Below are 112252 nucleotides of genomic sequence, written 5' to 3' on the forward strand. Positions count from 1 at the left end.
AATAGTTCCGCAACTTCACATTTGAGTTCTTTCAGAACTCTTGGGTGAATGCCATCTGGTCCCGGTGACTTGTTAATGTTGAGTTTATCAATTAATTCCAAAACCTCCTCTAGTGACACTTCAATCTGTGACAGTTCCTCAGATTTGTCACCTACAAAAGCCAGCTCAGGTTTGGGAATCTCCCTAACATCCTCAGCCATGAAGACTGAAGCAAAGAATCCATTTAGTTTCTCCGCAATGACTATCATCTTTAAGCGCTCCTTTTGTATTTTGATCATCAAGGGGCCCCACTGGTTGTTTAGCAGGCTTCCTGCTTCTGATGTACTTAAAAAACATTTTGTTATTACCTTTGGAGTTTTTGGCTAGCCGTTCTTCAAACTCCTCTTTGGCTTTTCTTATTACACTCTTCCACTTAAGTTGGCAGTGTTTGTGCTCCTTTCTATTTGCCTCACTAGGATTTGACTTCCACTTTTTAAAGGAAGTCTTTTTATCTCTCACTGCTTCTTTTACATGGTTGTTAAGCCACGGTGGCTCTTTTTTAGTTCTTTTACTGTGTTTCTTAATTTGGGGTATACATTGAAGTTGGGCCTCTATTATGGTGTCTTTAAAAAGGGCCCACTCAACTTGCAGGGATTTCACTTTAGTCACTGTACCTTTTAACTTTTGTCTAACTAACCCCCTCATTTTTGTATAGTTCCCCCTTTTGAAATTAAATGCCACAGTGTTGGGCTGTTGAGGTGTTCTTCCCACCACAGGGATGTTGAATGCTATTGTATTATGGTCACTATTTCCAAGCGGTCCTGCTATAGTTACCTCTTGGACCAGCTCCTGCGCTCCACTCAGGATTAAATCTAGAGTTGCCTCTCCCCTTGTGGGTTCCCGTACCAGCTGCTCCATGAAGCAGTCATTTAAAGTATCGAGAAATTTTATCTCTGCATGTAATCCTGAAGTGAAATGTTCCCAGTCAATATGGGGATAATTGAAATCCCCCACTATTATTGGGTCCTTAAATTTTGATAGCCTCTCTAATTTCCCTTAGCATTTCATCATCACTATTACTGTCCTGGTCAGGTGGTCGATAATAGATCCCTAATGTTATATTTTTATTAGAGCATGGAATTTCTATCCATAGAGATTCTGTGGAACATGTGAGTAGTATAAGGCCCCAACCATCAATTAAACCCTAACCCCGCCCCTAACCCCGCCCCTTGACCCCTGTAGTCCCTCCCACCTGTCACCGGAAGTCCCGCCCTATGGGGGTATTACTTCCGGGGTCAAGATGGCCGCATGACCGGAAGTGAGGTGGGTCATGTGACCCCTCTAAGAACTCCTCCCACCCCCCTCTACCAATCAGGAGGGGTTCGTCCCGGAAGGACCACCCCCAAGAAGAGATTTGCCCAATCAGGGTGACTTCTGGGGCGGGTGACCGGAAGCGAAGTGGGTCATGTGACCCCTCTAAGAACTCCTCCCACCCCCCTCTACCAATCAGGAGGGGTTTCGTCCCGGAAGGACCACCCCGAGAAGAGATTTGCCCAATCAGGGTGTGACGGTGCTGCCCGTGGGAGCCAGCTGAGGTCACTCAATCAGGGTGAACTGCAAACCAAACGGGGCAGACAAACCCCAAACGCTGGTGGTTATTCCAATACTTAGATTTACCAACCAGCACAAAACAGCTTCTACAGTACCTTACTGGTCACTTAGAAGTCCAAACCACGCAGTTCCCTTAAAGTGCCCAGCCTCAGGCCTCCATCCAGACACACCTGTCAGATATGATGATGATTCCTGAGAATCTTACTTCATCATATAAAAGAAAAGGTTCTTCCAATCCCAAAGGATCAGCCACATACCCAGGTCCAATTATAACTTAGATCTTACCCAAAATGCACGCTATAGCCAATTCTTATTAACTAAGCTAAAATTTATTAAAAAAGAAAAGATAGAGAGTGTTGGTTAAAAGATTAATCTACAGACAGACTTGAATTCAATTCTTGAGGTTCAGATACACAGCAGAGATGAGCTTGTAGTTGCCAAAAGTCTCTTTAGAAATAGTCCATAGGTTATAGTCCAATGTCCATATTCAGGGTGGCTCCAGTCAATGACTGGGGATCTCAATCCTTATGGCTTAAGGTTTCCCCCTCTTGAAACCCAAAGCAGATCTGAGATGAAGCAGGATCCTGTCCCAGGCTTCTTATACATTTCCAGCAGCCTTTCAGCCTGAGAAAACAATAGGCTTAACTCCTTCTCCCAAACATCCTGGCAATTAGCACAGAGTAATTTATCCATTAAACAGTTCAGATACAGGTTAGCACAACCTTCAAAGAGACACATAGACAATAATACTATTTCACTCAAGTATCATCATAAATGTTAATATTCCTCTTTTGATCTTTGAATTAAAACTATAGCAATAGACAAGACTTGTTTGCTTGCATCACAAGACCTGAGCAAACATTTCCCCTTCTACCTCTAACAATGCAGACTTGCATTTCAAAGCTCTAGTCATTTACATATCTTCCTAACCAGTCCTCAAGGTTCACCCATGGGTCAGGTCAGTCTATGAGTTAATTAACTCTTTCTGGCCCTTTCCCTTTTCAATGAGATATTATATCACAGTTACACGTTTTGCCTACACCCAGATGTCCTGCAAAAGGACCATCATGAGCCAACTTCAACAAATCATTGCGGTAACTCTCAGGTACCACAAGCTGCTTGCGAATTGCCGCTTGGGAATTCTTCCTTCCCCTAGGCGGTTCCCTATACAACAGACCATCCTGCATAAAAAACCTGCCTCTCTCTTTACTAACTGGGATCTGACTCTGAGCTTCATTCCTGGCTTTCTCTAAGGACCCATCACTCTGCTGAGCCACAATGAATTTACTCTGGGTTTCGTTTAAATTCAGAACCATCTCTGATATTTCAGACAAACCCTCGCCTGATCCATCTTGAGAGACACTCTCTGTCTGTTTGCCATCCCCCTCACTGCAGTCAGTCAGGGTATCTGCCACTGACCCACAGTTTTTCTGTGATCTGGTCACCACATTAACTTGGCCAGGCACCCCCAGTATGTTATTTCCTACCAAAACATCAGCCGGAATCAAATCCCGGACAGCAGCCTTCACATCCCCTTTAAAGCCATCCCACTCAAGGTGGATTCTAGCCATTGGCAGGTCCACGGAGTACTCAGATAGGGCCACTATCGTCACATACTCCCCTGGCAACATGTCCTCTGGCTTCACCAGATGTCCCTTGACTATAGTCACATCCGAGCCAGTGTCTCGCCACCCCATGCATTCAACACCATTGACCTTTGCCTCCTTAATAAACCTCTCACTTCCTTGCCAAGCCTCAGTCCTGACATAACTGGTGAGCTCATCACCTCCTCCCAGACCACTGGAGAAGATGGGGTTGGCATTAGCCAGTGCTCTGCTTGCACCTGGACTTAAGGTGGAGCTGTTGGGACTTGGTTCAGCCTGGGAGCTCAGGGTAATGGAGTTGGCATTTACTGTGGCTTTTGGGGTTGCTGTCTTTGGGCTGCTCTTTAGGGTCGGGCAATCTGGTCTTATGTGGCCAAGCATACCACAATGATAGCATTTAACCGGTTTATTCTTGGGGTGAGAGTTCCCACCCTCTGGGCCCCTGTGAGCAACCTTATAAGAGTCAGGGCCCGGTTTACCTTTAAATCCTTCCCTCCTCTTGAACTGGGGAGAATGGTGATTAGTTTTCCCCGGGGGTTTAAACCCTTCTTGAGCCCTGTTTTGGGTATGGGCATCCGCAATCTCTGCCGCCCGTAGGACTGACTCAGGGTCCCTATCACACACAGCTGCTCTCACATGGTCAGGCACAATGTCTAAGAACTGTTCCAAAGTTATTAAATCCAGCAGCTTTTCAAAACTCCCATGTGCCTTTGCTCCCATAACCCATTTTTTAACAAAACCCATCAGTTTATGAGCACATTCCACAAAAGTACAATCATTAGACATCTTAAACTTTCTAAACTTAACTCTGTAAGAATCAGGAGTAACCTTGAACCGCCTTAACACAGAATCTTTAAACCGCCCATAATCCAAGGCTTCTTGTTCCCCCAATTCATTAAATACCTCCCTGGCTTTTCCAGTAAGTCTGGTCAGCAGGACAGGCATTCGCTGATCATCGGGGATCCGGTACAGATTGCAGAGGCGTTCAAAAGTAGACAAAAACTCCTCTATATCCTCAGTATCGTTGTAGATGGGACATATCCTTTCCCAGCTTTTCTCCCGGTGGTGGGTAAGTGGAGTACCAGGGGGTGATGACTTTTTCTGCTCTTCCATTACTTGGAGCCGGAGTTTAACTGTCTCCTGTTCCATTTTGTGCATCTCCTGTTGCCTCTGTCGAGCTTTCTCCTCAGCAGCCAGTAGCTCCAGACGCCCCTTACGAGCTCTTTCTTCTCTTCTTTCTTCTCTCTCAGCAGCCTCTCTTTCTAATTCAGCTATTTTTTGCCTTTCCAGCAATCGAAGATCGGCTAGTTTCTGTTCATGCTCCAGTTGCAGTTTATTTGCTGCCTTATTCATTCTAATTGTTTCTGCATTTTCTGTAGCATCAGGTAAGGGCTGTGCTCCTGCCTCCTGATCACTGGCCGTTAACAGATCTCTCATTACTTGATTTGTAGCTTTCTTTCTAAAGCTTATCCCCTTTTCTGAACACAAATCTTCCAGGGCTTTTTTGTCAAGACCCTCATATGCTCTTTGCTCATCCATTGCAACTGCTCTTTAACCAACCAAACTCTCAATACCAAAATTCCAATTTGGATAGCGTGGGGTTCTGACCCAAAGTTTAATTGACCTGGTTCTGTGGATCCTTGCACGACTACGCCACTGTGACGGTGCTGCCCGTGGGAGCCAGCTGAGGTCACTCAATCAGGGTGAACTGCAAACCAAACGGGGCAGACAAACCCCAAACGCTGGTGGTTATTCCAATACTTAGATTTACCAACCAGCACAAAACAGCTTCTACAGTACCTCACTGGTCACTTAGAAGTCCAAACCACGCAGTTCCCTTAAAGTGCCCAGCCTCAGGCCTCCGTCCAGACACACCTGTCAGATATGATGATGATTCCTGAGAATCTTACTTCATCATATAAAAGAAAAGGTTCTTCCAATCCCAAAGGATCAGCCACATACCCAGGTCCAATTATAACTTAGATCTTACCCAAAATGCACGCTATAGCCAATTCTTATTAACTAAGCTAAAATTTATTAAAAAAGAAAAGATAGAGAGTGTTGGTTAAAAGATTAATCTACAGACAGACTTGAATTCAATTCTTGAGGTTCAGATACACAGCAAAGATGAGCTTGTAGTTGCCAAAAGTCCCTTTAGAAATAGTCCATAGGTTATAGTCCAATGTCCATATTCAGGGTGGCTCCAGTCAATGACTGGGGATCTCAATCCTTATGGCTTAAGGTTTCCCCCTCTTGAAACCCAAAGCAGATCTGAGATGAAGCAGGATCCTGTCCCAGGCTTCTTATACATTTCCAGCAGCCTTTCAGCCTGAGAAAACAATAGGCTTAACTCCTTCTCCCAAACATCCTGGCAATTAGCACAGAGTAATTTATCCATTAAACAGTTCAGATACAGGTTAGCACAACCTTCAAAGAGACACATAGACAATAATACTATTTCACTCAAGTATCATCATAAATGTTAATATTCCTCTTTTGATCTTTGAATTAAAACTATAGCAATAGACAAGACTTGTTTGCTTGCATCACAAGACCTGAGCAAACATTTCCCCTTCTACCTCTAACAATGCAGACTTGCATTTCAAAGCTCTAGTCATTTACATATCTTCCTAACCAGTCCTCAAGGTTCACCCATGGGTCAGGTCAGTCTATGAGTTAATTAACTCTTTCTGGCCCTTTCCCTTTTCAATGAGATATTATATCACAGTGATAACGTCACACAGGGTGACTTCCGGGGGTGGCCACATGACCGGAAGCGAGGTGTGTCATGTGACCCCTCTAAGAACTCCTCCCACCCCCCTCTACCAATCAGGAGGGGTTTCGTCCCGGAAGGACCACCCCGAGAGGAAATTTTGCCCAATGAGGGTGACTTCTGGGTTGGGGTGAGCGGTCCGGAAGTGGGTCGTGTGACCCCTCTAAGAACTCCTCCCACCACCCTCTACCAATCAGGAGGCGTTTTGTCCCGACAGGACCACCCCGAGAGGAGATTTTGACCAATCGGGGTGACCCCTCTAAGAGCTCCTCCCAAGGCCCTCCGCCAATCCGAGTGCAGCACCATTACCCCATAAGTCCCAGCGCCGGACAGAGGAGGCCATTTCTTACCAAGCACACGTGTTTTAGAAAAGCGTGGAAAGGCTGCCGAGAGGAAACATGGACTCCTTCACCACCCCCGTCAGAACTTCGGACTTTGTTTTAGACCCAAGCACCATACTTATGTGGCGCAGGCGCTACGTCAGCGACAGTTCTGAGGAGGAGGAGGGAGTGACCGAGGGGAGCCCTTTGGCCCAGCCGTTGATGGATACGTCGGAACCCAAACCCGACACCCTCGTGAGGCACCCCGAGGAGCCTGATGGCCTCTCTTTGTCCACCCCCTCAGAGCCTGATCGCCGCTCGGAGGAGTCACCGGTGGACAAGGCAAACGGAAAAGACAGCGCTCAGGTAAATGAATGATTAAGAAACGACAGTAGAAGAGGGGGTAATGAGGCTAGGAATGGGGTTTGTGTAAAAAATTAAAGAAAACCAACCAAGCAGTTGGTGTACTTATACTGTTTCTTTTTCTGAAAATCTCTCAACAGCTCGACGATGCCTTTCTAGACGCCTTAAAGAACTTGCGTATCAGTAACCCGGTGGGAGTAAATAGATCGAACATCAGCTGTTTTTGCTCATGTCCTTTTCACAGATTTTAAGCCCCAAAAAAAGGACAAAATGGAAGAATGAACCAGCTCAGACTTACCAGGGGGTGATGGCGTCCATTTTACAGCCGTCTGTAAAAACAAAACAAAACAAAAAGATTATGTTAAACCAGGCAATTAATAAAATTTTTATTTAAATGTGTCAATATGAGCATGCGTGTCCATTTTTCATACTTGTGGTAGTAAAAGAATGAACCAGCTCAGACTTACCAGGGGGGTGATGGTGGCCATTTTACAGGCGTCTGTAAAAACAAAAAGGAAGAATCAATCAGCTCAGACTTACCAGGGGTGATGGCGTCCATTTTACAGCCGTCTGTAAAAACAAAATGGAAGAATGAACCAGCTCAGACTTACCAGGGGTGATGGCGTCCATTTTACAGCCGTCTGTAAAAACAAAATGGAAGAATCAACTAGCTCAGACTTACCAGGGGGTGATGGCGTCCATGTTACAGCCGTCTGTAAAAACAAAATGGAAGAATGAACCAGCTCAGACTTACCGTGGGGGTTATGGCGTCCATTTTACAGCTGTCTGTAAAAACAAAACAAACAAAAAAAAAGATTATGTTAAACCAGGCAATTAATAAAATTTATTTAAATGTGTCAATATGAGCGTGTCCATTTCCATACGTGTGGTAGTAAAAGACGGTACCAGTAGCAGTCATGTCTACGCCGACGGCTCTTTTAAAGAAAATATATTACAATCCCAGGGAAGTTGGGAGCTTTGGCGGAGTGAACCCTCTTTTTCGAGAGGCTAGAAAGCATAGTAAAACTTTAAATAGAAGACAAGTAACAGCTTGGCTTTCAGACCAGGATGCTTACACTTTACACAAACCAGCTCGAATAAGCTCCGGGCCCTGTGTGCTGAGCTGTGTTTGGAAAGCTTATTAAACATTGTTATTGCCATAGGTTATGCTATGCAATGTCTGTACCTAACCCAAGAACATTTAGCACAAGGGGTGACTTTGATAAATGCTGTGCAATTCAGTGAAGACCCTGACCGTGTTTTAAAGAAAATGACCAAGCCGGAAGATGCCTGCTTACAACGTTATATTGATCGTCTAGTTCGCACAAAAAGTTACAGAACCCTGCTTAAGAAAAAGACTATTTGTAAGAAATCTAAAAGGCTTAAGTTAGAGAATGGTGAGGAGGCAAACATGCGATATAAAACTTGGTAGCTGTAAATTTAAAAAAAAAAGGGGGTTGTGATTATTGTGTTTTGTTAGAAGGCCTTTTGCCCTTAAGTTTTAATGAAGCATCTTGGTTTGTTTTGAAGGAGTTGTATGTCTTTTTAAAATAAAATAGTTTGTGAGAATTAGCTTTTGTGTTTTTGTGCTTGTGTGTGAAATGTATGTTGTGGGAGGGGGGGAAATATCCTTAAAAAAAATGTGCTTACAATAAAAAAAAAATAGAGCCAGGACTAGTTCAGACATGTTTGAGTATAATACAGTTAATATGGAGATATACTTATCTCATAAGACCTGCCTTTTTACTAGCAGGACCAAATATTCATTTTTACCCCAGATCAAGGATTGAACTTACAACCCTGGGTTTACCAAACCATTACTCAAACCACTGAGCTATCCAGGCTCTGTTGAAATGAATGGATTTAAGCATACACAACCCTCACCCCCACAACCCAGCTCACAAAAGGGTGTGTTGCAGTTTACCTGTGGTGATTAAATTAACCTTTTAGCAACTATTTGAAAAACAATGGGCATGAGAGGCTATAAAAATCTTAGGTGTGCTGGAGTTTGTCCTTTTTAACAGAAAACCTTCTTGGAGAGCTGCTGGACTCAAAAAAAGAGGTAAGACCTTGTGCCTTTAACTCTGAAACTATAAAGCCACTTTTTGCCCAGGCTGTCTTAGTAAATAACGGTGCCTGTATGTATTTCAGGGGTGGATCTGTTTAGCATGGAACCAGGCCACGGTAAAAACCATTTTAACTATAGTTGTGCTTAATACTGTTAAAAAAAAAAGAAAAGTATTACCCAGGTTGTATAGGGTGGTAATACTAACATGTTTCTGCTTGCTCTATAACCTGAAGGCCCAAGCACACATGGGGGGGGAACAGAACAACCATGTCCCTGCAACACTTTATCCCATAGTAAAAGGTAACTTTTTTTTTTTTGCAACTGCCTTTTAAATGCATGGTTTGGGGCTTTTTTTTGTTTGTTTGAAAAGTAACATGTGGCTTTTTGAAAAAAGTGTGTGTGGCTGCAAGCATGATTTGGTGTGTGTGAGTGTGTGTGTTATAAAGCTGGGGCATAGGTTTTTTAAAAGTATTTGGTTTTTTACTGTACATAATGTGGGGGTTTATGGGGAAGGCCCAAACACACATGGGTTTTTAAATGCATGGTTTGGGGCTTCTTTTTTTCTTGTTTGTTTGAAAAGTAACATGTGGCTGCAAGCATGATTTGGTGTGTCTGTGTGTGTGTGTGTGTTATAAAGCTGGGGCATAGGTTTTTTTTAAAAGTATTTGGTTTTTTACTGTACATAATGTGGGGGTTTATGGGGAAGGCCCAAACACACATGTGTTTTTAAATGCACGGTTTGGGGCTTTTTTTTTTTCTTGTTTGTTTGAAAAGTAACATGTGGTTTTTTGAAAAAAGTGTGTGTGGCTGCAAGCATGATTTGGTGTGTGTGTGTGTGTGTGTTATAAAGCTGGGGCATAGGTTTTTAAAAAAGTATTTGGTTTTTACTGTACATAATGTGGGGGTTTATGGGGAAGGCCCAAACACACATGGGTTTTTAAATGCACTGTTTGGGGCTTTTTTTTTTTCTTGTTTGTTTGAAAAGTAACATGTGGCTTTTTGAAAAAGTGTGTGTGGCTGCAAGCATGATTTGGTGTGTTATAAAGCTGGGGCATAGGTTTTTTAAAAAGTATTTGGTTTTTTACTGTACATAATGTGGGGGTTTATGGGGAAGGCCCAAACACACATGGGTTTTTAAATGCACTGTTTGGGGCTTTTTTTTTTTCTTGTTTGTTTGAAAAGTAACATGTGGCTTTTTGAAAAAGTGTGTGTGGCTGCAAGCATGATTTGGTGTGTTATAAAGCTGGGGCATAGGTTTTTTAAAAAGTATTTGGTTTTTTACTGTACATAATGTGGGGGTTTATGGGGAAGGCCCAAACACACATGGGTTTTTAAATGCATGGTTTGGGGCTTCTTTTTGTTTGTTTGTTTGTTTGAAAAGTAACATGTGGCTTTTTGAAAAAAGTGTGTGTGGCTGCAAACATGATTTGGTGTGTTATAAAGCTGGGGCATAGGTTTTTTAAAAAGTATTTGGTTTTTTACTGTACATAATGTGGGGGGTTTATGGGGAAGGCCCAAACACACATGGGTTTTTAAATGCACGGTTTGGGGCTTTTTTGTTTGTTTGTTTGTTTGAAAAGTAACATGTGGCTTTTTGAAAAAAGTGTGTGTGGCTGCAAGCATGATTTGGTGTGTGTGTGTGTGTGTGTGTGTGTGTGTGTTATAAAGCTGGGGCATAGGTTTTTTTTAAAGTATTTGGTTTTTTACTGTGCATAATGGATTTTTTTAAAAAGCAGTTTTGGTTTTTATTTTGCAAAATAAGATGTTTTTAAAAAATTGTTTGTTGTAGGGCCAAAAATGGATTATTTTGTGGTAAAGCTATGATTTTTTTAAAATAGAAAAACACCCTACTGAATGAAATATATAATTTTTAAGTTTTACAAGATGGTTTTATGTGTTTGCTCCACAGTACAGTCAAAACATGAGAAATCCTTAGACCAGAGGGAAAACAAACTCAAAAGAAAAAGGAAGGAGACGGCTGAAAAGGAAAATTCACCAGCATCAGTGACTGAAGGATGCATGAAGCCCTGTAAATATACTTTGCTTATTGGTTTAGTTGTTCTATGAGCTTTTGTATTTTAAGTAAATACATAGGTATGGGTGAGAGAGTAGATGGTAAAGTTCAGTTTTTGTAAAATGTTATGGTTTTTTCTCCCTCATAGGCAGGGGCAACCTTTCTGAAAATGCTGTTGTCAATGCTACAAGGACAAGGACACCTCCTCCAGAACCACTAAAGAACCAGGAATCTGCTTTGAGACCTTTAACAACGCAAAACAGCCCAGACCTCATATACGTGAAACCCAAGGACAAAACAAAAGACTCTGGTAAAAAACCACCACACAAACACAACTCCAGTTCCTCAGCGGTCACCGCCACACCAAGCCCTGAGGAAACTGTGAGCAAAAATGCCCACGTTCACAACCCCAGAGCACGCACTCTAGGGGTTCTGAAGGTGCGCAGACCTGGAGCATGTAGTGTATGGGCTCCATATAAAAAACCATGGACTAGAAGCTTCTGCAATGCCAAGGTGTTGCAACCACACAAACACGATTCCAGTTCCTCAGCGGCCACCGCCACACCAAGCCCTGAGAAAACTGTGAGTGAAAATGCCCACGTTCACAAACCCGGAGCATGCGCTCTAGGGGTTGTGAATAAAACACCGAGCACTGACAAAACATTCTCCCAAAACCATAAGCTCGCCACAGCTCCCCCGAGTTCTAGTGTTTGGGAAGAGTTTGATGCTTCCATCAGAAAAGTGATGGATGCTGTATCCTTGGGGAGTCTAAAAGAACGGCCTTCTAGAAAGACTTGGGAAAAATATGATTCTTTGTTCAGAGCAATGCTGAAAGACAGGAGGGTTGGAAAGGGTGTCTCTAAGCAGGCATGACTAGTCGTGGAAAGGGGCCTGGGTAAAAGGGGCACCCTCCAGGGTTCACACCAGCTCATGTGTAAACAAAAGGGGGGACAGCGCTTGGGGGATAAACAGATGGCTGCCAAAAAGTTCCAGGCCAGGGTGGTTGTAAAACTTTTTAAAAGGGCTAAAGAGTTCATGAGGAAAAAAAAACAAAAAGAGATGCCTCCTACTGGAGGCTCTCAGACTGGCTTCTCTGAAAATGGGGAGATGGAATCAGACTCTGGTTTAGTAAATTCCCCAGAGGGCTCTCTAGATGGGCCCCGTTCCTCTCCCAATGACCCTCAAATAGCATCTGATGTAGAAGATGTCGCTAACGATCCTGTAGAGGAACCCCCAAGTAACCCCGAAAATGCAGAGGTGTATATGGAAAGAGTGAGAAGTTGGCAACGTGAATTACTTAGATTCGGGGGGTCGGTATATTGTGAGGAATTTCGTTTTGTCAACCATGAGCAAATAAATTCAGCTCAGCAGGTTGTTGAAGCCATACACTGGGGAATACAGTTGGTCCTCGATGACATTAATGGTAGGGTAGGCCCTGATGATTACGTTCAGTTACGTTTAGAGAGTCGTAATTTAGCTAACGCTTTGTTTTCAGTCAGAAGAACTAGGGATGAGCTATCTGCTGAGGATTTCTTAAATCACACCTCAAAGCTGCTACAGAGCAATAGAGAGTTGCATCTCGATGGGACATTGCGCCTTGTTGTGACAGTTGTAAAAAACAGGGGTGGGGTGCTCGTAGAGTTTTAAATTCTATTCTGAGTAGTCAAATTATTCATAAAAAAAGACAGTGTTTGGTAGACCTGACTTACGCCGGTACCAATCTGTGTTTTGCGGGTGGCCTTTTGGCCGTCATGTCCGATCGTAAACCTACGGACGCGAAATTGTTAGCGGAGGCGAGAAAGTTGCATGAGCAACTGGGGTGGTCAGATCAAAAAAAGGTTCTGTTGAGTGACGTAGCAAAGTTTGAACAGCATTTAGGAGTGAACATACAGGTGGTGCTGTATACGGAAAAAGGTGGCTGGGGCTTTTTCAAAACAGGAGGCCTAGCGTACCCCAAGACTTATTTCATCCTGTTGCACGATGAGCATTACTATGGAGTTCTGGATGTGAAAAAGTTGTTCGGAGCGAAAAATTATTGTGAGTTTTGCCATACGGTGTACAGTCACGACCACTCTTGCAGGTATCGTTGCCGCCTCTGCTTGAGTGTAACGTGCTCAGACAGCGTGGGCGTGCAGCTGCGGTGTCCTAGCTGTAGACTGTATTGTCGATCCAAAGAGTGTTTAGACAGACATGTCGACTGTGCGTCAAAAAACCAAGTTGAATGCCTGTCTAAAACTTTATGTGATAAGTGTCAGTCTTACGTGAACAAGCGGCATAAGTGTAAAGGGAGACGATGTAAGCAGTGTCAGGGTTCGATCGTTGGTGATGTAGACAGTCACTTTTGCTTTATGGATAGCCTTAGAAAGCCTGAATCCTCAGAAAAGTATATCTTTTATGATTTCGAATGCATGCAGGAGACTGGGGTGCACACTCCCAATTACATTTTTGCTACGTCCTTAAAGCCCGAAAAATCCTGGGAATTTAAGGGCGATGAGTGTCTGTCTGTCTTTGTTAAGACCTTTATCGGCAAAGAGTTTCGGGACTACACGTTCCTAGCGCACAATTCCAAAGGTTATGATGCGTATTTCATCGTTAGGCAGTTACTGAAGGAAAAGATGTGCATAGAACTGATTACTCAGGGTAGTAAACTAATGTGCGTGGAAGTGAAGGCCCTGGGGATTCGTTTTATAGACTCTTTAAACTTCTTGCCCATGAAGCTTAGCAAGCTACCGCAGGCAATGGGGTTTGAAGGGTGCAAAGGGTATTTTCCCCATTTTTTTAACACTTTAGAAAATCAAAATTATGTGGGGCCTATGCCCGGTGTGGCACACTATGGTGTAGAAAGCATGATGCCCGGAGAAAAAGCAGAGTTTCTCGACTGGTATCAGGACCACAGTTCTGAGGTGTTTGACTTGCAGAAAGAGCTCGCGTATTACTGTCAGCAGGATGTCAAAATTTTGAGACAGGCTTGTATCCTATACAGAGGAGAGATTATGAAAATGACGGAGAAGGGAAATGTAGTAGAGAGAGAACCTGGTAAAGTCACCGAGATAAAACTGTGCATAGATCCATTCCAGTACATAACACTGGCATCCGTTTGCATGGCTATGTACAGGTTTATGTTTTTGGAGCCTAACACGGTAGCTCTTCTCCCTCCAGACAACTATCACAGGCAGAAAAAGAGATATTCGACCCCATCTATTCAGTGGCTGTTGTATACCTCTCACAAAGAAAATATACAGATACGGCATGCTTTACAGGGTGGGGAACTACAGGTAGGCCCCTACTTTTTAGACGGTTATGCCGATGTTGATGGGGTACGCACAGCCTTTGAGTTTAATGGATGTTTTTTCCACGGCTGTGTCACCTGTTATTGTGAAAAAGCACAAAATCCTATGACGGGGACATCTTTTGGGTTTCTTTATTACAAGACGCAGCTCAAGGCTGACTATCTGAAACGATTTGGTTTTGTAGTGAGGACTCTTTGGGAGCACGAGTGGGAGGTAATGAAAGAAACAGACAGGGAGTTGGCAGACTTTTTAAACCGAGCCCAGTTACCCCCAACCTCTTGTGCCTAGGGATGCTCTTTTTGGGGGGAGGACAAACGCTATCCGTCTGTATTACAAGCCTAACCCCGGGGAAGAAATCCACTATTATGACTTTACCAGCCTGTACCCTTTTGTAAACAAAACCAAAGAATACCCTATCGGACACCCCGATATAGTTTATGACAAATTTGGACCCCTGGCAAATTATTTTGGAATCGCAAAAGTTAAAGTGTACCCCCCACGAGGCCTCTTTTTCCCATTGTTACCTGTCAGAGTGGGTGGCAAGCTTATGTTCCCGCTATGCCAAACCTGTGCTGAAACCGAGCAGCGGGAGACATGCGCCCATACTGACGAGGAGCGGGCCATCCTGGGGACTTGGTGCACGGTGGAATTGAACGCGGCCATAGCGAAGGGGTACGTGGTGGCTAAAATCTATGAAATCTGGCATTTTAATGAAAAATCTGATAAACTCTTTTCAGAGTACATAAAATTACACCTCCGCCAGAAACAAGAGGCTTCGGGGTATCCCAGCTGGTGCACAAACGAGGAAAAACAAAATAAGTACGTCAGCGATTTCTACCAGAAAGAAGGCGTGCATTTACGCCAACAGGAAATCAGATCAAACCCTGCTAAACGCCAAATCGCTAAACTGTTTTTAAATTCTCTGTGGGGTAAATTCGGCCAAAGAACCAACCTACCCAACACCAGCATCGTGAGAGACCCTGATGAACTCTTGCAGTACCTATTTTCCCCCAATTACAAGGTTTCATCCTGCGAGTTTATCGATGATGAAACAGCGTGCGTGTCTTGGAAGCATGCAAAAGAACGGTACACGGTCTCTGGCAATACCAATGTTTTCATAGCCTGTTTCACCACCGCTTATGCCCGCTTAGAATTATACAGCCTCCTAGACGGTTTGCAAGAGCGGTGCCTGTACCACGACACTGACTCGGTGATATTTGTGAAAAGGGAGGGTGTCTGGAATCCCCCTCTGGGGGATTATTTAGGGGACCTCACAAGCGAGATTCCACCAGATCAACACATCACCGAGTTTGTGTCGGCAGGTCCAAAAACATACGGGTATAAGCTGTCTGGAGGAAAGGCTTGTATGAAAGTCAAAGGTATTACCCTAAACGTAGCAAACTGTGAAAAGGTCAACTTTGACAGTTTGAAAGACCTAGTCCTGGACTACTGCCCGGGTCTGCGAGAAAACACCTCGAAAAAGATAGAGGTGCAGCAGCCCTCTATTGTAAGAAACAAAAACCAGTGGCAAATAGAGACAAAAACCCTTAAAAAAACACAAAAAGTGGTTTATAACAAGAGGGTCCTAGGAAAAGGTTTTACAACCCTGCCCTACGGCTTTTGAAAAAAAAAATGGATATGAGGTGGAAACACCCCTTTTCTGCAATTCTAGCGGAGCCTAGCAACTGCGGAAAAAGTTACTTTATAAAAAACGTGTTGGATAATGCCAAACAAACACTGTCTGTTATGCCTGAGAATATCGTGTGGTGTTACAGTTGTTGGCAACCTCTGTATAAAGAACTGCTCTGTAAATATCCCTTTATCAATTTTGTGGAGGGGTTGCCTGATGCTTTGGATGATGACGGTTTGTTTCCTACTAATAAAGTAAATATGATTATCATAGACGATCTGATGAACTCTGCTTGTGAAAGCGATGAAATTGAAAAAGCTTTTACCAAGTACGTGCATCACAGAAACCTGAGCATTATGTATATAGTTCAGAACGTATTTTGTCAGGGAAAAAAGAGTTGCACGATTAACCTAAACACAAAGTACATGGTTCTGTTCAAAAACCCCAGGGACAAATTACAAATCACCACGCTCGCTCGGCAAATGTACCCCGGCAAAGCTCAATTCTTTCTAGAAGCTTTTGAGGATGCTACCAAAAGACCTTATGGCTACCTGGTGGTGGATTTAAATGCTTCCACACCAGAAGCTTATAGACTAAGAACCGGTCTTTTCCTCCAGACTGGCCGGTGGTTTATACTTTAAAAAAACAGCAGCTGGGTATAAAAGAGATGACTTATCGGCAGGCCCCTTTAACAGTTGGGGCTGCTGACTGAAAACATGTCTAGCTGCGTGAAGAGAAACCTGGGCCTTTTAAAATTACTTAGCAAATCGTCCCCGCAGCAAAGGAGGGCTATACTGTGTTCGGCCTCTGACGATCTAGTAGCGGCCATTTCAGAAATAGCGCTCAATACCTTAAAAGGAAACGTACCTTTGACACAGAATCAAGTGCGTGTGTTAAAAAAGAAACGCACGCTTATAAAAACTTTGTGTAATAAGAGCGTTTCGCTTAAAAGAAAAAAGCTTCTGGTAAAGCAGTCTGGGGGGTTTATCGGGCCTCTGTTAAGTTTTGCTATCCCTCTGATAACAGGGCTTTTAACTAATCGATAATGGAGTATGCAGAAAAAATGTACCTGGTGCCCAGCCACCAGTTGGAGCAATTAAGGGCTCCCCCTCCGGCAGAGGAAAATATCAGAACAACAGCGACTCGCTTACTGGACGCTGAAATGAAGTCTGTTCTTCAAAGAACTGACCTGGCCGAATACGAAAAGGCTAAACTTTACAGCGCCGTGCTTCAAAGGTACCTAACGTACGTGAAGCAAAGCGATGCGGATAAAGGGAAAATAAGTCTGTTTCTACCGGAACAGGAACAAAGCGTAACTGCCAAACCCCCAGAAACACCAAAGAACTCAGACTCTGTTGCTCAGGAGGTGCTGGATAACGTGAATAAGCGTTTTAAAAAAAATGCAATAGTATTGCTAAATAAACTGGGCCAGGATAAAAATCTCTCTTCATGGGACGATAAAGGGTCTTTTGTGTACAAAGGCTCTGTGGTTAATGGTTCTAACATGCTTGACTTAGTCAGGGCCGTCACCCAAACGCGCTCTGTACCTAGCAAACGTGTACCTAAAGGATGGGATGTGTTTATGAATGCCATGGCGGAACTGAACGTACCCTCTTCCGTCATGGGCAATGCGGCCAACAGAGACCTTTTGGAACGCCTCAAGGCCTCGACCGCTGACACCGGGGCGGATCAAGAATCCGTGACCCCTTTTTTGCCCTATAAAAAAAAAATTGGCTAAAAGAGCCCAGTGGCTCAGTGTGTAATGTTTTTTTTTTCACATTCTAAAATTTTTAAAACTTGTAATGTTTTGCTTTAAATAAAACATTTCTATACTTTTTAAAAAAAAATCTGTAATTTTTCTCAATTGGTCATTTAAAAAAACAAAAAAAAAAACCCACCAAACATCAATTTCTTTAAACCCCACACTTGGGGTGTTTTATTGGGTAACACGGCTATAAAAATCATTACAAGATACACACGTCTGGGCTTGTTGAAACATGTTTTGAGCAAGGCTAGGCATGCCCAAGAATTTAAATTTACTCTTTACAAAATTCATTACCATCCGGTCATTTTGCACTTAGTCATTAGAATACAATTTTAAAAGCCGTTCAAAAGATAAACCCTTGCTACGATGATGTAAGAAAAACACGCAGTGATAGCCACAGGCGACGGAGCGGGGGTCTTGTAATTGTCTATTGTGAAACACCAGGTCTGTGGCATTTTTGTTTAAAAATTTCATAATGCTTTTAGGAAACAACACGCTGTTCGGGGGTTGCCCATATGAGTCAAAAAACTCTCCACGGTTACGCTCCGCCAGATACAAGGCGAGCCAGTGTTCACCCGGTTGGTTGTGCGGATGCGTGTTCACCACCAAACCTAGGGGTCTCTGAGACAGCTTGCCTCCAGGGAGCCAATCACAAGGGAACACATCTAAGAAATTCTTTTTCGTGTAAGGATCCGTTGATAAGACACGTGAGAGCTGCACGGTGTCCATGTTCACATGTAGTCAAACAGAACGTTTCTTCTCTGATTTATCTCTGACATTGTCAAAAACCCCATACACGATCATATTAACGGTGACTGTCAAAGCCTTTCCAAAACGTATTTCTGCTCTCAGGTTCCCAGTTTTAATTAGGGAATAATGATCTGCACATTCCTGGTCAGGAGACAGGTCAAAGGCAAACAAGGTGTAACCCTGTGCAAACTCCTCCCGGTCAATTAACAAAGAACGATCTTTCATGTGTTTACCAGCTGTCTGTACCAGATTCATGTATTCTCTCACGCAGCGTCCTGCCTCGAAGTCCGGTTGCAGAGGCTTGGTCGGTACCTGTTCACCATCCACATACAAGGCCACAAAATTTATATCGTAATGTTTAAAATGAAAGGGATTTTTAGTGTAACTTCCGCTAAAGGCATCGTTATCCACAAACCCTAGGACGAGCATTTTGGGTAACTGTCCCAAAAACAGGTTCTCCTGGTTACTGACCCTGCTGCCCGCAGGGATGCTAAACACTTTCATTCCCACACGGTCCACGGGGTATTTAGCATTAGAGGCAAGCAGGGCCTCCGCGTGCCCCAGACGGACACCCGGGGCCACCCGTACTTTCTTCACAAAAAGGGACGCTGATACAATGCGCAGTTTAAAGCCTTCAGCCGCGCTGCCCATTAAACAGAAAGCGTCTTTACTGCGCGTCAGTTTAATTTTCACATCCACTCCGTTTAACAAAAGTTTTTCTTGAAAAAACAGGTCACTGTGTAGATGGCCCAGCAGCTCTACCGTTCTGCTTTCGGCCGTCAGCTTTGCACGCCTCACAAACCCTAGATTCCTTCCATCCAACTCTGTTTTTTCATGTTGTCCAGCAGTGTCTTTGTAAAACAGACCGGCAGAAAATTGCGTGGCGAGGGTGTCATCGCTGTAATTGAGCACTGATTCTATAAAGGCCCTGTAAGGATAACAATTGTTGCTTTGGCTTACAAGGCGGTCTCCCAGCGTAACATCCAACTGGCTGAAAATAGAGGCCACAGGGTAATTCACCAGGCCCACTTCGGCGTCCGCGGCAAGTTCGGTTCCGTCTCCTTTTACAATCTTGCAACACAGGTAAAGCAGCGTGTTGTTTAAATCCATATAATCTATGCCATTCCCTGCTATAAAAAAGTCAATGGGGGCAGACTCCGTAACGGCCGATAGAGGTGGCACCTCAATGTAAATGCTTTTTTCGATGCTGGTCTGCGTAGGGGCTATTTGAAACAAGTCTAGTTCGGATTTGGCGCACTCTTCAGACCCGCAGTGAACAAAAGCCATATCGATTAAAATATGTCTCTTTTAGCAGGCAGCGCGCGTCTCCTCTTTTGCCCAGGCTTCCTCTTGGACTTTCGTTTATGGCTGGCCCTGCGTGTCAAAGCCCTTCTTTTAAAGGGTTTCGGGGGACCTGTGCGTCGCGGGTATGACGTATTTCTTTCTCTTCCTCCTTTTAATGTACATCAGCCCCGCTCCTTCCTGTGAAGCTGTATTCCCCACCTTCTCCAGAACAGCCCGGGAGACATGACCTACCACGTCTTTAGCTATGTTTTGAGCGGCAGTTTTTACGTGGGGTTTAATAATCTCTAGCCCTCTCCTCAAAAGCGGTACAGCTTTTCGAAAGAGGCTACGAAATATTCCACCCACACCAGCCCCGTACATCACGGGGGCCCCATGATATCCAGGAAGGGCATATCCAGCCTGGGCTTTGTAATAGTTCCTGTAGATGGTGGGGTCACCATAATTTTTTACGATCGCCATAATAGTGTTTTGCTTTTTTTCTTTTTAGAAACCTCGCTCTCTCCGCGGTCGCAAATGCAGCTTGACGATCACCTTGCCAAAGCGAAATGAAACGCCTCTGTTCTGATCTGTCTTTATTTCAATGGTAATGGTGTCGATGTGGTGTTTACTGACAGGGACGTAATGAGGTTTATCGTAGGTGATGGTAACAAACTCATTGTTCCTTCCTCGGACAGGGACGCAGCGTAACAGGGGAACAGAAAAGTCCCCCGCAAACTGGTACTCTACGATATCCGTGTACAGATACAAGGAGTTAAAACCCCCTGTGATGTCTGCCGAGAAGGAAAATTTTTGGACGTTGCGTTTGGGGCCCAAACCCAGAATGTTAGCTAGCTCTCCGCCAGTAGAAAACCCGTACATAAAATCGGTAGATTTAAGTCTCACTTTTCTGCCCACAGGGTCGTAATTCATGACCACCTCAGGTGGTCCGGGGTGACGAGCCACGGCGCTGTTCATATGCTCCAGTAATTCAGGTATGGTCGAGTAATAACCTCGTCGTAGGATAAAATTCCACGTCGTATCTCCAAAGGTGATTTCAAAAGGGGTGTCTTCATTGATAGTATTCCAGCTGTGCGGGTATTGTATTTCCACTAACCCCACCTCCCAGGCACCAGGGAGATCCAAGGGCTTAATTAGCCGTATTGTAAAGTTCGAGATGGTGTTTTGGGGAAAAACTGCAGAGCTGGCATTGCTGGGCAAAGTGATGTAAAACCCGCCATCGCTCATTATTATTTATTTTTTCTTCTCTCTGTCTTTGCAGGAGGAATTTTTTTTTTCTGGTCCGTGTCTAAATGTCACAGAGCTGAGAAGCTTCCACCCAACTGTTAAACTTATCAGGCCAACCCAACCATTTCACCAGTAGCTGTTTTTTTCTCCCTTTTCCTTTCTCCGCTAGAATTTTTTCAATCCTGTAAATCCTGTCTCGTTTGGGGTTTACTTTTTGTAATTCTTCAGGGTAAAAAGATCCAGTCACTACCTCACCCTCATAATCTTTTAATCGGTAGACAGGTCTTTGGCTCCTGGTTAAGGCTTCATCCACTATGAATATCTCATCGGTAAACATCTGTCCATAACCCTTTTCAAAAGCGCCTTTGGTTTTAGACAGTCTCACGTGGTCGCCTTTTCTAAAAGGGGCAACAACCCGTTTTATTTTAAAACCATCTCCGTAAACCGTTTTCCATACCTTCAGAGAATTTGAAGGGTTAACATCAAGGGGTCTGGTACGTATAGTTCTGTGAAAGCTCTGGTTGTAACTCTTTATAAAGTCAGGTAAGACGTCAATGTAGCGAAAGGTGTTATGGGCTGTAAAATATCTCCACATCCTAGTTTTTAAAGTTCTGTTAAATCGCTCCACAACCCCTGCTTTGACTTCATTATTAGTAACAAAATGGTGAACCCCATGCCGCTTTAACAATCCACTTAAAGGTTTGTTTAAAAATTCTTTCCCCCGATCGGTTTGTAATTTTTGAGGCACGCGACCTTCGCGAACTAGACGATCAATATAACGTTGTAAGCAGGCATCTTCCGGCTTGGTCATTTTCTTTAAAACACGGTCAGGGTCTTCACTGAATTGCACAGCATTTATCAAAGTCACCCCTTGTGCTAAATGTTCTTGGGTTAGGTACAGACATTGCATAGCATAACCTATGGCAATAACAATGTTTAATAAGCTTTCCAAACACAGCTCAGCACACAGGGCCCGGAGCTTATTCGAGCCGGTTTGTGTAAAGTGTAAGCATCCTGGTCTGAAAGCCAAGCTGTTACTTGTCTTCTATTTAAAGTTTTACTATGCTTTCTAGCCTCTCGAAAAAGAGGGTTCACTCCGCCAAAGCTCCCAACTTCCCTGGGATTGTAATATATTTTCTTTAAAAGAGCCGTCGGCGTAGACATGACTGCTACTGGTACCGTCTTTTACTACCACAAGTATGGAAATGGACACGCTCATATTGACACATTTAAATAAATTTTATTAATTGCCTGGTTTAACATAATCTTTTTTTTTGTTTGTTTTGTTTTTACAGACAGCTGTAAAATGGACGCCATAACCCCCACGGTAAGTCTGAGCTGGTTCATTCTTCCATTTTGTTTTTACAGACGGCTGTAACATGGACGCCATCACCCCCTGGTAAGTCTGAGCTAGTTGATTCTTCCATTTTGTTTTTACAGACGGCTGTAACATGGACGCCATCACCCCCTGGTAAGTCTGAGCTGGTTCATTCTTCCATTTTGTTTTTACAGACGCCTGTAAAATGAACGCCATCACCCCCTGGTAAGTCTGAGCTGGTTCATTCTTCCATTTTGTTTTTACAGACGGCTGTAAAATGGACGCCATCACCCCTGGTAAGTCTGAGCTGATTGATTCTTCCTTTTTGTTTTTACAGACGCCTGTAAAATGGCCACCATCACCCCCCTGGTAAGTCTGAGCTGGTTCATTCTTTTACTACCACAAGTATGAAAAATGGATACGCATGCTCATATTGACACATTTAAATAAAAATTTTATTAATTGCCTGGTTTAACATAATCTTTTTGTTTTGTTTTGTTTTTACAGACGGCTGTAAAATGGACGCCATCACCCCCTGGTAAGTCTGAGCTGGTTCATTCTTCCATTTTGTCCTTTTTTTTGGGCTTAAAATCTGTGAAAAGGACATGAGCAAAAACAGCTGATGTTCGATCTATTTACTCCCACCGGGTTACTGATACGCAAGTTCTTTAAGGCGTCTAGAAAGGCATCGTCGAGCTGTTGAGAGATTTTCAGAAAAAGAAACAGTATAAGTACACCAACTGCTTGGTTGGTTTTCTTTAATTTTTACACAAACCCCATTCCTAGCCTCATTACCCCCTCTTCTACTGTCGTTTCTTAATCATTCATTTACCTGAGCGCTGTCTTTTCCGTTTGCCTTGTCCACCGGTGACTCCTCCGAGCGCGATCAGGCTCTGAGGGTGGACAAAGAGAGGCCATCAGGCTCCTCAGGGTGCCTCACGAGGGTGTCGGGTTTGGGTTCCGACGTATCCATCAACGGCTGGGCCAAAGGGCTCCCCTCGGTCACTCCCTCCTCCTCCTCAGAACTGTCGCTGACGTAGCGCCTGCGCCACATAAGTATGGTGCTTGGGTCTAAAACAAAGTCCGAAGTTCTGACGGGGGTGGTGAAGGAGTCCATGTTTCCTCTCGGCAGCCTTTCCACGCTTTTCTAAAACACGTGTGCTTGGTAAGAAATGGCCTCCTCTGTCCGGCGCTGGGACTTATGGGGTAATGGTGCTGCACTCGGATTGGCGGAGGGCCTTGGGAGGAGCTCTTAGAGGGTCACCCGATTGGTCAAAATCTCCTCTCGGGTGGTCCTGTCGGGACAAAACGCCTCCTGATTGGTAGAGGGTGGTGGGAGGAGTTCTTAGAGGGGTCACACGACCCACTTCCGGACCGCTCACCCCAACCCAGAAGTCACCCTCATTGGACAAAATTTCCTTTCGGGGTGGTCCTTCCGGGACGAAACCCCTCCTGATTGGTAGAGGGGGGTGGGAGGAGTTCTTAGAGGGGTCACATGACACACCTCGCTTCCGGTCATGTGGCCACCCCGGAAGTCACCCTGATTGGGCAAATCTCTTCTCGGGGTGGTCCTTCCGGGACGAAACCCCTCCTGATTGGTAGAGGGGGGTGGGAGGAGTTCTTAGAGGGGTCACATGACCCACTTCGCTTCCGGTCACCCGCCCCGGAAGTCACCCTGATTGGGCAAATCTCTTCTTCGGGGTGGTCCTTCCGGGACGAACCCCCTCCTGATTGGTAGAGGGGGGTGGGAGGAGTTCTTAGAGGGGTCACATGACCCACCTCACTTCCGGTCATGCGGCCATCTTGACCCCGGAAGTAATACCCCCATAGGGTGGGACTTCCGGTGACAGGTGGGAGGGACTACAGGGGTCAAGGGGCGGGGTTAGGGTTTGATTGATGGTAGGGCCCTTATACTACTCATGTGGATTCGCTTAAGATTTTTACTTCATTTGAATCTACATTTTCTTTCACATATAGTGCCACTCCTCCCCCCGCACGACCTGTTCTGTCCTTCCGATATATTTTGTACCCCGGAATGATTGTGTCCCATTGATTGCTCTCATTCCACCAGGTTTCTGTGATGCCTATTATATCAATATCCTCCTTCATCACAAGGCACTCTAGTTCACCCATCTTATTATTTAGACTTCTAGCATTTGTGTACAAGCACTTTAAAAACCTGCCCCTGTTTAGTTGTCTGCCCTTTTCTGATGTGCCAGATTCTTTTTTATGTGACTGTTTATCATCTGACCCAGCCCTTACATTATACTCTTCCGTCCTCTGCTCCTGACTATAACCTGGAGATTCTCTATCATCAGACTCTCATAAGAACATAAGAACATAAGAACATAAGAAAGGCCGTACCGGGTCAGACCAAAGGTCCATCTAGCCCAGTATCTGTCTACCGACAGTGGCCAATGCCAGGTGCCCCTGAGGGAGTGAACCTAACAGGCAATGATCAAATGATCTCTCTCCTGCCATCCATCTCCATCCTCTGATGAACAGAGGCTAGGGACACCATTCTTACCCATCCTGGCTAATAGCCATTTATGGACTTAGCCACCATGAATTTATCCAGTCCCCTTTTAAACATTGTTATAGTCCTAGCCTTCTCCCCTAAGAGAAGTCTGTGTCCGATCCACATGCTCCTCTGCAGCAGTCAGCTTTCTCCCATCTCCTAGTTTAAAAACTGCTCTACAACCTTTTTAATGTTTAGTGCCAGCAGTGTGGTTCCACTTTGGTTTAGGTGGAGCCCATTTCTCCTGTATAGGCTCCTCCCATCCCAGATCTCTCCTCTGGGGCTCAGACCTTCCCACTAGCTGCTGTCTCGTGTTCCCTGTGGTCCACTCACTGGCCTGCAGGCTCCCTTCTGGTCTCTTGCATCCCACAGTGCAAGAACTGTCTTCACTTCTGCTTCCTTCACTCTCCCCAGGAGGTCAAAGCCTCCTCCTCCTGTCCCTACGGCATCCACTATCACAAGGGCTGCCAGTAGCACCTGGGCCCTGCGCACTCACGACTGCACCTGGGGATCATTTTAGCGCCCATCGACCATGGCCAGCTTGTCCTCTGAGCCTGCATTCTGGGGAGGGGACAAACTGGTAACTGTTAGCCCCCTGACTCATGTGGCCTTACACCCCCACTGCCATTCAGCCCCTGACTCAGCACTGTCACCCCACTAATTCCTGAACCTGTGTCCCAGTCGGTGCGCCCCACTTGCCATTCTGAACCCCAGTCTGTGACCCACCCAGCAGCCCCATGTGCCCCGCTCTGTCTGTCTTAATCTGGCTCTGAGGGCAGGGTGCTGTGATGAACTTCTACTCCTGGGGGGATTCTGTGACACTGCGCATGCCCCCAATTTTTTTCCTGCAGAAAATACATTCTGCCCAAGAATCATAGAATATCAGGGTTGGAAGACACCTCAGGAGGTCATCTAGTCCAACCCCCTGCTCAAAGCAGGACCAATTCCCAACTAAATCATCCCAGCCAGGGCTTTGTCAAGCCTGACCTTAAAAACCTCTAAGGAAGGAGATTCCACTAGCTCCCTAGGTAACCCATTCCAGTGCTTTACCACCCTCCTAGTGAAAAAGTTGTTCTTAATATCCAGCCTAAACCTCCCCCACTGCAATTTGAGAAGTTCTGCATTTCCACCTTTTGCCCACCAGAAGACACTGTGGTCCTAGAAAGCTGGCTATTATAGCCATGCTGCTGGACCATGATGGCCTCTGGTGAGCAAAAGGTGAACTGCAGCACTTCTCAGACAGAATATATTTTCTCTGGGGAAAAGAAATCTACACCAGACATGAATTCTGCACATGGGCAGTGGCACAGAATTCCTCCAAGAGTAGGAATTGGTAGTCTGCATTCTTAGCTCCCTTTTAAACTCCACCCTTGAGTTATCTGGCTGCTGTGAGCATTTCAGACCTGCTTACTATTGTGTAGAGAGCAAAAGACACAACATTTCCCTTCCCTTCCAGGAAATTCCTTGAGCTGGGGATGCTGTAACTTGACTTGCCAAGCAGATCTCCATGAAGGAAAATGGCTACCTTGATCCATCGGAGAAGAGGATTATAAGATTTGTCTAAGAACTTCCAGAATTGCAGGTGGAAGAGGCAGGGCTTCATGAAAATCATCCAGGATGCTGTGCATTCAAATGGGATTCACTTTCTTTCTCTCCTTAGGAATACACTACCTCTCTTTACCATAAGACAGTTACACACACACTTAATAATTTCAAATGCCTTTTTTATGAATAACACTCCAAAAATAATCTGTTATATCGCTGCAGTTACAATGCACCCTAACTAGACCAACATCCCTAGCTAGATATTTGTTATTTCTCTTTAAAAGAAAGACTATAACACAGGGCCTAGACCCAAAAATATATATAATAGCTTACAAAATAGGTACAAGGATTGGGACTTTCGACTATCAGAGATCTTCCATTTTCACATAGGCTCAACATGGATATTATATTGACAATTGCATAAAACATTTAGATATATAGTACAACCACGTGTTTCAGCACCCATACTACTGAGCACAAGCACAGCTTCAGATAAATCAGATTTGACAATTGCAGTAGCTGTTAGGCTCGTACACTGTGTTGGGTTCAGTGATGTGTAGGCAGGTCTGAATGAGCCCCCCCCCCCTGCCCCCCCCGACATTTAGTGCTGAGCTGGGTGGGAAGACTTCAGGAACAGGCTGCATTTGTATAAACACACCTACTCTGCGTAGGTGCGCACCAGCGGGAACTGCTTCAACAAAGTGATCTATTTTGGCTGGTTTTGGATTCCAAATCACTTTATTACTGAATACAGGGTAGTGAAACGTTGTTATCCTTATTGTATGAGTAATGGGCAGTGGAATTGTGCTTAGCCTGCCTGAATGAGGGGGTCACCCTCAGCTACCTCACTTGCTAAGCAGGGGTAGGGAGGCCAACTGCTAGTGTAACAGAAAAAAATGGGTGTAGGTAGGGTCTGTCTGAAGAATTGTTCTAGACATTCTTTAACTGTTCTGTTTAAAGACAAAGCTGATTGGACTCAGTTAGGAATCTTTGTTGTGTGAAGTGATCACTAGAATTAAAATGACTAATAACTGGCAGCCAATAGTGTGATCACACAGCAGTGATTCCCTGCAGTGCTCTCTGAGGAGTGCTGTAACTCCTGGTGTTGCAGGAGTTTATACAGGACATAGTGCAAAGCAAATGTCCTTCTTTACAATTTGGACTTCACTTTACAAGCACTGCAATGAAGTGGACCTGAGCGGATGGCTCCCCGTTAAATCAAACACTTTGCATCTTTCCCCATGTTAAATACATCTGAAGTGTTTTTAAACATTAGCCAAGCGAATTGTTTATCATTCTCTGTATTTATTATTGCTGCACTATAAAGCCTCTGATCAACTATAACAAGTGCACATGTGTCTAATGGATGACATGGGGCAGCAAATACTTCTATTGCCCATTGTGTTGGAACACTGTATTTATGCAAGTTTTCAGTTGCAGAAGTTTGGCCTGTATTTATTTACTTGTGAAAAACACCAAAAGTTAGATTCTGACTGTGTGGAGACATCAATTACTACAGAAACCACATTATAATGTTTACTTTGCTTACTATATATGGGATTATAATAAAAACGTCATAAGAAAGATCCAAATGATAATCCTAGCCTGCGTTCTTGCACATAAATTGTTAAACCCTGGGAAGTGCTGGGAGAAGATTTAATCAGGCTATATCCAGTCCCACAGATGGGATACCAGTATGTACTGACAGCTACAGATGATTTTTCAAAATAGTGAGAAGAATTTCCACTTAGTAGTTTGGGTTTAGAAGGTATGACGTTATCTAAATGAACTATGACTATATACATCATCATTGCAACCACTGTCATATAGTTGCAACAAATCTTGTACAAAGATGGTCAAGTAAGATATCTATGAAAAGGTTGTAGTTTGCTGATTGTGATTAAACTACTTGTATGTGTGTAGCATTTATGTATTTGAAGTTATGAGTATTGGCTTTGTATTTCAATGTGTTTGATTCTAAGTAGCACCAGTGAAACATTTGGCCAGCTCATAGAGAAGGGACTATTCAGATTAAGTGCCCCATCAAGAAACACTTAACTGACAATGGACCCTGTGAGACTCCAATCCACATCTGAGGAGCCTTCCTGGAATGTTCAAAGTAGCATGTGAGCAATGGCTGCTACCTGCAAAGAACTGAATCATGCATAGATATGTGACTTGCCCATGTGACTTCAAACTCCATCTTCTGCTGTGATTTTCCATAGGAAGAACAGTGGGGATTTTCCACATGGTAGAGGATATAAAAAGGCCCTGGAAGTCCGCCCATGTTGTCTTCAAACCTGCTTCTGATCTCTGGAGGAACTTTGCTACAAACTGAAGCTCTAAACAAAGGATGAAGGACCCATCCAAATCTGCGGGTGTACTCCAGAGACTTGATTTGAGGCAGCAGTTTATTCCATCACTGCTATAAGCCTGAACCAAGAACTTCTCAATTGTTGTATGTATTTGATTCCTTTAACTGATTTTAACTCTCATCTATATTTCTTTCTTTTTGTGAATAAACTGTTAGATTTTACATCCTAAAAGACTGGTGAAATCATGATTTTGGGATAAGATTTGATTTTTATATTGACCTGGGTTTTGTGGCTGGTCCTTTAGGATCAGGAGAACCTTTAATTGGGGACACTGGTTTTCATAATCAAACATCCTTATAAGGAGTGCTGCTGGTGGTGGTACAAGGGAACTGGGGTACCTGAGGGAATTGCTTGTATGACTTCTGGTTAGCCAGTGGCGTGAAACCAAAGTGCTCTCTGTTTGGCTGGTTTGGTGTGCCTTAGAGGTGGAGAACCACCCGCCTGAGGTGGGGGCCCTGGGAGCTGTAGTTCCTTGGTTAGCTCCCTGCCTATAGAACCAGCCCTGGAGCAGGGAAAGAACTACATTTCCCAGCATTCTCTTGGCCACTGCCAACAGGAAATGGGGGGAGGGAGTATGGTAGCTGAAACCTCATGCTGCAGCTTGAGCTCACTGCTAGAGCCGGGTGGCACTGTGAATGGGGAACAAGTGTGCCCAAGGAGTAGAAGGCTTTGGATCAGATATCCCCTTCAGAAGACATCCCCAGACTGGCTTAGGGATACTGGTGTGACCTCTCCTTGCAGCCACCAAAGAAGGAATTGGGTAGACTAAATGGACAGTGCCCCTCTCTATCTGAAGCCTAGCAAGGGAGGTACCTGGATCCCACTAGAATTTAAAATGAAAAGTAAGGGAGGGGAGGCTGGACCTGGGCAACTTTAGCTACAGTACCAGGCACTTAGGAGGCTTTCCACTTCTGAGCCATGGAAGCAGAAATTGACTTTTCCTTTCCGGATTTAGCTAATATTCAGAAAGGGAAGCTAGCACCTGCCTTCCAGATTTGAACACCTCAAAATTCAGGAAAGCTCAAGCTCAATTTGGGCAGCTGTTACTTCATTTCTCCCAAATCAAATATACTGATCCATTGTAATTTGCTGTAGAAAAAGTAGATATAATTGAGCAAGAAATGCTTCCCAGTGGTTTTTAGGACTGGATTTGCTATTTTCAACAGCCATTGCTTTTTTTTTGTTGTTTGTTTGTTTAAAAGGAAGACAGTGATATTGCATTGGCAAATTCCCCATAGAAATAAAGAGTGGAACAAAAGAATAATAAAGGCACCTCAACTTTTCCTCATTTATGGAGGACGGTCTTATAATGCATCTAGATATCCTCCAATCACACAAGCTGAAAATTGAGGCACTTTACTGCAGTTCTGTAACCATACGGGAACCAATCCTGTCTGTGTTTTGTGCACATCCAAAATTCCTGCTGAATGACCTGCCCTGGGAGCAAGTCACCAGTGACCCAGGGCTGGGGCAGAAGGAGGGTGCAGATGGGGGAGGGGGGGAAGAGCCCAGGGCTGGGGCAGCAGGGGTACAGGTGCGGGGGGGGAGCCCAGGGCTGGGGTGGGGGCAGCCAAATTTTATTTTGCTTGGGGCGGCAAAAAACCTAGAGCCAGCCCTGGTCCCACGAGAGCACCCCTTGTTACAGAAGGGGAGAGGGGATCACTTGCACCTATAGAGAGCCTGGTGAGGTCACTAGCTCAGTGCTGAGAAAAAAAGCAGCAGTACAGAAGGCTGAACCAGGGAGCTGGAAGAGGGCGCCTCATAAATGCTGCTATTCTGTGAGGCACCATAAATGGTAATAAAGACACTTGGTGGAGGTTCCCTGGCAGACTGGAGGCTGATTAATTCACAGAGGTCTGCCAGCCAGGGGTTGCAGGAACTGATGGGGGAGCCCATGCAGAGTTAGAAATTTTAAAATGAACATTGCCTGCAATCTCTTCATGACATTTCATGCTGTAAATTGTTAGTGACAACACATTTGTATGTCTTGTCAGATAGTAAAAACCATGTTGTATATTAACCTATTTGCCAACATATTTTCCCATGTAACAACACAATAAGATTGGATAAGAAACCACAGTAATTACACATAATTCAGTGAGAAACAGGAAAAGGAATGCAGATATTTCTGAAGGAAATTTTAGGGAAAAATTATCTATTTTTAGATTAACATTTCCCTGTGTTAAAACTAGGAAAAAACACATAGCTTCAGCAGCCCATTCCACGTAGACACCAGCAGACTGGATAAAAACACAAATGAATCCATCAAAACATAACTTTAGGGTATTTATTTTAAAATAATCAAAGTAAGTTTAGGGCACTCTGACATGAATGGCATATTGTGAATAAATTTTGAAAACTGAATTATTACATTGAAAATGTTCATAAGACATCACGTTTAAAAAAAAAAGTAGTCCTAGCAATGCCATGTAATGTGCCTCCCCTCATACTCTGCTGAGATAGCTCTTGAAGAAATTAGTTCAATGTCTAATTTGAAGGAATTAGATCAATGTCACTATTTTTACAAGTATTCCTGAAGATGGTGGACAGAACTGAGAGGAACTGAGATGAATTTCCTGCAGCAACTTTATTTTCTTTGTACTCTAAACCTCACAGGACAACAAAATATCGCCCTTTCAACTGATTTATGGCCAAGAAGAAAGGTTTCCTAATAAAGCATCACCAAATTTCATGTTATGTGTCATCAAGTGCCAGTGTCTTTAATACAATTAACTTAATTTATGATGATTCAGTAAAGGAATACAACAACCCTGTCTCTGTTTCTTTACCAAAATACATTTGTTTCATCATTAGAACCAAGAACATAAAGAGCCCAGCAGTATATTGAAATCAACAGTGGACACTGACAGTACATTGCCTGCAAATCATATTTCTAAAGAAAAATAAAGTAAGAAAAGGATATTGTAGAAGAGATTTCTATCTATAGGAAGAGAGCATTTGAGGTTCGGGACCCTGTTTAGTTAATTGATGTGAGAGCAAGAAAGGAAGCGTCATATCTTGATTACCGATTATATGCAGTTAGACAGTTAAAAATCACATGAATTAACAGAAGTTCAAAGATTATTTTATAATCTTGTGTGAGTTAACTTAAATATATTGTTTAATTAATTCTATCATTTTTTCAATTAATTGTCAAAGGTGTGGTGGAGGAGGTGGGTGTATGTGCCCTGCCTGCCAGAGAGAACCAGTCAAGACAATAAATAGAGACAAAGAGAGTGAGAGCAGCTGCATATGTGTGTAGTTGTGATGTTTATGACACGTGTACACATTGTAACTGAGCAACCCAGTCTGACAATTAAATAATTTTTTTTAAGATAAATATTTTGGATTTCTTGAAATTCGACAGCTGAAATACAAATTACACTATTTAGAGAAGTTAAACTTCAATATAGATTTGAGGGAAGAATTAAAAAATGTACATAATTCCATTTCTAAAAATATGTTTAGATGCTTGTTTTTGAAATGCTGTTGAAATGTAAATGAAAATGTTCTTGCATTTACACCTTGTGACAATAATATTTTCTAAATTAGAATAATCTTTTTTCTTTCATATTTTACATTGAGATTTCACAGGAGTAGAATATTCTGACAGGAGTGAATAATCCCTGTCCATCACCATCTGCTATCCCTGGGACAGAGGATGGGGAAAGGTGAGGGCAGCAAAAACCACCAGCTGTCTGGCAGGATTTCTTACCAGCATCACCCTGTGCCAGGGATGGAGCAAACACAAGGGGAGGGGGAAAAGTTGTCTGGCTCCTTCCAGCAAGTGGGACCTATTCATCCAGCCTGGGGTGGAGTTGCGAGGTATCCGGTTCTCGACTGAAACCTCCAGTTGAAAAGGGAAACTGGCAGCATGTGGTCAGCACAAAATGTCCAGTTACCTGTAGTAACTGGCCCCCACCATGGGGGGAGCAGGAAGAGCAGCAGCGCTGGGAGGGGCCAGTCTCTGCCGCGGGGTCACTGTCAGGGACCGAGATTCCCTCCGGCCTGAGCTGGGACCGGGCAGATTATCAGGGGAGCTGCGTTTGTACCCCCAGCACTGTAACTAGGACTGAAATAAGGGCGGAGCGTCCCGGAGAAGGTGTCAGTGAAAGAGAAGAGACGGGACCTGTCAGTCACATTGTAAAATGAGACCTCGCCCGCCTCATAGTCCAGGAAAATCCCCACCCGGCTGGGCCTGATGCTCACGGGGAGGGGGGTCAGGGGAGAGGTGAGGGCCTGATATCCCCCACCCCTCAGCAACATGACCCAGTATCCATGCTCAGGTGACAGTGTGACCTTCCCCTTCCTGCTCACAGTTTCCCTACAAACCCCCAGGTACCAGCCTGTCTTGCCTCCCACCTCCACCTCCCAGTAACGCCTCCCGCCTGTGAACCCCTCAGCGCCCAGGACCCAGATATCATGCTCAAATCCCTCAGACTTGTTGGGCGGATCCCAGTTTCCGTGTCTCACATTTTTCAGATCTGCAGACAGGACGAGGTTGGGATGAGCCGTGTCTGGATCCAGAGTCACATCCACTGCGGAGAGAGTCACAGAGTCAGGGCCAGGGCCAGGGGCAGGGGCTGGTCACTGGGATCAAAGGGAAATTAACCTGCATTCCCGTTACTCCCCATGGTGCTTGCCCCTTCTTCCACACACACACCCGGCACCTTCCTCTTAGTTCTTCCCCCTGCTCCTCCCCTCACCTTCTGCCCCCTGACACCAGCACCCCTCACCCCCCCTCTAGTGCCCTGGTGGCAGCCCCTCCCTTCACTCTTCCTCTGACCCCTGAGGCCCAACTCTCCCATTGCCCCCATCTTCCTCCATGGTGCCAGCCCTTCCCTTCCCACTTTTGGACCCCTGGTGTAAGCCCTTTCCCTTACCCTATCTCTGCCCCACTGGTGCTCACCCCTCCCCTCATCCTCCCTCTGCCCCCCTGGGGCCCACATCCCCACACCCCTCTCTCTTTTTGGTTCAGCCAGGTGGCACTGGGAGGGGGCGGGGGGGCTTGGGCGGCGCAATGCGATGCTCAGGGGGGCGGGAACTTGGGCGGCGCAATGCGATGCTCGGGGGGTGGGGACTTGGGCGGCGTGACGTGGCACTCGGGGGGGTTCGGCAGCACGGCGCTCGCGGGGGGGGGGTGTTACAGCTGGGCGGGGCTCTTTTTTGTTGCTTGGGAAGGCAAAAATGTTAGAGCCGGCCCTGCCTGTGGTTTCATCAGTGCAGCCCCCACTGTGTGCCAGCTCTCAGCCAGCAGGGCCCTGTCCCCTGTCCCGTTTCCGGCCAGCACTGACTGCGCGCTGCGAGCTGCAGTAGCTGGTGAGTGCGGGCAGGCACCAGGTGGCAGCTGGTTACATGTTGCCCCTGCTTCTCCCCACCCCCCGCCCCGGCCCTTTACCTGCTCCTCCTCTCGCTGTCCTCTTCCTGCTTTGCCCCTTCCCACCCCCCAGCCCCACTGCTCCTCCATATCTGCTGTCCACCAGTGGGGCACATCCTGCTCCCAGCACTGTGTGAAGAACCAGCCCCTGATCCAAGTGCTCAGCAGCTCCCCAGCGGCATCGCCAGCAGTCTCTTTCCTTCCCCACTGCCTCTGGCTGTGCCAGCACTCTGGGAAAGCCCAAGATCCTCCAGCCCAGCCAGGGCACTGGCCAAGCAGAGCCAAGCTCTGCATGTGCCAACCTCTCCCCACCCAGAACTGGCACAAGGAAGCCTCTCCTCTCCTCAGCTAAGCTCTGGAGAGAGAGAGAGAGAGAGATTTCCAGCCTGTTCATGCCCCAAACTTGCCCGGGGTAGGGTCCTGCTCTCAGGAGTGCGGAGCTACTCCATCCCCTGGGCACCCTCCCTGGCTCAGTTCCTTGAAGCCCCTGCAATCAGGTTCCTTTAGGGCTTAACCCCTTCCTGCCTGCACTAACGTCAGAGGAGGCTGGCTCGGGTATGTCGGTGGCCATCCCCTGCCATAACCCCTCCCCTCACTGGGGTTATGGATGAACAGAGGCAAGGACCAAGTGGTAATGTGGAGTTGCAGGCACCTGAGAGGCAGAGGCATATGAGGGACGGGGCAGACCCCAGGGAATCTCTGTTGCTTTGGAGGGGGGATTTCCTCACTTCCTGCCCCCTCCATCTGGGAGAAGCTGCATCGGGTGCCAGTCCCAGTCCATACCTGCGCAGCGTGTCTGCACTAGGGGTTTGCACTGGGGCAGCTATATTGGTGCAAGAAAACCCCGGCAGACAGCCTGAGACACCACTGTGCCGTGGCCATAAACTCTCCCCTTACTGGGGTTATGGGTCAGTAATTACAGGGGCACTGGGACAGGGGAGCTGGACTCTGGGCTCCAAGATATGGCCCGACCCACTGGGCTGCAGAGTCATTCTCACTCCCATGCTCTGGCCCAGGCCCATGGCAGTGTTTAGACTCAGGGAGCGTCTTCAGCAGGAGAGATTGAGGGAGCCCCACATCCAACACCCGGAGCCCAGCAGTTCCAGCCCTCACCTGAGGGGGAAGACCCACATTCTAATTCCCACCTCACATCACACAGGGGGCACCTTTTATTGTTCATTGAAACTAGTCAGCAAACTCAACATGGATTCAGGAATAGTTTCAATCAAACCAAAAATACAAACTATTTCTCCAAAACATTTCTCCCTGGCCCTCTTCAAACCTGTCTGAGCAATTTAGGAGTCCAAACTCCAGAAACTTGCAGTGAGTGACTGTCAACATCCCCAGAAACACACAGTTACGGGCAGGCCAGGCTCAGGGCATCAGCTATGAAACACTCCAGAGCTGCTGTTAAATTTGCCCTTGGTAGAAAAATCCCCCTTTCCAGGCCCTGATCTCACCCCCACATCAGGCTTAAAATGGAGACGGCTCCAGTCAGAGCTCTCTGCCCAGAGCCATTTGTCCCATGGACTCTGTGAGTGGCACAGACCCTCTGCAGCTGCACCTGGGCATCTCCCAGAGTAGATAATGGTCACAGAGCCCATCTCAAAGCCCCAGGGGCTCAGGTGTCTCCATCTAACAACTGTGCCAGCCACCCTCCTCGCTCTCATTAACTGGCCCTGGGTCAGACACGCTGGGAACTTTCACACCCAGACTCTGGAGACACTTTGGATTCGTCTACACAGCCCATGGCAGCAAGTCTCAGAGCCGGGAGAACAGACTGAGGTTTGTGGGGCTCTTGCTATGGCGCTAAAAAGAGCCGTGCAGACCTTCTGGCTCAGTCAGAATTTTGGGCTCTTATGCCCAGGGAGCATGGGGGGCTTCAAACCCAGGCTCCAGCCCCAGACACAACATCTACACAGCACAGCACAGACAGTAGCTGTGTTTAATGCTGTAGCACAAACTGCATGAGCCAAAGTCTGTCACCTCGACTCTGAGACTCGCCCAGGAGGGCTGACAGAGCAGCACGACACAGACACCTTCCATGCCAGAGAGACATTCATTCTCCCAAGCTGGTGTCTGGAGGGCCAGCAACAGCCAAGGGTGTTCCAGCTCCCATTGCTGGAAGTGCCCAGGCACCCACAGCGATGCACTGAGGAGGGCCAGTGACTGGAAAGTGTCATCCTGACCCACCGCAGACAGGGCTGATCCAATGCTGTGCACTGACTGTGGGCAGGACGGGCAACTGAGATGGGGCTGCCTCCAGGAGCAAGGATGGGGAGACTGGCCTGGTTTCCCAGAACACTCAGGGAACAGAGGAGTCCCAGGTTACTAAAGACACCCTGCCATGGGGAGGTGAGGCCCAGGACTGTGGGAACCCTATTTTGGCCTGGGAAAAGTGACCCTCCCCCAGGGTTAATTTGTTTTCACTGCAGGGAAAAGGGACACATAAAAAGATGCTGCCCTACAACAACTTTGGATTTTGGGCAGAGGGGATCGGGGATGTCGCTATGGGGCAGTGAGAGTTTCTAGTACTAGTAAAATGGGTTGCTAAGAAAGCAGGCCCTGGGGTATAAGCATCAGAGGGAGAGGCCAGCCGTGGGTTTCAGATGCAGGGGCGGCTCCAGAGCCCAGCACGCCAAGCGCATGCTTGGGGCAGCAAGTTGTGGGGGGCACTCTGCCGGTCACCGCGAGGTGGCAGGCAGGGTGCCTTCTGCGGCTTGCCTGTGGAGGGTCCACTGATCCCGCGGATTCGGACCTCCCACAGGCACACCTGCGGGAGGTCCGCCGAAGCCGCGGGACCAGCGGACCCTCCGCAGGCAAGCTGCCATGAAGGCAGCCTGCCTGCCGTGGTTGGGACGGCAAAATGGCTAGAGCCGCCCCTGTTCAGACGTCCCTCCGCTTACCAGGGATACCTTAGCCTCACTCCCAGATTCAAAGCTTGGGAACTGGGAGCGTTTGAGTAGTTTCCCCCAAGAACCTGAAAGGACTCCCTTGGAAAATGATCCAACCAGCAGCTCTAGTGCACAGCTGGCTCTCTGGGCCAGGGGAGCTGAGACAGAAGCTAAATGTGATTCAGCCTTTCTGGTGGTCCCAAGAGAAGGGTGTGACAAGAGCACTGACAGGACTATTGAACAGCTAGTAGTTTGCAGGCCCAGGTGCAGGTTTTCTTACTGAAACTGGCAAAGCAACAGGAGCGAACCCAGTGACCAGAGGACAGGCAGAAAGAGCTACTCACAGAGCAGGAGAGAAGCCACCAGATTGTGGTTACAGAGGGCAAATGGATCAATGCACTGAAAAAGGAATAGGGCTTTCGGCAGAAGAAATTCTGCTCTAGTTCCCAAGAAGCCGTTGGAGATAAAGCTCCAGCACCCGTATGAGCCACGGACTGGTGAGATTATTCAAATGCAGGAGAAACTCACAGCTGCTGAATGCACCAAGTGCCAGGCACCACCCCATAGGGAGGAAGTGGCAGTTGAAATTGCCAATACCCCAGTCAAGGAGCCCTGTCCCTAGAGGAGAAGCAGCACCTGGGGACCAGAATAGTTCAGCCATTGGAGGTGCAAAGCAACACGGAGCTGGGGAACAACAGTCTCAAGGCAGCCAAGCTGCCGGCAGCCAAGGTAGGAAATGAGCCATGCAAGAGGAAAGTTACCCAGGAGCCAAAACGGGAAGGACTTGAACATGCCCTAGGCCTTGGGAAGGAGGGGCCCCAGAAAGAGCTGCAGGATGTGAGGGGTGTGGCTGGGAAACTAGAGGAGGGTTTGCTTGGACACAGGAGCCTCCCACACGGGTTAGAAGGAAGAAAGTTAGAGAAGATGAAACTGAGGGTGTCTGCAACTGAGCCGGGAGGGGAGATTCCCAGCTCATGTAAACGTACCTGCACTAACTCTGCTCAGGCTAGCACACTGAAGCTCGCATGCTAATAGAAGCAGTGTAGCCCAGCTAGGAAGGGCAGCTCAGGCCAGCTGCCTGAGTACATACCAAGGGGGCTGGGCGGGTTTCTACACAGGCAGTTGCTGAAGCTGCCACCTGTGCTACCCTGGCCACATGGCTATTTTTAGGTGCTAGCTCAGCTATGTTTACTGGAGCTGGGAATCTCACCTCTTAGATCAAATGTAGATGTTTGCTAATAGAGGAAAAGGAACAGCTCCTGGAATAAGTTAAAGAACTAGACAGACAAAAGCTGATGGCTCAGGAGGGGACAGAGGTGCAGGCTGAGGGCTCTGGTGTGTGCGATAAGAGAGAGCCGAGCAATAAATCACCAGGAGGCTGCATTTACACAGGGGAGTGCAGTGATGCCGTGGGTGTCCTTGGAGGTTTTTAGGGGTTTTTAGTTGATCACCCACTGAAGGGCTGGATGTTAACAGGCACAGATATGGAGGTGCTGGCTAAGAGGGAAGCTGTAGTAATTGCCGTGTCCTGTACAAAGACCCAACAAACCCACCCACTAATGAACTGGGAAGAGCTAGAAGAAAAGGTTGCTGCAGCTGAGGGGAGCAGGGCAGAAGGCAGAAGGCACAGCTGAGCACCCTCCAGGCCCAAAGGCTGAGGAGGGGCTAGAGAAGATGCGCTGCCCGAGGGACTGGATCTCAGCCCAAGCCATCTAGCGGGAGCAGGAGCACTGGAAGGAGTTTGTTTCAGCACTGGAAGGTGACCAGGGAACAGCAGTGGTTGTTGCTGCAGCAGGAGCTGACGAAGCTCCAGAATCAGCTTAAGGTCGAGTGTGGAATGAAGCCTGGTTCTGAGATGCATACAAAGCAGGAGACCCCGAGGCCTTGTGGAAAGAGAGAAAATTATGCCAGAGAGAGAAGACAAGTCATCTTCAGAAAACAGAGCAGCTGGGCAGTGAGCTATGCCAGCCAGCTGGAGACAAGGTCAGCGCTGTGATGGGTGCATCGGGTGGAAGATGGGCTGTCTGAGGTGGGGATTCCGGTTGCTAAAGGGAAAAGCAACCATGTTAATAACATAAAAACACACATCCAAGTAGGGTGACCAGATAGCAAATGTAAAAAAGTGGGACAGACGGTGGAGGGCAATAGGCATCTTTATAAGAAAAAGCCCCAAATATTGGTACTGTTCCTAGAAAATTAGGACGTCTGGTCACCCTACATCCAAGAGGAAGCTGAAATAAGAAGGGAAGAGACAAGGGACCTCTCCCCCCCAGAGATCTGGAAGAGCAACACAAAGCATGAACTGGAGCTGGGCTATAAAGAAGTCCATCTGAAAGGAAAAGACGTCCCTCCAGGGGAGGAGCAGGAAGGTGCTTTTCCAGTTGATAACATTACACACAGTCGTGTGGGCGGAGGAGGATCCAAAATGGACTCCCAGAGCTCCTCTGCTGAAGGCTGCAGGAAAAAAGATATGGCAGTGGCAATTAATGATGCAAAGAAGGAAATAGTCTGAATGAAAGAGACCTTGGAAGAGACTCATTGCAGACTTATGTGAATTCAGGGGACATCATTACTTGCTAGTTGTGCATTATTTTTCCAGGCATATAGAAATAGTGTACTTAAAAGATATAACATATCAGAGTGTTATTGAGGAACTGAAGCCCACTTTTGGTCATTTCAGGGTTCCAGAAGAACTTGTGACAGAGCATGGACTACAATTCACTGCAGCAGAATTTAATTTAGCTAAATAAAATATGATCTTCCTCATATTACTAGCAGCCCATATTATTCACAAGTGAATGGAGAAGCTGAAAGAGCTGTACAGACAGCCAAGAATATCCTACAACAGAAAGATCCATTCTTTGTTCTTCTGAGTTACAGATCAACACCAATAGCAGCTCCTGGATACAGTGCAGCACAACTCCTGATGGGAAGACAACTCAGAACTGCCCTCCCAACGTAGGGAGTAGCCAAATCCGATAAAAAGGCAAAAAGAGCTTAGGAACACTTTTACAACAGACATCATTCAGAGACCTACCAGATCTAGAACCTGGTGACGGTGTTTGTGTCAAACTGGATGGAGAAAAAGAATGGAATACTCCAGGTGTCATAAAAAATAAATCAGCGTCTAGGTTGTATGTGGTCGAGACAGACAGAAGAGAGCTCAGCAGAAACTGTCAGTATCTACAGTTTGTTCCTCAGAAAGAACAATTGACAGAGAAAACTCTACAGATGGTGGATGCAGAGCAAGAAGACGACTCAAGGATTCCAGACGGACCACAGTCAGTCATTGCAACTAATGAACACCAGAGAACCAATCTCTTACATATTCGGGTCATGTCATTAGAAAAACAGTGCCATTCAGAGAGACCCAATAGACTGATCCATACTGCACTCCAAATACAGTGTGACAGTGTAAATACTGTAAATGGTAGGAATGTAGGATTTAAAGGGGGAGATGTAATGGAATGCTAAACTGTATTATACTGTTCAGCCAGTAGGTGCTGCTGTGTGCTAAATACCATTTTTAAAACAAACCTCAGTCAGAGCTGGCAGAGCATTAATTGATCTTACACTGAACACAGCTGGTGTGTATCCAGCACGGAGGGAAGCGCTGTGGCCAGTCAATATCTGGCACAGGAGCATGGCACCAGTGGTGAAAGGTCAGTGCTACTGACTACCTCTGTGATGGCCAGAGGGGCTGACTTAGGTTTGGTCTACACCACAGAGTCAGTCTGACGCAAGGCAGCTTATGCTGACCTAATTATGTCAGTGCACACACCACAGCCTTGCTCCCACTTATGTAAGTGCTGCACTACACCGACATAATAACTCCACCTGCACAAGAGGCATAGGACTAATGTCGGTGTAGTTAGGGTGATGCAGTGTTGGTGCAGGCACTGCCTTACTTACCTCAGCTGTTGGCTGTCGTTAATTTCACGGCTCCATGCTGGGCCCTGAAATTATCAAGAAAGCCCTGTCCCATGGTGGGCTTCAGCTGAAGCCCAGCTGCCTCCATCCTAGCTCCCTGCTAAGGGAGGTGAGAAGCTGGGTGGCTGCCCAAGATTCCCGTGGGGCAGCTGGACTCCTGGTGGGGAGCTGGGCACAGCTGAGAAAAGGAGGGCAGTGGGGACAACAGCCACCCCAGTAATTACTGCCGTGGCTGTAAGGTGACCTAACATAGGTTGACTGAAGTTTGCAGTGTACACATGCCCTTACAGGGGACACAAGTTCTGAACTACGCCATGCTGCAGACTATGGGGGATTTTGCCTGTCACATGAGCTACATAGAACATTGGGGACACAACTTCTGGTATCTTTATACTTCAGTGACGAGAATAAAAATATGGCCAAGGACCTTGCAGATTTCCTTGTGGCAGCAGGGCAGGAAGTGCCCCCCTGGGTGCAGACAATAACCAAGTGTGAGCCATGGTCAAGCCTTCCTTTGGATACAGTCTGGCTTTGTGGGGGGAAGGGATGTCATGGGGGGCTGGACCTTTAAGGGGAGTCAGGGACCAGCCTACCTATGACAGGCTCTTGTAAAGGGAGAACCAGCCAACCCAGCCCCACCTGGAAGCAATTAAATCTGTAGATGGCTGGTTGGCAGCCAAACAGCTAATGAGCCCGATAAAGGGTTACCAGGGCTCAGCTGAAGGGTTCTAGAGACAGGAAGCTGCTGAGGAGAAAGGATCCCAGGTGAGTTCACCAGAGTAAGGAGCCAGGAGGGAATGCCCCCAGAGAGAGGGGCTCTCCTGCGGGAGAAGAACCCTCAGAGGTGACAATGACAGCCCACAGCAGCTACAGCAGGACAGAGCCCTAAAGCTGAGAGCTGCAGGGAATAAAGGTGCAGCCTGACCTGAACCCAGCTCTGGGGGATCCTGATTCCACCAGGGAGATTGAACCAAGCTTGGCTCCAGGAAGAAGGGCTGGGGGCTCCTCATTCTATGAGGAAGACAGAACCAAGCCCAGCTCTGGGAATTGGGGGGCTGAAGGACTCCTGACATGAGGAGAGTGAGGAGCTGGAGTGAGAGTCAGGGCTGGAGCAGAGCAAAGGAAAATATTTTATTTGGGGGTTTACATGAACTAAAAACAGACCTCAGCAGGGGACTTTTGTCTCAGACCTTTTGGACTGTGTGGAGTAATGTGGACTGTGAAGAGGGTAAGCTGAGGCGGGGTGTTTGCAGGGCCACCCTGAGCCAGCTGAGGGAGTGTGGAAGGGGGATGTGAGAAGGGGGTGATGATGGGAGGCTCGGGATTCCTACATGCTCAGGGACATGAAATGGCCCAGACCCACCTGTGACCAGGCCCAGTGGACACAGACTGCACTGGGCTGGGGGTAGCGAGGGGGAGGGGAGCAGGGATGAATTGAGCCTGAGCCTAGGTTGGTGCCTGGAAAGAGCATCTGGCCTTCCTGACTCTTGCTTTGACCTGCGATTCTGTTCTGATGGTTGCCACACAATTCGTCCTCCTCACCACCCTGGATGCCTCACACCCACTGCCATCCCCTCAGTGGCTCCACTCCTTCTGCTCCCCTCCCAAGGTCTGCCCTGCTCACCCCTCGCCCACTGCTTCTCCCCCATTACCAGCCCCACTCACCCTCATGCTCACTTTGTTCCCTTCTCCCACCAGCTCCCCCTATACCAGGAACAAACTCCCTCCTGGGTTAAAGTGCTGTTCTAGGAACCAGCAGATCTAGGCCCAGCTTCACCACAGGCTGCCTGTGTCACCTTGGACAAGTCACTGAGTCTCTCTGTGTTTCAGTTCCCCAGCTGTGAAATGGGGATAATCGTCATGGATGGTGGGTAAAATAGGCCAGGCTCTGGCCCCACCCATGTTCTGCACTCTCCCACCTAAGCCATTGGCCAAGCCGGCGGGAGCTCAGCTTTGCCGCTAGCCAGAGGCTAACAACCCGGTGCTGGGGGCAGTGTGGAGGCCAGCCGGTGACCTGGCACTGGGGGCCGTATGGTGCTGGTGCAGGCCAGTGACTCAGGATGGTTTGATCAGGACTCCTCTGGCCGCTTCAAGGAAGGGGGTGGAGGTGCATTCAGGGTACTGGTTCACAGGGGAGAGCTGATATATGGGGTTCCAGCAGATGGGAGTTGGGGGGGATGGGGCCTTGGGCAGAAGGGGCTGGGCCATGTGGCTAGCTTCCCCAAAGGGGGCTCATGTGCCACCCATGATAATCATCCTTCCTTCCCCCTCCCTGTGTCCATCTGGTCTATTCAGACTGGAAGCTCTTTGGGGCAGGGATGGTCTGTTACATGTTTTACAGCTCCCAGCACCAGGGCCCTGACTGTGGCTGGAAACTCCAGGCCATCCTGCACTGTAAATAATATCCGTGAGTTTAGGATGAGATTGTGCCACCCTGACTCACGCTGGGCAGCCCCTCGAGATCCATTGTGCCAGGGTGGCAGAATCCGGCCTTTAACTCAATAAGAAATTCTGTTTGTTTTATGCTGCCCTCAGATTTCCCAGGTGCTGCAGATGTTCCTGTTGAAGCCTGAACCTGGGGTGTGGAGTTTTCATGGGGAACTGGAGTGTGGACAACCAAGCAAGGTACAGTCAGGGCTTGTGGTCCAGGGGAGAGGAGGGGAGGGGACGCTTCTCCTCTTTCCCTTGGAAGTAACTTTAAGGGTTTGTCTACACAGGGAAAAGCCCTGAATAGCTAGTGCAGAACAGCTAGTCAGCACTGACTGCCTGTGCGGACACTCTGATTCCATGCTAAGAGTGCCCGTGTCTGCTTTGGATTAATCCACATTGGAACTGAGTGCCCTCACTCCCTGCTGCAGACTGAGTGCAGAATAATAGTGTCCACACGGGGAGTTAGTGCGGAATAGCTTTAAATTCACACCCTCACTATTATGGTGCAGAACAGCGATTCCACACTAGCCATGCTGGGCTCTTCCCTGTGAATTCCCCACGCCAACAAGCCCTCAGTGTGGGGAGAGGAGGTTTGAATTCCTTGTTCCTTACCCTAGCAACCCTTCTAAAGCCTCCAGCTGCCCCTCTGCCCTCCACCCACTCTCTGCCACTGCATCCAGCAGGGTTGGATAAGCTCATCGGCTGGATGTTTCTGCCAAAAAATGGTGAACAGAGAAACACAGCAATAAAGAACAGTTAAACAATTGCCTGTGGCACCAGCTTCCCCATCACAGCAGATACCATGTGTGTGTGTGTAGCGTGGGTATTCTCTATTTTGCCCCACCCCTTAGTTACTGTGACAGGCTTAAGAGGACTGAGCAGGGACCGAGTATCCCAGAGAAGTGGGTCTGACAGTAACTGCAGCAGTATCAGTGTTAGTTACCTGTGTATCCTCGGGCTCTGGCGAGTCCTGAAATAATCAGACATGAGAATTTACACAAACAAAAATGCCAACTCAGCAAGTCACAGACTCAACAAGTCACACACTGTGAAAAACAAACAACACGGAGCTTACCCAGTTCTGCCAGAGGGTCCATGGGAATGAGAGGGGAGAGAAGGGAAAAAAGAATATAAATGAATCAATAGGAGAGATTCTCAGTAACAAAAGTGCCCAGTTCTAAACCCACATTACTTTGGCTTCAGAGGGAATTTTGCCTGAGTAAGGACAGCAGGATTGGGCTCCTAATCAGTAGTTAGGGCTTCTCCTTTATCACACCTAATCCCACAAAACCTCCCCCAAGAAATCAATGGGGCCGCAACTGTGGGGATCACTCATGTGAGTCAGGGGGGCAGATAAAGGGCCCAGTTCACTCCCTGCTCTGGTCACTGTGTGCTGGGATAGTGCAGACTGGCTGGGACCAGGCCCTGGACATCAGAGAATTCCCCTCGCGTAGGGAGAGCCAGCTGGGGTAAAACAGCGTAACTGGCTCCTGTGCTAATTGCTCCCCTCATCCTGGTGTAGAGGGAGTGTCAGGGCTGGGACTGAGGGGCTGGGGTGTGTGTGTGTGCTGGGGCAGGGCAGGGCACATCACCAATTCTCAGGGACCACAGCCAGCTGGAGTGAATCAGAACAGCCCCTGGGGCACCCTGAGAACCAGGGAGCCAGAACCAGCCCCCGCCCTGCCCCTGCCCCCCACCTCGAGCAAGTCCTGGCCCAGCAGAGAATCTGGGCCTGCAGCTCAGAGAACTCTTCCTTCATAAGTGTCTCCATCATCTGGGTGATGCTGGTGACCCCAAGGGGTGCTGAGCTCCTACAACTCCTGCTGGCTTCAGTGTGATCAGACCCATGTGCCTGATCCTACAGCTGCTGTGTGTGGTGTGTGGAAACCAACAGGGCTCAGAGGGCCCAATCCTGCTGTAAGGAAACCTGTGTGTGCGGGAGAACATCCATGGAGAGTTCTCAGGGTGGGCCCTATTCATGTAAAATAATTATTGTTCTCGTTAATATTAGTGTTGCCAAGTGTCTGGTTTATGACTGGAACACCTGCTCAAAAAGCGATCCTGGCAGCTCCGGTCAGCACTGCTGCCCGGGCCGTTAAAAGTCCAGTCGGCGGTGCAGTGGGGCTAAGGCAGGCTCCCTGCCTGCCCTGGCTCCGTGTGACTCCTGGAAGCAGCCAGCGTGTCCCTGTGGCCCCTAGGCACAGGGGTGATCAGGGAAGCTCTGAGCACTGCCCTTGCTCTGAGTGGTGGCTCCATAGCTCCCATTGGCCGGGAACCAGGGCCAGTTTGAGCTGCGGGGCAGTGCCTGCGAGCACTGAGGCACCTGGACGACCCTGCGCCTAGGAGCCGGACATGCTGGCTGCTTCCAGGAGCTACGCAGAGCCAGGGCAGGCAGGGAGCCTCGCTGACTGGGAGCTGCCTCCGGTAAGCGCCGCCAGGTTGGAGCCCGCACCCCAAACCCTCTCCAGCACCCCAACCCCCGGCCCCAGGTCAGAACCCTCTCCTGCACCCTAACACCCTCCCAGAGCCCACACCCCAAACTGCTGCCCCAGATCTGAGCTCCCACCAGCACCCAAAGTCAATCCTGGAGCCCACACCCTCCCCACACCCCAAACCACTGCTCCAGCCTTGAGCCCGCTTCCACACTTCAAACCCCTCAGCTCCAGCCCAGACCCACTCCTGCACCCCAAACCCCTCATCCCTGGCCCCACCCCAGGGTTCACACTCCCATCTGGAGCCTTCATCCCCTCCTGCACCCCTGCCCCAGCCCAGAACCCCTTCCCATGCTCTGAACCCCTAATTTCTGGTCCAACCCCAAAGCCTGCACCCCCAGCCAGAGCCAAAACCCCCTCCTGCACCCCAAACCCTTGCCTCAGCCCAGTGAAAATGAGTGAGGGTGGGGGAGAACGAGCAATGGAGGGAGGGGAGATGGAGTGAGTGGGGGCGGGGCCTCAGAGAAGGCACAGACCCTAGGGAAAGAGGCGGGGCAGAGGGTGGGGCAAGGGTGCATGGTATTGTGTCATTGGCAACTGTAGTTAATATTCATATTTCAATACCACAAATTTTCCCTTCATTATTTCTGGGTAATATCTTGATTTCCCATTGTCATGTACATTACCTGTAACAGTAACACATTAATTTTTTACACTAACATGTCTCTGCGCACACAACTCTGAGTGTTCCTTTTCCAATTTAAAGCATAATCAAAACTAGTAAAAACACACCTACCTTTCACTGCCTCGTATTCCCCTGGAAAGTAAAATCCGGAGTTAACATTGAGTCTCAAAATTTAATGGGAAATAGTTGAACGAAAAGCAACGCCTCCCTCACTGCTGATACGAATGTTTTGCAAGATTTGTCCATAAGATGCTAAGCAGAGCACAGCACAGGAGCCGGCTTCTTATGGAGGCAGGGACCCAACCTGTCCTGCCCCAGCTGTTACATGTACTATGTTATACACCTCAGACACTGCACAGGTAAACCTGGACCAGAGAGCAGGGCTTCCTGGCTCCACATCACGACTCTCTGTCCCTCCCATATTGATCCCTGAAACTCTCCCCACCCGCTCCTCTTCATCCCATGACCTCTGCACAGACACACACACCTTTAAGTAGGGTTTCCAATTTTGGATGGATGTATTCCTGGAGATGTCATCACATGACATAATCTTTAATTAAGGATTAATCTTTGGAAATCCTGGAGGGTTAGCAACCCTACCTTTAAGCCCCACCCGACATCATACCTGCATATCCCATGGCCAGTCTCCTGCCCCACTCCAAATTGTTATTTGCATTCCAGTTGCATCTACAGGTTACACTCAGCACTGGGCCCCACTGCACTAGGTTCTATATGCACACAGTCCATGCTGGGCCCCATTGCACTAGGTCCTGTACACACACACTCAGGGCTGGAACCCACAGCCAGGGCTGGATTAACTCTCCTGAGGGCCTGGGACTAGTTGATTTTGTGGGGCCCCCTTTTCTCTGGGGTTGGGCCAAAAATGAGGGTTTCCGTGTGTCGGAGGGGGCTGCTGGGGAGCGGGCTGGGGGCAGGGATCTGGGCGGGAGGTAGGGTGCAGGAGAAAGCTGGGGCTGGGGGGTCTGGAAGGGAGGGAGGGTGCAGGAGCAGGGTGGGGGTGCGGGGTCTGGGAGGGAGGGAGGGTGCAGGAACGGGCTGGGGGGGTCTGGGAGGAAGGATGTGGGAGGGGTGGGGGTGGGGGTCTGGGAGGGAGGGTGTGGGAGCAGGCTGGGGGTGGGAATGCGGGGTATGGGAGGGTGTAGGAGCGGGCTGGCATGTGGGGAGCTTACCTGGCGCTCCCGCTTGGTGTCAGGGAGGGACACCTGCAGGCACTGCCCCCCACAGCTCCCATTGGTCCCAATTCCCAGCCTATGGGAGCAGTGGGGGTGGAGTGAGCAAAGCACTGGGACAGAGAGCTTCCCTGCACTAGTGGTGGCGCAGCTCCAGCCCAGGGTGGGTGTGGGAGAAACGGGTCAGCAGTGCACAGAACTGCTCCCCTTTACCCCCCGCCAGACAGAGCCAGCCAAGAATGCAACACAGAGGAGCTGTAGTGGCTGCAGCCCAGCCCCCCACATCCCCACCCCACCCCTCCCGCTTAGCCTGGGGCCCTGCGCTACTACAGCCCCTAAAGTCCCTTTCTTAATCCAGCCCTGCCCACAGCGCTAGGACCTGTTCACACACACTCCAGACTGTAAGAGAGACAATCCCTACTCCAAAGAGTTTACAGTCTGGGGGCCTGACCCTGCAAATATTTATGCCCAGGTCTAACTTTACCCAGAAATCTCCTCCTCTTCCCCACCCACCCCTCTAACTGCTGCCCCATCTCCTTCCTCCCTTTTGTCTCTGAACTCAGTGAACCCAGGCTGCAAACACTGCTTGTGTCTCCAGCTCTCCTAGATCCCTTCCCGTCTGACTTCCTGCTCCACTCAAACCGCTCTCACTGGGGTCCCTAGTGATCACCTTGGCCAAATCTCAGTGCCCACAGCCTTGTGGTTATTTCTGGTTTCTCCCTCTGCACACCCAGGCCACTTCTGCTGCCTCTTGAGCGTTATCTCCAGTATCTGCCCTTTTCTCTCCATCCCTGCAGCACAATCTCTCTCTCAGGCCCTCATTATATCCTGCCACAACTAAAACAACAACCTCTTCTATGGCTCCCATACGCACCCACTGTCCCCTTCTGTCCACAGAAACTGCATCTAACAAAGCGACAGTCCCTGACCCAGGGAGCTCAGCCTCTGCATGGCCAACTGGGTACAACAGGGGGATGAAATAGACAAGTGGGGTGAAGGGGTTGGGAGGGGGAGGTAACGATAAAAACAAACCACAGCCCAGCTCAGCAGGTGCCCAATGCCAGATGAGAGAGATTCCATGGGGTGCAGCACAGCTGGGTTTGGAGGAGGGATTGAAGAGAGAAGGGGGCAGCTTTACTAATATTGAGGGAGTGTTTTTCGGTACATGGAGTGGGAGGGAGAGAAAACACTGAGGTGTTTAAGGGAGAAGCAGACAGGTGGGTGACCCAGGCTGTGGGTGACCAGACACCCCAATATTATCAGGACCATCCCAATATTAGGGGCTTTGTCTTATATATGCAACTATACACCCTACCGCAAAAAAAAAAAAAGCCCAGCAGCAATACGGCTCCCCCTGGAAATGGTGCTGAGGGTGATGGCTCCACGAGCCCACCCCTAGAGCCGGCTCTGCAGGCTGCCATCATTGGCAGAGGGAAGGTGGCACCAATCGCTCAGACAGGGTGAGACTAAATGTTGAGTTGAGGGGCCTAAAGGCAAAGACAAGGAGCTTGTGCTGGAGCGGTGCTGGAGGGGCCTCAGTGGAACTAAGTGGTGGAGGTGGCAGGAGAGACGAGCCTGAGGGCTGAGCCTAGCAGGAGTCATGCTTTGGATGGAGCTGAGGGGACAAAGCGGCTGGCATCGTGGCCGGGCAGGAGGAGATCACAGCAGTGCAGGTGTGAGATGATGGGGGGAACGAGAGCCTGGGCTGTCGGGACAGACACAAGAGGCTGGATCTGTGACGTGTTCTACACGCAGGAGCAGGGAGACTGGGGTGAGGTCAGGATGTGCAGCCCAGTGAGAGGGTGAGTCAGAGACGATGCCCAGATTACTTGCCTGAGTGACTGGGAGGATGGAGGTGTTGTTAGGGTGGCCAACACTGTATTTCAAAAATACAGGATAGTTTTTTCTGCCCACTTGCCCAACTCCCAACCCAGGCCGACATCATGTAACTGTGCTGAGCTACTCTGGGCTCCTTCCAGTCAGCTCAAGCCTCACACCCCACCTCAGGGCTACAGTCTCTGGACCACAGGAGAATCAGAGATCCTGGTACCTAGCTCAGGGCAGACCAGTGTGTGGGATGGGAGGCAGGGAGGGAGGGGGAGCAGCCACGGCTCCCTGCCTCTGGAACAGCTCACACTGTTATCCAAAGAGATGAAGAAACTAGGAAGTGAGGAGGGCTCTGAGGGGTGCAGAAGAGATTAAACACTCAGCGGTTGAACCTAAGTTGCCCTCTGGACATTGATGAGGAGATGTCAGACAGCCAAGTTGTGGGAAGAGTCTTTAGCGGAGAAAGAGTTTGAGAGACATTGGCACAGAGTTGGTATCTGATGCCATGCGTGTAGGTAAGAGCTACTAGAGGCAGGGTGTGGAGAGAGGAGAGCAGGGGGCCAAGCACTGGGCTCTGGGGTGTGTTCTCTGAAAGAGGGAGACAGGAAGAGACTGATCCAACAAAACAGACACAGAAGAAGCAATTAAAAAGGCAGGAAGAGAAGTGGGAGAGGAGGGAGCTGTGAAAGCCAAGGATTTAATGGAGACAGGAGTGGTCAATGGTGTCAGAAGGAGGAGCATGAAGCTAGCACAAGGAGGACGAGGATCACACAGAAGCCATAGGATCAGGACATGAAGGTCATTAGAGACTTTGGCAAGAGCGGTTTCAGGGGAGTGCAGGGGACAGAAGCCGGATTGGAGCGGGTCTAGGATGGAATTGGAGAAGAGGAACTCCAGACAGAGATTGTAGACAGAGCATTCACTGAGCTCAGAAATGGATGGAAGAAGGGGCAATAAGTAGACAGGGAATGGGGGTCGGGGAGGGAAAGTGTTAAGATGGGCAAGATTAAGTGTCACAGGGTGTCTGGTCTTTTAAGGGGAGTTGGACCCAGCCACACCCTGTGACTAATCAGCTGATGTTGAGGCCAGGGATCAGGTGATGGCTTAAAGATCTCCTTGTCCTCATAAAGGCCTGGCCAGCAAGTCCTCCAGCTATGGAGAGCTTCAGGGAGCAGGAAGACACCTGCAGGACACCCTAGGTCAGGGGAAAGGGCCCTGTTCATGTCTTATTGTAACAAAAACATGAAAACAAAATTTTAACAAGGTTTCAAACAGGAATTTGGATGGACATCCAGATCTCTGAGGCAGCTTTGAAAACCTCAGCCTCATTGTGTGAAAGGCTGGAAATTTGTAACTCCCTTCCCTGCACCAGCCTTCTCACAGCACTGTGAGTAGAACTGACCAGTGGGTGAGAAATACCTTGTCAGACAGGATAGTGCCCTGCTAACAAGTGTAAGCAGAGTCAGGATGCACTCTACCCTGACATCTGGTGGTGAATTATGGTGAGCGTGGAAAAGAACTTAGGGGGCTGGTCTTGTTTGCATAGTCACACCCAATCTGCCTAGCATGAGCCCAGGGCAGCCCAAAACAGTCACTTTGACAGCTGTGGGATCCCCCATTTCTCAGTTATTGGGGTAGGAGGAATAAAGTGTTGTTACCCTGATTATGTGAATGAAGGACTATGAGACTGTTTTATGACAGAGGGTCTCACCATCAACTAAGTAGCACTCGCTAGACAAGGGACACAGGTTCCAAAACCCAGTAAATTAAGAGTGGGTGAGGATAGGTGTGTCTGCTGGTCAGTATGGGTCTGGTATGCCAATTGTGGTCTCTCTCTCTGTGCTGCATGCTGCGTTCTCCCCTCCTCTCCCCTCCCCTCTTGAGTAACAGAGCTACTTTTGATTCCATTAGGAATTTAGCTAGAGGCTGCTGAGCCTGGTTTCAGGTTGGCCTAATGGTGCACCAGCACTGGGGCTCCCCTACTACAAGCTGAAACCACTAAAAGAGCTAAACTTAGTGAGCTGAGATCACTGACTGCTGTGTTAATTGGTGGGGGAGCCTAAAGATACATTGCTAAGCACCTGGCAGAGCAGTTTGCAGGATGGTTGGAGCAGTGAGTGCAGCAGAATGGAGCTGAGCAGTCTGTGGGGACAGTGGGAGTGGTTCACGGGACAGCGAGTGGAGAGGAGAAGCTGGTGGAGTGCATGTTGGAGTGGCCCATGGAACAGCAAGTGGAGCAGAGCAGACTGGAGCAGTTTGTGGGGATGGCTGGAGGAGTGGAGCCGTTCGTGGTGAAGGCAGCAGCAGACCTCCACGGAGAGGCGGGGTAGTCGGCCTTGGCCCACATAAGGTGCCCCTTACCACCCTGTGTGCCCCCCTCATTTCCACCCAGGCTGGGGGGGTAAAACTCTGCAGATGAACTTTTGAACTCTGGGGTGGCACTGACCAGGGACAGAGACTTTTGGGTTGTTGGACTTTGGAGTGATTTGGACTTAAGACCCTGAGGGGAAAAGGACATTGCCAAATGTATTTGGAGGTGGGTCTTATGCTCATGGTTTGTGTTATGAATCCTGTTTGTGGTGTTTCCCCAATATAATGCCCCATTGTTTCCCTCCTTTATTAAAAGGATTTTGCTACGCTCAGACTCTGCGCTTGTGAGAGGGGAAGTGTTGCCTCCTAGAGGCGCCCGGGGGGGTGGTATGTAATTGTCCCAGGTAACTGGGTGGGGGCTCGAGCTGGTTTTGCATTATGTTATTGAAATGGAACCCCTCGATACTGGACCTGGCCCTTCTTGCTGCCAACTCAGAGGGGCAGAAGGGTCACACAACTATAGGCTATAGATTGTTTCTTATACCTGTAACTTTGTTTACAAATCTACACTTGCTTTTGAGTCTCTGTCTCAGGTTCTATTAATTAAACTTCAGTTTGGTTTTACTGTAGATGTGTCTAAGTGCCTAGTGCAAAGGAGTGTGTTGAACAAAGGTGAAGCCAGTAAGTGGGGGTGCACTGCTTCCACTGAGGCACCAGATCGGCGTGCATTGCTGGTGTCCAGGAGGAGACAGGGGACTGGGCACAGGAGTGTAACAAAGCTGGGGTGTGAATTGGTAGCCTGCAGAGAGACACAGCTGGGCTCATGAAGCCCAGTGCCTCATGTTGCCTGTAGCCAGTAGCTTTGGGAGAGTTTCCCCTGGTGGGCACAGACAAGGCTCCCACACTGTGAGCAGGTTGCAGCGATTTACCCTGGAGAACTCGTGTAATCCCAAAGGCATCTCAGAGCTCCCGATATAATGAATGGGGAGAAGCAGGCACCTTAGAATGGGATCCACAGAACCCAGTGTGTTAGGAGCCATGTAAGCCAGCCAATGGGAGAGACCGACAAAAGGGGTATGTGCTAAGCCCCGCCCCTCTCCTGACAGTGGTGCCTTTCTCTGCTAGCAATCCACAGCGAGGAGCCCCTCTTCTGGGGGCAGGCAGTGTGTCTGTGAGACAGAGTAAGGCACTGGCCACACGCCATACAAGATGGCCGAAGGGCAGAGGGGTGTTATAGAGTGATTCTGAGTTAATATTTAATTAAAGTGTAACAACTTGAACAAAAGAGACAGAAGGAGCCTCACATCAGAATGTCCCATAGCCCAGTGGTTAGAGCAGAGGCGAGCAAACTACGGATGTGGCCTGGGGGACCCTCCTGCCAGGCCCCTGAGCTCCTGGCCCGGGAAGCGAGCCCCCGCCCCTCCCCCACAGCCTCAGCTCACTGCGCTGCCGGCACAATGCTCTGGGCTGCGGGACTGGGAGCTCCTGGGGCAGCGCAGATGCAGAGCCTTGGCCTGACCCAGTGCTACAAGCAGGGATTAGGGCGGTTGGATAGAGGGCAGGGGAATTCAGGGTGGTGGTCAGGAGGCAGGGGTGTGGATAAGGGGCAGGAAGGTCAGAGGGCGGGGAACGGGGGTTGAACGGGAGCAGGGTCCCAGGGGGGCAGTCAGTAATGAGAGGAGGGGCAATCAGGGGCAGAGGTTCCAGGGGCAGTCAGGGGACAGGGAGGTGGATGGGGAAAAGGGTCCCGGGGAGGCTGTCAGGGAACAGGGGGCTTGGATGAGACAGGAGTCCCGAGGGGGCCGTCAGGGGGCAAGAAGTGGTGAGGGAGGTGGGGGCCAGGCCATACAATTTTAGAAACCTGATGCAGCCCTCAAGCCAAAAAGTTTGCCTGCCCCTGGCTTAGAGCATTCTCCTGAGAGGCAGAAGATCCTTGTTTAAATGCCTTCTCTAGTAGAGATGGGGGACTTGAACCAGAGTCTTCTACATCCCAGCTGGGTACTCTAACCCCTGGGCTAAATGTTACAAGGGAGGCTTACCCTCTTTCCATCTCCCACTTCATTCTGTGTGCTGTTGGGTGACCTCTGAGCACATCTACTGGATCAGGCCCCATGAGTGAGCTAGATGTTCCTCCCCTCAGTTGATGTGTCTCCAGGGTCACAGGTGGGAGATAGGTGCCCAGATGTCTATAGCAAGGCAGCCCTGTATTCCATGTGTCCAGAGGCAGAAACTTAGACACTAAGAGAATGTTTACACCAGGGATTAATGCCCCGAGTGAGTTTAGGTGCCTACAGGGTTGGGTTTCAACCAAGTGGGGTTTTGTGGACTATGGTGCCTAAAACTGGGATTGAGAGGCTTATGTCCGGGGTTTCTTTGTAGGTCCAGGCCATAATGCACAATGCAATTCCCAGATAAGAACTACATTAATGTGGAGTTAAGGCTGAGGGGACATACTTGTAACTGTAACCCTTCTGCCCCTCTGAGTTGGCAGCAACAAGGGCTGGGTTCAGTATCCAGGGGTTCCGTTTCAATAACACAATGCAAAACCGGCTCAAGCCCCCACCCAGTGACCTGGGACAATTACATATCACCCCCCCCCGGGCGCCTCACTTCCCCACTTGCAAGCATGGAGTCTGAGTATAGCAAAATCCTTTTAATAAGGGGGGGAAACAATGCGGCATTACATTGGAGAAACACCACAAACAGGCTTATAACACAAACCATCAGCAAAAAACCCCACCTCTAAGTATGTTTGGCAATGTCCTTTTCCCCCCTCAGGGTCTTAAGTCTAAATCACCCCAGAGTTCAAAAGTTTTAACTCCCCCCCCCCCCCCCGCGCAGCCTGATTGGAAATGGGGGGGGGCAGCACAGGGTATAAAGGGGCACCTTATGTGGGCCGAGGCCAACTGCCCTGCCTCTCCATGGAGATCTGCTGCAGCCTTCACCACGAACAGCTCTGTTCCTCTCACTGTTCTATGGGCTGCTCAAACCCTTCCACACCCTGCTCCGCTCCACCAGCCATCCTATGAACTACTCCAGCTGTTCCCACAAACAGCTCAGCTCCACTAGGCTACTCCAACCATCCTACAAACTGCTCTGCCAGCCACTTAGCAATATATCTTCAAGCTCCCCCACTAGTTAACACAACACTCAGTGATCTCAGCTCTTAGTGATTTCAGCTTGTAGTAGGGGAGCCCCAGTGCTGTTGCACCATTGGTCCAAAGTGAATTCAGCTCAACAACTTCAAGATTCCTAATAGACTCAAAATTAGCTCTGCTATTCAACAGTGGAGAGGGAGAGTGGACAGGGGGAAAGAAGTGCAATTGGTATGCCAGACTCTCAAAAGGGTACCCATACCATCAAATACACATACCCATCCCTAACCTCTCTCAATTCACTAGGTTTTGGCATCCATGTCCCTTGTCTAGCAAGTGCTACTTAAGTGATGGTGAAACTCTGTCATAAAGCAGTTTCATAGTTCCTCATTCACATAATCAGGGTGACAACACTTTACTCCTCCTGCCCCAATAACAAAGAAATTGGGGATCCCACAGCTGTCAAAGTAACCATCCCAGGATGCCGTTGGCTATGCTAGGCAGGGTGGGTGTGCAAATGCAAATACCTGAAATTCTTTTCCACACTCCCCATAATTCTCCATCAGATGTCAGGATACAGTTCATCCTGACTCTGCTTACATAACTTAAGGGTAAAATACATTACAGGAGGAATCTTTTAATTATTCCCAAACCAAGTGTTATACACCCAGGAAATACAAATTATGGTTAAATTATAAAAGAAATCTATGGTCTAGAAATCAGCTAAGGGGGGAGGGATAGCTCAGTGGTTTGAGCATTAGCCTGCTAAACCCAGGATTGTGAGTTTAATCCTTAGGGGGGGCACTTGGGGAACTAAGGTAAAAATCTGGGGATTGGTCCTGCTTTGAGTAGGGGGTTGGACTCAATGGCCTCCTGAGGTCCCTTCCAACCCTAATATTCTATGATTCTAAGGCACCTAAACAACCTTAACTCTGCCCTGTAGTAAGATCATGAGGGGAAAACTGAAAAACATTGTGTGCCTTTAAAAATCAGTTTCATTTAATGTAGAACCACACACACTGCTCTGCACTGATAAGACCTGTATAGTTATTGTATGGAATCACTGCAGGGTGGGGCTGAGGTTGTGGGTGTGCATGGTCACTGAGGGTAAAATCCCTCCCCCCCCCCCACCATATTACATGGGCATGGAAGGGTCAGAACACAGGGGGTTCACAGGTGAGGGATCCTGTCAAACACTGGACAAGTCTCTCTGGGTTCATCTACATTGCAAAAAACCTTGTATCAGTGGGTCTGAGCTTGGGGCAAGTGACTCGGGCTTGCAGCGCTCACACTCCAGGGCTGAAAATAGCAGTGTAGAAGTTACTGCTTGGGCTGTCACCTGTGTTCTGAAACCCAGCGATGGGGGAAAGCGTCTCAGAGCCTGGGCTCCAGCCCGAGTGAGAACGGTTACACTCCCAGATTTAGCCCTTGCAGCACAAGCCCCGGGCAGTTGACCCAGGCAATGAGACTTGCAGCCACAGGTGGGTTTTTGCACTATACACGTACCCACAGTCTCCAGCAATGAGACTGACCGAGCTGGGCTGGTGTATGCAGGGCCCTGGGCTCAAGGTGCCATTTCTGTAATTCCCATGGGGTTTATTAGGACAAATGGGCCATTCACCCTTCAGAGCCTCTTTGTGTCAGCGCAAGCAGCCCTGAGCTCACTGCTTGGGGCTCTGGCGTTGAGATGGAGACATTCCCTGTCTCTCAAACAGGCTCTAATTCCACTTGCTAAAAATTGAGCTAAAGATGTTAAACTGTGACTCCACTGGCAGTAAATGTGGCTTTCAATTGAGTTGAGTTGGCTCAACTAAGCTGACATGACTGACTTCACATGAAATCTTCAACGCATCCCATTGGTCCCAGACACTGACCTTTCTGCCTCTTCATCTCAGATTGCAGAGCCTCTAAAGGGAGAAAAAAGGAAGAGGTGAGATTTCCCCCTGTCGTGTTTATGGGGATAGAGTTAATATTGTAACTTGCCCAGACACTGACCTTTTTCTTGTTCCCGTTCAGACAGCAGGGTCTCTAGAGAGAGAACAGGGTGAGAGGTGATGCATCAATTCATAGATTCCAAGGCCAGGAGGGACCATGTAGACAGGCCGGACTCACCCCTGCAGTGCCTCCTGCTGGTGACTTCCGGGAATTAGCTCTGTTTCCAGCCCAGAGCACCCTCTACACGCCAGTGATCTGCCTTCAAGATGCTGGCCCCCGTGTCCCTCCCAGGACCCCAGTGCCCCTTTAACTGGGTCTACCCCTCCCAGGGGAACCCCCACCTCACTATCCCCACTTTACCTCAGTATTGGCTACTGCCCAGTCTCCATCTAGCCCCCATTCCCTGGGGCAGACTGCAGTATCAGCCGCTCATCATAGGCAAAGGGGTTTGGACCTGCTGCCTTTGTCTACCCCGGGCTGCCCCCTGAAACCCCCAGTACCTCTTGGCCTAATGCTAGGCCACAGCCTGGGGCTTTCCAGGCAGGATCTCCCCAGCTCCTCTGGCTTTCCCCAGCCCTGCTCCACTCTAGTATCTTTACAGGCACCCTGCAGCCAGGCCCTTTTCCCTCTACAGGCAGAGGAAGAATGATGGGTTTCCTGGCTCACTGCCTCTTATAGGGGCCAGCTGGGCCTGATTGGGACCTGGCCACAGCTGGGCCTGCTTTCTCCCAATCAGCCCCAGATACAGCCCTCTCCTGGGCTGTTTTAAGCCCCGAAGGGCAGGAGCAGGGGACCATCCTGCTACAGATCATTATGTTTGACCTCACTCCTGTCCCTGTTCTTTTATTAGTTGTCCCCCGCACTTAGTGGGTTTCCGTGGCCCTGTGGATCCTCCCCTTAGGCTGGGGGGGGGATCCGTTAGCATGGGGCGGGCTTCCGCCCGCCCCCTCTCCCGGATTACCCAATAGTACAGATCATTATGTTTGACCTCACTCCTGTCCCTGTTCTTTTATTAGTTGCCCCCCGCACTTAGTGGGTTTCCGTGGCCCTGTGGATCCGCCCCTTCGGCTGGGGGGGGATCCGTTAGCATGGGGCGGGCTTCTGCCCGCCCCCTCTCCCGGATAACCCAATAGTACAGATCATTATGTTTGACCTCACTCCTGTCCCTGTTCTTTTATTAGTTGTCCCCCGCACTTAGTGGGTTTCCGTGGCCCTGTGGATCCTCCCCTTAGGCTGGGGGGGGATCCGTTAGCATGGGGCGGGCTTCCGCCCGCCCCCTCTCCCGGATAACCCAATAGTACAGATCATTATGTTTGACCTCACTCCTGTCCCTGTTCTTTTATTAGTTGTCCCCCGCACTTAGTGGGTTTCCGTGGCCCTGTGGATCCTCCCCTTAGGCTGGTGGGGGGGATCCGTTAGCATGGGGCGGGCTTCCGCCCGCCCCCTCTCCCGGATAACCCAATAGTACAGATCATTATGTTTGACCACACTCCTGTCCCTGTTCTTTTATTAGTTGTCCCCCGCACTTAGTGGGTTTCCGTGGCCCTGTGGATCCTCCCCTTAGGCTGGGGGGGGATCCGTTTGCATGGGGCGGGCTTCCGCCCGCCCCCTCTCCCGGATAACCCAATAGATACAGATCATTATGTTTGACCACACTCCTGTCCCTGTTCTTTTATTAGTTGTCCCCCAAAATTAGTGGGTTTCTGCGGCCCTGTGGATCCTCCCCTTAGGCTGGGGGGGGGGATCCGTTAGCATGGGGCGGGCTTCCGCCCGCCCCCTCTCCCGGATAACCCAATAGTACAGATCATTATGTTTGACCACACTCCTGTCCCTGTTCTTTTATTAGTTGTCCCCCGCACTTAGTGGGTTTCCGTGGCCCTGTGGATCCTCCCCTTAGGCTGGGGGGGGATCCGTTCGCATGGGGCGGGCTTCCGCCTGCCCCCTCTCCCGGATAACCCAATAGATACAGATCATTATGTTTGACCACACTCCTGTCCCTGTTCTTTTATTAGTTGTCCCCCAAAATTAGTGGGTTTCTGCGGCCCTGTGGTACCTCCCCTTAGGCTGTGGGGGGGGGGGTCCGTTAGCATGGGGCGGGCTTTGCCCGCCCCGTTTTCCCAGAAACCCAATAGATACAGATCATTATGTTTTATTGCACTCCTGTCCCTGTTCTTTTATTAGTTGTCCCCCAAAATTAGTGGGTTTCTGAGGTCCTGTAGATCCTCCCCTTAGGCTGGGGGGGGGGGAATCCTTTAGCATTGGGCGGGCTTCCTCCCGCCCAGTTTCCCAGAAACCCAATAGATACAGATCATTATGATCACCTAGTCTGATCCCTGTATAACACAAACCTGTGGGCTTCCCCACAACAATTCCTACAGAAGATCGTTTTTAGAAAAACATCCATCTTGATTTACAAACTGCTAGTGCTGGAGAATCCACCACAGCCCTTGGGAAATTATTCCAATAGTTAATTAATAATGGTGAGATTTCACCCTATTTTATTTATGGGGATAACTCTACTGCCAGCTAGTGTGATGGGATCCAAACACTGACCTTTCTCACTCTCCATCTCAGATCGCAGAATCTCTAGAGAGAGAAAAGGGCAAGAGGTGAGATTTCACCATCATGTTTAAGGTGCAGTTACTGCTATTAACATAATTGTGCTGTAACTATGGAAGTGAGGCAGACAGACTGACAAACAGGACACACAGACAGATCTGTCTCAACATCCCTGCACTGACCATCCCTCACTTTCCTTCCACACTGACCATCACCTCTAGGAGCTGCTCTAAGTGTCTCCCCCAGGAGCCATCCCTGCTCCCTGGGACCCATCACTCCTGTCTGATCTCGCTGTTGTGGGTAAGAGGAGAGAAGGTCTCTTTTTTTTATCCAGTTCTCTGTCTGCTCCCCTCTGTGCCCATCCCCTGAAAAGCCCCAGCTCTCCCCAGCTCCTGACTGTGGGGATGAAGGAGGGAAGTGAGTGACATTGGCATTGACCTGAGATGGATACGAGACAGGGTCTGATTGGCTCCATCATAGGTCAACTCCTGGCCATGTCTCACTAGGGCCATGCCCATTCCCTGATCCTAGTGATATCTGGGACCAGCTCCTTCTAGGGCCTGGGCAGATGGGGTGCCCCAACTAAGAATGGAGTGGAGGATGGGCTGCATGCTTGGTTCAGCATGAACTATGAAGGGGTGTGTGGATGGGCCCTACAGGCATCGCCTCTAAGATCGGCTCTTTCCTACTTGGAGCTCATCTACTTGGTGCATCAACCCTGGGGTACCAACACTGCAGGAAATGGAGGTAGCATCATGTCTGACAGTCACTGGTGAGCACAGCCTGAGCAAGACCATCTTATGCCCAGTGTGAGCAGCGTCTCAGACCAGCTGTGCAAGTCCTGAGTGTGTTTGTGTTATTAGAGCATCCTAGCCACAGCTCACCAGTGCAACTGGTGTAGAGAATTTTCTGAAAGGCCCCGGGAACATGACAGTGACAGTTAATTTTTCTGATTTTTTTAGTGCTTGGAAATAAATGATAGAATCATAGAATCTCAGGGTTGGAAGGGACCTCAGGAGCTCATCTAGTCCAATCCCCTGCTCAAAGCAGGCCCAATCCCCAATTAAATCATCCAAGCCAGGGCTTTGTCAAGCCTGACCTTAAAAACCTCTAAAGAAGGAGATTCCACCACCTTTGGCTCATTGTTTATGTTTATGAACCCTGTTTGTGGTGTTTTCCCAAATTAATGCCAGATTATTTCCCTCCTTTATTACAAGTTTCTTTCTACACTGAGACTTTGTGCTTGCAAGAGGGAAAGTACTGCCAGAGGGTGGTATATAATTGTCCCAGGTTACTGGGTGGGTGCTCAAGTTGCTTCTGTGTTGCACTGATGTACAGAAACCCCTAGATATTGAACCCGGCCCTTGTTGCTGCCAGTTCCAACAGGCAGAAGGTTTACAGGTGACCGTTCTACAGGTACAACACAGCTCCTCTCTGCTTCTCTGAATTGCCTGCTTCCATCCTCACTGGGAAATCATTGTAACAGACATTTCCCCTTCCCAATTCTTCAGATACTTGTAAATTCCCACACAGCACTTCAGGCGAGAAAACCCTGCCTGGGACTTTCACAGCTGCCTTGGGGTTTGCACACTTGGTGCCCATTAATTTAAACAAAAATTGAGTATTCAGATCCTTAGGCAGCTTTGAAAACCCAACATTGCTAGAAATGGCCAGATCACTGAAGGCCAATTTCTGCCCCTTGTGATCAGAGGAAAACCTACAGCTGAGCACTTGTACTACAATAGAGGGTTTATTGCCCTGTCCCTGTAGCAGGATCTCAGGGCTTGTCTACACCTGCAGCACTGCAGCTGCACCAGTGCAGATGTGCCACTGGAGCGCGTAGTGGCGACGCTACCTATGCCGACAGGAGAGCCTCTCCCATTGGGGTAGGTACTTCACCTCCCTGAGAGCTAGGTTGGGATCACTGAGTTGCTCACGGGCAAGGATTTCCCACACCCCCGAGTGAGGGATGTAGTTCTACTGACAGAAGTGTGCAGTGCAGATCCACCCTCAGGCTGAGTGCAGCAAGTTTCAGCGCAGTAACTTGCCAGTGTAGACAGGCTCCCCACACCGGGAGCTACACCCCTCGTGGAGTGGTTTTCCTAGAGTACAGGGAGAGCTCTCTCTGGGCACTGGCACGTGACCACACTGTAGAGGAGGTAACCTCTCCATTATCACTACTTTCCCATTCACAGCTCCTACTCATCTAGTTGGGGAGGGGAAGGGGCATGCACAGACGGGGGAATGGGGCAGAACTGGAGCCGAAGAAATCCCCTCTCTCTTACTGTCCGTTAGTTTTTTCTTGCCAAGTAACAAATGTCAGTGGTCCAAGCCCAGCTCACTGAGCCCCACACGGGTGTTTCAATGTAAGCAGTGTTGATCCTGTGGAATAGTTCAGAATCCCATTCGATGGGGATCCTTTAGTGAGCATTGAAGGGGTGAAGCCATTTGACCCTTCTCAACTCAAATATAAAGTCATCATTCACCCTCCCCCTGAATCCCATTGCCTGAAACTCTTCTGAACATGGAATCAAAGCTCCTTAATCCCTGTATCTTTACTTTTGTTTTTCATTTTTCTCTTTCACCCCAACTTCAAATCCCCCCCACCACTCGTTACTTCACCTGTTGCTCTGTGTCGCCTCCAGAAGCAGTAAGCGGCCAGGGCCATGAGAACAGCCAGGAGAGACAGGATCACCCAGAGAGCCACTTTCGATTGATTGACCCTGGGGAAAAATGGCTCTGCAAGAGAAAGTGCCATTGACTTGGAAGCAAACACGCGCAGAATGAAGGCAGGACACTGTGACAGTGGTGACACTGTGATTAGTTAAAAGAATCTAACAGGGAAATACACTGTGAGAGGTGATTCCTTTGTGCTTTATTATTAAGTCAATGAAAGTCCAGGCTTCATTCTTCTTACTTATCATGGTAAGGGGGCGTGCTGGAGGTAGGGAGGGGGTAGAGACAGGGTGGAGCACTGCTGTGTTACATCAATCCCCCACTGGCATTAATTCAGGTATTCCCTAGGCTGCTCTAACTGATCCTCAAGCTGCAGCCAGTGCAGACTGGCCCTGAGAATCAGAGAGTTGTGACCAGATTCCTGACACCCCCAGCTCCCCTGTGCTCAGAGGGGCTCGGCCACATGAGAGACTCTGGCCCAAAATATCTTATTGCAGGATTTTAATACAAACAAAACTTGAGCCTGGAAAGTCAGATTAAAAATTCTTCCAGATTCCTCTTCCCTAGGCCCTGGGGCGATGCTGACGACAGGATCCTTGCTATGTGGTTAGTGTGATGTATTAAAAACTGTGTAAAAATCACAAATTGTCCCCCTGAATCCTGAGGGGATTTCTGGTGCTTGCAGACTAGGGGGCTCTGTAAGGAGCATGCAGTGTGGGGCCTCTGCAGTCACTCTGCACAGAGCCAAGTGGGCTGTGTTCTGCCTCCCTGCCTCAGGGAGCAGCCTGCTTTGTCTCTCTCTGCATTTGGCTGTTGTGTGTTAGAGTTCTGGATTCTTGGAAATAAAGCAGTGTTACATTGCACCCTTCCAGGAAGAGTATTTGTTTTGGTTCTCACTCTCTGTGGGTATGCTGGGAACACAACAATCATGTGATACCGGGTATACCATAAGCTTATCAGCAGTGCAGCACTATGAGATCTCAGGTGAATAGTGATTAACATATGCAACATTGTTATTATAGTTATGAACTACTCATTCTGTATTAACAAAGTTATTTAGTAGATAATAACACAGAAAAAATGAACCTTTTTTTTCTAAAAATTAAGATGCTTTTAGCTAAAAGTTTGTTTCTGCATATTTTGGGCCTGATCCTTTAGTGTTAGCACTGCCAAAACTCTCATCAACCTGGTTATGCAAGGAAGATAGGATCTGTCCCACTGTGTGACTGTGAAATAAAAAAACACAATGTACATTCATGGCCGATGCTGGCTGTGGAGCTCTATGATTACTGCCTTCTGTGCAATTAAGCACAAGTTACGACCTGATCCTCAGTTATGACTAGGGCAAAATTCTCATTTAAGATGATTGGAGTTTTGCCAGAGTCTGAACTGAAGTACCGGGCCCAGAGTGGAGCTTTTATACTGATGTGGTATTTTCAGATATAATCTAAGTAGCAATGCTCAGACCATCTCCAGGGCTCTCTTGTGCTAATCAGGAAAAATGACTTAATTGGCTAAATTTTCATAAATACAGAGCACCCAGCAGTTCTCAGTGAGAAGAAAGGAGAGTTCCCTCCCTCTCCACACTGAGAACTGTGATCCTCACAGCACACACAGAGAGGTTAGATACAAACATAAATATTCTGGCTGGAAGGTTGCAGCGTAACTCGACTGTATCCCTTAGAATCCAGAACCTTAACCCACAAGAACCCCACAATGGAGTCCCTAAGGCAGTGGGCACAACTCATCGCATCACGCTTTATGTAACACTGTGACACACTGTGTCCCATATAACACCCTGAACCCCCATGTTCACCACGGTTCTATGGTTATGATATATCTTGTACAAAGTATGCTTTGTGAGGTATATTTTGAAAATTCATAATTCAATGAACATCACTGTTCTGTTCTGTTAAAATTAGTACGTTAACATTGTATGTGGAGCTACGAGATTTTACTATGTTTGTTAGTGAAATATATTGTAATTCTGGGGAATGTCCACAGACTAGCTCCTGTGAAACAACAAAGAACTGATGACAGGTGTTAGAAAGCTATTAACTGCTGAGGCAAACATTTGTCATCGGGGGACTGTAAACAAAGGATTTGCATATCATCCCTTGTGACATCTCGAATATTACATACACGGCTGGTGTGAACAAGAAATTTACAGTTCTCCTGATAGACTCTTCAAGTCTCACATACACGGGACTGTTTTGTCTATACCCCAGTGGGGAGTAATCCTCGAGGAGAGGAGAAGAGTATAAAATAATAGATGGTGATCTTGACATTACATCTCTTCCCCCATGTCTACTCATAGCAATAAGATTGCTTGAAAGTCAATAGGAGCATCACTGAACTGGGGGTGTGGGGGTGCAGGGGAAGAGTTGGTCCTAGCTGGAAGGCTTTCCAGTTAGTATGGGCTTCAGTACGTTTTGGGGCGTGAGAACCCTTTTTGCTTTCAAATCTTACTTAGCTTAGTAAAGTTTAGGAATTAGTTTTTGGTTTTATTTTTTATTTCTTTTGTGACCAATTCTGACCTTTATGCCTTTTCACTTATTATCACTTAAAATCTACCATTCTGTAGTTAATAAACTTATTTTATTTTTTTACCTTTACCAGTGTGTTTTGATTGAAGTGTTTGGGAAATCTGTACTCAGGTTAACAAACACCCCAGCAGAATCATTTCCTTTGATGAAATGACTGACTATTAAAGATTGTTCAGTAATGTGCTGGACACTACAGGATGCACATTTCTGGGTACAAGGCTGGGGAATTTGTGAGTGTTACCCTGTATGTTATGTAGTTCATAAGTGGCTGGGAAAGCATTCATGTAACTTTGCTGGGAGTGACTTTACATGCTAATGGCTGTGTGAACAGAGCCTGGAAAGGCTGCTTTTCACTAGCAAAGCCGTGTAACAGGCATCCTGGGCTGGAGAGTTAGAGGGACACAGCAGTTCAACAGTCCAGACTGTACCCTAGGGCATGTCACAAACAGGACTTTACTTCTTAGAATCCAGAACCATAACACACAAGAACTCAAACCGGAGAGGGGAGGCTGCTCCCTAAGGCAGTGGGCACCTTGCTTTACGTAGGCTTGGCTATAGGAACAGTTAGTGCCCAGCAGGCTGGGGTGTAAATCCACCTTGCACTAGCCTGCTGTGTGCACCCTGCTGCTGTGCGCTGAAAGTTCCCTGGTGTACGTAGATCTGTTCCCATTTTAAAGCAGGGCAGATCAAAGCACACTATGGAATTGTTAGTGCATGTAGCAGGGGCCACACAGACAGTTAGTGTGCACCAGATTTACACCCCAGCTTGCCACAAACTAACTGTTCCTGTAGACAAGCTCGGAATCTGCTTTTTTACAGAGCCCTCTGTTCTGCAAACAGCACCTGGCAAACACCCGTCTCTTAAAGTGACAACTTGCAATTCAAACACAGTCCACACTACACCACAAGAACAAAAGGGAATTCATTCCCCCACCCCTACTGAGAAGAATAATGGTTGCTGGTGTGACATTATGCTCCATATTCTTTATGATAATACGCTTATGATATGAACAGGACATAACTGAGATGTACTTTATGCAAGTAAGGTATCATTTGAAAGGTTGTGATTTAGTGAATGTGATTATCCTATTTGTATCCATGCATCTTTTTTGTATCTGAAGTTAGGAATATTGACTATGTATCTGTATTCCAACTATACTACTTTGGGTGACAGCCACTGTTAACACTTCAGATACAACAATGGAGAAGCCAGACAGGGCCGATGGCCCATCAGTGAGGACAATGGACTGTGAAAAGGCTTGGCCTTCCTGTGGATGCTCCATCGTGCCACTAACTCATGGATGCTGTGATGCTACAGAGTCAGGTGATCTGGTTACCTGATACTAACTTCCATTTTGGATGGCTGAACTTTTCCATTGGGAGTTGGGGGAATCAAACAAAGGTTTCCTGCCTTATCAAAATCCTACATAAGGTGGGGGATGGAAACAATCAAGGTCTTCCGTTCATTTCTCCGCTGCCTCCCCACCCAAAGAGACACTGAAAAACATCCGGAAACAAGAACTGCTTGACCCAGGCTGGAAAGATATTTGGCCTGTGAAGGAATCTACCTAATACTGACCTCTATCGAGAGTGAGGAATTGCTATATGTAACCAATTTCTTTAGTGAATCTAGCTTAGTGTGTGTGCTTTGTTTTATTTTCTTAGTAATCTGCTTTGTTCTGTTTGCTACCTCTTTAACCTCTTAAAATCCATCTTTTGTAGTTAGTAAACATTTCTTGTTTATAATATAATCCAGTTTATATAATTTCTAAGGGGGTCCCACCCATAACAGCTGAGTACTGAGCTATTATGAAAATGTGGCCAATGGTGTCCCAGCCTGCAAGGTGCTAAACACCCTCAGCTCCTACTGGAGTCAAAGTTTATGTCTATATTGCAATTAGACACCCACAGCTGCCCCGTGCCAACTAATTCAGGTGTGCTGGACTCAGGCTAAGGGGCTGTTTAATGGCAGTGTAGATGGGTTTAGGCTGAAGCCCGAGTTCTGGGACCCTCACAGGCTCCTAGAGCCTGGTCTCCAGCCCGAGCCTGAACATCTACACTGTCATTTAACAACCTCTTAGCCTAAGCCAGCTGGCACAGGGCACCAGCAGGTGTCTAACTGCAGTGTAGACATATCCAGAGAGAACCGAGGTTGTTCAGGACTTTCCAAGATGTGCTCAGCACCTTGAAGGTTCAGGCCAATAAATGGGAGACACAATGATAAATACTCTCCGCCCATGTCTGCAGTATCACAATCTATACAGGTGCAGCATGGACGTGCACTGACCTGCTATTGAAATTGCTGACTCTCTCTTCTGGTTGAGTCGGAGATTCCTGACACAGCAGGACACTTTCTGGTTGGACTCTTCTGTTATAACAATGGCAATCTCTGTTTGAAACAGGTCATCAGCCTCTGGGGTTATTGCTTTAGAGGTTGATGGTAAGATCTTCCCCTGGTGATCTCTCCACTGAGCCTCGGGCTCTGGGTACCATCTGGATGATCGACATACCACCCAGATCCCTCCATCCTGATGTCCCTCCACAGAGATGTCAGGATCAGAGCCCAAACCTACAGAAGCAATAAATGAACCTGTGATAATCCTACAGTGCCCAGTAAAAAGCCAAAAGCTTTATTACACTGTTATCAAAAGCAATTTCCTGTTAAACTAATAATCAAATGTGAGTCCGTGATTGTGGCTGGTCAGTTAATCTGGTCAGATTCATATTTGATAGACAGTAAAATTAACATTAATGTCAAGGCCGTTCTATGCACAAATTTGTTCCACTTTAGTTAAACTGGTTTAGTTAATCAAGTGCAGATCGCTGTGTGGACACTCTTAAATCAGGAAGGAATTGACTCAAGGTAAAGCAATATAAGCCATTTCCAAACTCTTTTAGGAGTCTCCATACAGAGCTTTGCACTAGTTCATCAGAACCAGTGCCCATGTATGTGTAGACAAACGTTAAATTAATTCGCAAATAAAAAATCCCCGCTTGGCAGTGCCTTGTAGGCTTACAGAATAAATAAGTGAACAGCAGAAAACTGATACAACTGAAAACCAGGAAATACTCTCAGCAAAACAGAAACACAAACACTCACACTTCTCACACCAGATCACACTTGGGGGGGGGGTTATTATTGATGAGCTAAACTGAAATAAAACTATCTTAATCTGAAACAAGAGTTTTGTACGTTAATCAAAAGTGTGAATTCAAACAGATTTCATTATTGCAGGGTCAGTGTGTGTGCAGAGAGGCCCTTAGGCTGTTTGGAAATTTCACACAGACCATCCTAGAAAGTAAAACGACCTACAAAGAGAGACAAAGAAGCTATGAGTGTCTGGAGCCTTCCCCATCTGGGATTCTTGCACAGGCTGTGGAGTGCTCGCCGAGCAGGGGTGTGACTCACACGGCTTTGGTCTGACAGACTCAGAGGAAATGCTCAAAAGCCACAGACAAGAATTGAAGTTAAAAGGCCTGATGTGAAAATTCTATGTAACCCTTCATGCTTCTGTTTCTGTTCCTTTTAAACATCCCATTGATTCCAGCTAGCTGGGGACTCGCAGGTAAACAAAGGGAAAAGTTCATGAGCCCTTGCAGCAAGCTCAGTAGGGCATCTCCAAGGGTGGGGGCCAATTCCACTCCCAAATACAATAAAAGCTGTTTTATCCAGCATGTTGGGGCAATGGGGGGTACCAGTGACTGAAAAATGCCAGTTAACTAAGGGAGAGAGTTTGGGTGCAGGACAGGGTACGGGGCTGGTGGTTGGAGCGCAGGCTCTGGAAGGGAGTTTGGGGGATGGAGGGGGTTTGGGGCAGGGGTTTGGGGAGCAGAAAAGGGGGCGGGGTGACGGATCCTGGAGCACTTACCTCAGGCAGCTCCCTGCAAGTTGTGACCTGTCCTGGCTGCTCCTAGACGGATGTATGGCAGGTGGCTCTGTGCGCTGCCCCCACCCCTCACTGAGGGAACTGAAGCCAATGGGAGCTGTGAGTGGAGGTAGCATGCAGATCCTCCTGGCCACCCCTCTGCCTAGCAGCAGCTGGGACGGGTCACTGCTTGCAGGGAGCCACCCGAGGGGGAGCCACCAAATCTGGCACCCTGCATCCCCTCCCGTCCCACAATCCCTGCCCTGAGCTCCCTCCCACACCCAAACTCCCTCCCAGAGCCTGTGCCCCAGCCCTGCACCCCAACCCCCAGCCCTGCACCCCTTCCCATACCCAAATTCCGTCCCAGAGCCCACACTCCATAACCCCTCCTGTGCTCCAACCCCCTGCCAGCCCTGCGCCAAGCGGATTATAAACTGGAATTTCAATGATGATCAGAAATGACAGTTTACAGAGCTTTCTGGCTGCTGAAGTGCCAGATAAAACAGCGTTTACTGTATGAAGAAAAAAAGTTGCCAAAATCTTAACTTAGTTTAGCCAGACTCAGGGAGTGTCAGCCATACCAGATCTCCACCCTGAGCACTGATAGTCACAGGCCTGTTTTACTCATTGCAGCAAGAAGATAACCACAATGACAAGGATATCAGCCTACTGGAAGAACTGGGTGCTTGCTGTTTGTTCAGCTCATGGCAGCATGGTGATATTAATGCCATGTCAGTAATGTATGTTTTAAAGGCATAGGATTTGGGGCCTCTGTGTGAACAATTTGGTAGTGAAGAAATCTGTATGTTTGATGCTAATTTCATTGTTGTTGTTTGCAATGCGTTTGGATATAATGATAAGATTGCGTCTAGATTTATGAGGAGTCTCAGTTAACTCTCAGCTTGTCCTCTTATGAACCTAAGGATTGTTTTAGTTTGAGCAGCTTTACTCCATTGTGGTGTCTTGCTCCAGTCTGGAAGAAATTCAGGCTATGAGCATCCATGACTGTCCAAATGTGCATATTTAATCTCATGTGTTATTATGCCCCTCTCTGTTCCTGGAGTAACATGGAATTACAGTGGGTGCTTGTGTAACCAAAGTGTGGTGGGTTACATGTACATTACACAAGGGAATGCCTTGTGGTTATAAAGTAATATCCAGTCATGGCCATGATTGGCAGCTCAGGTTACCCACAGTTAATAGTTATTGTGCTGTGGATGGGAGTGAGTGGCTAGAAGGATTTTAAGTAGAATGTAACATTGTCAGTGCATTAAAATTAAAATGATGAAATACACAAATTACAAGTGTTTTGGAATTATTGGCTATGATTGTCTGTCATACAGCAGCGATTAGACGCCCCAATCTTGGGCATAAGCACCAACTTTTCCTGGCACCGGTGGGTGATCAAGCCCCCTCCCGCCCTTGACCTGCCCTCATTCCAACCCCTTCCCCAAAGTCCCTGCCCCACCTCTGCCCCATCCCTGCCCCTATTGGACCCCTTCCCCAAATCCCGGCTCCGCCTCTTCCCCAAGCGTGCCGCATTCCTCCTCCTCCACCCTCCCTCCCAGCACTTGCTGAGTGAAACAGCTGTTTCACGGCACAAGCGCTCGGAGCTAGGGGGAGAAACGGGACATGGTAGGCTCAGGGGAGGAGGCAGAGGTGGAGAGCAGGTGAGCTGGGGTGGGGGGGCAGGGTGGGGAGCTGCTGGTGTGTGCAGAGCACCCACCAATTTTTTTCCATGTGTGCTCCAGCCCCAGAGCAACCACGGAGTCGGTGCCTATGGTCTGGGGCCCTGGTGTGTTGGGCACTGCACACACATCACAGGAGACAGCCTGTGCCCTGAAGAGTTTACAGTCTAAACAGGCAAGATGGACAAAGGGTGAGAGAGGAAACAGAGGCACAGAGACTTGCTCAAGTTCATGCACAGCTCAGTGGTAAAGGCAGGAATAGAACCCCTGTCCCTTGACTCTCAGTCCACTGCGCTATCCACTGGCTAACGCTGCCTCTCATTTAGTGGTGTTCTAGCTTATGTGCACATGCTTCATATTGCCTACTGTGACAGTGTACCCCGTAAGGCTTAATGGGGGTGCTTATAAATGTATGTATGATATAACTGGAACAGAGTTTTGCTACATATGCCATGTAACATATCTCTGTAAAGGTTATGATCTACTGGTTATGTTCATCCTAGTTGTATGCAGGCAACATTTGTGTGTTCAAAGTTATGAACATCGGCTGCATAATTGCTTGATTTCTAAGTAGCCTTAGTTAGAACATTTGGTCACTCCTTGAGAAAGGAATGTGCTGAATCAGGAAGCATTTAACAGACATAAGAGTTTGGAAGACTCCAATCCACATAAGAAGTCTACCTGAGGACATTCAAGGTAGCATGTGGGTAATGGCTGCCGCCTAAGACCTGAGTCATGCATAGGCAGGTGACTTGTCATGTGATTCCAAATCTCCATTTTGTGACTAGATTCTACACAGGGTAAGGAGGGGTCTCCACCCACAAGAGAGAGTCTATTTAAATGCCTGGGAGACCCCTCCATTTTGTTCTTCAGCTGACTAAAGAAGGGGCCTCTCCACCCCACCGCCCCAGAATACTTAAAGGAAACTGGAACAAAGGACAGTAACTACAGCGGTGTGAGTGATTGCTGGACCCAGGCTAAAAGGAGATCAGCCTGTAAAAGGGAGCATTCTGGAACTGATGAGGAACTTATCTGTATTTAGTTTGATTAAATGTAGATTTGCGCTTTTATTTTTTTTTATTTTGCTTGGTGACTTACTTTGTTCTGTCTGTTCTACTTGGAACCACTTAAATCCTACTTTCTGTATTTAATAAAATCACTTTTTGCTTATTAATTAACTCAGAGTATGTGTTAATACCTGGGGGAGCAAACAGCTGTGCATCTCTCTCTATCAGGGTTATAGAGGGCGAACAATTTATGAGTTTACCCTGCATAAGCTTTATACCGGGTAAAACGGATTCATTTGGGTTTAGACCCCATCGGGAGTTGGGCACCTGGGTGCTAAAGACAAGCACACTTCTGTGAGCTGTTTTCAGGTAAACCTGCAGCTTTGGGACAGGTAATTCAGACTCTGGGTCTTTGTTGAAGTAGATAAGAGTGTCTGGCTCAACAAGACAGGGTGCTGAAGTCCTGAGCTGGCAGGGAAAGCAGGGATAGAAGTAGTCTTGGCACATCGGTACCAATTGTGGGGAGCTGCTACATAATCCTGCAATTTCCTGAGCAGGAACAAGAGACTGGTTCTTCCTCTATTGAACACAAACAACACCTCTCAGCAGGGACAAAGGATTGGATCAGAAGGACCATTGGAAGGAGCTGTGCTCTGCTTAACTGATGGGCAGGGAGGCTAAAGTCTTCCACTACTTCCACTTAGTTACAAAGATAATTTTATAAACATTTGTGACCCCCTTGGGCAGAGGAAGTGTTGGGCGTTCCAAGAGAAGGAGAGTGGAGAAAGGGAAAGCAAGAGGGCGTGTGTGTCTGTACCTCCTGACAAGAGGCCTACAGTGAACGGGCCCTCGCCTGGTGAAGCAGCTGAGAACCTGCTCAAAGCCCAGGATGGACAAAGTGGCTGGCTGTGGACACCTCAGGATGGGAGCCAGGAGGAGCACTGTGCCAGGGAGGAATCATCCGAGAAGGACAAACCAGAGCCAGACCCAGTTTTGCTGTCACTCAGAGCTGTATAGGACTGTGAGTACTGGAGCTTGTGACTTTGCATTGGGATTAAGGTGGGAGGCTGTTAGCTAACTAATTAGGGACGTTGTTGCTCTGTGGGGCTTTGCCAAGAGCAGCAGAAGAGGGCACTTGGAGGGGTTTGCTGTGGAAAATTAATTGGTGTCAAAGACGACCAGGAGCACCCAAGACTCACTGCTGCATGGGAACTCGACCCAGGACTCCTGAACTCAGAGTGTAGACACAGACCTTGGTTTCTGCCTTGTGACACTGTGTTTGGGCCTATGAGTCCTTGGGTTGACTGTAACCTGTTTTACCAGGGCTCCCATATTTTCCCCCTGTTGTTTTTCTACCTTCATTCCTCTGTAAATAAATATTTCCCTTTCCTATGATCTATTCCGGGGTGTGTGCATTTACACAGGGGAGTCAGAACAGGTGTCCATGGGGTGGAAGGGAGTTACCCCACTGTGCTCCAGTGTGTGCCTGTTCTTGACCAGAGCCGCTCTGCAGAGCAGACTCCATCTTGGCCATGAGGGCTCTATAGTTACATATTAATTGCCACAAAGCACTTCCCAGTGCAGAATTACAGTTTTTCAGCAGGGCCTGGTGCCGTTCCAAATGCAGGGAGTAGCTAAACTTACATTCCTAAAACCCAAGAGATACAAAGTAATAGTACACAGCGCCCCAGCCCTGCAACCTGAATTCTGCTTCCTGGGACTGGCAATAGGCACGGGGAGCAGTTCAGTGAGGGTGGTGCCATGATAAACAGGCACGAGGAAGGTGCCATTGCTGGCATTGTGTTTCTCGGATTTGGATGCCAGCATCTATCTGCCACTGCCTTCCCCGTGTTCGGAGTCGCTGTAGTGACTGGGGGAGGGGTTAGTTAGATCAGGCTGGCAAGATTGTCACTCAGGTCACTGTGATATGACGAGAGGGATCACGTATGTGTCTCACTGGACTGCTGAGGTCTGTAGGCTGTGTCAGCAGAAGTGCAGTGACTCTTAACCTTTCAGGAATCTGATTTGTCTTGCGTACCCCAAAGTTTCACCTCCCTTAAAAACTACCTGCTTACAAAATCAGACATAAAAATACAAGTGTCACAGCCACTGTTACTGAAAAATTGCTGACTTCTCATTTTTGCCACATAATTATAAAATAAATCAAGTGGAATATAAAATATTGAACTTACATTTCAGTGTATAGTGTATAGAGCAATATGAGCAAGCCATTGTCTGTATGAAATTTTAGTTCGTACTGACTTTACTGGTGCCTTTTATGTAGCCTGTTGTAAAACTAGGCAAATATCTAGATGAGTTCATGTACCCCCTGGGAGATCTCTGTGTACCCCCAGGGATACATGTAACCCTGGTTGAGAACCACTGCTCTAATGACCTCAAATTTAGGCCACTAACTGTACCCCAGACTCCAATGAGCCACAGAAATGTTCAAGACAATCTGAATATGAGTGTGAATTTTAGAGCCTTAGGAAAAAGCAGCTGTTAAACAGTGAACTAGAACAAACCTTAACCAGAGCAGAGCTACTGACCCACTATAATGAGAAAAGTCATCTGTCATCTCACAATGACCCCTCAGACTCCACTTATTACCCTATTGAAGACGTCAAAGTATCAGAAGAAATTGCTGACCTGCCACCTGCAGTTCCAATAAAGCTTCTTCATAAGAGAGACTGGACTCAAAATAACACGTGTGCCCATTGTCAGAGGGTTGGATATTCCGTATTCTCAGGGAAACTCTCCCATTGGTGATGTCGTCTTTCAAGAGCTCAGTTCTCCCTCCATATTCCGGCATCTGCTCTCCGTACTGATCCCGCCCACCATGGTACAGGTGCACGACTTCAGAGTACTTGGATCGGAACCATCTCACCTCCATGTTCTCAGCGCTCATCCTGGGGGAGAGGTGGCAGGACAGGATGGCCTCACCCCCTAGGGAGGCAGTGACTGGATGGTTAAGTCCAGTCACTGTGAATTGTGCTGTAAAATGTACAAAGGAAAATGGAAATTAAATTGGCAAGTGGCTGGGGGTGGCATTAACTCAGCAGTAAGACTCACAGTAAGAGAGCACCCTGGGTTAGAAGTGAACACCATGTCCCCATGCAGTGCCCTAGACATGTCTGTGAGTTCAGAGAGTCACAGGCTTGGGGTAACTGCACCTCTGACCCCTCTGTGGTCTGCTCAAGGAATGTCTCCTTAGGTCTCAGGCCTCCAGCCATCACCTCTCTCTGAACAGGGACCCACGGCCTTCTCCCTCCACACTAGGGTTTCAGGCCACTCAATTCACTGTGGTTTTCCCAGCAGGCCTGATCAAAGACCAGCATCTGTGCTTTGTTTTCTCTCTCAGGGCTATGAACAGCTTGTGCCAGCGGCTATCAATAACCAAAGAGCTCTTCCAAAGCAGAGAACATATAAGGAGAAAAGCCTGACAGAGAAAAGTTACCATAAACCAATCAAAGGTCTGAACACGCGTTATGCTTGTGCCAAAGGATTCTCATCTGGCACATGGGACTCACTGGTAGATTTCAAAGTCTTTGGTGTCTCCTCCCATCTCTTGGCACCCACAGTCTTCCCACTTCCCCATCACCTCCTTGCCCCACCCAAGTGTTTAATTTATATTGAAAGAGGTGCTAGAGCTCAGCTCCAGCACTGGCTGGGTGTCCTGATAGTGGTGGCTGCCAGCTGGGTGCCCAGCTCTGAAGACAACAGTCCTGCCAGCCGCAGCACAGAAGTAAGGCTGGTGTGATATATGGTACAATGCTACCCTGACTGCTACTATGACTCATGGTGCCTGGCACTCAGCCTGCAGTTCAAGACAGGCTTTACACTACCACACAGGGGCTGCATCTTGCCAGAGCCTGCAGCCCCTTGGGCCACTCCTGGCTCACTGGGTGCCATTTCTGATTTTTGGGAGTGGGGGCAATTTTAACTGTGATTCCAGGGACTACTTAGGTACCTGAAAATGCCAGGCTTTGTTTTTTTTATATATAACTTAGTAATTAGCTGACAGGAGCACTATATCTATTTCCTAGAGGTAAGCAGGGTCTGAATGAACTCTCCCCTGACAGCTGAGAGGGGGAGAGACTTCAGGAGCAAACTGTATTTACATGAACACACCTATGCTGCCTAAATATCTAGCAGACAGGAGCTGTGCAGCTCCAAGTGATCAGCTGTGGCTGGTGTTGGGTTACAGATCACTTTAGTACTGAATGCAGGGGTAGTGAAATGCTGTTATCAGTGTTGTTGTCTTTATTGTCTGAGTAGAAGGGAGCAGAACTGTGCTTAACTTGTCCCAAATGAGAGGTCACCCTGACCTGAAAGGACCTCACTAAGCCAGGGGCTGGAATGCCAGAACTTCCTGGGAAAAAAGCAGTAATGGGGGTAAGTGTTTTAGCTAGAAGATGTGCTGCTTCTTAAGGGTTCCTGGTCTGGTTTAACTTGTTCCTCCCCATGGTTCAAAGATAATACTAAATAGGCTCTGTTAGGAGCCTTTTGTTGTTTAGTGTTTAAAAGAGCTGATAATCACTTCTGGTGTGATAGTGTCTCTGCCCAGCCTCAGAGCTGACAATCACTAAGAGCTGGATAAAACCTTAAGAGACCAACCTGCCCAGGTCACAGCAGACACAGGTGGTAGAAGGTGATTGGCAAGAGGAATGGGGGCTGGTGAGGTAACTAGCCAGAGCAAGTGCTCAGATGGTAGATCAAGCCAGGTGCCTTCTTCCCTGCATGGGAGGTGAACCCACACAGATGCACCTGAAGTACTTGTGGCACCTTAAAGACTAACAAAGGTGTCTTTAAGGTGCCACAAGTACTCCTGTTCTTTGTGGATACAGACTAACACGGCTGCTACTCTGAAACAGATGCACCTCTGACCCTGATTCCTCGCTGACCAAGGACAACCCTAGTGAGTGGTGTGTGGAGAGGGAGCACAGAGGGGTACAGTAAAGAAACTTTTGGTTGTAGAACTCAAGAGAATGAGGCAGAAGACACTGCCCCACATGCTCTGGAGTGGGTGTCCTGTGCACAATTTTATGATTATGAATCCTAATTGTGGCATTTTCCCTAATAAACGTCGGGTGACTTCTCTCCTTTCATCAAAAGTTTCTTTTCTACACTCAGATTCTGTGCTTGTGAGTGGGGAAGTGTTGTCTCTCAGAGGCACCCAGGGTGGTGTGTAATTTGCCCAGGTTACTGAGTGGGGACTGGAACCAGTTCTGGGTTGTTGAAGAGGAACCCATAGATATTGAACCTGGCCCTGGTTGCTGCCAACTCCACCTGGCAGAAAGGTTACATATAAAAGGAAAGAAAAAATATAGACAAACTCCAATTAAAGCCACTTTTAAAATGTATATGTAAATTTAGAACAATCAGGAGATAATAGAGCAAAATATTCCCAATCCCAAGCTTTGAGCTAACAGGTCTGGAGCTTTAACACAGATATAAGAAACACAAGTTTGATACTTTGTACTCTATCTTTAGTAGAGATAAAGAAAAATAAATAAAATCTGCTTACTTTTGCTAACAGACACAATCTCTTTTACTGCCATTATCTACTCTATTCTAGGCAATTGTTCTTCACTCCACTAAAAAAGTATTTACTTAATTTAGAAAAAGTTTTTTTTCTCTTTTATCAGAGGGGTAGCCGTGTTAGTCTGGTTCTGTAGAAGCAGCAAAGAATCCTGTGGCACCTTATAGACTAACAGACGTTTTGTTAACAGCAAAACGTCTGTTAGTCTATAAGGTGCCACAGGATTCTTTGCTGCTTTTTCTCTTTTATTACCAATGGGAATTTAGTTTTCTAATTACTTTTGCATTCATGTTTACCTGTCACAATCATGTACTTGACTCACTAACATTTGACTCCACGGGATGAAAAAGCCAGCAAACATCCTCACTGTGAGATGAGGTCTAGCTCTGAGTCCTAGTCAGATGTGTCTAGTGCAGCACGAATGAGTTGTGTGTAGTTACTTCTAAACTAGGATTCAGGACTCCTTCATGGCTGAAGAGTCTGATTTGTGAGGTATACGGTCTGGCAGTGTAGTGTCTAGCAATTGGAAGTGACTTTTTAAATAGTTTGCGAGCCCTGTAGTGGTGCTCACTGTGTTCTGTTTTTGAAGTTGCCAGAAAGCAGCCAGAACAGTAGGATGGATGTAGCCTCAAGGCCTGACATGATGTTGTATAGATAGTAACCATGGTTACTGAGGACCCAGCTGTGCCCTGTGCTTTCTCCATGGTACTAGTTGTTGACAGGTTGAGCAGATGTGGTTTGTAAGAGATGGCAGCAATGTGAGCTGGCTGCTAAGGGGGAGGGATAGCTTAGTGGTTTGAGCATTGGCCTGCTAAATCCAGGATTGTGAGTTCAATCCTTGAGGGGCTACTTAGAGATCTGGGGCAAAAATCAGTACTTGGTCCTGCTAGTGAAGGGAGGGGGCTGGACTTGATGACCTTTCAAGGTCCCTTCCAGTTCTAGGAGATTGATATATCTACAATTATTATTATTTATTATGTTAATGACCAGCAATACCAACAGCCAGCGAGGCTCCTACCTGACACCAGCCTGTGAACCTGTAGAGTGAGGCAGAGAGCGACATAGCCGGGCAGAGCAGAGCTCACTGTGGAGCCGGGGGAGAACAAGGGAACCTTCCCCATCATCGTAGCTGGGTCTGGGGAACAGGAGAAATAACAAACCAGATGGTGAGTGAGTGGGATGCAGAGACAGCGCCAGGTTGTCTGACTTTCATAGCCGTGGTCCATGGATCAGTTACATTTACATTAGCCCACTTCCCAGTATTCATCGACTAAGGTCAGAGGGGCCATTAGATCATCTACTCTGATCTGTGCCATGGGCCAAACACTCTCACCCATTTACCCCTGTACGCAGCCCAAACTTGTGTTTGAGTAAAGCATCTTCCAGAAAGTCACCAACCCTTGATCTGAAGACAGCAAGAGATGGACAATTCACCACTTTCCTGGGTAGTTTGTTCCAATGATTAATCACCCTCAGTGTTATAATTCTGTGCCTTATTTCTAATTTGCATTTGTCCAGTTTTAACTTCCAGCCATTGGTTCTTGTTATGCCTTTCTACCCTATATTAAAGAGAACCTTAGTACCCTGTATTTTCTCCATGAAGGTATGACAGATGGGGAACTTTACTGAAATATTTTTATGAACTATCAGTAGGACTCTCTATCATTCCCCTTGTCATCACTACTGCTTTGGGGGAAAGAATTGCTTCTCTCACTGGAACTAGGCTGAACAGGCCAGAAATCTGAGATGCAGAGCCACTCAGAGTGTCTGGGCTGGAATCAACACATATCAATGGAAACAATGAGGAGTCCTGTGGCACCTTAAAGACTAACAAATTTATTTGTGCATAAGCTGTTGTGGGCTGGAACACACTTCGTCAGATGCATAAAGTGGAAACTTCAATGAGCAGATATATAAAAACATGCAGAGGTGGGTGTGTTACATAATTATGCGGAGGACCAAGTGCTAATAAGGTCAATTCAATCAGTGCAGATGAGGTCCATTCCCAACAGTTGATGAGAAGGTGAGAACACATTATAATGAAGGAGGCTGACAAAGGAGGTGCTGTAGTCATCATGAAGAGGTCGGATTATGAATGGGAGGCTGCCAGGCAACTCTCCAAACCACATTCTATAGGCCACTATCCTCTGATCCCATTGAAGAGTACCAAAGGAAACTACACCATCTACTCAAGAAACTCCCTGAAGAATCACAGGAACAAATCTACACAGACACACCCTCTATCTGCTTCCCAAGATCCATAAACCTGGGAATCCTGGTCATTCCATCATCTCAGGTATCGGCACTCTTACAGCAGGATTGTCTGGCTATTTGGACTCTCTCCTCAGGTCCTATGCTACCAGCACTCCTAGCTCTCTTCGAGACACCACTGACTTCCTGAGGAAACTACAATCCATTGAAAAAAGAACAGGAGTACTTGTGGCACCTTAGAGATTAACAAATTTATTTCAGCATGAGCTTTCATGAGCTACAGCTCACTTCTTCTGATGCATAGAATGGAGCACACAGACAGGAGATATTTATACATACAGAGAACATGAAAAGGTGGAAGTATGCATACCAACAGGAAGAGTCTAATCAATTGAGATGAGCTATCATGAACAGGAGAAAAAAAACTTGTGAAGTGATAATTAAGATGACCCATAGAAGGTGTGAGGAGAACTTAACATAGGGAAATAGATTCATTTAGTGTAATGACCCAACCATTCCCAGTCTCTGTTTAAGCCTGAGTTAATTGTATCTAATTTGCATACTAATTCGAGTTCAGCAGTCTCTCTTTGGAGTCTGTTTTTGAAGTTTTTTTGTTGCAAAATTGCCACCTTCAAGTCCGTCACTGAGTGGTTAGAGAGGTTGAAGTGTTCTCCCACTGGTTTTTGAATGTTATGATTCCTGATGTCAGATTTGTGTCCATTTATTCTTTTGCATAGAGACTGTCCGGTTTGGCCAATGTACATGGCAGAGGGGCATTGCTGGCACATGATGGCATATATCACATTGGTAGATGTGCAGGTGAATGAGCCCCTGATGGCATGCTTGATGTGATTAGGTCCTATGATGGTGTCACTTGAATAGCTATGTGGACAGAGCTGGCATCGGGCTTTGTTGCAAGGATAGGTTCCTGGGTTAGTGTTTATGTTGTATGGTATGCGGTTGCTGGTGAGTATTTGCTTCAGGTTGGGAGGCTGTCTATAAGTGAGGACTGGCCTGCCTCCCAAGATCTGTGAGAGTGAGGGATCATCTTTAAGGACAGGTTGTAGATCTTTGATGATGCGCTGGAGAGGTTTTAGTTGGGGCTGTAGGTGATGGCTAGTGGCGTTCTGTTATTTTCTTTGTTGGGCCTGTCCTGTAGTAGGTGGCTTCTGGGTACTCTTCTGGCTCTGTCAATCTGTTTTTTCACTTCAGCAGATGGGTATTGTAGTTTTAAGAATGCTTGATAGAGATCTTGTAGGTGTTTATCTCTGTCTGAGGGATTGGAGCAAATACGGTTGTATCTTAGAGCTTGGCTGTAGACAATGGATTGTGTGGTGTGTCCTGGATGGAAGCTGGAGGCATGTAGGTAAGTATAGCAGTCAGTGGGTTTCCGGTATAGGGTGGTGTTTATGTGACCATTGCTTATTAGCACAGTAGTGTCTATGAAATGGACCGCTTGTGTGGATTGGTCTAGGCTGAGGTTGATGGTGGGATGGAAATTGCTAAAATCACGCTGGAATTCCTCGAGGGCTTCTTTTCCATGAGTCCAGATGATGAGATGTCATCACTGTAGCGCAAGTAGAGTGCCACCCCCTCCATTACTTGCTGCAGGCGGACCTCCCTGTACTCCCCCGCCCCAGGTCCCTCCACCTAACTGCCGGCGGCGACCGGTGGGCCGCAGATCCGGCTGCTGCAGTCGCCGCCGAAGAAAATGGCGCCCCCCAAATCCTAGCACCCTAGGTGACTGCCTATGTCGCCTAATAGGTTGCACTGGCTCTGGAAGGTGGCCCTTGAAGAATTCCACCGGGACTTCAACAATTTCCACCCCACCATCAACTTCAGCATGGACCAGTCCACACAAGAGATCCATTTCCTAGATGCTACCGTGCAAATGGTCACATAAACACCACCCTATAGTGGAAACCTACTGATTGCTATACTTACCTAAATGGCTCCAGAACACGTCACACAATCCATTGTCTACAGCCAAGCCCTAAGATACAACCACATTTGCTCAAATCCCTCAGACAGAGACAAACACCTACAGGATCTCTATCAAGCATTCTTACAACTACAATACCCACAAGGGGAAGTGAAGAAACAGATGGACAGAACCAGACGGGTACCCAGAAGTCACCTACTACAGGGCAGGCCCAACAAGGAAAGTAACAGAGCATCACTGGCCATCACCTACAGCCCCCACTAAAGCCTCTCCAGCACATTATCAACAATCTACAACCTATCCTGAAGGATGATCCCTCACTCTCACAGACCTTGGAAGGCAGGACAGTTCTCACTTACAGATGGCCCTGAACCTGAAGCAACTACTCATCAGCAACTACACATCACACAACAAAACACTAACCCAGGAACCAATCCCTGCAACAAACCCCGTTGCCAACTCTGCCCACATATCTATTCAAGTGACACCATCATAGATCCTAACCACATCAGCCACATCATCAAGGGCTTGTTCACCTGCACATCTACTAATGTGATATATGCCATCATGTGCCAGCAATGCCCCTCTGCCATGTACATTAGCCAAACTGGACAGTCTCTATACAAAAAAGTAACTGGACAAAAATCAGACATCAAGAATGGTAACATTCAAAAACCGGTAAGAGAGCACTTCAATCTCCCTGGACACTCAGTAACAGACTTGAAAGTTGCCATACTTCAGTAAAAAAACTTCAGTATGAAACTGCAAAGCTGGAATTCATATGCAAACTTGACACTATCAGACTGGGTATGTATAGAGACTGGGAGTGGCTGGCTCGCTACAAGAAGTCATTTTCCCTCTTTCGGTATTCTCACCTTCTCATCAACTGTTGGGAGTGGACCACATCCACCCTGATCTAATTGACCTTGTTAGCACTGGTCCTCCGCATAGTAATGTGGAATTGTGTGGATCGTGGGATCCACCACAATAGAAGGTCAGTCCCAAGGGACTGGCTGAAGGCCAGAGCATAGATCAGACCTAGTGAATCCATGACAGAAAGTCACCTCTCAATCTTCTCTTTGCTAAAGTGAACAGATTGATCTCCTTCAGTCTCCTACTTTGGGGCATTTGCTCCAGCCCCTAAGTCATTTTTTTGGTGACCTGTTTCTGCAGTGTCTGTGATATTTTGGGTGCAATCCAGAACATTGAGGGGCTGTGTCACCGCCTGCCCTGTCCTCCCAACTGCGGCTGCTCAGAGCCCTGGAAACCTGCCCTGTCAGACGGGAAGCAGTTCAGAGCTGAGCTCTCTTGGAAACATGACCCTAAGTCTCTATGGCCTCCAGTGCCTGCAAGAGGCTGATTTGCTGTGAAGGGCAGTGAGCTTCCACATGGCGCTCACTCCACGTTACACCGATGGAAGCTCTGGCTGGGTCTGGACTGTGATGTGGTGAAGTGGTTGTAACCTGCCTCAGGCCAGGATGGCTGCAGGGGCTGGCATGGCTCAACGATCAACCACACTGGGGAGGAATTAGGTGAGAGCAGGGCTGGTGGGCCACAGTGTGTGTCACTCACTGGGCACCTGCATTCGGTGGCAGCCGCTGATAGAGCACCAGTGAGAAGTAAAACTGCCCCCGCCCTGCCAGAAACCCCCCTAAGGGCAGCAGCAGCCTCACCAGCTCTCCCTTGGGGTGAGAGGCCCCCAGGATGCCAAGGGCCTCGTGGGCACAGACAGGTGCAATTGACTCTCAGAGGGGGAGATTTTTACAAACACAGAGGAGTTAGGGTCAATAGGGAATGGGATTATGCTCCAAAATCCATTAGGAGCTTTAGAAAATTTCTCCCTTGCTGCACCACTTGCACCCAATCCAGCCCCAGGTGTTTCCCTTCCATCTTTCACCCTCTCATTCTGGAGTGTCCCATTAGTGAGCTGAAGATGAAAACACCCGCACACTCCCAACAGCGCCCCACGGGAACATTACACTGGCGATTGGCCTACCCCTGTCAGTAAATAGAGCAGAACAGCAAACAAACACAAATCTGGCAGTGGAGACACTGGGCAGGTCTCTGAATCTGTGTGAGCATTTCTGCAGCCACAGCTGCGAGTCCCATAGGAAAGTGACAGTTTATCCCCCAGATCCCAGGAACGAGGCTCGTTGATAGCAGCAGCTCGTCTGACTAATCAGCCTGGAACTATCCAGGGGAACAGTTCAGCTGGGGTTGCACTGAGTGACCCCCCTACCTGCAGTGTCCTGTGGAGTCGTTTCTGAGCCATTCCAGTCTCTCCAGGGAGCTCCCAGCTTCACTAGCACCCAGAGCCATTTGCTCTAGGCAGAGCTCCTGCTCCCAGGGACTGGTTCCCTTTCCCAGGCTGTGACATCCATCCTGCCGGAGGGGTCAGGGAGCCGCAGGGGTTAACTCCAGCCTGCCCCTGAGCTTCTCAGTCAGGTAACGCAGGTTATATTGAATGGAAGTCCCGTCCTCTCTTGGCCCATCCACCAGCTTCAAAAGTGAAAGAAGGATCGAACATGACTGTGGCTGGATCCGCCTCACAGGACGGTTATGGCACAAAGATCAAATTCCTCTGACACACCCACAGAGCTAGTGAGAGAGCAGCTTCTTCGGTGCCAGGAGCCTCAGCTCTGCAGGTTGCCTGGTGACGGCCAGTTCTGCAGGCTGTTTGTCCCGTTGCTCTACGAATCTCTGTAATCACTTCAGCCCTGTGTCAAGAATGGGACCAAATCCTGCTGCAGCAGCCCCTAGGCTCAGTGACCATGTTAATTCATTCCAGTTCCCTGATGTAAAATTAACCAGTGATTATTCAGGGAACAGGGTTTTGCTCTATGCTCTCCAGTGGGCCAGCCCTACGCCCTGGGCCTCCACTCCTGCGGTGTTATTCAGACAGCCTGGCCCAGATCCTCTTTCCTGGGCCCTGGCTGCTCTGGTCTTCCCCTAGAAACAGGTCCCAGCAGGGCAGGGAGACAAAAAATAAAATGGTGCCTGGCTGAGCGCGACAAACCTCCTGAATTCTGTGGTATCTTGGAAAATGCTGAATTCCCTCACTGTGTAATGTTGTGACAATTGAGCTACTCATCTACCCGAATTGTGAGCCGAGATGTGAGAAGTGAGAGAAAGTTGATAAATTTCAGAGTAGCAGCCGTGTTAGTCTGTATCCGCAAAAAGAGCAGGAGTACTTGTGGCACCTTAGAGACTAACGAAAGCTTATACTCAAATAAATTTGTTAGTCTCTAAGTTGCCAGAAATACTCCTGTTCTTTTTTTTACAGTTGATAAAATATCACAATAGCCAATAGCAATAAATGCTGATAACAAAAGCTGCAAACAGAGCCGGTGCTACCCCATTGGGGTCCCTTATCAGGAACAGTGTGTGTGGGGGGGGGGTGGCCCTTACCCAGCCATGTGAATTCTAACTGTATTTTTTCCACAGATCAGGCCCCTGAGCTGCTCGGGGCCCTAAGCAGCTGTTTAGTCTGCTTATGCCAAGCACCGGCTCCTGGTTTAACTCCAGGACTGTGTTCAGATCGTGCCTGGTAAACATGAGGAGGGTGGGATGGGAAATCAATGGAGCACAATGGGTGTGTCTGAAATTAGGCCTACCTGGTGAACCAAATAATGAGGGGATGGGCTATTCCACCCACCGCTCCCCCTGTGGGAACCTCTAGAAGAGAACCTGGGGGAAAATTAGCAGCCGCTGGCTGACTAGGATCTCGGTGGGCCTGAAAGAGAGAGCTCCACCATCATGGCTACCACCCCCACCATCTCTTGGGACCTCAGAATCCACTATTACACTGTTGGGCCTTCATAGGCCTGATCCAGAGAGATGCGCTGACCAGACCAAGCCAGGGAGGGTCCCAGGTGACATCACCACCTCCACCGACTCTGGATACATCCCTGGGATAAGAGACTTTGTCTCACACACACACACACACACACACACACACACACACACACACACACACACACACACACACACACACACACACACACACACCCCTACCTCTCTGTGTCCTTTTCCTTCCCTGCCTTATTTTTATTCTGTCCAGTCCCTCTCCTTTTGCCTTCTGTATATTTTGCAAAATAGCTGTAAGCCTGTGACCAAAAAGAGGCACTAAAAGCAATGACCTAAACAGCTGGATGCTGGTACAAGTTTGCTCTGTCCTCGCAGTGGCTGATCAGACCATGTGCTGTGATTCTCCAGCAGTGAGGCTGTGAGTCAGAGTCAGACCCACAGACAGAAGCTGCATTTTCTCTCCCTGACGTTCTTTTCTCTCCCCTCCATGGAACCTTAGCTCAGATGTCTGGGGCAGTTCACTCCTCTCAGAGCTACTGTTTCAGTCTGTCCGCAGACTCAGGCAGTCATTGCCTGTTCTCATTTCCAAGGTTATTGCTTAAAAGTCTTTAAATCATGACTTGAAAACTTCAGTAACTCAGGCAGCAGTTATGGGTCTATTACAGGAGTGGGTGGATGAGGTTCTGTAGCCTGTGATGTGCAGAAGCTCAGACTAGATGATCACAATGGTCCCTTCTGCCCTGGAAGTCAATGAGTAAATGAATTGGGTGCCCAATTCTCATTAATTTTAAAAGGGAGCTAGGCCTCCAAATCTTCTGTGGGGCTTTGAAAATCCCACCCATGATTATTGAAGATGCAGATGGAGATTCTGGAGCCCAGTTCTGCAGCAAGAGGTGGATTCTGCAGCCTAAGAATTGAGGGATTCACTGGGCCCAGGTGTAATTAGGAAATAATGTTTATGTAACACCCACCTGTCCAGGCTTCCTGACGCACTAGAGAAAAACGCCGACACAGGTCTGGTTGTGAGGAGTGTAACAAGGACCAGCAGCCTGGCAGGAGCTCAGCAGCCGCCCAAGATAATCAGACAAAACCCCCTCCACAGTGTCAGTTTCATTCATAGATTTCTTGGTGCAATTAAATAAAACAATGTAGCAGAGTCTATGGCCAGGTTCCCTTCATGCAGCTGCACAGGCTGAGATCCCATAGGCAGGGCCCCCTCTAGGGATCTGAGTCAGTCACTCTCCCTGTCCAAAAAAACCAAGGAGTCCTTGTGGCACCTTAGAGATTTAACAAATTTATTTGGGCATAAGCTTTCATGGGTTATGAACCTCTTCATTAGATGCATGGAGTGAAAAGTACAGTGGGCAGGTATAAATATACAGCACATGAAAAGATGGTAGTTGCCTTACCAAGTGGGAGGGTCCTTGCTAATGATACTAATACAGTCCAATCCCTCAGACAGAGACAAACACCTACAGGATCTCTATCAAGCATTCTTAAAACTACAATACCCACCTGAGGAAGTGAAGAAACAGATGGACAGAGCCAGATGGGTACCCAGAAGCAGGGCTGGTGCAACCATTTAGGTGACCTAGGTGGTCGCCTAGGGCGCTGGGATTTGGGGGGCGCCATTTTCTTTGGCAGTGACCACGGCAGCCGGATCTTCGGCTGCTCTGGTCGCCGCTGGCATTTAGACAGAGGAGCTGGGGCAGGGGGCACGGGGAGGGCCGCCTGCAGCAAGTAAGGGGGGAGTGGCATGCAGGGGAACTCCCCGCCCCAGCTCACCCCTGCCCCACCTCCTCCCCGAGCACGCTGTGGCTACTTCACCCCAGCTCCGCGCACGAGCACAAGCACCCCAAGCACGCCGTCGCTACTTCACTTCTCCTGCCTCCCAGGCTTGCGGCACCTAAGCTGATTGGTGCCGCAAGCCTGGGAGGCGGGAGAAGTGAAGCAGCCATGGCATGCTCAGGGAGGAGGCGGGGCAGGGGTGAGCTGCTTCACTTCTGCCTCCCAGGCTTGTGGCGCCAATCAGCTTAGGCGCCACAAGCCTGGGAGGCAGGAGAAGTGAAGTAGCGACGGCGTGCTTGGGGTGCTTGTGCTCGTGCGCGGAGCTGGGGTGAGCTGGGTGGGGGGGTGCCTCAGGCGGAGGGTGGGGTGAGGAGCTGCCGCAGCAGGGGCACCTCAGGGCAGAGGGTGGGGGGTGGGGAGCTGCCGCAAGGGGGGCACCTCAGGGCGGAGGGGGGTAGCTGCCGTGGAGGGCGGGCACCTCAGGGTGGAGGTGTGGGGTGGGGCGCAAGGTGAAAGTTTCGTCTAGGGCGCAAAAGATCCTTGCACCGGCCCTGCCCAGAAGTCACCTGTTACAGGACAGGCCCAACAAAGAAAGTAACAGAATGCCAGTAGCCATCACCTACAGCCCCCAACTAAAACCTCTTCAGCGCATCATCAAGGATCTACAACCTATCCTGGAGGATGATCCCTCACTCTCACAGACCTTGGGAGACAGGACAGTCCTTGCTTACTGACAGCCCCCCCAACCTGAAGCGAATACTCATGATCAACTACACACCACACAACAGAAACACTAAACCAGGAACACATCTCTGCAACAAACCCCATTGCCAACTCTGCCCGCATATGTATTCAAGGGACACCATCATAGGACCTAACCACATCAGCCACACCATCAGGGGCTTGTTCACCTGCACATCTACCAATGTTATATATGCCATCATATGCTAGCAATGCCCCTCTGCCGTGTACATTGACCAAACCGGACAGTCTCTACAAAAAAGAATAAATGGACACAAATCAGACGTCAAAAATTGTAACATTCAAAAACCAGTAGGAGAACATTTCAATCTCCCTGGACACTCACTAATAGACCTAAAAGTCGCCATTCTTCAACAACAACAAAACTTCAAAACCAGACTTCAACGAGAAACTGCAGAGCTGGAATTAATTTGCAAACTTGACACCATCAAATTAGGCCTGAATAAATACTGGGCGTGGCTGGGTCACTACAAACAGTAATTTTCGCCCCCCGCTGATATTCAACTGTTGAGAATGGACCACATCCACCCTGATTGAATTGGCCTTGTTAGCACTACAGTAAGTAATTTTTTTCCTCTGTTGATATTCACACCTTCTTGTAAACTGTTGGGAATGGGCCACATCCACCCTGACTGTATTAGCCTACTTAGCACTGACCCCGCAACTTGGTAAGGCAACTACCATCTTTTCATGTGCTGTATATTTATACATTTATACTGTACTTTTAATTCCATGCATCTGATGAAGTGGGTCATAACACATGAAAGCTTATGCCCAAATAAATTTGTTAGTCTCTAAGGTGCCACAAGGACTCCTCTTTTTTTTTCTGATACAGATTGACACGGCTACCTCTTTGAAACCATTTCCCTGTCCAGTGGATGTTTTGTCTCTGTGCTGAGACTTCAAACAGCATCTGTGTCGGTGCCAGTTGTGAGAGTGGATGAGGCGATGTGGTACCAGTTCCCTATGAAATAGACTAAGACCCAGCAGCTCACTTCACATAGGTCACCAGACGTCCATGTATCATTGTCCTGTGCTATTATTGACTGATTATACCAGTGCCCTAGTGGTGAAAGCCAGGTGTGTGCCAATGCCCAGCCACTTCTCTGTTGCAGAAAGCTTTTTGAAGGATCATTGGATTATATTTGTCCTCCTAGCTGCTTTGATTTCTGGGTTTGATACCTCAATATCTCCCCTGCATTTCCCCAGAATCTTTTGTACAAATTATTGCTGGGAACATTTGTATTCTACTTTTCTATAAGGTTAATTTCTTTTTCTTTTTTAAACACTTCCAAAATTAATGAAAGACTAAATATATAAATTACAAGGTTACAGAGTGCATAGGGATGGGTGCAGTATAAGAACCTGACTAGAGCAGGAGGGATCACACCCCTGCTGTGGTAACACATACTGGAGGGGTTGCAGCTGCAGGATGTCTCCATGGGGCTCCCATACAGGAATACCCTTCAGACAGCTCTGTCAGTGGTGGGGGCTGCTTTCCCACAGACAGAGCCAGAGACTTGCCCCAAAACTGGCTGGTGACAGGACCAGCAGGAAGTCAGGAGGCCCTAAGCCCCAGGCAGTGCCCATGGCCATCCCTGGGCAACACAGCGTGTAGGGAACAGCACTAGCAGGAAGTCCCCTGTGATCACAGCTGCCCCTGGGAAACCCCATAAAGGGGGATCCCCACCATGAATGGGAAGGTGCAGAAAATATCAAACAGCCCCAGGTGATACTGCCTTTTCCAGTGAATCTCCACTAGGCTGAGAGAGGGACAATGGACAACCTCTGGCCCATCCATTCCCCTCACCATCTGCTGTCGGATCCATGGAGCACACTCTGCAGGGGGGTCAGTGCCACAGAAACCTCTGAGCCAATTCACATGGAAGCAGAGGACCCTGGTGCAGAGGTTTCCTGTCAGAGCAGATCTGGGCAGGGGGACACGAATCATCTCAGTATTTGGTAACTTTTCTTCATACCAGTTTGTGTTGAAAGGCTCCTTGTCTCTCCAGGCAGGAATTGTTGTAACCTTCAGACTTTACAGCAATAAATAATACGGGTAGCACCATAAAACGTTCCCTTATCAGGTCAATGGTTGCTTGATGGCCAGTGACAAATTAACTGTCTGGTACTTGGGAAGTTTCATTCTTAAAAAGAGAAGGAAGAGAAGTTAGAAAACTTCATCTAACGTTGAACAATGTAACAATAGCGGCAGATACTGGCTCACACAGGGGACAGGATAAGGGTACAGAACCCCTCATGGGGCAAGCTCTCACCCTGCCCCAATCAACCCATCTCCTGCTGCCACCCACGTGCCCCTTGTGCCCTCTCCCAGTGCCCCACCCTTCTCTTATCTTAGCCTGTTCCCTTCTATCCTTGGCAGATCCAGCCTCAGGATCCCCCCACGTGGTCTGTCTGTTCCTGATGCTGGGAGCGGGAATCAACACTCCTCAGCTCAATGCTTCAAACCTGTGAGCCCCCATCCCGCTCCCACTGGGTGAATGGTTAAAACCCCCACTGACATCAGTGGGGGCTGCAGCCGGGCCCCATGTGGGGACCTCCCATGTGATTGCCAGTGGCTCAGTATCACACATGGCACCAGAGAGATGTCAGGGCAAAAATCCAGTCACCTCAGCCTGTTTGCCCCCAAAATCCAGTCACCTTAGCCTGCTCTCCTCCCTCTACAAGGGCAGAGCCAGGCTTTTAAACCTGGTGATTAAATGGGGATGTCCCCTCCACACCATGTTTACACCATGTCAGCAGCTCAGTGACATGCAGGTTACTCCCCAGGGTGGAAATACCCTGATTGCCAAGCAGGAGGACATGAGACCTTCACTGTCTGCTATTTCTCCCAGCACCTGGTAAATAATTTGCCTGACTGATCTGACCGCACCCAGTCTCCCTGCCCAGTGCAAAGAAACACTCAAACTGAACTTTCCCATCATCCCGTGTCATTTGTGACCCGACTACAATCTGTGATTCTGTTTAACAGCAGGAGACAGGAGCAGGTGGCAAAGGAAGGAGTGCAGACAATGAGCAGAGAGGTGTAAAAGCTGAATATACCCTGTAGCTCAGGATCAGAGGTGGATGCATAGCTCACATTCACCAGTGAGTTAAAAGTGCACTGAGAAGATTTTTCTGCTTCCTCAGGAGAGGCGGGAATATCACAAAGCTTATGTAGGCAGTCAGGGTTATGGAAGTTTTGGAAATTTCTGCCATTGTAAATGCTACAGAACACTAAGGATTCAAAGCCCCTCCCATTTCCAACCTCCCTCTGCTTTCTAGGGCAAGCATTGCCCAAATTCTCCTGGCCCTAGTCCCTGAACTGTCCTTGCATGCAGTGAAGGGACTCTGCAGACCAGCAATACAGACAGACTTGTACAACTGATATTAAATTCCATGTTGGAAATGTCAGGCAGATTTTGCTACCAGTAGCAGTTACTGACTTTCATGGTGCCCTGTCACAATTTGCTACACCTCCCTCCTTTCTAATGGCTCTAAGGATAGTAAATTCTAACAAATGAGGGTACACCTCTCAAAAAATTTTACCATCCCCATCCTCTGGTTCCATGGTAGCAAATTGTGACAGGGCCTCAACCATCTGTCACAATTTGCTCTCTCTCATCTCCAGTATCCTCTGCTCCAGGGGTAGCTAATTGTGATGGATTAGGTCAGGCAGCTCCAGTTCACATGGAGGATGGTCCTCTGGGCTCCTGACTCCTTCATTGGCCTGCCTGCCCTGTCAATCAGGTTGACCTGGAGAACTTGGCCTCTCCCCATTGGCCCTGGGGACTGCCTGTCTTAGGATCTTAATTTCTCTTCAGCCTTTCCCCTTTCTTTCCAGAGAGTGCCAAACCTCCAATAAGTTTCAGTACAGGGCCAACAGCCCCTGTATATTCCCCCATTTCTGCCACATCCAGAATGTCCACATCAGTTCATCCAAGTCCCACATTAACAACATTTACAAGCATTTTATATATATAAACATTTAACATATTTAACATTCTATGTCCACTTCTTTATCTTACACATGATAACATTCACTAATACAATGCACAAAACCAATAACATAATCATCTGCAAATGTAATGGATCGGTCACCTTGCTTAGTTTCCTGGAACCATCTTAACAGTAGTGGTTCATTACCCATATTTTCTATTCCCCGTCCCTGAGTAACACTGGGTCAATTTGAGGGATCTGACCATTTTCATCAGGCTTTGGGTTTGCTCTACTCTGTTCCCCTTGGGACTCAGTTTATGTGACTAGAACCACACTCAGACTGGTTTCAGTCTCCTCGGGGCACACTGATCTGTGCCCCCTGTGGTCCCTAATCAGACTAAGAGTGCAATGTTTTAGCTGGTCCCTAGGCACTACTCTCTCAGGACCTCTTCCTCCAGGCTGGATGGTGTAAACTGGCAGATTGAGGTTGTTGTGAGAAAGTACAATGTGGAGATTTGACTCCTGCTTGTCCTGTATTTTATTACATCCCCAGTGTGTATGGTTACGAATTAGGACAGGGTCAGCAGGTCTGACAAGAACCCCACTGGTCTTGTGATCAGAAGTCCTCTTCCTACTTTGGGCTGTGTCTTCAGTTGTGCTGGGAGCAACTTCACAGGTTGTCTTCAGCCTGTCATGGTGACCTTTGACCCAGTCCTCCGAACTGGTCAGCTCATCCTTAGAAAAGATTGTTGATGCTTCTCTAGCAACATGCTTAAGGGCTAATCTACACTAGAAGCTCTACGTCTAGTAAAGACTCTCTATGGCGATGGGAGAGAGCTCTTGTAGGCATAAAACTCCACCTCTATGAGAGGCTGTAGCTCTGTCAGTGGGAAAAATTCTCCCACCGATATAGTGCTGTCCACACTGGTGCTTAGATCAAAGTAACTACATCAGTCAGGGGGGTGGCTTATTCACACCCCTGAGCAATGTAAATTATACTAAAGTAAGTGATAGTGTAGACAAGCCCTAACTTAACCATCTGTGACAGGAATCAACTCTTGCAGCTCTGCTTGAACTGCAACTGGCAATTTGTTCTTCATTCTCTCTTCTTATCACTCGCAGCTCATCTTTATTCTCTTCAAAGGTCATCTGCACCCGAGGAACCACATCCGGTGTACCTCAGCAACTCTAATTCGAGGATACAGCTCCTCAGCCTTCGCACTTGAGTTTAGAAGACTCACTGGTATTCTTCCTTTCATGGCATTTGTCAGTACATTGGCTGGCCAGAACCCATTAGGTTGGCTTGCCCAAGATGCGAGCTTTACAAGCACTTGATATCCACCAGTATTTCCTGGTACTCAGCAGCATTCACAAAGGATCTTCCCTCTCCAGGGAGGAATAGCCACCTTCCAGAATAGCCACCTTCCGGATGACTGGAAAAAGGCTAATATAGTGCCCATCTTTAAAAAAGGGAAGAAGGAGGATCCGGGGAACTACAGGCCAGTCAGCCAAACCTCAGTCCCTGGAAAAATCATGGAGCAGGTCCTCAAGGAATCAATTCTGAAGCACTTAGAGGAGAGGAAAGTGATCAGGAACAGTCAGCATGGATTCACCAAGGGCAAGTCATGCCTGACTAACATAATTGCCTTCTATGAGGTGATAACTGGGTCTGTGGATGAGGGGAAAGCAGTGGATGTGTTATTCCTTGACATTAGCAAAGCTTTTGATATGGTCTCCCACAGTATTCTTGCCAGTAAATTAAAAACGTATGGGCTGGATGAATGGACTATAAGTTGGATAGAAAGCTGGCTAGATCGTTGAGTTCAACGGGTAGTGATCAATGGCTCCATGTCTAGTTGGCAGCCGATTTCAAGCGGAGTGCCCCAAGGGTCGGTCCTGAGACTGGTTTAGTTCAATATCTTCATTAATGACCTGGAGGATGGCATGGACTTCACTCTCAGCAAGTTTGCAGATGACACTAAACTTGGAGGAGTGGTAGATATGCTGGAGGGTAGGGATACGGTACAGAGGGACCTAGACAAATTAGAGGACTGGACCAAAAGAAACCTGATGAGGTTCAACAAGGACAAATGCAGAGTTCTGCACTTAGGACGGAAGAATCCCATTCACTGTTACAGAGTAGGGACCAAATGGCTAGGCAGCAGTTCTGCAGAAAAGGACCTAGGGGTTACAATGGATGAGAAGCTGGATATGAATCAACAGTGTGCCCTTGTTGCCAAGAAGGCTAATGGCATTTGGGGCTGTATAAGTAGGGGCATTGCCAGCAGATCGAGGGACGTGATCATTCCCCTCTATTCGACATTGGTGAGGCCTCATCTGGAGTACTGTGTCCAGTTTTGGGCCCCACACTACAAGAAGGATGTGAAAAAATTGGAAAGAGTCCAGCGGAGGGCAACAAAAATGATTAGGGGGCTGGAGCACATGACTTATGAGGAGAGGCTGAAGGAACTGGGATCGTTTAATCTGCAGAAGAGAAGACTGAGGTGGGATCTGATAGCTGCCTTCAACTACCTGAAAGGGGGTTCCAAAGAGGATGGATCTAGGCTGTTCTCAGTGGTACCTGATGACAGAATAAGGAGCAATGGTCTCAAGTTGCAGTGGGGGAGGTTTAGGTTGGATATTAGGAAAACCTTTTTCACTAGGAGGGTGGTGAAGCACTGGAATGGGTTATCTAGGGAGGTGGTGGAATCTCCTTCCTTGGAGGTTTTTAAGGTCAGGCTTGACATAGGCCTGGCTGGGATGATTTAGTTGGGAATTGGTCCTGATATTCTATGATTCTATTCTATGATTCTATGATTCTTCTGTCTTCCAGCCACTTTCACATTTCCAGTCTGCCCCAAGGGGCCCAGGGAATGGCTGTCTCTCTGCTCAAGCCAGTACCCTACTCTGCACAGCATTCTCCTTAGAGAGCCTGTGACAGTTAGTCCTCCTGGTTCCTTCTCCTGGCAACAGTAGCTCCTTCAGCTCACTAATGATGTGCATCCCTAGAATCCCTGGGACTCCATCTCCCAGATTACTTCCTTCAGAGACCTTGTGTCATAAACAGATAGTTAAGGGTTAATGTCTCTTTTACCTGTAAAGAGTTAAGAAGCTCAGTAAACCTGGCTGACACCTGACCAGAGGACCAATAAGGGGACAAGATACTTTCAAATCTTGGTGGAGGGAAGTCTTTTGTTTGTGCTCTTTGTTTGGGGGTTGTTCGCTCTTGGGACTAAGAGGGACCAGACATCAATCCAGGCTCTCCAAATCTTTCCGAATCAGTCTCTCATGTTTCAAACTTGTAAGTAATAGCTAAGCAAGTCGTGTTAGTCTTATTTTTGTTTTCTTGTAAATGTTCCTTTTTGCTGAGAGGATTTTACCTCTGTTTGCTGTAACTTTGATCCTAAGGCTAGAGGGGGTTCCTCTGGGCTATATAAATCTGATTACCCTGTAAAGTATTTTCCATCCTGATTTTACAGAGATAATTTTTACCTTTCTTTCTTTAATTAAAATCTTTCTTTTTAAGAACCTGAGTGATTTTTTCCTTGTGTTAAGATCCAAGGGGTTGGGTTGGTGTTCACCAGGAACTTGGTGAAAAAGCCTCTCAAGGCTGCCCAGGAAGGGGAAGGTTTTGAGGGGACAGAAAGTGATCCAGACACTGAAATTTCTGGATGGTGGCAGTGTTACCAGATCTAAGCTAGTAATTAAGCTTAGAAGTGTCCATGCAGGTCCCCACATCTGTACCCTAAAGTTCAGAGTGGGGGAGGAACCTTGCCATCTTGTCTTTCTGGATCAAAATACATTTTCCTGGCAGTGTCTGACCCATGTTCTCTATATCTGTTTCAAGGCACCCTACCACTGGGATTGCCATTCCATTAGCTGCTGTTAGATGTACAAACCATGTACTGTGCGTGGTCAGCTCCTTGTCCTTCAAATATTTCTTAAAATGCGACTCAGTAATGGTGGTGACTTCTGAGACAGCATCTCACAAACATCTGGTCTTCACCTCTGCTATAAGTACTTCATCAGTTAAACAGTCTCCAAATGTTCGCTCACAGAAGTCACTAGATATGCTGGCGCTGTTTATGTTTCTTCCAGCACTGTCTGCTGAGTGATTTTCCACCAAGTACAGGCCTAGGAATCCTTCTGCCACTGCTTGGCCTTCTACTGTAGGTGGGGCACCAGGAATGAGTTTTGGTTTTGAGTGCCTGGCACTCTGGTCTCCTTCTCAGTGGACATTCTTGGCTAGTAGGCCCTGGCCCTTCACAAGCGTAGCAAATGTACCATAAGGCAGCTTATGTTGACCTAACTATGAAGGGCCATATAAAAAGGAGCAGCAGATCAGGGTAGAGGGCTGTTGGGTTGTGTAGCCTGATTTGGAGTGTGTTAGTGGTGTTAATTTAATTTACCCACTTAATTTAATTTTATTTAATTAATTAATTAACAACTAATTGATGATATTAATAATAATTATTGGATATTAATTAGTATGGGTTTGGCTCACTGTAGTGAGGCGGCCTGGCTCCCGGCCGCACCTGAGAGGGAGGAGCTGGAACAGCCGCCCCAGTGGGCGGAGCTACTGCCACCTGTCCCCGCCCCCTGGAAGTCAAGGGGCGGGACAGGAAGTATAAAGGCCCAGCCCCAGCGTTCAGTTGCTGCCTGGTGGCCGGAGAGGACAGACGCTCCTGACCGAGCTCCTGCTGGACCGAGCCTGCCCCGAGCCCGATACCCTGAGGAGGACTGGCCGAGCCTGCCCCGAGCCCGGTACCCTGAGGATGACTGGCCGAGCCTGCCCCGAGCCCGGTACCCTGAGGATGACTGGCCGAGCCTGCCCCGAGCCCAATACCCTGAGGAGGACTGGCCGAGCCTGCCCCGAGCTCAGTACCCCGAGGAGCTGATCGAGCGTCCCCCCCGACCGGAGTCCTGAGGAGCAGCCCGAGCTAACCGGCTCTCAGCACGCCAAGGAGCCCATGGTGTGGGACCCAGCGCTGGACACCAGTACTGAGCAGGTACCCATGGAGGGGGAAATGGAAAGTAGCCCGGGGGTAGCTGACCCCAGTCTGGCTACAGCAGACTTTGAGCCGATGTTGGTGTGTTGCGGTCAGGACCCCACTGACACAGCAGCAGACTGACTGCTGCTGTTAGGGCCCCGGGCTGGGACACAGTGGAGTGGGTGGGCCTGTGTCCCCCCCTGCCACCCCACTCACGGGTGGCAGTTTCCCCCTCACACCAGCGCTCAGACATAGAAGTCTGGACTTACCTGCTGTTTGCTCAGCTCCTGCTTGAGGACCTGAGCCCTTGAGCTACTGCTTGTTGCCCCGCCCTGACCCAGGGCTTGGGCTTTCCTGACTGTTTGTTTTGCTCAGCTCCTGCCTAAGGACCTGAGCCCCTGAACTGTTTGGTTTGCTCAGCTCCTGCTTCAAGGACCTGAGCCCCTGAACTGTTGTACTGTTTACTGCTCAGCCCTGCCACAAAGGGCCTGAGCTCATTGAACTGTGTGTTGCTCAGCCCCTGCTCCAAAGGGCCTGAGCTTAAATTACTGTTTGTGTTGCTCAGCCCCTGCCTGAGGGTCTGAGCCTAGAACTGATGCCCCGCCCTGACTGAGGGCTTGGGCTTAAATTACTGACTGTTTGTTTTTGCTCAGCCCCTGCCTGAGGGTCTGAGCCCTTGGACCTTCGGAGACTGAACTGCTGATTTAGGCCATGTAGTTGTTGGAAAAATCATAGTGCTAATAAAGCCTTTCCGTATTAGGCCTGAGTAAACCAAAGTTATGTTATGCTTGTCCAAACTGTGTTGGAAAGCTTACAGAACTCATTAGACTGAAGGCCGTGTATCTACCTAAGTCAGCTATTTCGCTTATCAGTTTTGTTTGGCTCCCCAAGTATATGTTGGCTCCCCAAGTGTATGCAGCTGCGTTCACATGTATGCATCCAAAGTATCTAGTACAAAGGGTCAACGGATGTATCTTGTGTCCCCTTCAGAATGACAAATGTATCCTCAACAGCTGTATGTCTCTTGTAGCCCCCACAAAATGATATATGTATCCTGCGTACCCAATTATCCACAGGGTTTATAGGTCAACCAAATGACGTAGACAAACGTAGGCTAAGTTGTTTGTTTCGGGGTATAAAGGTAAGCCCATCTGGCCATGTAAGGTGTGTCTCTTTCTCTGGCACTAGCCGAGAGGAACACCCGCTCAGCTGACCGATCAATAAAGGGTGTGGTACTCGTCTTCCTGTCTCCGTGCCTCCTTGGTGTAATTAGGTAAGCTCCAGGGGGAAACGAGCCCTTTTGGCTAACAAATGGCGACTCCGCCGGGACTTCTCTCCCTGTTGGGGGCGCTGACCGGCGGCCGAGGACGGCTCAGGAGAGTGGCCACCTTGAGCTATTGGTTTGCTCGAGCTCCGGGTCGCCGCAATCGGCCGGGACGGCTACGCCCCCTCCATAGAGAACTCCAAACGACACGGAGGCAAGACAGTACCAGAAGAGGGGAGTCCACCTGCCAGACGTGGCCACTCCGGGCGTGGTAAGTGCGTTACCTCCTGGGTTTGAGGATTAACGCCCCCGAAGTGCGGGTTGGGACCTTGGGCCCCTAACGGTAAAGGAACCCACAAATAGGAAGGTGTGTGTGGGTAAAAGCTTTCTGGTTAAGGTACCTAGGTTCAGACACGGCTAATGAATAATTCCATTAACTCCACAAGTCCGTGGGCCGTGCTGAACAATTACTGGGACTTAGAGCAGCCCCAGGGCTGGCTTTTCTTTTGGTAGGGTACTTTTGTTTCTTGTTCTATTGGTATGCTGGAAGCCAAAACTGTAACCGGGTCTAGGAGCGTGTGAACCCATCTTCTCTCCCCCCCCCCTTCTTTTCCGTGTGGGTAAGGGACAGTCTAAACATTCCACCTCACCCCCTAAGGGTACCCCAGCATATTATATGTACGTACATTATGGTTCTAAAACCTGCAGGTATTTAGAAAATTGGAATCTTTATACGCGTGAAGATCCATCTAAACAATGCCCATTAAAAGGTACCTTTAATCTAGATAGGATCATATATCTCAGAGGAGCTTTTAATCACCAAAGAAAAGCCTCTGACACAGTGTGAGCAATTTGTCTAGAAACGGGTTAATTTAAAACTCAGCTTCGCCCAGAGATAAAAAAAAAGAAAGTTGTTTTATGCTCAAGGTCAAGCAAACCAAAGGCAGTACAAGTTACAGAACTGAGATTACATTTGCAAAGCTTAACTGTTTGGTGAGATCCAACAGTCTGACTTTGTGACGGATGCCGGTGTTGGTGTGGCTTGGTGACACTGGAGAAGCCACAGGTAGCTGACCTGGACTAGAATCTCTAAAAGAGACACCGCAGGAGATTCCAGGGTGTAAAAGAACAGCCTTCCCAAGAGCGAAAGCATGTTGGAAATTCTGAACAAGCTGTATACAGGATAATCTCCCGTCCACCTATTCCCCTTTTCTGAATGTTATATACAGACGTGGCCAGTCTGGATATGTGTAAGTATGGGGCATTTATATCTTTCTTGAGTGATGTGGGAGCATTCCCAACACTCTCCATTGTTGTTTTATCATTTTAATGAAGCTTTAAAATTTGGTTATATGGTGTATTTTCTCTATCCTCCTGCAACGTCCTGCAGTGTCAGTTTGATCACCTGACATGAGGCATAAATTGGTAACAGAAATTTGTCACAGTTTGGTGAGCAATAGAGAATGGGGGAACCCTCTAGAATTTACACCATCTATTTGTTTTACCCTTGTTGTTTTATTTGGTTCTGTTGGTGTTATATGTTGAGGATTGCATAATTAAAGATGTGCCCATTCTCAGCTGCAGTAAGTCTGAGAACTGGAGAAGGGTTTAGCATTCCTCTCTCCACCCTGGTTGACCAGGAAGGGTGGCAGGTGAAAGGATCTACCCCCAGTCGTAGCAGGACTGGGCAATAGAGTAGTTGGAGAAAAGGAAGCCCTGGCTAAGCAAGTACCAGTCCTTCAGGGACTTGTTAAAATGTAACCATTCGTGCTCAGCATACGCTGTAACAGCAGTGTGTTTGCTACAAGAGGCAATTAAATAGTTAACGCCAGTGGGCCATGCATTTTGCCCAGGTGGCAAGCCTCACGAGGGAGGACTCGGGTCGTCTTGTGAATAAAATGTTTTAGGAAAAAAAAAAAAACCAGAAAGGTGGGGGCAGAAGCCCATGAAAGAAACGGTTCAGCGCAACAAAAAAAAAAAAAAAAAAAGGATCGGGCCCAGGCGGGCCCCAGCCACAGAGCTTGGAGAACAGGTTGGAAACTTTTGAGGTCTCGTGGAAGGAAGAAGTAAGTGAGTATAAGCATGGGGATTTCAAATACTCAGGAGGATATTTGGAATGGCGATTTGAATTGGTAAGTGGCTGTTGAAAGACAAAGCAAGTGATATAAGGAAAGAGCAAGTGATTTGAAGGAGAGTGAAGAGTTAACTCTGTAGTTGCTGGAGGGAGTAGTAGTTGAACTTTGTAAAAATGCTAAAGAGAAAAGTTCTTGTTTTTTTTTAAATGTTTGTAAATAAATTCAGGCAAAGAAATTATTAGATTGCAATCATTTGGCTATGAACAATTTTGTTGAATTAGCTAAAGAATGTATACAGTGCTGTGTAAATGAAAATTTATTAGGCTCTAAGGCACTATAAGTGGTGATGTTTTCTTTCAGTGTTTAAAAGCAGGAGTTAAAAGTAAAAAGCAAGCCAGAAAGCATCTGTATTAATGCAAATTATCTAACTGATAAGGTAAAAGCCACTGAAACCTGGGCTGCCTATAAAACATATACAAGAAAATATGGGGTAATTCCCCTGTTTTGCCTAAAATCAACAAGGGTATTTGTATATTTTAAGCAATAATTGACTGCCCAAAAGGGGTAGACCTCTGTTTTTGTCTTTCAGATAATCAAAGAAAACTAATGCCAGCTAAACAGCATACAACATACCATGATTTACTGGCAGAGTAAAAATTATGTTTTGTGTTCAATGTTCTGTCTTGTGGTGTCTGTCTCAAGTGGCCAGAATGTGTTTAATATTTTCATGGGATGGTCTGGTTTGAAATAAAGCAGAAGGCTTGAATTGAAATGCAGATATTTGTTTTGTTCAACTTAAAATACAAAGTGTTTGAATACATCAGAAAAATGTAATATACTAAAGTCTTATGTATTTTCTTAAGTAAAAGAAGAAAAAACTGCATTGGCCAAATTGCATACTAACAGTCTTTGGAAGCAAGGACATAAAAAGTTAACCCACTCCCCATATTGTACATGGGATCCTTCTGGCTACCTCAGATTTCTAGCCAGAGGGCTGGGGATGGTGGGAAGCTATTGAACTAGAGCTTGTATTAAATGAACTCATCAAAGTGGGTGTGCTTGTCCTGGCTTGTTGTTCCAAAGCTCTGTAATAAGGTTATTTTAGTAGAAGGATACATGTGGCATACATTAAATAATAAGACTAATGTACTGTATAACAGCAATGTGTATGTGTTCATTGTTAACAAAAGGTGTATAAGTAAAAGTAAAAGTTTCCTTTGTAGGTTAAAAAGGAAGCCAAAAGGGAAAAGGAAAAGAACGAGTTAAATGAGAAAAACTTTAACTAGCAAGCTCAGTCCAAAAAAAAAAATACACTGACTTCGTTCAAGGATACTTGGCTAACAACCAGAAAAGGGGGGCTGTACAATCTGCAAAGACACTAATGCAATGTGTTAGGTTTCCTTTTTACACAGGTAAAGACGCACTACCCGAAGACCCTAGCAGCCCTGCCACTCCATGGAACCTGGAGACCGGATCAATGTACAGGTCCACCAACGAAAGACTGCTTTGGCTCCACGCTGGAAAGGCCCTTATTGAGTCCTGCTGATTACCAACACCGCTGTGAAGTGCCAAAGACTGACTGCTTGGACCCATGATTCTCACTGCAAAAAGACCCGTCCACATAAGGAGAACTCTCCTATATGATTAGCCTATTCCTTCTTCTAGCTCCACTGTGCCTTCTGGACAGCAGGGAAAAAGGACAAGGTGACGTGCTAGCTAACCTCTCCCTTGTCCGCTGACAGACCTACTGTGCCTTTGAACTTTCTAGAAGAATCAAAAACCATTACAGGGTGATGTGCTGATAATCTCTCCTGTAGAATGCTAAACTACAATTGTTTTGGGAAAGGAGAAGGAACTCACTCCACTGACATTGCCAAAGTCCAGGAATTCCTGACTAAAAGGACATTGAGAACTGACCCTGGTAAAGAAACAAAAATTCTACACTGGCAGGAAGAAACTTGTGGGATCCTGTTTGGAAATGTGGTATTAATTGAATTTTGGGGTTTATTCTACAGGCTGCGCCCTGTGTTTTGGATAAATCCTTTAGTATGTATTGCCCTCCTAATTGGATTTTAAATGACATTGCCTTTATCCAGTTTTCAGATCACTTTTACATACCCAGATTGCTCACAAGGGGCTGCCATTAGATTAGCACAACAAAGAGCCTGGGTTATTTCCTCTGGAAAAAGAAGAAATTGGGCAGATCCCTGTGGGCTGGGGTTAACACTGTAACAGCCATTTGGAATATTCTTAAAGGCCAAGAACATAATAAGAAATTGGGCCGACTAGAAAGGGCCACTAGCCTTATTTTTTTAAGCTCAGCTATCTTAAGTACAGGCTGGAGCTGGTGAATTACATGTCATTTCCACCCTTAGTTCTATGACCCAGAAGTTACTGACAGAAATGGTGTTAAATATCACTAAGACTGGGAAGGCATTGCAGTGGGATCTAGTATGTTTAAAAATCCAGGATTTCCTGAATGACCAGCTGATGGCCATTTGGAGTAATCTTGAGTACCAGACTTGGCCCACTGCCCTTACAGACACATCTGAAGTACCATCTGATCTGTGGTCATGGAAACATATTCGGACACTTTCTGGATGAAAGTGTGTACATTTACAGTGCTCCTTCCAAGCATATGGACCGGTTAGGGTGGGTGTGGCTCCCACATACCGAATCCTGCCGGGTCCATGGGGAGGATGCATATGGGACTAAATTATTCACCGAGACATCTGGGAAATTAAACCATTAAGTATACCTACCTGAGTTATAGTCAGTGCCCCAATCCCTTAGTTGTTCAATGAACAAGGTTCCACTCTTTTGTCCATGCATTCATTCCTGGGTTGGGGTGACTAAGCTTAAAAGAGCAGTTGTAAATATTTCTGCAGAGCTTCATTGCTTTTTGGCCTCAAAGTGTGAGAAAACTCAGCCAAAAGGTTTGGTGAGTATTCTCAAAGGGGGGAGTTGTTGGAAAAATCATAGTGCTAATAAAGCCTTTCCGTATTAGGCCTGAGTAAACCAAAGTTATGTTATGCTTGTCCAAACTGTGTTGGAAAGCTTACAGAACTCATTAGACTGAAGGCCGTGTATCTACCTAAGTCAGCTATTTCGCTTATCAGTTTTGTTTGGCTCCCCAAGTATATGTTGGCTCCCCAAGTGTATGCAGCTGCGTTCACATGTATGCATCCAAAGTATCTAGTACAAAGGGTCAACGGATGTATCTTGTGTCCCCTTCAGAATGACAAATGTATCCTCAACAGCTGTATGTCTCTTGTAGCCCCCACAAAATGATATATGTATCCTGCGTACCCAATTATCCACAGGGTTTATAGGTCAACCAAATGACGTAGACAAACGTAGGCTAAGTTGTTTGTTTCGGGGTATAAAGGTAAGCCCATCTGGCCATGTAAGGTGTGTCTCTTTCTCTGGCACTAGCCGAGAGGAACACCCGCTCAGCTGACCGATCAATAAAGGGTGTGGTACTCGTCTTCCTGTCTCCGTGCCTCCTTGGTGTAATTAGGTAAGCTCCAGGGGGAAACGAGCCCTTTTGGCTAACATAGTGACGCGGCCTGGCTCCCGGCCGCACCTGAGAGGGCCGAGCCCCCATACCGGACTCTTACACTCACCAATATGTTTGATCAGAAGATAAAGTTTGTCCTGATCAGGCTTCACAGAGTTTATAAAAGGAACTTTGGGGTCATGACAGGAGCTTACACTGAGACAGATATAGTCATAAAGACCTTTTTATTAAAATCAATGAAATGGTAAGCAAATGGTAAAACAGTTAGGATTACAGAGTTACAAGAATCACAGTTCTTTAAGAGATATATCTATGGTAATACAATATTATAATCTGCAAACATGGTTAATACTCACACTCTGTTTTAATAAACTGCTGGAAGATACAGGCCACGCCTGTGGCAATTTCCATTTTCACACCTCTGGCAGAGGAAGCTATTGCAGAGCTATTTGCTCTCTATTTTAACTATGTATGCTTTCTATAAAATGAAATAGAGACTTACAATTTGAAAAGGAATAATAATATGGCCTATTAATAGTTAATAGCCGTCGTAGATGAATAGCATCAATACGTAATTGAAGGTGAAGGCAGTAGACGAGAGCAGATAGATGGGTAGATTGCCTGCCTAATGGTGAGCTGCCTCACCTTTTTATAGGGCGACGGAAATCCTTCCTCCTATGCCCAAATTTCATCCTTCCCCCATGGAAATGTTAGGGTACCCTTGCCCCATAGGCTAGTATGTATGTGCATATGAATGACAGGCATGTACACATTTGTGGTGTACTTGTTAGATTTGTGGGCAAAAATCCCCTTTTTCCACCCTTTACTGTTATTGGTTCAGTCAAAGGTCTCTAGACATCTGCGTAGGTATTTTGTCTATTATTACTTTTCTGAGTAAGGGTCCAAAAATGTGCTAAAGTTGCTTCAGCGTCACATACAGGATGTTTGGCCTGTAGGTCTCTTGCATTACAGCCAAACTTATTCTTAATATAAATCTATAAGCCTATTACATTAAATACCCAAATTTATTAGAAAGATATATTTATACAGACCAGCAGATTAATCCTTAGGGCTACAGTTTAGCTGCTACTGGGAGCTGGAGGAGAAAGGACCACATGCCAATACATCCCAGAATGGTGCTCACTTTGTTTTCCAACAATATTACTTCATTGACTCATATTCAGTGTATGATTCATTCAAACCCCCAGATCATTTTCTGCAGTACTCCTTCCTAGGCAGTCATTTCCTAGTTTGTATTTGTGCAGCTCATTAGTACTTTGCATTTGTCCTTGCATTCATCCTATTTATTTCAGACCATTTCTCCAGGTTCTGAAGATCAATTTGAATTCTAATCATAACCTCCAAAACACTTGCAACTCCTCCCAGTTTGGTGTCATCTGCACATTTTATAAGCATACTCTCCACTCCTTTATCTAACTCATTAATGAAAATATTGAATAGTACTAGACCCAGGCCTAACCTCTGCAGGACCCCGCTAGGTCTGCACCCCCAAATTTGACAGTGAAGCATTCATAATTATTCTGAGTGTTTTTTCAACCAGCTGTGCACCCACCTTACAGTAATTTAATCTAGATCACATTTTCCTAGTTTGATTATCAGAATGTCATGTGGTGACTGGTCATATGCCTTACTGAAATCAAGATATATCTTTGCTGCTCCTTCTCCCCATTCATTAGGCAGGTAACCCTGTCAAAGAAGGAAAAATAGATTGGTTTGGCATTATTTGTTCTTGACAAATCCATGTTGACTGATACTTATCAACTTATTTTCTTCTAGGTGCTTACAGACTGATTATTTACTCCATTATCTTTCTGGGTACTAAAGTTACCTGGGTTGTCCTTGTTTGGCCTTCTCCAGTTCTCTGGGACCCCAACCATCCTCCATATATTCTTGAAGATAATTGTTAATTGTCAGAGATAGATTCAGCTAGTTCCTTAAGTAATCTAAGGTTACGTCTACTCTTGCAGCTGCAGGGTGCCTGGAGTTAAATCTGCCCTCAGAGACAGCAGCAGGGAAAGTGCTGCCATGTGTTCACACTGTCAACTCCAACCGCAGTGGTGTGGCCACATTTGCGGCACATGCAGCGGCTTTCGGAACAGTGCATTATGGGCAGCTATCCCACGGAGCATCTCTCCCCATTCTGATTCTGAAGCTGGTGGGAAGGGAGAGGGGGGTCGCGGGGCATTCTGGGTCCTGTCCCAATGCCCTGTTGTGCATCGCTTCGAATCCCAGCAGTCTGTTTGCTTCCTTCTGCATTTGGCACCATCTTTCAACTGCTTTTGTACAGCATGCGCTGTCTTGGAATGGATCCCGGACTGTTCAGGAATATGCTGATGGGTCTCGCCAGCACGTCACCAATGGCAGTTGAGTTATTCCTTAAACTACAAAGTGACAGTGAGAAGTCCAATGAAGAGGTCGATCATAACACATACGACACAAGATTGTCTGTGGAATTCATGGACATGCTGACCACCGTGGAACTCCGCTTTTGGGCTTGGGAAACACGCACTGAGTGGTGGGATCATATCGTCATGCAAGTCTGGGATGACAAGAAGTGGCTGCAGTATTTTCAGATGAGGAAAGCCAGTTTCATGGCACTGTGTGCTGAGTTTGCTACGTATGATGCACTGACTAGCAGTGCCTGTCACTTTTCTGAGCTATGCTTGCTTTTAATTAATGCAATAAAGAATGTTTCAAAAACTAGAAAAATGCATTTATTGAAAAGAAATACAACTGCTGGAGAAACAAACATGGCATGACACATCTGTACTGTGTGGGAGGAGGAAGGGTGCGGGGTGGGGCATGGAACAATCACAGATTTGCTTATGTCCTGATATCATATTCAGCCTTCCTGTCTGTGCAGTGCACTTCAGGCTGGCTAAACTGCATGGGGATGGGGGTTGAGTACAGTGGGCAAGGGTTGGAGTTTGAATGGGTGGATGATGAAGGTAAAGGTGATGGAGGCAGCTGGTCGAGATAAGAAAGTGGATGTTGTGGAAAATGAGTTGGGGTGACATGAGTGCTCAAGAGAAAGAGTTTTGGGGCAGAGGCTTCGTGGGGGAGGAGGGCGCGGATCTTCTCCATCTGCAATGCTACGCGCACCTGCACTGAGTCTGCTTGGTGCTCCATGATGCTTAGGAGCCACTTCATGGCTTGTTGCCGGTGATCTGCATTCTCCTGCCAGACTCTCCTTTTGGTCTCCCGCCACTCCTGTGCTTTTTCATTTTCAGTAAGGGACTGATGCATGACTTCATGCAGAAGGTCCTCCTTGGTTCTGCGTGGCCGCTTCCTGAGGCTGCGCAGCCATTCGGCCGTTGATAACAAGGATGGATGGGATCACAAGGTTGCATCTGTAAAGCCAAAATGCAACATTTTACAGAGGCAGCATTGTTCACACCAGACAAAGCAATAATTTGGCTGAACTTAAACACAAGCACAGCTCACACAATAGCTCAAACAGCCTGTTCCAAGGCGAGCACACCTAACCCACAACAGCCTCAAAATGGTGAGTAACCACAGGGGCACGGGGGACTGATTATTCCAGGGCCATACTGTCCTCTGGGGTCCTGTTTCTTGGGGGGAGCCAACAACTGCTGGGGGCCCCTATACTCAACACTGTCCCCACATTTTCCACAGGGTTTGGCCTAGAAGATATCTCGCTGCTGAGGGTGATCTGGAAAGCAAGGGAGGGTCTTCTGCAACAATGCGGCTTCCACCCTGGCCCTTATGCAGCCTGCCTGTGTGCAGCAATGGTCCCCCTCCACTCATGGCACAGTGGCGTGGCGCAGTGCTGGGACAAAGAGCACGGTTTCTCTGCCAAGGAACCTGCACAAGCGCATTGCCCAGCTTCTGCATGAGACCTTTGAGATCACCAAGGCTGATTACAGCGATGTGAGAGAGTACATCAACGCCCTGTTCCTCATCTAGGCATGTACACAGCCTCAAGCCTTCTTTTTGCAACCCTCCTCTCACCAACAGCCCTCACCCAACAACTCCCTTCTCAATATAAAAGCCACTTACTGGGTGCCTCCATTGCTGTTTGTTCTTTCCCAAGCACCATCTCCTGCAACTGGCTACCTTCCTCTGGGCTTGAAAATAGCTCCTGGATGCATACATCCATGGGTGCTGGGCCGTCCTCTGACTCTGGGCCCCCCTCCTCAGAACCCTCGCTCCTGCTTTCCTCCTTCTGGTTCATTGTATTCCGGGCTGGCACAGCCTCTGAAGAGTTCATGGTGCTCTTCAGAGTGGAGATGCGGTTGCTCCCAAGTATTGTGTCCAGCTGTTTGTAGAACCAGCAGGTTGTGGGAGCAGCACCGGAGCAGTGGTTTACCTCCCATGTCTTGTAGTAGGCACTCCGCAGCTCCTTCACTTTAACCCTGCACTGCACTGCGTCCCGGTCATGGCTCCTTTCAATCATGGCCCTTGATATCTGCCCATAGGTATCTTAATTCATAGACTCATAGACTTTAAGGTCAGAAGGGACCATTATGATCATCTAATCTGACTTCCTGCACAATGCAGGCCACAGAATCTCACCTATCCACTCCTGTAACAAACCCGTAACCTATGTCTGAGTTACTGAAGTCCTCAAATTGTGGTTTGAAGACATCAAGCTGCAGAGAATCCTCCAGCAAGTGACCCGTGCCCCATGCTGCAGAGGAAGGCGAAAAACTTCCAGGGCCTCTGCCAATCTGCCCTGGAGGAAAATTCCTTCCCGATCCCAGATATGGCGATCAGTTAAACCCTGAGCATGTGAGCAAGACTCACCAGCCAGCACCCAGGAAAGAATTCTCAGTAGTAACTCAGATCCCACCCCAGCTAACATCCCATCACAGACCACTGGGCATACTTATCTGCTGATAATCAAAGATCAATTGGCAAATTAATTGCCAAAATTAGGCTATCCCATCATACCATCCCCTCCATAAATTTATCAAGCTTAGTCTTGAAGCCAGATATGTCTTTTGTCCCACTACTCCCCTTGGAAGGCTATTCCAGAACTTCACTCCTCTAATGGTTAGAAACCTTCGTCTAATTTCAAGTCTAAACTTCCTAGTGTCCAGTTTATACCCATTTGTTCTTGTGTCCACATTGGTACTAAACTTAAATAATTCCTCTCCTTCCCTAATATTAATCCCTCTGATATATTTATAAAGAGCAATCATATCCCCACCTTTGGTTAGGCTAAACAAGCCAAGCTGTTTGAGTCTCCTTTCATAAGACAGGTTTTCCATTCCTCGGATCATCCTAGTAGCCCTTTTCTGTACCTGTTGCAGTTTGAATTCATCCTTCTTAAACATGGGAGACCAGAACTGCACACAATATTCCAGATGGGGTCTCACCAGTGCCTTGTATAACGGTACTAACACCTCCTTATCTCTACTGGAAATACCTCGACTGATGCATCCCAAGACCGCATTAGCTTTTTTCACAGCCATATCACATTGGCGGCTCATAGTCATCCTGTGATCAACCAATACTCCAAGGTCCTTCTCCTCCTCTGTTACGTACAACTGATGTGTCCCCAATTTATAACTAAAATTCTTGTTATTAATCCCTAAATGCATGACCTTGCACTTTTCACTATTAAATTTCATCCTATTACTATTACTCCAGTTTACAAGGTCATCCAGATCTTCCTGTATGATATCCCGGTCCTTCTCTGTGTTAGCAATACCTCCCAGCTTTGTGTCATCTACAATCTTTATTAGCACATTCCCACTTTTTGTGCCAAGGTCAGTAATAAAAAGATTAAATAAGATTGGTCCCAAAACTGATCCCTGAGGAACTCCACTAGTAACCTCCTTCTAGACTGACAGTTCACCTTTCAGTACGACCCGTTGTAGTCTCCCCTTTAACCAGTTCCTTATCCTCCTTTCAATTTTCATCTTTTCCAATTTAACTAATAATTCCCCATGTGGAACCATATCAAATGCCTTACTGAAATCAAGGTAAATTAGATCCACTGCGTTTCCTTTCTCTAAAAAATCTGTTACCTTCTCAAAGAAGGAGATCAGGTTCATTTGGCACGATCTACCTTTTGTAAAACCATGTTGTATTTTGTCCCAATTACCATTGACCTCAATGTCCTTAACTACTTTCTCCTTCAAAAATTTGTCCAAGACCTTACATACTACAGATGTCAAACTAACAGGCCTATAGTTACTCGGATCACCTTTTTTCCCTTTCTTAAAAATAGGAACTATGTTAGCAATTCTCCAGTCGTATGGTACAACTTCTGAGTTTACTGATTAATTAAAAATTCTTGCTAATGGGCTTGCAATTTCATGTGCCAATTCTTTTAATATTGTTGGATGAAGATTATTCCCCCCCCCATTTATTCCCATTAAACTGTTCGAGTTTGGCTTCTACCTCGGATGTGGTAATATCTACCTCCATATCCTCATTCCCATTTGTCATCCTACCATTATCCCTAAGCTCCTCTTTAGCCTCATTAAAGACTGAGGCAAAGTATTTGTTTAGATATTCGCCAATGCCTAAATTCTCCTTAACCTCCACTCCATTCTCTGTGTTTAGCAGTCCCACTTCTTCTTTCTTTGTTTTCTTCTTATTTATATGGCTATAGAACCTTTTACTATTGGTTTTAATTCCCTTTGCAAGGTCCAACTCTACATGGCTTTTGGACTTTCTCACTTTATCCCTACATGTTCTGACCTCAATAAGGTAGCTTTCCTTGCTAATCCCTTCCATCTTCCACTCCTTGTAGGCTTTCTGCTTTTTCTTAATTACCTCTCTGAGTTGCTTGCTCATCCATCTTGGTCTACAACTCCTGCCTATGATTTTTTTCCCCTTTCTTGGGATGCAGGCTTCTGATAGTTTCTGCAACTTTGACTTGAAGTAATTCCAGGCCTCCTCCGCCTTCAGTCCAACGCACTTCTCTAACTAATTTCCTTAATTCTTTAAAGTTAGCCCTTTTGAAATAAAAAACCCTAGTCCCAGATCGATTTTTTGTTTATTCTTCCATCTAGTTTGAACTGAATTAGCTCATGATCACTTGAACCAAGGTTGTCCCCTACAACCATTTCTTCTATGAGGTCCTCACTACTCACCAAAACCAAATCTAAAATGGTATCCCGTCTTGTTGGTTCTTCAACTACTTGGTGAAGAAATTCATCAGCTATCACAATTCCTACAGGTGGAGCACAGCTGATACTGGACAGCCTCCACAAATGTTGATGAGATCCAGCACCTTGGCATTGCTCCATGCTGGGGATCACCTGGCGCATGAAGGCATGTCACCTGGAAAGATTCACTGAGAGCACTCCACACCTTGCTGAGCAAACAGGAAGGGGATTTTCAAAATTCCCAGAGAATTTAAAGGGTTGGTCTGATGGTTGGTCACCTGAGGGCAGGGCAGTAGAGTTCAAACTGATGACCAGAGTGGCTAGAAGAGGCATTGTGGGACACATCCCAGAGCTGGTCAGAGCACACTAATAGACCAGGGCATCCACACTGGCACCATGGCACTCCAGCCGGGGCGCAGCAAGCGTTATGCTTCTCATGAAGGTGGATTGCCAGGAGCGCTCCAGCTGCGGAGTTGGGGCACTCTACATGCCTTGCCAATGTGGACACCTCAGGAGTTACAGTGCCCGGAGCTGATGTAATGTGCTCTAACTTGCATGTGTAGACAAATCCTAAGGTTAATTTTGCCAGGCCCTGCCTAATTGACTACATCTAAATTATCTAAATATTCTTTAACCTGTTCTTTCCCTATTTTGGCTGGCATGCCTTCCCCCTTGCTGTTAATATGATTTATGTTAAACATCTGGTCACAATTAACCTTTTTAGTCACGATTGAAGCAAAATTGACATTAAAACCCCCAGCCTTCTTGATGTCATCAGTTCTTAGCTCTCTTTCACAATGAATAGAGAACCTGCTCTTTTTTCATCTTTCCCTTTATACTGATGTATTTATAGAACAACTTCTTATTGCCTTGTGTGTCCCATGCTAGGTGTCACTCATTTTGTGCCTTAGCCTTTCTGATTTTGTCCTGACATGCTTGTGCTAATCTTTTGTTTAGTTTTTGTAGGATTCTTTTTTGATTTTCAGGTCATTAAAGAACTCCTGATGAAGCCATGTTGGCCTCTTACTATTCTTCCTGTCTTTCCTTTGCTTTGGGATAGCTTGAATGGGTTCAGTTGCCCTGCACGTGCGATAACACAGCCCTTCATTATAACTGGGCAGTGTGTGACTCAGCAAAGTTAATCAATGGGGCTTAGTCTGTGCCCTGGGGAACTGGCATCCACATCACAAAGTCCACCGTCATGACTAGTGCTGGTGTTTTCTAGAAGTCTCAGCAGACAAGCCAGGTATCCCTTGGACGTGGAGTGTGAGAAAACTTTCATCCCCAGAGGCCCTGCCAGGCCAGCAATGTCCCAGACTGTGCAGCTGCATGAAGGGACAATGGCCCAGGCTCGGACAACCTGTTGTATTTTGGCTGCACAAGAAAACTCATCAATTACCTCAGGTCTCTAGCTGAGAGTCTGCAGCGCCCAGCCCTGCCACACCCTTAACAAGCAGGTAAGTGTGAAACTTCCTTTCCCTCACCCACAGGAGACAGAAGCCTTGGAGGACAGTGCCTTTACATGCAATTTATTTTTATGTTACTGATTCTCAGAGAGCAGGAGAAACATGGCAGAGCTGAGTGTCAGCTGCCAAAGTGAGTGGGTTGGTTCCAAATCTGTCACTCACTGGCACTGCTGGGGATGTTTCTTTAAGAGAACTTTGATCCTTGTACTTTACTCAGCATGTGACAAGGATTCCTGTTTCGATAACTTCCCAGCTACTGAGTTACTTTCATTTCTGAAGCTGGTGGGAGCAGCAGAAAGAGGCAGCAATTCCATTCAGTTACAAAAGCAGTAAATTAACAAAAGACACAAATGAACAGGACAGAGTCAAACTCCTTGGCTCTGCATCTCCTGTGCTGAATGGATGAAACCGCCTCAGCAAAGGGAGGTTTCACAGAAAGCAGGAACTCTCCCTAGGGGATGGCTGTGGATGCTAGAAAAACTGAGAGCTTCCCCAGGACCCTGAAGCTGCTTGGAAGTGTCCCTGCAGGACTTGGCAGGTAAGAGGGCCTCCATCCCTAGAACTACAGAGTAGCTTGATATTTCCTCATCCACACACTCACTCAGATGCGCTGTCAGTGTCACAGGGCCCCTCTCCCAGGTTTGTCAGGAGTAAACTGCTGCTCCCATACTTCGAGTGTAAATTTGGCTGCAGAAACGTGCACACATGATGATCTGTCATGAATATAAGGGGAAGGTAGCAACCTTTATGTATACCAGCCCATTCATTTAGCTATAAAGACCTTCTTAGCTTGTTCTGAATTGCTTTACCTGTAAAGGGTTAACTGTTTCCCTGAAGATGCTTAGAAAAAACCCACAAACAAACAAGGGAGGAGTTGGCAGAGAGCTGAGATCCAATGAAAATCAAAGATACATTCAAATTGGGGACAACAGTTTCCTTT

The 112252-nt window shown here is 47.5% G+C and overlaps 2 protein-coding genes and 1 long non-coding RNA gene across 3 annotated transcripts; all 3 read right to left on the reverse strand.

The window, feature by feature from the left end:
* Positions 1-18158: 18158 nt before the first annotated feature.
* LOC120394603 (uncharacterized protein F54H12.2-like) lies at positions 18159-19454 on the reverse strand. Its single transcript, XM_039518830.1, has one exon. The coding sequence runs from the start codon at positions 19452-19454 to the stop codon at positions 18159-18161; it is 1296 nt and encodes a 431-aa protein (XP_039374764.1).
* A 3142-nt stretch (positions 19455-22596) lies between these two features.
* On the reverse strand, positions 22597-22895 carry LOC120394620. The gene is made up of 2 exons (XR_005592353.1): positions 22847-22895; positions 22597-22710 (listed from the first exon to the last, which is right to left on the reverse strand). It is a non-coding gene; the product is annotated as an uncharacterized LOC120394620 (long non-coding RNA).
* Positions 22896-31929: 9034 nt separating this feature from the next.
* On the reverse strand, positions 31930-83022 carry LOC120394626 (butyrophilin subfamily 1 member A1-like). Its single transcript, XM_039518863.1, has 10 exons — positions 82834-83022; positions 77460-77576; positions 73549-73893; positions 66626-66907; positions 59111-59143; positions 56618-56650; positions 46312-46332; positions 44159-44164; positions 44027-44053; positions 31930-32990 (listed from the first exon to the last, which is right to left on the reverse strand). The coding sequence occupies exons 2-10, from the start codon at positions 77563-77565 to the stop codon at positions 32437-32439; spliced, it is 1407 nt and encodes a 468-aa protein (XP_039374797.1). The 5' UTR covers positions 77566-77576; positions 82834-83022; the 3' UTR covers positions 31930-32436.
* Between the last annotated feature and the right edge of the window lie 29230 nt (positions 83023-112252).

The sequence above is a fragment of the Mauremys reevesii genome, unplaced genomic scaffold (genome assembly GCF_016161935.1).
Source record: "Mauremys reevesii isolate NIE-2019 unplaced genomic scaffold, ASM1616193v1 Contig7, whole genome shotgun sequence".
Lineage (NCBI taxonomy): Eukaryota > Metazoa > Chordata > Testudines > Geoemydidae > Mauremys > Mauremys reevesii.

Coding starts and splice junctions, on each gene's coding strand:
- LOC120394603 (XM_039518830.1), bottom strand. CDS start 19,454: ATGGCTTTTGTTCACTGCGGGTCTGAAGAGTGCGCCAAATCCGAACTA.
- LOC120394626 (XM_039518863.1), bottom strand. CDS start 77,565: ATGATGGGGAAGGTTCCCTTGTTCTCCCCCGGCTCCACAGTGAGCTCT. Junction 56,651..59,110: donor TGAGATGGAGAGTGAGAAAG/GTCAGTGTTTGG, acceptor TTCTCTCTCTAG/AGACCCTGCTGTCTGAACGG. Junction 46,333..56,617: donor TGAACGGGAACAAGAAAAAG/GTCAGTGTCTGG, acceptor TTTACTTTCCAG/GGGAATACGAGGCAGTGAAA.